Source organism: Bubalus kerabau, chromosome 1 (assembly GCF_029407905.1).
Source record: "Bubalus kerabau isolate K-KA32 ecotype Philippines breed swamp buffalo chromosome 1, PCC_UOA_SB_1v2, whole genome shotgun sequence".
Classification (NCBI taxonomy): Eukaryota; Metazoa; Chordata; class Mammalia; order Artiodactyla; family Bovidae; genus Bubalus; species Bubalus kerabau.
In genome coordinates, this window is record NC_073624.1 from 167705323 (window position 1) to 167846242 (window position 140920).

At 49.5% G+C, this 140920-nt stretch overlaps 4 protein-coding genes and 2 long non-coding RNA genes across 8 annotated transcripts; 3 read left to right on the forward strand and 3 right to left on the reverse strand.

The window, feature by feature from the left end:
- Positions 1 to 12920: 12920 nt before the first annotated feature.
- ZNF22 (zinc finger protein 22) lies at positions 12921 to 17441 on the reverse strand. Its single transcript, XM_055538949.1, has 2 exons — positions 17309 to 17441; positions 12921 to 14906 (listed from the first exon to the last, which is right to left on the reverse strand). The coding sequence occupies exon 2, from the start codon at positions 14818 to 14820 to the stop codon at positions 14143 to 14145; it is 678 nt and encodes a 225-aa protein (XP_055394924.1). The 5' UTR covers positions 14821 to 14906; positions 17309 to 17441; the 3' UTR covers positions 12921 to 14142.
- Positions 17442 to 22358: 4917 nt separating this feature from the next.
- Positions 22359 to 32218, forward strand: LOC129621961 (uncharacterized). Of its 2 annotated transcripts, none has more exons than XR_008699821.1 (4): positions 22359 to 22549; positions 23968 to 23999; positions 24806 to 25078; positions 31853 to 32218. It is a non-coding gene; the product is annotated as an uncharacterized LOC129621961 (long non-coding RNA). The 2 variants fall into 2 exon arrangements; XR_008699822.1 differs by lacking the exon at positions 31853 to 32218 and adding an exon at positions 28953 to 29605.
- RASSF4 (Ras association domain family member 4) lies at positions 25452 to 59442 on the reverse strand. Of its 2 annotated transcripts, XM_055538957.1 has the most exons (11): positions 59354 to 59442; positions 48677 to 48770; positions 46204 to 46279; positions 37085 to 37218; positions 35636 to 35727; positions 34473 to 34630; positions 30143 to 30244; positions 29825 to 29876; positions 29144 to 29265; positions 28225 to 28322; positions 25452 to 26979 (listed from the first exon to the last, which is right to left on the reverse strand). In XM_055538957.1, exons 2-11 carry the CDS (start codon positions 48736 to 48738, stop codon positions 26919 to 26921), a joined length of 957 nt encoding a protein of 318 aa, XP_055394932.1. In that variant the 5' UTR covers positions 48739 to 48770; positions 59354 to 59442; the 3' UTR covers positions 25452 to 26918. The 2 variants fall into 2 exon arrangements, with proteins under 2 accessions (XP_055394932.1, XP_055394931.1); XM_055538956.1 differs by lacking the exon at positions 25452 to 26979 and having other exon boundaries at positions 28209 to 28514; positions 48677 to 48773; positions 59354 to 59422.
- DEPP1 (DEPP autophagy regulator 1) lies at positions 39835 to 41330 on the forward strand. The gene is made up of 2 exons (XM_055538959.1): positions 39835 to 40041; positions 40601 to 41330. Exon 2 carries the CDS (start codon positions 40628 to 40630, stop codon positions 41252 to 41254), a length of 627 nt encoding a protein of 208 aa, XP_055394934.1. The 5' UTR covers positions 39835 to 40041; positions 40601 to 40627; the 3' UTR covers positions 41255 to 41330.
- Positions 59443 to 59612: 170 nt separating the features above from the next.
- On the forward strand, positions 59613 to 67896 carry LOC129641882 (uncharacterized). Its single transcript, XR_008709494.1, has 3 exons — positions 59613 to 59805; positions 61125 to 61225; positions 67402 to 67896. It is a non-coding gene; the product is annotated as an uncharacterized LOC129641882 (long non-coding RNA).
- A 9255-nt stretch (positions 67897 to 77151) lies between these two features.
- Positions 77152 to 97687, reverse strand: TMEM72 (transmembrane protein 72). Its single transcript, XM_055566464.1, has 5 exons — positions 97618 to 97687; positions 82434 to 82500; positions 80664 to 80735; positions 78966 to 79105; positions 77152 to 77627 (listed from the first exon to the last, which is right to left on the reverse strand). The coding sequence occupies exons 1-5, from the start codon at positions 97685 to 97687 to the stop codon at positions 77152 to 77154; spliced, it is 825 nt and encodes a 274-aa protein (XP_055422439.1).
- Positions 97688 to 140920: the final 43233 nt, after the last annotated feature.

The following is a 140920-nucleotide window of genomic DNA, read 5'->3' on the forward strand; positions in this document are numbered from 1 at the left end:
AAGTAAATGTTATGAAGCTAGTGTGACGAGGTGAGGTCAATAGAACCCAGCTGGAATCAACTTTATAAGACCCTGTGTCTGTACAGAGGGTCAGAAAGATGCAGTGTGTGTGAAGCAGGACGACTGAGAACACTTCTCAACTACTTGTCATGTGCGTGTCACAGTGGCTTTGCCTCTGAAATCTCTCTTTTGTGAAGCAGCATGAAACCACAGAGAAGCCCAGCATGCATTTGTTCCCTTTTGAAATAAAAGCTGTGCTTTTGAAAGCTGGCACGATGGGTTTTAGGCTTTCCAGGTGTGCTAATGGTAAAGAACTTGCCTGTCAATGCAGGAGCTGTTAAGAAATACAGATTCCATCCCTGGGCTGGGAAAATCCCTTGGAGTATGGCATGGCAACCCACTCCAGTATTCTTGCGTGGAGAATTCTATGGACAGAGGATCCTGGCAGGCTACAGTGAATGGTGTTGCCAAGAGTTGGACATGACTGAAGGAACTTAGCATGCACATACACATGATCAGCTGGCTGTGCCTTCCAGTGGTCATGTATAGCTGTGCGGGTTGGGTCATAAAGAAAGCTGAGCACTGCAGAGTTGATGCTTTTGAACTGTGGTGCTGGAGAAGACTCTTGAGAGTCCCTTGGACTGCAAGGAGATCCAACCAGTCCATCCAAAAGGAAATCAGTCCTGAATATTCATTGGAAGGACTCATGCTGAAGCTGAAGCTCCAATACCATGGCCACCTGATGTGAAGAACTGACTCATTGGAAAAGACCCTGATGCTGGGAAGGACTGAAGGCAGGAGGAGAAGGGGACAACAGAAGATGAAATGGTTGGATGGTATCACCAATGCGATGGACATGAGTTTGAGCAAGCTCTGGGAGTTGGTGATGAACAGGGAAGCCTGGCATGCTGCAGTCCATGGGGTCACAAAGAGTTGGACACGACTGAGTGACTGAACTGAACTGATTGTTTACAAATAAAATTATTATAATTTAATAGAAAAGTAGCCTTCAAACAAACTATAAATATTTAATAAACTAATATGTAGCAAATATAGCTTCACAAGTAAGTGTTGGGGTTTGAAGTATTTATAAAAATAGGTACTTACTTGACAATATAACATTAAATCAATTCTATTTGAATTAAAGAATTAAACATGGAAAATGAAACCATGGAAAGGTATGATGTCTATTTAACTAATCTCCTAATGGCAAATGGGCTTCCCTGGTAGCTCAGACGGTAAAGAATCTGCCTGCAATTGGGAGACCTGGGTTCAATCCCTGGGTTGGGAAGATTCCCTGGGGAAAGGAATGGCTACCCACTCCAGTACTCTGGCATGGAGAATTCCATGGACAGAGGGACCTGTTGCAAAGAGTCAGACACAACTGAGTGACTTTCAGTTCACTTCACTTAATGGCAAATAAGCACAAAACTGAAGGAGAAGGAAAATTAGTGAGATAATAGATTTAACTATGTAAAAATTTAAACCTCTGTATATTAAAAACTATTGGGACTATATGAGAGAAAGAATTAATATTATTAACATGTAAAAAAGATCATCCAAGTCAGTAAGTAAAATATAAACACTCTAAAAGATGTGTTAATGCACATCTGGGCCTTTGCCATTGTATAGGCAATATCTGGATCTTGCTGTTTTAAATGATGTACAATGAGATGAATTTTTCACTTGTGTGTTATCACTTGAATTTCTTTTGTTATTATCTTCTGCTCCTGTCCTTTGACCACATTTCTTTTAGAGTGTTTATATTTTATTTACTGGCTTGGATGATCATTTTTACATATTAATAATATTAATTCTTTCTCTCATATAGTCCCAATAGTTTCAATGTAGAGGGGTTTAATTTTCACATAGTTAAGTCCGCTGTCTCACTAAGCGCCCTTCTCCTCCTTCAGTGCTGGCGGCAGCACAAGGGGCCCTGAGCCCACAGCGGCAGCTGCCCCGCAGAAGTAAGCGTGCGCGGCATGCTTCTAAGAGGAAAGCGAAACCAAAGGACTGGGACATACCTGCTCGGTGTTTCCTTCAAAATTCACGAATAACAGGTCATTCCCAACCCATACCTCTGTGGGAGAAGAGTGAATGAGATTGGAAGAAAGCAAATGCGTGACAATTGCAGGAGCTTTGTATGGAGAGAAGCATCAGCGACTGAGGAAGTTCCTCCTTTCGACAACAAGCAAAGCCTGTTTTTTTCCATTAATTACTCGTGTTAATTTTCTATTGCTGAGTAACAAATTATCACAAAGTTAAAAACTTAAAGCAACACACAGTAATTATCTTAAAGTTTGTTTTTTTTTTTTTGGTAGGTCAGGAGTCTGGGTATAGCTTAGCTAGATCTTCTGTAAGATTCCAGTCAACATGTTGGCCCAGATTTGGTTCTCATCCAGAAACTTGACTGGTCATGTATCCACTCCCAGACTCAGTCAGGTTGTTGGCAGAATTCACTTCCTTGTCACTGTTAAGACTGAGGCCTGGCTTCTTGCTGGCTTTTAGCTACAGGCCACTCTGAGCTCCTAAAGGTTATTTGACCAGATAATCATGATGGTGTGATCACTCAGCTAGAGCCAGACATCCTGGAATGTGAAGTCAAGTGGGCCTTAGAAAGCATCACTACAAACATAGCTAGTGGAGATGATGGAATTCCGGTTGAGCTATTTCAAATCCTGAAAGATGATGCTGTGAAAGTGCTATACTCAATATGCCAGCAAATTTGGAAAAACTCAGCAGTGGCCACAGGACTGGAAAAGGTCAGTTTTCATTCCAATCCCCAAAAAAGGCAATGCCAAAGAATGCTCAAACTACCATACAATTGCACTCATCTCACACTCTAGTAAAGTAATGCTCAAAATTCTCCAAGCCAGGCTTCAGCAATACGTGAACCATGAACTTCCAGATGTTCAAGCTGGTTTTACAAAAGGCAGAGGAACCAGAGATCAAATTGCCAACATCCTCTGGATCATGGAAAAAGCAAGAGAGTTCCAGAAAAACATCTATGTCTGCTTTATTGACTATGCCAAAGCCTTTGACTGTGTGGATCACAATTCTGGAAAATTCCGAAAGAGATAGGAATACCAGACCACCTGACCTGCCTCTTGAGAAACCTATATGCAGGTCAGGAAGCAACAGTTAGAACTGAACATGGACCAACAAGACTGGTTCCAAATAGGAAAAGGAGTACATCAAGGCTGTATATTGTCACCCTGCTTATTTAACTTCTATGCAGAGTACATCATGAGAAACGCTGGGCTGGAAGAAGCACAAGCTGGAATCAAGATTGCCGGGAGAAATATCAGTAACCTCAGATATGCAGATGACACCACCCTTATGGCAGAAAGTGAAGAGGAACTCAAAAGCCTCTTGATGAAAGTGAAAGAGGAGAGTGAAAAAATTGGCTTAAAGCTCAACATTCAGAAAACAAAGATCATGGCATCTGGTCCCATCATTTCATGGCAAATAGATGGGGAAACAGTGGAAACAGTGTCAGGCTTTATTTTTGGGGGCTCCAAAATCACTGCAGATGGTGACTGCAGCCATGAAATTAAAAGATGCTTACTCCTTGGAAGGAAAGTTATGACCAACCTAGATAGCATATTCAAAAGCAGAGACATTACTTTGCCAACAAAGGTTCGTCTAGTCAAGGCTATGGTTTTTCCAGTGGTCATGTATGGATGTAAGAGTTGGACTGTGTAGAAAGCTGAGTGCCGAAGAATTGATGCTTTTGAACTGTGGTGTTGGAGAAGACTCTTGAGAGTCCCTTGGACTGCAAGGAGATCCAACCAGTCCATCCTAAAGGAGATCAGTCCTGGGTGTTCATTGGAAGGACTGATGTTGAAGCTGAAACTCCAGTACTTTGGCCACCTCATGCGAAGAGTTGACTCATTGGAAAAGACCCTGATTCTGGGAGGGATTGGGGCAGGAGGAGAAGGGGATGACAGAGGATGAGATGTCTGGATGGCATCACCAACTCGATGGACATGAGTTGAGTAAACTCCGGGAGTTGGTGATGGACAGGGAGGCCTGGTGTGCTGCGATTCATGGGGTTGCAAAGAGTTGGACACAACTGAGTGACTGAACTGAACTGAACTCTGAGCTCCTAAAGACTGTTTGCAGTTCTTGGACAGGTGGCTCTCTCTTTAGGTCCTCTCACAATGTGGCAGTTTGCTTCTTAGCAGCCAGTATGAAAAAGGAAGAAGTACTAGTAAGATAAAGCCTTGTACAATGTAATGTAATCACAAGAGTGATAACCATCATCTTTGCCATATTCTGTTGGTCACAAGCAAGTCAGAAGGGTCATCTGCACTCAAAGTTAGATCACACAGGGCCTGAACACTAGGAGGTGAGGGTCATGTTGGCCATCTTAGAGTATACCCAGCACACTACTGGAAAACAGGTGCATTCTTTGGAAGACAGTCTGACTAAACACTCTTATCATGTAATCCAGCAATTGCACTTCTGAGTATTTACCCAAAGAAGTTGAAAATGTATGTCTACACAAAAACACAGACATATATTTTCAACTTCGTCGGGAAGATCCCCTGGAGGAGGGCATGGCAATACACTCCAGTATTCTTGCCTGGAGAATCCCCACGGACAGAGGAGCCTAGCAGGCTACAGTCCATAGGGTAACAAACAGTCAGACATAACTGAAGCGACTTAGCACGCACCCACAATAGAACCTACATGCATGTATACCTGTGGCGGATTCATTTTGATATTTGGCAAAACTAATACAATTATGTAAAGTTTAAAAATAAAATTAAAAAAAAAAAAAAAAAAAGAACCTACATGCAGATATTCGAAGCAGCTTTATTCATAATTGCCCAAACCTGGAAGCAACGAAGATGTCATTTAGTAGGTGAATGGAAAATAAATTGTATTATATCCAGGGGAATATTCAGCACTAAAAAGAAATGAGCTACCAAGCCATGGAGGAATTTTAAATGCATATTACTAAGTGAAAAGAAGCCAATCTGAATAATAGATTGATAACAGAATAGCCTATTCACATGTTGATATGAGCAATCTCAGTACTTTCCCCCTAGTTTTGCTGTGTGAATCCACAATTGTTCTACAGTCATAGTCTTAATTTTAAAAATGTAAATAGAAAAATTTAACAAAGCCGAAGTTAACTTTTTGGATAGATGAATAAAACTGACACATTTCTAGGAACATTGATAGATTACTAGAAAGGAAAACAGATGCAAAAATAGATTGCAAAGAAAGACTGATATCGGAGATGACGGCTCCCTGGCAAGCACATGTTGCTGTTTTCCAGTCTCTAAGTTCTGTCCGGCTCTTCGCTCCCTCACGGACTGCAGCACGCCAGGCTTCTCTGTTTTTCACTGTCTCCTGGAGTTTGCTCAAATTCATGTCCATTGTGTCTATGATGTCATCCAACCATCTTATCCTCTGTTGTCCCTGTCTCCCCCTGCCCTCAATCTTTCCCAGCATCTTTCCCAATGAATTGGCTCTTTGAAATCAGGTGGCCAAAGTATTGGAGCTTCAGCTTCAGCTTCAGCATCAGTCCTTCCAATGAATATTCAGGGTTGGCTTCCTTTAGAATTGACTGGTTTGATCTCCTTGCAGTCCAAGTCACTCTCAAGATTCTTCTCCAGCTCCACTGTTTAAAAGCATCAATTCTTCGGTGCTCAACCTTCTTCATGGTCCAAATCTCACATCCATACATGACTACTAGAAAAACCACAGCTTTGACTGGACTGACTTCGTTTGCAAAGTGTGTCTCTGCTTCTTAATACACTGCTAGGTTGGTCATAACTTTCCTTCCAAGGAGCAAATGTCTTTTAATTTCATGGCTGCAGTCACCATCTGCAGTGATTTTGGAGCCCAAGAAAATAAAGTCTCTCACTGTTTCCATTGTTTCCCCATCTATTTGCCTGAAGTGATGGGACCAGATGCCATGATCTTCATTTTTTGAATGTTGAGTGTTAAGCCAGCTTTTTCACTCTCCTCTTTCACCTTCATCAAGAGGCTCTTTAGTTCCTCTTTGCTTTCTGCCATAAGGGTGGTGCCATCTGCATATCTGAGATTACTGATATTTCTCCCTGTGATCTTGATTTCAGCTTGAGCTTCATCCAGCCTGGCATTTTGCATGATGTACTCTGCATACAAGTTAAATAAGCAGGGTGACAATATACAGCCTTGATGTACTCCTTTTCCTCTTTGGAACCAGTCTATTGTTCCATGTCCAGTTCTGACTGTTGCTTCTTGACCTGCATACAGATTTCTCAGGAGGCAGGTAAGGTGGTCTGGTATTCCCATCTCTTTAAGAATTTTCCACAATTTGTCATGATCCACACAGTTAAAGGCTTTAGCACAGTCAATGAAGCAGATGTTTTTTTCTGAAATTCCCTTGTTTTTTTCTATGATATAACAGGTGCTGGCAACTTGATCTCTGGTCCCTCTGCCTTTTTAAAATCCAGCTTTACATATGGAAGTTCTTGGTTCATGTACTGTTGAAGCCTGGCTTGAAGGATTTTGAGCGTTACCTTGCTAGCATGTGAAATGTGTGCTGTGGTGCGGTAGTTTGAACATTTTTTGGCATTGCCCTTTTTTGGGATTGGAATGAAAACGGACATTTCCTAGTCCTGTGGCCACTGCTGGGTTTTCCAAATTTGCTGGCGTATTGAGGGCAGCACTTTAACAGCATCATTTTTTAGGATTTGAATTAGTTCAGCTGGAATTTCATCACCTCCACTAGCTTTGTTTGTAGTAATGTTCCCGAAGGCCAACTTGACTTCACTGGATTTTTCTTTAGTTGGCTAAAACCAGTTTCAGCAACTTAGAAACAGAGACTCATAAATTAAACAACTGGTTTAACTGCCAAACTCGTCTTTATTTGACAGATGAGCAGATTTAGGACCAGAAAGGAAAAATGAATTGCCCAAGGGCACATGGGTTTTCCACAGAAATGGATCTAGAACTCAGAACTAATCATTCCAATGCAGAGATATTTCTGTATGTTATGCTGCCTCACTGCCTCTTGTATTTAATAGCCCCTTTCTCCCCACCCCACCCCAGATGTACACCACCACTGAATAAAAAGTTTCCCACATGTAGGCTCTGTGATATAACTCAGCCTTTTAGAAGTGGGGGGAAATAAAAGTACCAGGAAAAGGATGCGAGGAACAAGTTCTGGATGAGGTGGCAAGGTTATGAAGTGCAGTGCTACTTAGGACTTCGCGATACAGCGCCGGGCACCGCTCTGGGGCCTCACCGCCTATTTCCCAGCCGTTCCCCATCTCCATCTTGCTATGCAATGTAATTGGCTTCACATTCACATGTAAACAGTAAGTATAATGCATTCACAAGGTAAAAAGTTCAAATAGTTGCACTGAATCAAAGGTTCAAACTGTGGCGAGCAAACTGTTCACAAACTCTAAAACGTTCTCTAACGTTAGTCCTTCAGCTGCATTCTACCCTGCACCGGTTCGAGTCTTACCTTTGAGCCTTCCTCTTAGTGGCCTCGAGCCACTGTGCTGAATGAATTTTCAGAGAATCCTTAGAAACAGTTTTTCTGAGCAGAGAAGTGTTGAAAGCCTGATGGATTTTAACAAGAAATGGGCTAAGGAAAGAATACCAGGTGTGTAAAGGGGGAAAGATAAACAAATCAAGGAGAAGGCTGTAGAGGAGCGCAAAGAAAGAGGGGAACACAGAAAATAGCCACGATTTTCTTAAAAAACAATTTACATGATTTACTTTCCCCCAAATAAGAATGGGACTTGCTTATATCCCTGTGCTTTGCATATATTTAATGTCTAAGTTACGGTGGAAATGGAAATGACATCCAGGTAATTTGCCTAAAATATGCTCTTCTGCTAAGTCACTTCTGTCGTGTCCGACTCTGTGCGACCCCATAGACGGCAGCCCACCAGACTCCCCCGTCCCCGGGATTCTCCGGGCAAGAACACTGGAGTGGGTTGCCATTTCCTTCTCCAATGCATGAAAGTGAAAAGTGAAAGTAAAGTCGTTCAGTCGTGTCCGACTCTTAGAGACTCCATGGACTGCAGCCTACCAGGCTCCTCCATCCATGGGATTTTCCAGGCAAGAGTACTGGAGTGGGTTGCCATTTCCTTCTCCAATGCATGAAAGTGAAAAGTGGAAGTGAAGTCACTCAGTCGTATCTGACTTTTAGCGACCCCATGGACTGCAGCCCACCAGGCTCCATGGGATATTCTAGGCAAGAGTACTGGAGTGGGGTGCCATTGCCTTCTCCGAAAATATGCTCAATTTAAAAAATTAAGTTTGTATCCTCAAAGACATTTTACTAAATCCTGCTGCTGCTGCTAAGTCGCGTCAGTAGTGTCCGACTCTGTACGACCCCACAGACGGCAGCCCACCAGGCTCCCCCGTCCCTGGGATTCTCCAGGCAAGAACACTGGAGTGGGTTGCCATTTCCTTCTCCAATGCACGAAAGTGAAAAGTGAAAGGGAAGTCGCTCAGTCGTGTCCGACTCTTCGCGACCCCATGGACTGCAGCCTACCAGGCTCCTCCATCCATGGGATTTTCCAGGCAAGAGTACTGGAGTGGGGTGCCATTGTCTTCTTCCTACTAAATCCTAGCTGACTGTAAACAGTGGCCTCAAACTTGTTAGCATTTTGAGTATGGTATTTTCAAGGGAAAATACAAATTCAATGTAGAGGCTGGTTTCCATTCCATTTCCTTTGCTGCCCTCTAGCGACCACTGCAGGTAATGTAAATAAATGAAGGCGTCCAGCATCCCAGAAGACTTCAGGAACGCAGCGCAGTGCATGTCCTCTGCCCAGGCAGTGCCCCCATTGGCCTGGACTGTTTCTGATTGAGCCTCGGAATCTGACCTGCTGCTTTGCACCAGCGGTGACACTCAACCCTCAAGAGCACGCAACGCGCTTCTGGGCCCACTATAAAGGCAAGCCGACCCCTGAAAACGCAAGTGGGATTCAACTCAAGCGCAGGCCAATAGCCATGAGGCCATCACGAAAAATAAACCCACCGCTGAACGCGCGTATCTGATTACACTGAAGCTAAATGTCCCCCGTGAGAAACGAGCCTTTTCTATAAGTTTCCTGCCGTGTATGTACGTTATATCTCTTGTTACTATATCTTTGGGACCAGTTCCTCCAAAGCGTAATTTCTAGGTCAAACAGTAAACCCATATATACATCTGCTAGATATTGCCAAATTCCCCTCTGTAGAGGTTCCAATATCTTGTATCCCCACCAACAAAACGTGAGTTTGGCTGGTTCTTCTTGGCTTGGCCAGCAGAGCAGCGTTTACACTTTTTGATAACACCAATCTGGTGGGTAGAAAATGATAGATTCTGGTCCTTTTGGTTTGCTTCTGTTTTGACTATTGTTTCAATCAAAGTCTAGTGAGGGAAAGAAAACTACACCAAATATTTTAATATAGAAAACTAAATGCAGGTAAAACGTTAAACAAAAATTGGACTAAAAAGGCAAAAAGAAAGCACGAGGAAATAAAGACTGCAAACTAAATCAGCTATATTAAAACTCTTCATTTTTGGAATATATAGAGTGACTTTGGCTTTCAACTGAACCTTGACTTCTCTCCGTGACTGTTGCCCCCAGATCATCATACTGACCTCTCTCTGACTTACCTGGTCAAACTCGGATACTTAGCCTTTTAATCTCACTGAATTTAGAGGGGTTTCTTACGTGCCACAAGATTGTCTTGAACATAAAGATATGACTGGGAGGGTTCTCTGAGATCTGAGAAAGATCCTCATCTCAGAAGCTTTATTTAAGTCAACATGCCCATCCCAAATGTCTGGATTTTTAAAAATCTGTGCCTGAGAGGTCTCTTGAAAAACTAGGAGGCAGAATGGCACTTTAAACAAGCCACTTCAATCCTGGCCCAGTTTCTCAAAAACTATGACGTGGACTCATCAATAGCAATGTATTTTACAACAAAGATAACACGCAAGAAAAAACTTACAACAAAGTTAATTCATGTATGCTGATGCAAAAACTCTGAATAAAACACTATCAGATATTATAACGCTAATAATAAAACAGCACCAGTAACAAAATCCTATTATTTAGTAGGTATACTTTCTAGAACTTATTCAATACATTACCAAATAAATGGGTCAAAGGAGAAAAATATCAATCACTACCTCATAAAATAACAAAAGCTTTCATCTTACTTATATTTGAATTTTAGACAACACTGCTATGCATACTTGGTTTTTCTCCAACGAATGCCACCAAAAATTGTATCTCTAGTTTACATCTTTTCTCATCTTTCAGTAGCAAAGTTTATGTTTCAAACGGGAGTGGATTATTTTGCACTTATTATGAAAAATGAAGCAAAACTGATTATTTTACCAGATAGGCCCCTGTGCTTTATCTAAAACTGACAGAAATAATTTCTGGGTTATGAGTTTTACTGTAAAACTCTGAATTTAAGAAACAGCTCAATACATTTTTACCTGAAAAAAAAAAAAAAGGAAAGGAAATGGATAGCCCCTTTCATCTCTAGGGTGGTGAAAACTCCAGGCCCAATCCTGTTTTGTAGTCCTCTCAGCACCTCGAATTGCATCACGACCCAGGGCCTTATGTGGCACCTAGACTTCAGAGGAGCGTCCTCTAGCCTTCACCATGGCTGTGGGCGGCGTGTTCACTGTCCAGGATGACTCATCTCTCTGGCATCAAGGTGAGGTAGCAGGTCCATCCCCTGTGCAATAAAGGGTCCTGCTCTTACAGGTGGGTCCTCCGGGTGCCTGTGCACCATGCTGTCACTGGTCGTCACGCTCACTCTGCATGTAAGAGGGATGCACACCCCTTTCTCCCATGTCTGAAGAAAGCGTATAGGCCTCAGGACCAGTTTTCTAATTCCAGGGGTGATGCCAGCAATCCTGGATTTTCAGATCGCTGTAGTGACTGTGGGGGTGTAGGATCCTCCTCCCTGGATGAGCGTGTTGTCTGGAGGAACAGGCAAGAAAGGGACGTCTCTGGACCACTGCTGTGTCAGGCCTGGCCTGCCTCTTACTGGCCCAGAGTCCTGTGTGTACGTGCACTTGGTCACGTCAGACTTTTTGCGACCCCATGGACTGTAGCCCACCAGGCTCCTCTGTCCATGAGATTTCCCAGGCAAGAATACTGCAGTGGGGTACCGTTTCTTTCTCTGGGGGGGGGGAATCTTCCTGACCCAGGGATCGAACCCATGTCTCTTGCGTCTCCTGCATTGGCAGATTCTTTACCACTAGCAAGGTCCAGAGCCCCACCAGCCAAAAGATTCACTATCTGCACCCCCACCCCCACCCACTCCAAAGCGTGGCTCAGGGACAGAGCACTGCATCACACTGTCCTGACTCTCAGGGACACCAAATGTCAATAAAGCAGCCACTTGCTGTTCTCTGGGCAGATTCTTCTGTGCTGTGCAGCTTCCACTCCATCATGTACCCCTACCTCTCACCATGCCAGGCTCTCCACCTCCACCTCCACCACAGCCAGCCACACACAAGAGCCTTGAAAAGATAGCTCAGCTGTGGTAAACGGCTAAGAAGTACTGTGAATTTTAAAATCTGGATTTCTAGTTTCTCTTGAAAATATCAAGATGTGGCGTATCTGGGCCTGATTCTCTGCATGGCAACAACTGACTAAGACTGAGTCAGGTTATCCTTTCAGACGGGCATGCGCACTTCAGGTTACAGCACTCTTCTCACTTCACTCATTGACACTAGCGACCTGACCTCCACAGACTTCTAGGGTTTCTATTCCTTGAGTGTACTTGCCATCCAAGAGCCCTTCCTTCTTCCCTGTACCTGATGAAAATCCTCCCAATTTGAATGGCAATCAGATGGTATATTCATTACCTGTTTTTTACTTTCACTTAAAAAAATTTTACCTCTTCTACCAGTTTTTGGTAGAAATACACACGGCCAGTACTCACCAAGTATTTTATTTTCTCAGCAGAATGATAGCACTTCCCTTCCCTGTCACGGGGCCTGGATTCCATTTGTAGCATCTTTATTTTGAAGACATACTCCCACTGGTGAAAAGTTCAAACAAATACTTCAATCTCCCTTAGGAACTTACTAGATGGTTCTTGTCCTTTATAGGTGTTAACTTTCTTTCAAGAGTACTGACTCCGTCAAAATAAAATTGAACTCACCTTTAAATCCGTGGGAGTAATACTTTTGCTGCTGACAATTTTAGATCTAATTCAATAGCTTTTCTGCATCTGAAGACCTGATAAGTCAATCAGTAAAGTCTAAACATGTCTTCTGTAAAAGATAACTGTGATCACTTTGTAAGGCATACTTTATTATGCTTTATTGCTTTAAAAAAAAAAAAAGAAGGATTGCGGCAGCCCTGCACCGAGTGCTTGTCAGTGCCGTTTCCCAACAGCACGCGTTCAGTGTTTCTGGGTCATAGTTCGGCAATCCTCGCAACATTTCAAACTTTTCCATTATATTTGTTACATGACAGGTGATGTTTCATGTTACTGCTATGATTCACCAAAAGCTCAGATGATGGTTAGCATTTTCAGCAATAAAGTATTTGTAATTACAGTATTCCATTTTTTAGACATAATGCTGTTGCAGTTAATAGACTACAATAGAGTGTAAACACAACTTCACCATACGCTGGGAAACCAGAAGATTTCATGTGGCTCACTTTATTGCGGTATTTGCTTTACTGTGGTGCTCTAAGGCATGCCTGCACTCACAACACTGTGAATGTCCTATCGGATCAAACTGCTGTTGACAAGGCCATCTTCCACGACTTGGCGCTCAAATACAAGGCCGTGAGGGAGGCAAAGTTCAAGTCTGAGGCAATCAAAGACAGGCAAAACAAGCGATTCTTCCCGGGCCGTGACCTTAGATGCTACCTCATCATCCAAGCAACATCCCAGGGGAAAATAAACAGAAGGCAGTGATACGCAAAATACTCTCTAAAACATTTTTATGGATAACTGTCATTAATACAGCAGGATCAGATATGATTATGAAAGATACAAAAAAAAATCAGAAGAATGTTAGCATTTAATAGAAATTAAAACCTGAGCTGAAGGCTGATCAAAATGTTTGATACTTGGCACTGTTCTCATGAAAGATAAGAAACTTGTTTGGTCTTATAAATAAGACAGGTAACTCAGAAAAAGTTAAACTTAGATTTCAAAAAAGCTACAATGCAGGAACACTTGGCTTTTTAAAAACTTCACTATGCTACTGACAAACATTTAGGATAACCAGGGTTATATGAAGCTCTTGAGGGGGAGGCAGGGAAGCATATAAATTGTAGATTTTTAATTTGCAAGTTGAGATTATTTTGAAGAAATAATTTTGGTTTATTTATTCATTTAGCTCTAAAAGGCTGGCTCAGCTTGTCAGAGCACAAGAGAGAGCTGGAAGAAGTCAAAGACATGGGTATGGATGAACATAAAGCCACTCCCACCTCTAGAAACAGGTAACACAGTGTCACACCATCACAAAGGACGCATTCGCAGAACAGGAGGCCTGTGACCAACTCACTGCTCTCTTTGGCTTCCAGAGTATCACTTACTAAGAATTTGATGAAAAATAGGGAAATTCTCCTTTAATTACTATCTATAAGCAGGAGAAACGAACAAAAAAAGCTAACACAAAGTGATGTACTTAACTGACTAAAAAAACTGTGAACGTGAATTCATTTTAGTATGCTGAATCTTGAGACATACTTACAGACCAATGGTTAATATACTACAAAACTTTAAAAACATCTCATCTACAACAGAACTCTAAAACTGATGGAATTAATTTCTCCCTTTTAATTATTCTTTCCAAGGAAAGTCCTGACACTGAGCAGTCACTGGAATTTCTACACTTTTACACGTCATCAAAACATGATTTTTTTTGTCAAAATGATGCAGGAAGCAATTTTGAATGAGATCAAGGAGCTTATGTTCTCTAGAAACACATTTTCTGGTTTTTGTACTGCAGGTTACATAAAAAATAAGGAAGGCTGGACTCATAATTTCTCTGATCCCAATGTCATTAAACTCCCAATGTCCTCATGCTGGGAAAGGATACAGAATTTAAGTACACTATTAAATTTAAAAAATATCTCCAGTTCTAAAAGAAACACTTTTTATTTTTTAAAAAAGGGCGGACGCAGTGCCCTTTACTCAGCGGAGCCCAGCCACTGACTTCCCCCCTTTACCAGCTTTCCAAGACGACACCAAGTGAGGTTTTGCCCTAAGGCTTTTGCCTCGGGTTTTCCGGGGCTTCTCCTCTTTGTGTACCTTGGTGTGCTGCCTGAGGTGTGAGCTCTGGCTGAAGCATTTGCCGCATTCACTGCACTGGTACGGCTTCTCCCCAGTGTGGGTTCTCTGATGCTGAATGAGGTGGGAACTCTGGCTGAAGCACCTGCCACATTCATCACACTGATAGGGTTTTTCTCCAGTGTGAATTCTCTGGTGCTGAATGAGGTTTGAGCTCTGTTTAAACCTCTCTCCACACTCATCACAACTATAGGGCTTCTCCCCAGTGTGGACGCGGCGATGCTGAATGAGGTTAGAACTCTGAAAGAAGCTTTTCCCACAATCCGCACATTTGTGGGACTTCTTTCCAGTATGGATCTTCTGGTGTTGGAAAAGAGTCGAGCTCTGACTGAAGCTCTTTTCACATTCAACGCATTTATAAGGCTTTTCATCCAAGCCTCTTCTCAGTCTCCTCAAGCTTGAGTCAAATCGGACAGTCATCCCCCATCTCTGCCGCTGCCGGCCAGTTTTGCGCTGGTTCTCATAGACTTTTCCTTGGCTTGAGCTCCGAGATATACCTCCTTTAGGTTTTCCTAACCTCATGGTGAAGAGCCAAATGTATTCTTAAGACAGTCTATGTCCTTCTGAACGAGTGTTCCACTTCCTAGAGCTATACAGCTCAGAATTTTCTATATAAAAGAAAAAAAAATTATAGATGATTTGTTAATTATTCAACTTTAACACCTCTTCAGCCCATCAAAATTCATGTTTTTAAATTATGAATGTATTCAATATATATATGAAACAAAGATAATTCTAGGGAAAATAATGTGCAAAATAGTTCTAATAATTGCAGTGAAAGTCGCTCAGTCCTGTCCGACTCTTTGCGACCTCATGGACTATACAGTCCACAGAATTCTCCAGGCCAGAATACCGGAGTGGATAGCTGTTCCCTTCTCCAGGGGATCTTCCCAACTCAGGGATTGAACCCAGGTCTCCCCCATTGCAGGCAGATTCTTTACCAGCTGAGCCAGAAGGGAAACACAATAATTTCAGAGTCTAAACTTAATAAATACAACCAAATTTACCTTTGGAGTTCTTGTCTGTTGGGACAGGACAAAAAAAAGTGATAATATATAATACAAAATTTTGTTGGGCAATAACAAATGAGTATGTAATTCTGAAAGATTAAAAAGTAGAGACAACATAATATTTTAATGGGAATAAAAAATAGCTCCAAAAGACAATAAAGATTTGGGTAACAGATAATCATTATGTTTTAATATTTGCTCCCATATTAAGCTGATTGTTATTTATGGGTGGCTAATTAGGGTGCCCAAATTAGAAAGAAATGACGAATCATACTACTTTATTAAATATTTGTTTAGCCTTATTTGCTTAGCCATTCTACTTTCACAGCTGTGGAGGACAATTTAGTTCTAACTTTGTAGCATAAATTGTTTTGAATGTTAAGAACTATTCTATAAGGGGTGGAAAGTTTCTGTGAATCTATTCAACAAATACTGGATGAGGAAAATGTCAACAATGAAATGTTTCATTATTGTTTCTTCTAGATTCCAAGGATCCAAGAAAGGACAATTGTTTGAAAGCTTGATACAAGAGGATTTTTTTCTGGGAGGGAAAAATTTCCAAAGAACTTTATTTGACAGTGTAATGAGACAGAATAAAAGGTGGTGGTAAAACACAAGAAGAAGACAAGAAAGTAAGTTTACACGTAAAAATAGGGAGGAATTTTAAAAATACCTAAATGCTGCAAGAATCCAAATTTTCAAATAAATTAATTTCATTTAATTACTTACAAGGTTATTTAATATTGTGGCCACAAACAAGCAGAAACTCCAAATAGGTGACAAATGTGGGAGAACCTAAGACTGCAAAGGTAATACCATTATTGGAACTAATTTCCACCTCCTGTGTCAGCAAGTAGACTTTAAAATGGGAATAATCACCTTGGTCTCTGCATACAAGCTTACAAAGGATATAACTGAAAACAAATATTATTTCACGGTCACTGCTTTTCCTTCATTATATTGTATAACTGAGACTCTAGACCTGTTAGTGCTGAGATTTTAACTGTGTATGTAACAGTTACATCTGCTGTAATTAAGGTAAGTACCAGAAAGAGAAAACTGCCCACAACACAAAATTAGAGAGCACTGCTCATTTCTTAACTTGGTAAATATTTGTGGAACATCTATTTCAAGGAGACATCTGTTAGGTACATGATGTTGGTGTTCAAAAATAGCTATAATGGTAATTATATACTGGAAAAAAAACCCCATATTTATTTTTCAATACTATAGAAGGCAGTTCTAGTAAGAAACTCTAATTCAGCTGGAGCACTACAGACGAGGAAATCATACAGGTAGCGTGGGTCACTGTGGTATCTATTTCATTCTCAGAGTAGGTTTATGGGATTATCTCCATTCTACTTCCATTTCTAAGGAAAGGGTAGGCATACTTTGGCCAGGTTCCCAGCCCCTAGAAGCCTGACCCCAGAACATGTGCTCGCAGGGGCAGAACTGACTGCAACCCCAACTTGCAATACCAAGTCCAGCGCTCCGACCGGTGCTCTGCCAAATTCCATGGTAGTCGCGGGCATTAAGCTAAATTTGAGTGAATGGAACTGTTGGCCACGCGAACCAGCCTGGCTGGAATGTGCTTGCTTTCTCGCCAGTACAAACTGGGACGACAATAAAGCCGCCAGATCATCAGGGGTTAGAAATTTACATGAGTCAACGTCTGTAAATTGCTCAGAACAGCCCTGCGCCACCCAGGCGTTTGTTCAATCTGTTTAATCCGGCCACGCGCCTGATGGACGGCGAAAGGAATGCGGCTCAGAAGCCTGGGCCAGTCCTCCTCTGGCCTCAATTCGCCGGGACTTCGGTTAAGGCCTCCGCCCTGCCGAGGCCTCCGACTGCCGGGCCCACCCACCCGCTTCGCCCCCGGCCGCGGGGAGCCCTCGGGGCCTCCCGGTAGCGGAGGCCCGAAGCCGCGCCCCCACGCCGTTCCCGGGTCGGCGCCGCCCAGCCGCGGCCGGCTCGCGCCCCTGCGGGCTCGGCCCACTCACCGCCGCCGCCCTCGCTCGCTTGCCCCGAGCCCTTCGCGCTGCCGGAAGTGCAGGCCGCGCGGTTACTCGGCGCCACGCGGTCGCTCTAGGAGCTTGGCGGAGTGGCCCTCTATGGTCCCGAGCCCACCGGAAAAAACCGCTCTTCGTTTCTTCCTGTCCTTTTGTTTTCGTCTCGTATCCCTCGAAAGGCGTCGTGTGGCCTCCCAGGAGCGCAAGACCTGTGGCTGTCTCCCTTTGTGGTGGAGGAGCCACCAACAGGCCGGGAGCTGCAGCCAGAGTTTCAGGGCTTTTGGATTCAATACAAGCCCGTTCGACCCCGAGACTTCCTTGCACAAATAGTAATTACTGATTATATAGAGGTACTTCTGGAGAGCCTAAACTATTCCTGATACTTTTGAGTCACCTTATTTAATTATTCCAAAAACCCCCTACAAAATGGGAACGATCATACTATTTTTAAATTTTTTTTCCTTAAATGTTTTTATTGGAGTATGCTGCTGCTAAGTCGCTTCAGTCGTGTCCGACTCAGTGCGACCCCATAGACGGCAGCCCACCAGGCTCCCCCGTCCCTGGGATTCTCCAGGCAAGAACACTGGAGTGGGTTGCCATTTCCTCCTCCAGTGCGTGAAAGTGAAAAGTGAAAGTGAAGTCAGTCGTGTCCGACTCTTAGAGACCCTTGGACTGCAGCCTACCAGGCTCCTCCATCCATGGGATTTTCCAGGCAAGAGTACTGGAGTGGGGTGCCATTGCCTTCTCCTTATTGGAGTATAGTTGCTTTTTTGGAGGCTTCCCCGATGGTTCAGCGGGTAAAGAATCCGCCTGCAAAGCAGGAGACATAAGAGATGTGGGTTCAATCCCTGGGTCGGGAAGATCCCCCTGGATGAGAAAATGGCAACCCACTTTAATTGTCCTGTGTCCATGGGATGGAAAATCCCATGGACAGAGGAGCCTGGCGGACTACAGTCCCTGGGGAAATGCAGAGTCAGACACGACTGAGGGACTAAGCACACACACGTAGCTGCTTTACAGTGTCGTGTTAATTGCTCACTCATTTTACAGTTAAGGAAACCAAGGCTTAGATTAGCGGTTTGCTCAAGTTCAGACAGTGTGTAAGTGGATGGCCACATTGGAATGTGTCTTTTTGGCTCCAAGTCTGGTGATTTCCTGGTTTTCATCTCTTGCAGCCAATCGCCTTCTTGTCCCACCTAGCCTGTGCTGGGTCACCTGATCCCTCCTCTTATTCCTGGGCCCTCCTTTGCCTACAGAACACCTCCAATCTAATGGCTTCAGATACTATCTGTATGTGCTGAAGACTCTTGAACTGGTAACTCCAGTCTGAAGTTGGGATGCAGGTATTCTTGACTTGTATAAACAGTTACTCAATGCCCATCTGCATGCGTGGTATACCCCCAGATGAACTTACTGTATTCACTGAACATGTTACTTCAGCAGTCTTCATCCTGACAGTTGATGGCAGCTCCAGCTTTCCAGTTGCTCAGGTCAAAAATCTTGATGTCACTGGTGTCTCTTTTTTTACCCCAAACCCAATTCCAAGCCATCTATAATTCTATTGGCTCGATCTTCAAAATATATCCCAAATTGAACCACTTTCAACACCTCCTGTTATTAGCTCCACCAAGCTCTGTTACCTCCTGTCTGCAAAATATATCCAGAATTGAACCACTTTCAACACCTCCACTGCTATTAATGCCACCAGGCTGCTTGCATTGGCTTCCTCTCTGGTCTTCCTACATCTACTCACAGCCCCAGAGTGGTCCTCTGAAAAACAACTCAGATTATGTCATTCATTTTGTTCAAAATCCTCCAAAGGCTCCCTAAATTCTCAAAAGACTGCTCTTATTAGAGCAAAAGCTCCCCATGTTTCTAGAACAAGAGCTCATGACTTCACAGGGGCACCAAAGCTGTCATGATCTATCTCCTGTTCTTTGTCATATCTGTAGTGCTCAGAACAGTGCTCAGAAGGTTGCAGGCACTCAGCAAATATTTGTTGAATGAATGGAATTATAAGGTTTCTCATTGTTCACAAAGTGCTTTTACATCTGTTCTCTGGTCATTCATCTTTATGTTTCTTAAAGTGTCTTATAGTCTCACGAAGCGGTATCCTAGTATCTGTCTTAAAGAGCAATAAAATAAGGCTGAGAGGGAAACTTGCCTGGAATACGTAGTGGGTTGATGGCAGAAGCAAGATTAGATCAAAGGTTCAGATCTCAAGATGGAGCCTTCTGCTCTGCAGATGGCAAAGCATGAAACTGTCCTGGACAGGGACTGTCAACTCAGTAATCTAGATGACAGCCAGACTGTTAAGATTAAATAAGATAATGTAAGGCACTTAGCACAATGCCTAACACATAGGAAATATGAGGCATGGTTTGTTGTTGCTGAGTTGCAAAGTTGTGTCCGACTCTTTGTGACCCCATGGACTGGAGCATGCCAGGCATTGTTATTTTACTGTTAAATTATTATTACAAGTGGTTCTAGTGGCTGGATGGGGGTAGGGGTATGGGACAGTGGACAAAGATAGTTTAGGTAAAGTTTCAAGAACAAAAGTGACCTGCTAGGACTGTTTGCTTTATGTGCATTAAAATAGTAAAAATTTATTCAAAAAATTTTACTAGTAAGAGAAGCGTTACTCGCTCAGTTGTGTCCGACTCTTCTGCGACTCCATGGACTGGATCCTGCCAGGCTCCTCTGTCCATGGAATTCCCCAGGCAAGAATACTAGAGTGAGTTGCCATGTCCTTCTCCAGGGATCTTCTCAACCCAGGGATCGAACCCAGGCCTCCTGCATTGCAGACAGATTCTTTACCATTTGAGCTACCTGGGAAGCCCAGTTAAAACTACACATCCCACGTAAAGGTGGATCATCCCTTTTGCCTGTACCTAAAAACAACTGGGCCAGCTACAGAAGGCCCAGAGATGTGTCGATGAGAGGAGTAGAGAAGTGGATGAAGAAAGATGAATCTTAAAAAGGAGAGAACAGAAGTCAGGAAATAAAGGGCTGTGGGTAGCCAAAGTGAACAGAGTAGGAGGTGAGGATGGAGAGAGGCAAGAGATAGAAAAGGATATGCGGTGGAGAGGAGGGGGCGGAGTAAAGAAGAAAAGGAAGAAGAGAGAGAAAGCAGGCAAGGTTTGATGCTCTCGATTTGCCAGTATGATAATAGCCAACACCTGCTGAGTGCTTACTAGGCTCCAGGTGCTGTTGGAAGCACTGGCAGTGTCTCGTTCCGTATGCCTGTGGTGTGACTGTTCCTGAGCATTTGCTCCACCCTTCCTGAGTTTTACATCCCTGCTTAAAGCTGTGTGACTTTCATTGTCTCCTAGTGAATGACTGTCCATTCCACTGATATTAACTTTACATGAGTAGCACTGGCCAGCTGCACGTGTGTGGATGCAACGTATAGCCCATTCCAGAAGGAGCTTGGGTCACTGTGTTTCTGCCAGCACTCTTTTCCCTCTGCCTCAAGAATAACATGTCCCAAGCAGTGGCTGCTCCAGGATGAGAAGACATGTGGAGCGGAGCCACACGAGCCCACTTGCAGCCACCTGCAGTCACGTGAACAGGCCAGAGAAATAAACGCTCTTGTAACCACAATGTTTGTTCTTACTTGTTACTACAGCAAAGCTCATATACCTTCCACAACCTTAAGAGGTAAGAATTGTTATAATCCTGTAACAGTGAGAAAAGGGAGGCATGTAGCTTGCCTTAGGCCACCTGTTCATGAGTGCAGACAGTTTGGCCTCAGAGCCTATGCTCTTCGCCTCTACCTAGCAGTGATTAAAATTGATCACACTGGATATTACAGATCCAGTGTAAATATTTACAGATCTAGGGGACCTTCCCAACCCAGGGATCGAACCCAGGTCTCCTGCACTGTAGGCAGATTCTTTACCAGCTAAGCCACAAGGAAAGCCCGGATATTTACAAAGCAGAAAGGAAAAAGGCGGGGAAGGGGGAGGGAAGACTGTACAGTCAGGGCCACAGAGATAGGCTGTGTTCTCCTAACAGCACATCCTTCTGAGAAAACTGGGTCAAGACAGGCCAGCTCTCTGAATGGTTAGGGCTTCGTTGGGAAACTGCTCACAGCAGGGGCCAGAGTGTCCCTGGGCCCAGTTGTATCTGAAGGGCTCATTCAAGGAAGAAGAGGCTTCTGGGCTGAGAAGTCTTTTTTTTTTTTTTTGAGTATAATTGCTATACACCGTTGTGTTACAGACAGAACCGTCTTGGCAAGACAGCTTCTTTTTACTCTAGTTTTGTCCCTTGCACCCCAACTCCCTTGCAGACAGACACACACACCAGAAAGCACGGCCTCAACAGGGAGCACTACTGCCTGGGGTCTGCCTTGGCAACAATGCAAAGGAGGCCGGTCACACATGTGGCCCAGGGACCAAGTGCGGTAACAGGGGCCATCTCTCTCCCACGAAGGGCCCCCGAACAATGGTTCTGCCCTCCAAGCCTGAGACTTTGCTTTCTGTTTCCTTTGGGTTCTCTGGGAAAGGAAACTCTGGGAATTCCCATTCCTGAGTGTGCAGAAAACATCTCTGTTAAAAGCCCAGCCAGGAGGGAGCAGAGTCCAAGGGCGGATCAGCAGCTGGCTTTCTCCCAGATAATCACAGCTCCTGGGGCCTGAAGACAGCATGTGCACTTGCTGTTTTTACATTTGGAAAGGCTCGAGTCTGACCGCCTTTCCTGGGAGGGAGGAGCAGGGCGCCTGACAAACATACCCCACTGCTGCCTGCGGCTCTGGGCACCCGCTGCCCTGCAGCTCTGGGCACCTGGATCCTGCCCACACGGCACGCTGAGTATTGTGCGCTTCTCCACAATCACCTGATCTGACAGGCTAAGCCTCGTGCTTCGTTTCCCTAGGACTAAGGGGCCAGGTGTGTCCTTGGTGAACCAATGGCTTTATTTTAACAGTGGGAAGGTCTTTAATCCATCTTCTGGTAAACATTCTAAGCTGGTAGCAAATGGTTATCACCACAGGAAAAACACAAGCCTTTTTTTTTTTTTTTTTTTTAAATTCCCTCTGCTCATTTGCTCTCGGCAAATTACCCTGTTTTTCCTGAGTTCAGATCTTTTGCAATCATGTTGATTTTATCTTGTGTTTATTATTTTCCCTGGTTCCTGAGGTCTGACCTGGGAAGACCGTCCTGATCTAGGAGAGGACGCTTATCACCGCAATCTTCATCTTACCTTTGGATACATTTTCTACCTGAGATACAAGTGAGTGAAGCAGGGTGTGACAAACTCTCTAAAAGCTCTAGGAGAGAGGCACATGAACTCCCACACAAACCAGCAGGAAACTGCAGAGCCTAGGAGAAAGTCTGAAATTGTGGTGTCCTGGTGAGCTGAATTAGCATCTTTTCAAATTGCCTCTGAAAAGCAAGTATCGTTGATAGCTTTGTAATCCTCAGATGGTCGTAGAAAATGTATAGGTATACTTCATTTTATTGTTCTTTGCACACACTGCATTTTTTTTAAATTGAAGGTTTGTGGCAACCTTGCATTGAATAAGTCTATTGGTGCCATTTTTCTAATAGCCTTTGCTCAATTCCCTGGTGGCTCAGACGGTAAAGCGTCTGCCTACAATGCGGGAGACCTGGGTTTGATCCCTGGGTCAGGAAGATGCCCTGGAGAAGGAAATGGCAATCCACTCCAGTACTATTGCCTGGAAAATCCCATGGACAGAGGAGTCTGGGAGGACCCCAGTCCATGGGGTCCCAAAGAGTCGGACACGACTGAGCGACTTCACTTTGCTCACTTAATATCTCTGTGTCATGTTTTGGTAATTCTCACTGCGGACAAAAAAATGTTGCATGTTGCCAGCCATTTCTGTAAACAAGAAATGTTGGCTGCTATCAAGCCATCAGTCCCTGCAGCTGCTCCAAGGGTGTACCCCGAGGGGAATTCAGGATAGAGAAAAACAGGATACTGGCCCTCCATCGTTAAGATGCGTATCTAAGGAGTAATTTTAATGAACCTAGACTCTTGTATCTTCCATACACAAAAGGCAGTAAAATCATTAACTTGAGATGTCTGTTTTTTTGTGATTAGCATTAATCTTTTGATGTTTGATTACATGTTTTTTTGTTCTGTTTTTAAGCAAAAACTTCCTATCTTGTTTCCTCTCTTAACTTGTTGGAATAGTTCTTCAGAGCTGTCTAACAGGCTCTCCCATGGGGTTTGGTCCTCAGTAAGTTCCCCAAATAAAACATAACTCAGGAAGGGGGTTCAGGAGAGAGGGGACATATGTAAACCAATGCCAATTCATGTTGATGTATGGCAAAAACCATCACAATATTGTAAAGTAATTATCCTCTAATTTAAAAAGAACTCGCAAATTTTAGGCTTTTTTTTTTTCAGTTGACATCGCAATTTTCCAGCCTGTCATTATTGTGTTTATAATAGTGATCTATGATCAATAATCTTTGATATCACTGTTGCAAAAGATTATGCCAAAGGCTCTGAGAATGGTTAGCATTTCTTACAATAAAGTATTTTAAAATTAAGGTATGTGCATTGTTTTTAGACACAATGCTACTGTTCACTTCATAGGTGATAGTGGGGCTTAAACTTAACTTTGATATGCAGGGAAACCAAGTTGTGTGACTCACTTTATTGTGATCTTTGCTTTATTGCAGTGCTCTGGAACCAAATCTGCAGTATCTCTGAGGTATGTCTGTACCTTTTCCCCTTGTTAGAGATATCTTAGCTATGTTATTCAGAAGTTAGCTTTGGTAACTTTTCTATTTCACAAGTGGCCCTTATCAAAACAGGCCTTAAACGAAGTAATATTGTAACAGCTGAAAAGAAAAAACAAAACCAACCAATTAAACCCTCAAAACAAAACTGGGAAATCTTTACAGAGGGTTTCTTCATCTGATGGCTTTTCATGTGTCAGGCCATCTGCTCCAAGGTTAGCGGGCGTCTTCAGGCTGGAATGTCTCCCACGCTGTCTTAGGCCAGTTGGGCTCAGCCCTGGGCTCCTTCCGGGGAGCGTCACCATCTGCGCTCTGCAGATCCCCTGGCCCTCCAGGGTGTGTGGCCGGGTCTCCCGGGTAGGAGGCCTCTGAATGCAGGCTGCAGCAGGACTGTCTTTGTCCCTTTGGAGCTGAGCTGGTCTGGCACGAGGCAGTGGCCCCTCGATTGCTGCTGAATGATGGTCAGCCGTTGTCCTTGACCTGAGCTTATAGTATGGTCTGGGAGGCTGGTGGTGGCTTTATTCACCGTGTCCGACTCTTGTGACCCATGGACCGTAGCCCGCCAGGCTCCTCTGTCCTTGGGATTTTCTAGGCAAGAATACTAGAGCGGGCTGCCATTTCCTTCTCCAGGGGATCGTCCCAACCCAAGGACTGAACCCAGGCCTCCTGCACTGCAGGCAGATTCTTGATCATCTGAGCCACCAGGGAGGCCCTCTGGGTAGCTATTTCACTATTTCACTGGGGAACCCTGTTTGACCAGCTCTCTACCATCTCCTAGACCCTGCTGCCTCCCCCTGAGCCCCGGAAGATTCCTGAGGTGCTCCTGATGCTGGAACTCTGCAATTCGGGGCGACCCTAACGCTTACTGTCCAGGCTGCCCAGACCTCCTCCTCTGAGCCCTATGGCTGTCGCTGTCCTCAGGCCCCACACCAATCCCAAGGATGTGCCTGGAAAGGAAGGACCATGTCAACGTCAAGAGCGGTGGGCTGCATTCAGCATTAGCTCCTCTACCAAACCCGGCAACGCATTCTGTAGGACAAGAGTTTCAGAGGTCAGAGCAGAGGGTCGGGGTGGGCACACACGACAGAGGTCAGAGCAGAGGGTCGGGGTGGGCACACACGACAGAGGCCAGAGCAGAGGGTCGGGGTGGGCACACACGACAGAGGCCAGAGCAGAGGGTCGGGGTGGGCACACACGACAGAGGCCAGAGCAGAGGGTCGGGGTGGGCACACACGACAGAGGTCAGAGCAGAGGGTCGGGGTGGGCACACACGACAGAGGCCAGAGCAGAGGGTCGGGGTGGGCAGACACGACAGAGATCAGAGCAGAGGGTCGGGGTGGGCACACACGACAGAGGCCAGAGCAGAGGGTCAGGGTGGGCACACACAAGCGAAAAAAAAAGCTTGGACCTAACTCCTTTGGTTCCACATGGCAACACCTTTATTGAGTACCTAGGAAACTCTGCTGACAAAGGAGACGGGAAACTGCGGCAGACCTCCCCTGGGCATCTCTGCACCTGCCTCTGTGAGCTTGGCGCCAGGTCAGGACAGTCCTGGTGTGGGGCTCACCCTGAATAGTGGGCTCAAACGGCGTAGCTGCTCCCACGCTCTGCTCTTTATGGGTGCCGGTGAGGAGCTGCTGATTGAGGCAGAGCTGGAATCTCATTCATGCTGACTTTCTGGCTTTGGGAGACTTTATAGTTTTCCCCTTTAAATCCACAATCTATGGGCCCCATGGGGAGAATCTGGTCTCGTTTGCTCTGTTTTGGACAAACACCTCACATGACTGCTGTAAACTGTTGCATAATTTTTGCAAAGGCCTTCTTGTTCATTCTAGAATTTTTCCATCAACTGGCAGGCCCAAATTGTTCTGGGTTTAGCCCCAGGGGATTCAAAGCCCTTTCTCCTCAAACAGTTTTTCCCGGTGGTGGCCCTTTGATGGAAAGTATTGACGCACATCCAGAGAGGGCGGGAGGCATACAAGTGTCTGAGGAGAGTGACGGGTGAAGCGTGGCCTCCCCAAGCCGCTACCGGCAGTCCCTAGACAGCTCCTGGCCTCTCACCCACCCTGGAAGCATCCTTTCAAGGTCATGTGGGTCATCTCCTCAATGTGATATGATTGGCATGTTTCTTTTAGCAAGCTCCTTATAAGAGTCACTTCAGGTGTTGCTGGGAAGTTCAGGGTGAGTGCCGCCGAGAGAAGATGGGCCGCTGGTGCTCTTATTCTTGGTCTGACCTCTGCCGGCAGGGCACTGAGCTGTGCGAGGCTCATGGAGCGACATCAGAGGCTTGAGGACATTAGAGGCTTTACCTGGCACGCCACAGCACAGTGACAGCTGGGAGCACTGTACATCCCATTCCCGCTGGCAGTTCTTGCTCTTCCCAGCAGAGTTTCTGAGTGGCGGCATGAGGCGAGGGTGGACAGGGTCTAGTGGTTCACGTGTTTCATGAGGACAATGGCTTGTGGTTCTGCAGTAACTCTGGTCCAGGCACTGGAAAAGCAAATGGAGCCCACACCCTAGAAGCAAAACCATGTTCTGCTCCCCTGATTTGGAGAGGTGTGGCATGAACAGGACTGGCCATGCCATCTAGCTCCTTAACTTGGCTCATGTCACAGCTTCAGGGCTCCTTACAGCCCAGGCCCACCTCACATGCAGACCCCACCCAGCAAGTTCCTGGGTCCTCAGGCTTAGGACTGGGCCCCTGAGTGCTCAGCTTGGAGCCAAGGGCCAGGGCCATGGGACTCATGCTAGCTAGGCAGGTGGACAGGCAGAAGCGCAGATGCTAGAGTCCTCGGCCGTGTGACCAATCTGGGTGACCCGTCAGGGCCTGGCCACTGGCTCTCAGTGGGCACTGGCTGCTGGGGGCTTCGGAAGGGGCAGGTGCTGGTGGGCTACTTGGCTTCCACCAGCTGCTCCAGGCGCTGTAACATTGTCAGACGCAGGGCTTGGAACCTGGAGGGAGACACAGCCGAGAGGATTCACTGGTACCAGAGGGGACAGGGAGCGAGGAGCACAGCAAAGGAGCCCAGAGATGCTGGGCCTGGAGACCCATGGCTCCTGACCGGCTGATTAGTGGCCAACATCTCTCCTCTGCCAAGAAGGAAGAGCCAGGACCCACATCCTGCGAGGCCACTGGCTTCGAGGAGTAGTCAAACAGGGCTGCAGACTGTCAAGCTTCACAGGAGAATGCTCCTTCTATTCCAAACAGTCTCCAGTAGGGACAGGAGTGTGCTGGATTAGACGGGGCAGCAGAGGGGGGGTCAGGAAGCCTGCGTCCGAGCCTGGCTCCACAATCACGTGGTGAGACTCCTTCCTCATCTCGGGCCGCTCTGCCCTCTCTGTGCACCGAGCAGACCTAGACCAGGTGACCCCCAGGTCCCTTCTCGCTACAGTGACACGGTTCCCCCTGATGAGGTCTCCGCTGACTGCCTGAGTGGGGCCTGACTGTACACACAGAAGCCTTTTAAAAAGACATTCAGCCAGAAGCCAGGATTTACACAGTCCCCCGACCGCAGACTCTCACGGCAAGCGGCCTCCCTCCTTCCCTTCCTAAGAGGGACTCTGGGACCAAGTTTCCCTTGCAGAGGGAGACACAGACCATCGGGGTTTGCGACCTGACCTCACAGAGCCAGGCCCTGCCGGAGCATCCCCCGGGAGCAGCAGATGACACCCACTCCCCTGCCCACTGAACTGGCCCCTGTACTTGCCACCATCAGTGGGTACAGGCAGTCCCAACAACCGCTGACTTGGGGCAGGCTCAGCGCTCCCGCTAGCGTGAACGGGCACTTTTCAGACCAGGCTGAATGTGCATGGGCAGGCCCCCTTGGCGGCACCTCCAGGGCAGGGTTGCCAGCAGAACGCACAGCCCTGGGCCAGGGCCGGCCCGTGCTGCGCCCGAGTCTCCTGCCCAGTTTCAGCAGCTCGTGTCCATCCCGTGATGGTGGGGCTGCCGAGGCTCGATGGGCGGCCTGGGCTGCAGGCCCCCCTTTTGGCAGGCCGTCACCCCGGTCTGGTGGCACTATGCAGCAAGGGGCTGGGGGAGGTGCTGGGGAGCCAGGGTTAGCAGGCATCCCTGAACTGCGTGAGGACGCCTGGCACAGCTGCAGGGAGAGCTCTCCCAGCCCCGGGCCTGGTGCTCTGACTGCAGACTTGCCCTCATGTTCCAGACCCACGACTGGCTACTTAAGTGCTGCTTACTTCATGGTCAGTTTGATTATTTCTCTTTCCTCCTCTTCTTTTAATTTTTCAACAAAACTGTCCAGCACCGGCATTTCAAACTTAATGTACTGAGCGACCTAGAAAATCCAAGAACATTTTAATGTGCTTTAAATTAGAGGCCAAAAATGTTTTCTTTTCCTTGTGGCCGATTCAGCAGGGTCTTGTCTCCAAGGAAGAGGCTGCCCGTCTTCCTCCCACCCCCCGACACAGCTCTGTGTACCAGGATGGGAGGATGGAGCCCATTCTGACCCCAAAGGCAACTGTGATCCCTGGGAGGAAAGATTAAACTGAGTTTTAGGAAGACCATTCAATAGTGAGCAGAGTCACTCTGGGAGTTCTCGGGGTTGGGGTGGAGATGGTGGGAATGCCATTGTTTCTAACAATAGAATGAAACTCACTAGTCTGCAAATGGCCCGAGGGACACAGGGTCACAGGCCTTCTTCTTGAGGTCCACACCCTAAGGCCTATTCTGTGTAGTGGAGTTTGAAAATGTGCTCTTCGCCCAGTCAGGACCAAGATGTCCTGAGACACCTGGGCCTTTCCTAAGGTGCAGTTAGACCCTAGGTATGGAGCTTTTGTTGTTTTTTTTTAAATGTAAATAACAACAAAACACACTCAATGAAGGAAAAGACTCTACCTGTCTGGAAAGAATGGAAAAGGCCAGGCAATGGTTTTCTAAGACCCAACTTCTTTTTCCCCTGAGCCAGCTGATGGATCTGGTGGTGGCTGATAGCAACAAGACAGGATGAAACCATCAAGACGGGATGGACTTTGTGATGGCCATGGGGGCCCTGGAAGCATTGCCCAAGGGGGCTCTGCCCAAGGTCACAGGAGTCCGCCACGCTGTCCCCCAGCCCCTCCCTCAGGAGAGGCCTCGAGATGCCGCAGCCCCACTCACATCGTGGGGGACCTCCTCGCCCAAGTCAGCTTCCATCAGGAATATCCTGGCGATCTTCTCACAGGGCCCATGCAGGATTCTGGCAATCAGTGGGTACTCACAGTCTTTTAATTTTGTACGCTCTGAAAAAGAATGTGGTAGACAAAATTCGTGGGGTGGTAGGACTGTGTCTCTTTGTTCTAGGATGGGAATGGGATGGAAGACAGATGTCCAGGGGCCCTGGCACTGCTGCCAGATGCTGTGTGATGGACACTGCCTTGATGTGGATTGTGTCCTTCAGCGAAGGCCCAGCTCAGAGAGGAACAGCGGCTGGAGGAGCACGGCACGGGAAGTGGACTTGGGGAGGCCAGGCCATGCAGCGCTGGACAGAGGGCTGTTCCCAGTGGGTGAGGGGCTTCTCATCCATCCTGAAAACCCAGACGCACAGTCCTCCCCACCTCTCACTGAACCTCCTGGAGAGAGCGGCTCACCACGTGGTCCTGGTGGGATTCCGAAAGGGATGACAAGTGTGCCTGGATATAAGCCTGGGAGGGGTGCCCGTGGTGGGGGCACAGCGTGTCCCAAGACCAGGAGGGCACCTGCCCTGTGCCCACTGCCCAAGCCAGCTCAGCCCTCAGAGAAGGAGCTCAGTTGGCAAGCTTGCCAAATGGATGGGGACTTGAGTCAAAGGCAGACACTTACCCCCCGACTCATGAACGACGTAGAGTGCAAACTCACTGGGGCCGTTTTCCACCTGCACAGGTAGTGACAGGAAGTCAGAGCATGGCTTTTCAAGACAGGAGAGAGAGAAAAGGACCCCTGGCAGTAACCACATCCCCAATGCCACACACACAAATCCCCAGGGACCACCCCTTAAATTCCCAGAGCATTTCTCCTGCTAGCTCAGCAGAGGAAACCTCGTTCAGCCTTCTACCAGGAGCCATGGCTTTCACCAGCCCCCTCCCCAGCAAAACTGCAAACCACCAGCCTCTGGGCGAGGCTGCCCAGGGCCAGACTTACTCGGAACTTGTTCAACAGCAGAGTGAGCACCTGCAGGGTCGTCATGGTGCTGTTGACTCTCACGTTGGTCATGGACCCATAGGCAGGAGTGAACACGGAGGTCTGCACAGGAAGGGGGAGGCGGTTCAGGGGGAGGCCAGAGGGGACACGGGGCTGACACCAGGCAGGGTATGGGCATCCTGTCAGCCCGCTGGCACTGAGCAGCCTGGGACAGCAGGTGAGCCTGGGCTCTGCGATCACCTGTGTCTGTTCATCCACACAGATCCACACACAAGCTGTGCCCAGATCCAGGCATGAGCAGAGAAGCTTTGACAGCTCACATCATACAGAGGCCTCTAAGAAAGATGCCTGCAGATCTTTAAGAGCCAGATTCTTTTTTCTAGGAACCAGGACCATAGGAAGCTTGGTGTGCTGCAGTGCATGGGGTCGCGAAGAATTGTGCACAACTGAGCGACTGAACAATAACCAGGGCCATGAGAGCCATTCACGAGGGGCTGGGGAACGAGTCTCTCTACTCTGTCTAGAACCAAATCACCAAGTGTCTGCTGATTCTACGGCTAAAGGTTCTCAAATCTGTCCACCTTGCTCTATTCTCCCAGCTTGCCTGCGGTGAGGCCCTCTGTTTATACTGCATCAGCTTCCCAACTTTTCCCCTCTAGTCTCAGCCCTTTCGATCCATTTTCCACCCTATTGCACAAAGGAACAACCTTTCAAACATTTTGCAACTCAAAGTGTGTTCTGGACCAGCCGTGTCAGTATACAGTCTCAGGCTGCCTGGTGCAGACTCCTGGATCAGCATCTGCCTTTGAAGAGAATGTCCCGGGATGCCATTTGTAGGGTAAACCTTGAGCAGGACTGTATCACAGCGCGCGCCACAGCCTAGACAGTGGCGTCCGCAGCTCCTCCCACACGGTGCACATGTGACACATGGCTCCCTCCCAAGCATCCCATGCTCCAGCCACATGGCTTCTGCACAGTTTCGGGGGCCCGTGATATTCTCGCAGGTATCCTGCCTTTGTTCATGAGACACCATACATGAAGTCAACCAGGGAATTTCTGGGGAATAAAGTTAAAGCTTATTAAGTCCTTAATGATCACCAATCAGGTAATAACCCTGCTAAATACTTCATATAGCTTCTTTGATTTAATCCTCACAACAGTCCTTAGAAGTACATGGAGCTTGGAGAGGTTAGTAGCTCATTGGAGTCACCCATCTAGAAAGGGCAAAGCTGCCCCAAGCCTCATGCTTCACCAGCGTGGCACAGGGTCCTCCCTTCATGTCTGACTTCCCTGTGGGCAAGCTCCTCCTTGCTTTCTGAAACCAATTCCTGTTCACACATTCCTCCTGTATGGTCCTAGCTCTGCTTTCCCCGGAACGTACTTGGGCTCAGGGTACATGAGGGCTTTGTTCAGTGTCCCCAGCTGATGTCCAGGTACTAAAGCCAGGCTCAAACCCAGACCTGTTTTCTCCACAGTTGAGATGTAGAATGACTCTGGGTGGTGCAGAAAGTCCGACTAGACTTTCAGTTTCTAAGAAATATGAAACAGAGGAGTCAGGCTATCTCTAGGAGAAGAAAGGTCATGTCAACAAGCCATCGTGTTTCTTCCACCTGAACTCTTTTCTCAAGAAGAGACCAACCAGCTCCAAGTAGGAACAAAGGTCCCGTGGCCCCTTTCCCGTCTCTGACCACGGTGCTTTCTCCCTCCCAGGACACACTTGAGTCCACCAGGCAGAGCACTGAAGACGGGCACGACGCTCACGCACGCTGGGAGGCACGCCATCACTTCTGTGAGCAGGAGCTGGTTTAGAAAATAGTGAAGTGCAGCAACAGTGTGCAGTTCTAAGAAATAAAAGCTGGAATAACAACTCCAGAAGCTAATTCTAGGAATTTATTATTGTAATTTTTTTCAATTGTTGCCGGCCACTCAAGCACTTTGTTACCTGATTTCTAAGGACACATTCTGAATGGATGTGGAGCGAGGAGCAAAAAAGGGAGCCCCTCGCTCCTTCAGCAGATGTGAATCAACTGTCCAACATGGCTAAGACACCAGTTCACGTCCCGGAAGGTACCCAGTTTGCCTGGAAGGATGGATCCACGTGCGGCAGGTAAGTCTGTGGCTTGGGGAACAGCCACCCTGACTAGTGTGTCGAGTGTAGGTCTGGCTGGCTAAGAAGGGCGGGATGGCACCAAGGGACGCGAAAGGCTGTGATGAAAGCCGCGACTGTTCACTTCGGTTCATTTCAAAGGCTACAGGCTGTTGAGACTTCTCCATGTCCCCGTGACATTTGCAATGACTAATGTAAGGTTTAAAGTGCCCAACACACCTCACAGAGGAGAGGTGGATGTACTGAAGATAAAGCCCACGATTCAGTACCTTGAGTCATAAAAACCTCCTTTTTTTTTTTTAGGAATGTAGAATTAGAATGAGCCTAAATCCATGCAAAGAATTTTTCTAAATTTTCAAATAGTCCCTTAAAGTAGCATATCAATATTTATTCAAATATTAGCAAATGGTGCTTACTTAATACTTTGCAGACTAAACCCCTTTGGAACAGTATTTAAAGAATACTCAAGTCAGGGACTTTCCTGGCAGTCCAGTGGTTAAGACTTTGCCTTCCAATGCAGGGGGCTGGGTTTGACCCCTGGGCAGAGAGCTAAGATCCCACATACCTTGTGGCCAAAAAACATCAAACATAAAACAGAAGCAATATGGCAACAAATTCAATAAAGACTAAAAATGGTCTACATTAAAAAAAAAAAAAAAAAGAATACCCAAGTTAGATGGCTGGTCCTTTGGGTAATCCAGACATTCTTAATCTCTGTTTAACTTCAGCCCTGCCTTCCCCTTCCCCTCTGAGGAAACTACTCTCAAATACTCTGGTTTTCCTAGATTTGGGCTTCCCTGGTGGCTCAGATGGTAAAGAACCTGCCTGCAGTGCAGGGGACCCGGGTTCAATCCCTGGGCCAGGAAGATCTCTTGGAGAAGGGAATGGCTACCCACTCCAGGCAAATATTTTTGCTTGGTAAATCGCATGGACAGAGAAGCCTGGCAGAGTATAGTCCATGGGGTCACAGAATTGGACATGACTGAGTGACCGACACACCCAGCCTCCTAGATTTAGTGAAGATAACCTATTGTTCCTCATTAACACTCACTGCAAAGCTAGTGCAGAGTGGAGGGAGGTCCTGATGATGGAGCAGGGTCCCTTCAGCCCGCCTTGTTGAATTCTTCATTCCCAAGTGCAGGGTACCGCAAGAGGAGCTTGAATGGCTCTCAGCAGAACTCACCTGTGTGACTGTGCTTCAGACCTGACCCAAGACCTCCCTTCGCCCAGCTCCCCATCCCATGAGTCACCCACCACCTATCAGGAAGGGCAGCTGCTGAGCCTGGAAGCCCTGGCTTCCAGCTTCCCAGTGCTGCAGGATGTGTTCTATGGCAGGACGCCCCATTCCGGGCCTCACCCACACTGCCATGGGTGCCATTTATAGTAACAATCCACTTCTCCTTTTTACAGTTGGGTTTGTTTATGGAATGATGTCATCAGGGGAAGGAGATCTTTTTTTCCTGAGGTCAGTACAATACATACTAGGACAAAAGGCTAGGACAAAAGGGTAAGTGCTGGGAATCAGGAGCTGAGCGAGTTCTCTGGGACCCATCACACATGCTCCGGGGCACACCCCGACCCAGGTGGCTTAATCTACCAAGCGACAATGACAGCAGGGACATGCCATTCCCGTGAAACAACGAAGCGACCTTGGGTAGAAACCGTATAGAAAAGTGACTTGTTGAAGACAAATGTAGCATCATTCTCCAAATATACATGCAGTCTGTGAGAATGAATTGACAGTGAGCATGCGAAGGGAAAAATACAGGCTTTGTGGTCAGGAAGTGAAATGTTATTTGGGGCAAGACAACTGTCCTCCTCAGCCTGTTTCTCCATCAGGACACAGGCACAGCCTCACCTGTATACCAGGGCTGTGCATGCGTGCTAAGTCGCTTCAGTTGTGTCTGACCCTTTGCGACCCCTTGGACTGTAGCCCCCCCAGGCTTCTCTGCCCATGGGATTTCCCAGGCAAGAATACTGGGGTGGGCTGCCACGCTCTCCTCCAGGGATCCAGGCTGCGTCTCTTACGTCTTCTGCATTGGCAGGTGGATTCTTTACCACTAGCACCACCTGGGAGGCCTACCAGGGTTTTGCAGAGGGTGAATTCAAGCATGACCACCGGGGGCCCCCACTACAGAAGGTCCAATGAGTGCATGGCGCTTGGAGCTGGTTCTCCAAGCCTCAGCTTCAGGGCCCAGGGGAGAGGCCAGGCTGGGCCATCACCTTGTGGTTGTAAAAGTGCCCGTTGATAGAGAAACGGTGTCGCCGGATCCTCTGGGCCTCCCCGGCTGCTCGGCTCCTGGGCCGCCTCTGGATCACACAGGCTGCGTCGCTCTTGGTCCGCATCAGCTGTGGGGTCTCCTCGTCCTCCTCCACTGGCTCTGTGGCAAGAAATGGACAAGGGGGTCAGGCTCAGGACAGGGCTGCAGCAGTGACAGAACAGCCTCTGTGGCAGCGCCGCGTGAAGTGTGGCTCCCCGTGGCAGCGCCGCGTGAAGTGTGGCTCCCCGTGGCAGCGCCGCGTGAAGTGTGGCTCCCTGTGGCAGCGCCGCGTGAAGTGTGGCTCCCTGGCACACTGGGCTGCGGGAGACACAGTGTGAGCACCGTCCCTGTGAAGGAGGCTGGGGTCCAGCCAGTGTGATACCCACTTTGCAGACAGGAAAGGTGACCCCCAGACAAGATAACCTGTGTCACCATGCCACACGGCCATAGCCTCTGGGCCTCCAACTCCAGGGACCCAGAGCAGGACTTTGACAGCCCCAGCCCTGTCCTCTGGGACAAGCCCTTCACTGATTCCAAGAGGAGGTGCAGAGAGGACACACACCCAGGCACGGATCCTGGCAGGTGGGGAAGAGGTCCCGGAGGCCTGCAGGGCCAGGTGAGAGCTGTGTTCTCTGCAGATGTTCTCCTTTTCAGAAGGCAGCGCGTTGCAGGGATTCAGACAACCACATCACCTCTAGAAGCCTCCACTTCCTTGTCCTTGGGTGAGGAGTCAATAAGAATATCTTGGGCTGAAGAGAGATTTAGCAGGGGCTGGGCTTCCCTGGTGGCTCATTGGTAAAGAATCTGCCTGCACTGCAGGAATTGCAGGAGATGTGGGTTTCAGCCCTGGGTCAGAAAGATCCCCTGGAGAAGGGAATGGCAGCCCACTCCAGTATTCTTGCTTGGAGAATTCTATGGACAGAGGAGCCCGGTGGGCTACATTCCATGGGGTCCCAAAGAGTCGAACACGACCAAAACAGCTTAGTGCACACGCTCTTGAAGGCAAACAAAGCCACTCTTTGCTACTCCACAAAGCTGAGCTCCAGAGACGGCGGTCATGAGCCAGCCCCCCCACCACCCCAGATGAGTGGGACCGGGTCCCGGGCTTCTTGAGGCCCCACCGACCTGATCTGTCTCTGGAACTCTCCTCCTGGGGCCCAGCCTGAGAGCTGGGTTCCTGGGCAGTGACTCTGCCATCTTGAACAGGTGGCTCCTTCCTGAAAAGAGACAGTCATGGTGCTGAGAGGGCTGCTGGCAGAGAAGGGTAGTTAGGATCAAAGAAAAGGAAGCTGGCTGCCTCTGTGGGCCAGACACAGGCCAGAAGCAGGACAGGCCGAGTTGAGGCCGGGATTTCACATATTGTCAACGTAAAAGATAAAAAGAAGAGCAAAAGGTTGCCAGCGTCTGCTGGAAGGAGAGGGAGTCTGCCCTGCAGACCTGAGTGGCCTGTTCTAAGCCCTGGGGTACGGACAGAGGGACACACACAGACCCATGCTGGGCACCAGGCCAAGGTGGTTGGCTTCTGTGGCCGCATGCCGAGTGGGCTCTCTGGGCTGCCTTCTGGCCCGGGGGAGGAGGGCAGCAGCACCCTCGAGGGGGCTAACCTCCAGGCCTCTGCGAAAGGTGGACTCCAAGCCAGGGCAGCCAGCGCTGGACTGGAGGAGGGATGGGCGTAATGGGAAGTAGCCATACCGGGAAAGGAACCTGGGAGGAAGAGACAGAGGAGCCAAGCCGGCACTGAGGGGCCTCTGAGGGGCCTTGTCTGAGACGGCTCGTGTGACCACTTTTACCCTCCTTTCTAAGGAGCCCATCCAAATTCGAAGCTCTAAGGCCCAAAATCCACTATGTGACTAGGGACACCTGGAGATGCGCCAGGGGCATCAGCGTGCAGAGGGCCGTGAGAGCAGCAACTTTACTTGCATTTTTGAAGGGGAAAACGTTTTGAATTTCCGACTCTTAGAAGGATTTATTATGTGTGGAAGCAAGCAAAACTCAGCAGCTTACTGCCCATCTTTGGGTGTGAAGTGGGAAGAGGCAAACGTCTGTTAAGACAGGTGGAAAACCATTTTATCCCTATCAAAACGTTCTTAATATATTCAAATAAATCTGATATAAATAAATTCTGATAAATTTGTAAAAGTAAATTCTGATATTGAAATAAAAGCAGAACCGTTGGAGGCTAAACCTGTGTGTTTTAGGACAGAACAGGCTGAGAGGCTTGGCTTGCAGACAGAGGCCTCTTTCTCTTACAGACGAGGAATATCTGAGAAGCACAAGTGGAGGTGAGGGCAGCCTGGATTGCTCTCCAGGAGGGGGTCGGGGGTGACTTGGTTGTCATGGAGAAGAACCACTTGGGGGTGAGGCTTCAGGTTGGCAGCTGAGGTCCTGGGCTGAGGCAGTCAAGGGGTGACTGACCAGGTTGAGGGTGGGTTACCCTCCCACCTCCTGCCCCAAACAGAAATGGGGCTTTCACTCAGAGACAGAGATCAACCTCCTGGCCCCGCACACTCCAAGCAGTACCTTTAGGTTGTCATGGAGACCACCGGGCCCCGCCCCACCCAGTGGGACACTCACGAATGGCAGCTGGACTGTCCGGGTGTCCAGGAGAGGTGCACGCGCTCCCTGTCATCCTGTATCTGGAGCCGGATGGGCCGCTTCAGTCCCCAGGAAATGTTGAGGAGCCCCTCGATGATCAGAGCCCCTTCTTCCTGTGGGGACCCACACGCTCAGCCTCTCCTCTCAGAGCAGCTGCACTCAGGGGTCACTGGCCACCCTCACACCCCCCTCAGAAGTCAGCCCCCACCCACGGGACTCCCCTGTGCACTCAGGCCCCCAGGTGCAGCCTCTCATCCCTAGGGTCCCTTCTTCCTCTAGGGGAAGGCCCACACATTTCTCTGTGCTCTAAGGCACGAGGCCCGGGCTGGAGAGGAAGCCTGAGGCGTGCCCTTCCACCGCTCGGGAGCAGGGACTGGGACAGGGCGCTGAGTCAGGTGTCCCACAGGAACGCAGCTGCTGTCCGGCAGGCACGTCCGCACAGTGGCAAGGAAAATGTTCCAGGGAAGCACAGCTGTGCAGACACCGGTGCGACACGGGCCAGCTCTCCGCCCAGCGCTTGCCCTGCTCAGGGGGCCCACGGTCACCTGCTCCTACTGGGAGTGTGCCAAGGGCACTGGATCCCATGCCCACTAGAGCTGAGCAGGACCAGCATGGTCCCCACCCCCGATTTCCAAGCTGGCCTCTCTCCTGAAGGCCAGTCTTGCCTTCCTCACCACCTGGGGTATGGCCAGTCCTGTGCCCCACTCATGGCACACACACTCAGAGTATCTGCAACAGCTCCCAGCCGGCGTCCCTGACCAGCCCTAATTCTCCAAGGTCTGCAGATGGCACGGCCACTCATCTGCTGCCAAACCCTGAGGTCCTAATCAACAGAGTCCTCCAGAAGCACTCTCAGCCAGCTCTCACGTGCTCCCCTTGGGTTCTTGATTCTGTTTCTTGACCTATTTCAGGCCTCTGTCTGCACACAACCACCTCCAACTTCCCTGTGCCAAGCTAATCAAGCCCACACGTGCTCCTGGCTAGGCTGTTTTGTCTGTACCCTCAGAGCACCTGCCAGGAACCTTCTCAGCCTCACCCTTCAGCCGAGTCACGTCTCCCCAGCTACATGCTCCTAGTCTGCTCTGATACTGGTCTTTTGGCAATGAACTTAAAGCATCATTCTCCCAGTGCTCTCTCAAGCACCATTCTATTATAGATTCACCAACACCATTTCTTTCTCCTTGTTGGCACTGAAAACTGTAAGAACAGAGACCCTGTGGGAGTCTCACATCCCTGGCAACACTTATAGGGGTGTCCTGCGCTACTGATCTCATGGTAGTTAGTAACAGTTTAAAAACACCCTGCCATCCACAAAGAAAATAGGTCTCTTCTGTTCAAGGTTATCAAAAATACACATAGCTTTCTGGAACGGCCTTGCACCATTTGCTAAAAAGAAAACAAGTGACAACAGGAGCAGCCAGAGCCGCTGGCAACCACGGACGCTGCACAGAGAGGCGACTCGCTATCCCTGGAAAGTAAAGACTATGGATTCAGTGAGTTAGCGGTCCCGTGAGGACAGTCAGAAAACCCAAAGTGGGAGGTGAAGGAGGTCCCTCGCCTCTGCTGTGGGTTTCCTCTGATAAGATCAGAGAAAGCTGCAGGCCGGGAGAGCATTCCCTCCATCCAGGGAAGGGGAGCTCAGGCTGGGGGCACCCCTGCTGTCTGCGCAGGGGCATCAGACATGAGTCACACGAGGCAGCAGGTCCCCAGCGCGGCTCAGCCCTGACCTCAGAGGCAGCAGCTCTGCCCCAGCCCCTCGCTTCCCCAGACCAAGCCCCTGTATCTTTCTTCACAGTGGGGTCCCCAGAACTGTCTTTGAAGGCCTGGCCTCAGCATGTCCAGCTTCACAGACCCCGCCCCAGCCTTGCCCCAGAGCATCAGCTGGTCTGTGGCTTTGGTTTTTTTCATGTTCCTCCACCCAGAGTCCGCCGTGGGGCGGGTATCTATGGATAAACATGTCTGCAGGTGGACATGAGCTGTTCCTGGTGAGCGGAGGCTCTCTCCAGCAATGTGTCAACATCTGACAGTGGTGTCTGAAGCCGAGTCTGAAAGCCAAGACCTGAACCGCATTTTGGTGAAGGACATAACGACTCGCTCATTGCTACGTTCTCTGTACCTAGAATAGTCACTGGCGCAGAGGTGTGGTGGTTAGATAGCCAGGAGCAAATACACAAGCCCTTTCTCATCCGACAGCTCCTCATCTGTGAAGCAGCAAGACCAGGACCCCGCAGGCTGCCCCTGGTCCCAGAGGAAGGTGGGCATAGCCCAAGGCTCAGCAAGCCCAGGGAAGCCCGGCCTCGGCCATCTCCAGGCTGAGTTCCACATCGCTGTGTCTGACGGGGTCCCTGCAGGTGCAGGCCTGGAGCTCAGCCAGAGCCAGCAGTGGGCCAGAGTGACGTGGGGTGTCGGGGTGCTGGTGTAAGATGTATCAAAGAACACTTCTAGGTGGAGATGGAGGAGCCTAGGGCCGCTGTGGAGGTCCAGTGGAGGCCCCTGGCCCTCCCAGTGCCCTGAGATGGCCAGGAGCTGAGGCTACCCCACCCCTGCCCTGTGGAGTAAACATTCCCAGAACCTCCCACGGCGCAAACACTTGCTCCGAGCTGGCAGCTGGGCCAGACCCCGCCCGCCAAGCTGTTTTCCTCTGAGAGCCTTCCTGAGCGCTGCTATTTTTGGCCCTGTGTGACAGTAATTGATTGCCAGTGGAGAGGTATAAAAGCAGCGGCCAGGCCCCAGGCTTGCCAGACCGCTCAGGGAGGCTTGCACTCTGGACAGAGGCCTGGAGCGTCGTCCTCCTTGTCCCTCTCGCAGAATCTGGCTCCGGACACCGGCTCCAACTCCTCGACCCTGGGCCCTTGGCCCTGAGTTTCCTGGGCGCTTCCTGAGGACTTCCTTGCTCATCCATCTCCCCTGCTACCCCCAGACCTCCTCAGCTACAGGTAAGGGAGGGCTACTGCTCTCTGGCTTGAGGTAAAACAAAAACGCGTTGGGTATGTCGAGGGCAGTTCTCAGCCTGGCACACGCCCTGCCTCACCGCGGGCTGGCGGCCAGGATGCGGCCAACAGCACCGGCAACAGCTGCAGAGGCTTTATATTCAGAGGCGTTTCCCCGGGGGACGCGCCATATGTTTTCCCAGCACCCTGGAGAAGTGTATTTATAACCCTATTTTACGGAGAAGTGGAGGCTTGGAGAGGTGACTTTGCCAAAGAACCCTGGGTCGGGAACGGCTGTTTGGTTTTGAACCCAGGTTTCCTCCGACTCCAGTCCCATGAGGCTGGGCTCTCTGACTTGTACAGGCTCTTGAACCACAGTAATGATAGAGCCTTAAGGGATGTTAGCAGAAAGAGCCCAGGAGTTCAAGCCTGGTCTTGGATCTGCAGACTTTAAACTGCTCTCAGGCTTATGATTCACCCAGGTGACCTAGATAGGGGAGGGGACATGGGAGGGGTGTCAGGATGGTCAGCAGTCTCTCACCCCAAGTCCTCTGTCAACCAACAGGTTGCTGCCTCCCTGTCACCGGCAGCCATGAGGTCCCGGCTTTTGCTTTCTGTGGCCCTCCTGCCCACAATTCGGGAGACCTCGGAGGAGATGCTACCTGGAGGGGCTGGAGAGGAACCCCCCGCCTCCCCCAGCCTGGATGACTACGTGAGGTCCATTTGTCAGTTGGCACAGCCCACCTCAGTGCTGGATGAGGCTGCAGCCAGGGTGCGAACCAGCAGACCCCACCGGCCAGCCCGTTCCTGTGCGAAGAGCTGCCCCACTGGGTCTCTACAGGACATCACCACTTGCTCCACTGGCCAGCAGCCCTCGCTGCCCGGGACTGGCACTGTGGACCCCCTGGACTGGCTCTTTGGGGAGTCTCAGGAGAAGCAGCCAAGTAAAAGGGATGTACCAAGGAGGACCGGACCCTCCGCTGATCCCTGGGCTTCTCGCAGACGGACGGACAGTGGCAAGGCACCAGGGACCCCCAGAGGGAGGCTGAGTGATGCCAAGGCTCCAGGACACTCTCTGCAGAGAACGTCGAGGGACTGGCACCAGTGCTCCCAGGCTTCTGGGCAACCTGGACAGGATGCGGGCTCCCCCGCAAGCCCTCGCCACAGCAGCATCCTCAGAACTCTCTATCTGCACCTCCCGGTGATCCATGAACTCTGACACCTCCCCAATAAAGCCTTCTGTAAATAGAACACAGGTCTGCGTCTCCTCCACACCTCCCCTTCCTATCCACCGCCCCCCCCACGGCCCCCACCCCAGCTGGGCACTGCCCCTGGCAGGTCTCTGGGAGGGAACCACCTCTCTGCAGGGGCTCTCTGCTTGAGCAAGTCGTAGTGAGACCCCTTCTTTGAATAACAGCCTATCCCACATGTGGCTCTCCTAACTGGCTTATCACTTTCGGCGAGTTATTTAACATGTCTGTTCCTCAGTTTTCTCCTGGGTAAGCGGTGATTAATGAGGCCTGCCTCCTAGGTTGCGCTGAAGCCGCACTCATTCGGGGGCGCAGGTCACGAGCCCACACGTGGGGCAGCTGCTGCCTCTCCGGCGGCCTCACAGGTGGGGAAACAAGGAAGCTTGGGGGAGAGGAGAAATGAAAGTCTTGGCCCTCAATGGTTTCACAGCCTAGCCCTGGGTGCTCCCAAGTCCCCCCACGGGGCCCATGAGCAAACAGAGGGGCTCAACAAACGCAGCTGCTGTGCTTCAGGGGTCTGTCCCTGGGGCTTCCCAGGGAACCTCAGGGGTCCCTCCGTGCAAGTCCTGCTGTGGCCCCAGGAGCATTCCCCCACACTGATGGCCAAGACAGAGGCTGCCTCAGCCAGCCTGCAGGGCACCGCATGCCAGACCACACGGTTCTGCCCCACTCGTTCCCACCCCTCACCGCCTCACCCGGGGGCCTCTCATCCGTGGGGTGAACGGCAGGGTCCAGGGACCACAGCCTCATTCCACATGTCCATGGGTGCCCCCCCCCCAGCCTTGGGTCCCCACAGCCTGGCAAACCTCAGTTCCCAGAGGCGTCTGGCAGGCAAGGGGGTGAGCATGAGGAACAGGGAGGGGGCAGACTGCCTTCCTCGGGGAGGAGTCGGGCATCAGAGCAATCAGAAGACTCAGGCCCGAGGCCTGCTGCTGGGTTCTCCTGGGCCAGGCCAGGGCTGGCTGCCCTCGTCAGGGTGGGAAGGACGCAGAGGCAAATGACAGAGCTGGGACCACGGGTGGGCTCGAGGCCCGCTTCAGTTTCCCCTACCTCCTTGCTCTGCGGACCAGCAAATTACTCTCCCTCCCTGCCTCCCTCCCTGCCTCTCTTTCGCCCTTTCTTTCCTTCAACTTTAAAATATTTACAGAAATCGCTTTGGACGTTTACGGCGCTCACCAGTCCTCTTTAATGTATGTTCTCTGAGGAGGCAGAATGTAAACCATACATTAAAAAAAAATTATTAGAATGATAATAATTTAAAATTTTAAAAGAAAACGTTTCAGACAAGTGGTTAGTTCCCTGATCTGTAAAGTGGGGACAGCAAGGCCCATCCTTCACATTCTACAGTGACTGGGGAAACAGTCAAGTGAACTCAGAGATGGAATTATGAACACTATATACAAATTCCCAAGGGTCACTCCCTGCCGTGCCTCTGGCTGGCTCACACCTCTGGGTCCCTGACCTTCTGCAGCAAATATGTGTGGAACAGGCATTGGTTGGAACTTCCTTAGCAGGTGACGAGGAGGGCTGACCTACTGTGGGGGGGGGGTGGCGGTGTGGCTGGTGACGGGATGTGCTGGGCTCACTGGGCCAGCCTTACAGCGAAGCAGCAGAAACTAGAATGACGCTGCTCATCCCGCCAGCTCAGAAATCACACTGCTGCATTTCGGGAGATCAGAGAGAGCCCTGGGCTCTGGACTTCTCTGTCTATTTCCTGGATGTAAAAGAAGCTAATGGCACCTTCAGAAGGTACCCCCTAAAAAGAAAACAGAAAAGAATATAGTTCTGGGGGAAGTGGTCTCCAGCAGCGTCCCAAACTCCTGAGGACAGGAGCTGCAAGCCTAACAGAAAGTGCTCCTGGTGAGGCCCTAGTGAGCAGTCTCATTCTTCTCCCACCCAGCACTGAGACGGGGAAGGGACCCAAAAGCCCCTCCCACCTGGACAGGCAGCCTGGAAAGCACTCAGCAACTCCCAGGGAACACGGGCCTAGTACTCACCAGGGGCCGGTGGTCTGTCAACCCCTGTCATTCGGGCCTTCAGGCCGTAGACGAAGGGGGATCATTGTAAGAGGGAAGGGGATCCCTGGTGGAGGGAGGTCCTTCCCTTAAGCTGGATGCAGTGACTCAGGGGCTGAGGTCCCACACTGGGTGTGATATGCGCTCAGGCCACCAGGGGGAGCTCTGCGCCCATTTAGAGCTGAGCGCTGGGCAAGGTGGGAGGCTGGCTTTGGAAGTGGCCGCACACCACACCCAGAGACTTCAGGGCCCTAAGGCCTCAGCTCGTAAAGTCAGCAGTGATGTAGTTGCCCACTGGCATTTCCTGGTGGTCCATTATTCTCTACAGGCACCAAACAGCCTGGTTAAAATGCTTTGCTATTTTTCTAAAAGGGTCAGATTGCTCCTGGTTATTCCCACTTTTCATTGTAAAACAAGCAGAATTGTCCTATCCTAAAGGCAAGGTTTTCAATGAAGGAAGCTAGTGCTTCAGCCTACCGAGCTGGGAATCCTTTGCTCCTAGCCCTTTAGAAGCTGGGGGAAAGTTCACGGGGAAACGCTTGCTCCAGGTGCGGCCCCTGCCCATTGACAACTTTCATCTCTCTAAGTTCAAGGGACTGCAGATGAGACAGTGGAAGAGAAGGTGCCCCAACTGCAGCAGCCAGGCCGAGGTTGCTCCATGGCAGGCCTGGTGACAACAGGGGTGGGGAGGTACCCGATGCTGAGCACCCCGTGCTTAGCTTGGGGGTCGAGCCTGGGGATCAAAGGTAATGAACAGCTTTCTGAGTCTCTAAGATCTGGTGAGTCATCCTCGACAGAGGCCTCCAAAGGCCCCCAGAGCTTAATGCTGTCACTGTGTTTTACACTTCTCTGCTCAGCTCTGGGAGCCACGGCAGCATCTCCGACTTACTTCAATGGCATCGTGGACCAGAGACTTATTTAAGAGTCTCGGTTTCTTTGTTGGAAAATGCCCCCTCCTCCCTCATCAAGTTCTAGGACTACAGTGAATAGAGTTGAGGCCAAGCTCCTCCTGTCCGTCCTGCCCTTGGGGCCTGCAGGGCCAGGAGAGGCCAGTCTCAGGTGGCCCTGTAGCAAGTTCTGAGGACAGCGAGTCCCTGAGGCCCAGAAGGTCCCAGGTGAGCGAGCAGGGGAACTTCAGAGGCCCCGACACTGGGTGTGGGTGAGTCACTCTGAGACGTGGTGCTCCAGGAACCAGTCATGCATTTCAGTATTAGAGCCCCTGCCTTCCAAGCCAGTGACCTGTCTCGATGGTGGCGGTCACCTCCAAAGACATACACTCCCTCAGGCTGGCACACCTGGATGGTTAAAGCTGCAGAAGTTTCATGGAAAGTACTTTCCAGCTCCAAGGAGATCAAGGCAGACCCCCTCACCTGCTTTAAGGTTAGAAAAATGAAAATCCCTGCCTGTGGGATGCTAATTTCCTGCCTCTGGCGAACCTCAGGGGCTTCTCTTCCTGATGCAGGGTCCTCTACTCCTCCACTGGGACTGTCCCATCACACAAACAGGGCTGGTGCTTCCCAGTCCCCCTTCCCACTCAGCTGTTCCTACAGAGGGGAATGTTCTGGGGAATCCCAAGTGCCAAGATCAAACTCTTAAATTAGCTGTTCTCAAACTTGGCCATCACCAGAATTCCCTGGAGGAGTTGTCAAAACAGCTGGGAGGGTGAAAGAGTTTCTGATTCAGCAGGCCTGAGAAAAGGAGAGTGGGAAGAGTCTGCTGGCCCTTCTCAGACACTGATGGGCTGCAGAAAGCCCAAGAGCCAACACGATCTCAACCCTGTGTTCAGTCTGTCTGTCGTGTCCAGCTCTTTGTGACTGTATGGACTTCTGCCTGCCATGTAACTCCTCTGTCCATGGCATTTTTCAGGCATGAATACTGGAGTTGCCATTTCCTTGTCTAGGGGATCTCAGCTGTGGTAACCCCCAAAATAAAGCTTAATCATGATCACGATAAGACTTCCCATTTGGCTTTTTCAAATGTCCCACTATCCCGACCAGGGCTCCCCTGTGAAAGACCTGGAAGTTCTGGATGGTGGTAAGACCACCTCTACTTAATCTGCCTGGTGAGCGGCTTCCTGAGCCTTGGCCATGCTGGTCACTCCCTGGAGTTCAGCTGGTGCCCATGGGCTATGTTCGGCATATAGACGTGCTTTGTTTAGCTCACATAGTGTTCTGAGGTTTGGAAATTCCACATGAAATTCCGGATATCTAGCTTCTTTTGAAAAATCAGGAAGGGTTTGGGTGTCCCAATCCCAGAACTCCACGTGGCCACCCTGGGCTGGATGTGACAGGCAGCGGTGGCCTGCCAGTGGGCCAATGTCCTCTCTGATGTCCTCTCTCACCACGCCCACCCTGCCTTTCACGTTTGGATCTGCCTGGCCCTGTGAGCATCGTTTGGGGAGCCCTCCTCTGCTGCAAGGCTCTCCTCTTGGTTGAAAAGCAGAGAGGCTCTGCTTTTACTCCTGGATTGCTATGAACTTGGGCAAACCAGCACCCTGTGATGAAGGATGGGCAGAGGAAGGACTGGGCTGGGCGAAATCTCAAAGATTTCAAACACCAGAATCCTGACCTTCACTGAGACAAAAGTCCCAGGAGGAAGAAGAAGACCCACATTTTGAAACCCATCAGCTCTGCATTCTCTTGGGGATGGTCCGACCCTCAGGACCCCTTACAGGGACCTCAAAGGAGATAATTTTGTCCCCAACTCAGAGAATGGGAGACCTGACAATTCATTATCCTTACTGGACACTTAAAGTGAAGGAACTATCCTTTCACTTGGTTAACAGGTATAAAGAATTGCCCTTGGTTAACAGGTATATAGCAGTTCCAAAAAAGACTGGCCGAAGTCTTTTTGGCCAGGCAGGATGAGTGGTGACCTGTGGAAAAAGAGAGACGCGGCCTCACCTCCCTGCGCCTCAGCTGGGAGCTTTTGCCCTCGTGGTAGCAGTTGTAGGTTTTCAGCAGGCTTAAGAGCTCTGACCTGAAAGGGAAATGACACACATGTGATCTTGGGATGTGGCCGGGCCTTAGATAAAGCATTTGGCTTTGGTGGCCTCAGTTTTATAAAATGGGGAACACGCTTTGCCAACAATATATATTCCATTGAGAAGCTAGACTTTGCCATCAGACACATGCCTTTTAATCTTCTAGGGAGTTTCACATACCAGCACTCCTGGAAAGGCTGAGGTGGGGCCGAGAAGGAAGCAAAACTCACCGAGGGGCCCAGGTCACACAGCTGTACTTCGAGGGTGTTTGCACAATTTCACTGTTATAGATAAGAGTTCCTGACAATCTCTCTACACTTTACTTCTGAGTCACCTCCTCGGAATAAATCACTTAGGCTTGGATAATTGGCTTTTTAAAAGCTTGCTTTTTTCCCCCATATGACTTCCTATAAGGGTCTGGGGTGGCTGCTGTGGGAGTACCAGCACAGATGTCTGTCTCTTCTTCCTCCTGACTTTCTGGACGTGGTCAAGGGATGAGAGCGACAGCCCCGAGGGTAAGATCCTGAAGGCCCCAGGAAGGCTACTGTATCCAAACGTTTTCTCCCCAGAATTAAGGGAAAGCCACGGCTTGTGTCCCGGCTGAGGTGCGGCACAGAGAAAAGGACTCCAGTTTGCGGCACCCAAGCTGGGCTCTGCAGGCAGTGCGGTCCAACAGACATGAAATGGAACCTACACATATGATTTTAAATGGCCCAGTAGCCTTATCGGGCTTCCCTGGTGGTCAGGTGGTAAAGAATCTGCCTGCCTGCCTGCCTGCACGCAGGAGATGCGCAGGAGACCCGGGTTCGATTCCTGGCTGGGGCAGATCCATTAGAGAAGAAAATGGCACCCCACTCCAGTATTCTTGCCTGGGAAATCCCATGGACAGAGGAGTCTGGTGGGCTACTGTCCATGGGGTCGCAAAAGAGTTGGACACAACTCAGGGACTAAATCACCACAGAAGTCATGTTACCAAGGAAAATAAAATAGGGGAAATTATTTTTAATAACACAGTTTATTGAACCCAGTGTATCTAAAATATTATCATGTAATCTATTAAATGTTTATTGAACCCAGTGTATCTAAAATATTATCATGTAATCTATTAAATAACGAGACTTTGTTTATTGTTTTATTTTGTAAGAAATGTTTGCCACTTGGAGCTCCTTTTAAATTCAGTACACCCTTTCAGCCACAGGCTACGTGCTTAGCAGCCGCAGGTGGCTGGTGGCTCCCTGCTGGAAAGAGAGGCTCTAGAACCTCTCGGGCTGTGCTTTCACACAAGCAATCTAGGGCCTGGATGAGCAAAACACACTCTGCTGCTCTGGTGTGCAGCCCTGTGTGACATGGGATGATGGGAACTGGCGAGGTGTTACAATGTAATGGTATTAACAATGCAGGATTCAATACTGCATGTCCAGTGTGCTTCTAAGTGTGTGAACACGGAATACAATTTTGTTAGAATATATTTATAGCACATAATTAATAGGATATATGTGTATATATATGCATAACATATAATTGGGCTTCCCAGGTGGCGCCAGTGGAGAAGAACCCCCCTGTCAATGCAGGAGACGTAAGAGATGGGGGTTTGATCTCTGACTGAAGCGACTTAGAATTCATCACATTAGGGTTATTATTACGACTTTTTCAAAATATTTAATATTGTTACATTGTTCTTATTATCAAATCTAAATAAGGAAAACGATCTTGTAGGCAGCACTGTTTTTTCAGGCTCTCCGGAAGGAGGATCCTAGGAGCCAGGTCCTCAGTAAAAGCTAATGCATTTTAAGGAGACTGGGTTTGCCTTCAGGACAACAGACAAGAGCTGACTAAATTTAGAAAATATTTGGAGTCAGGACTCGAAAAGTAAGATAAAATGAAAAAAAAAAAGAAAAACTTTTTCTTTAGTTCAGCGGTGAACTTGGGAAAGTTTCCCAGTTTTTCTTTTTTTTATCAGGAGACAGACAGGGAGTAAATAAAATAAAAAGAAGCAGAATTAAATCATAATGTCAATAAAATATACTTTTTCAATAAAAACTCAACACCAGTTTTGAGGGTTCTTTCCATGAACTGTTTAACACAATAAGAGTTTAGGGTTGCTCTTGTTTTTAAATAAATTAAATGCCATTTCTGCAGAGTCACAGTAGGCAGTCACACTTTCCTGCCTTCCTGGGCCCCAGGGAGGTGGGGGTCAAATGCATACCTTGATCCTTGATCTCCAAAGAGAAAGACTTCGGAAAGAAGCGCCCCCATCACTGTCCCTGGGGCAGGCCCACCATCATACCTATTAAAAGTGCCCAGAATCCTTTCCCATGAAGGCTGCCCCCGGCAGGGGCGTGGCTGCCAGGGAGGGCGGGCATGGACGCCCCTCTCTGCACACAGTGACTTACTTCAGAATGGACTTGCTGTCGCTGATGGGCACATGAGAGCTGGGGGGACAATCTTCCTTCATCTTCTCCTCTTGTCTGCAGACTTGGAAGTTACCTGCTAGGTAGACAAGGAAGGGCCCACAGACGGGTAAGCCAGGAGGAGCCCCAGGTGGGGCCAGAGCTTTGGTGTAGAGGCCTGAGACCACTTACTCCTACTTCACCGCACCCCCCACGCCCAGGCACGTGTGGCTGAAGTGTCAGACCCCGAGGACTTAATTGGACCCTGTGCCCACATGCGCCAGCCCAGGCAGGGCAAGGTCGGAACTACCGCTCAGCCCCTGCCCCAAACCTCTTCACAACCCCTAGGAATCAGATCACTCTCCCAAGTGCTTCAGGCTACATCCTCTCCCTTTTAAGGGCACCTTGAAAGATGTCTTCCACCTCTGCTGCTCCCTCAGACCTCTACGTCGCCCTGGGCCTTTCTTGTCCATGCCCAAGGGTCCCGGGGTGGTTGCCCCGTTGCTGCCTTTGGAGGCAGCACCCCTGGGCCAGCCCTCTTAGTGACAGGCTAATTGGTATCATGGTCACTACATGCCGGAGGCCGTTGAGAGTATTCTATGAATTATTTATTCCTGACAGTACTATTACGAGGTAAGGACCGTCATATACTCATTTCACGGATCGGGAAACAGGGACAGAAGTTACGTGCTTCACCTAAGATTCCCGGCGAGTAGACGGCAAAGTCACTGATCACAAGCATCTAGCTCCTCGATTCTGGTCTTTCAGCCCCTTCTCTGTACTGATCTCGACAGTGACTTAAACCCTCAGGCCCTTCATTTTCTCTTTGGCGCGTGAAGTAACTTCTGTCCTACAGGGCTGTTCGTAGACTCATCCATGAAACTGTCTCTTCTCATTCACAGCCTGGAAATGTTTGTGCAGCTTCCCAAGCCCTCCGGGCTTCCTTTCATGGAGGGTAAATCTAGAGCTTTCTCTATCCTGTTGGCACCCTGTGCATAGATTCCCACTCTTTTCTGTCTCTGCATTATTCTGGCCAAGTGCTCTGTTATCAATGCCCCCTGCGCTTTGGGCTCTAAGCCAGCATCTCTCTCACACAGACACACACACACACACACACACACACACACACACACACACACTCTAACCTCGATCCTGCTTCTGCCCCCCCTTCTCCCAAGGTGCAGCTAGGAATGAGGAGTTTAGCGACCCTGGGAGGTGGCACAGACCTGGGAGGGCACACAGCATGCCTTTCACATCATGGAGCGCCTTGGCCTTCTTCTCAAAAAAAAAAAAACCAAACACTGCACATCTGTTCACACAAACCTGGTTCAGCCACATCTCCCTGACCTGTGTGCACGCCAGTGCTGCTGTGGGGCTCAGGGCCTGCCCCTAGGCTGTGGCGTGGAGGACCTCACTGCACTGTGCCCCGGGCGCTGATCCCAACTAGCCCAGCACACTGTCTCCCTGCTGGCTTGATCCTCCCACACACAGGAAGAGCCAGCCTTCTTGCGGCCACATCAGCCCTGAGCGCCGATGCTGGAGGCAGGGGACACACGGAAGGCATGGAGAAGGGGAATGATCTGGGGGTGGTGAGTTTCCCAGTGACATCAGAGTCATCCCTGAAACGCCTCCCCTCTGCCTTGGCCTGCAGTGTGGCAAACTGGCCTGCAGACGGGGCAGGCTCCCAGCTGCGGCCGCAGCCGGCCCTGCCTCCATAGGGCATGGGGCATTCGCACCATGGGGCCCTGGAGCTGGGGGCCTCCAGCGGCCTTCTCCTTGGCCTATTTCAAAATAGGGTTTCAGTTCCTCAGCACTTCAGCTCTCCTGTGGAAAAACTGACCTGCCAGCTTCTCTTTCTGGGTACTTCCGTAAATGCTACCAACACAGAAGTTGGCTTCAGCCCGGGGCAAGGCTGAGTCTCTCAGCCAACACTGTTCCTGTTCCTATGGGGTCAGTGACCCAACTGTCTTGTTTTAAGCAAGCTAATAATGGGAAGGGCTGGATTTACCCAGAAATAACCCGAGGAGCTTTTTTTCCCTCATGCCTTGCTCTGCAGCCAGCTTCTCTCTCACTCCTCCCCACTTCCTGCTCTGGAGCACAGCTGCCTGAGCTCTCTCAGGTCCCCTAATGGGTTCGAGGCTTTGTCCTCCCTTTGGGCTTTTATGGCCATTCTCTCTCAGAATCCAGCATCATCCTCATCCTAGACTCTGCCCTTAGCTGTCCAGGAAGCCCTTCCCAGATCAGGCCCCTCCTCCAGCCATCAGCTCCTCTCTGGGCCAGCACCTGCACCCCGCTCTCCGTCACAGAACCTGCCTCTAGCTTTGATTCTCCCAGAAGAGCAGGAGCCTGGCATGGCAGAGATGTTACGTTTATGCCTCACCGTTTGTTTCCAGCACAAATCACAAGACTGGATGTTGCAGGAGATTCATAAATGGTGTTAAATTATTGAATGAGTACAGAAAGCCTCATGAGGTCCAACAAAGTCAACTTTCCCAGAGTTGTGTATACACAGCCGGAATAAATTGTGTAAAAGTCTCTAGGGGCCAGGGACGTGACTTGGCTGAGGGACACTGGTCAGTGGAGTCTATGGGGGCTTGGGGACACATTCTTCTTCCGGCGGGGCAGCTTTTCTGGTGTTTCATGAGAAGCCAGAAATCTGGATTTTTACAGACTATAGTTCATTTTAAAGTTGGGTGACTGTGGTGGAGACAATCACTGCCCCTGGACTGACCGCATGATAGCTCCCGCTCCCCAGCCCCTTGCAGCCACAGGGCCATGTGACCTGCTCTGCAAATGGAAGTGCTGAGTGTCACTCCCAGACCAGCGCATCTGGGCCAGCGTGTGGCCCAGCAGCTCTCCTGTTTCCCGCCATGGTGACCCGGAAAGCCACATAACCCAGTTAGTATAGCTTCTTGATGGTCAGCCTGGGTCCCAGAGTATCTCTGGGGACCAGAGGCCTCTGCCAATCCACAACAGATGTGGATGGGGGAAGAGAAATAAACCTCTCTGTTTCAGGGATTTGTTACTGCAGGATAATCTAGTTTATTCTAACACAATAAATAATTCAATTAAACTGAATATACATGTCAATGTATGGCAAAAACCACTACAACATTGAAAGTAATTAGCCTCCAATTAAAATAAATAAATTAATTAAAAAATTAATTAACTTCCCAGGTCGTGTTAGTGGTAAAGAACCAGGCTGCCAATGCAGGAGACACAAGAGATGCCTAGTTTGATCTCTGGGTTGGGAAGATCCCCTGGAGGAGGGCATGGCAACCCACTCCAGTACTCTTGCCTGGAGAATCCCCATGGACAGAGGATCCTGGTGGGCTACAGTCCATAGGGTTGCAAAGACTTGGACACGACTGAGCGACTTAGCACTCATGCATATGCGTATATATATAAAGCTTGCAGATACATGACAGTTTATAACACTTCATGCTTTCACTCTCCACAGCCTGTGAGGAATATGCCCATTTTGCTCTATTTAGTAGGGACACTTCTAAGTGGAATTCTCTTCTAAGAGAATTCTCTTCTAAACAGTGATTAGTTATTAATAGAAGATGCTTCTTAAAGTGTTCTGGGCTAGGAGCTGCTAAAAACCCATATAGCTTAAGTTGCATGCTTTTTCCTCTCTGGGTCTTATTTTTCCATCTGTACAATGAGAATATTGATTTCCATTGAGTCAGAAATTTTCTTAGCTGTGGAACTCTTCATTCAAATGGAATATTTATGCAGATAGATTAAAGGGGGTGTTCTGGCTGAAGGTGAGGTGGGTGGCGGGCAGCCCCCATCCATGGCTTTGTCCACGTGTGTGCTCATTGCTAAGTTGTGTCCGACTCTTTGGGACCTTCATGGACCGTAGCCCACCGGGCTCCTCTGTCCATGGGATTCTCCAGGCATGAATACTGGAGTGGGTTGCCTTGCCCTCTCCAGGGGATCTTCCATCTCTGGATAATACTGTGCTGCATGACAGAGGAGATGCTCTCCTCACTGGGCTTCTGGAATACACTTTACCCTAGACAGCCTGCTTATTTAAAGGAGACGATCAACAAGCTGAGGGTCTCCAGCTGGAGTTGGGTGACATCAGCTGGGGTTGGCAGCTCAGAGGGAATCAGGAGCAAAGTGCAGAAGGATCCTAGATGACACAGAATGAAGTGAAAGGAGAAGGTGGCTTGTTGAGTAAACAGCTTCTGTGTCAGGGAAAGAGAATGGAGGACACCATCCCAAGTAAGGGAAGGAGGGACGTGAGGAAGGCTGGCAGAAGCAACAAAGCTGCTTCCAAATTGCCGGGCGAGGCCTGAGCCTTACAGGGCGGGAGCCTCCACCCCAGGGAAAAGCCATCTTCTCTTCTTTGAGAGAACCATAAACTGCTGTGTCTTCTGACATCCATCATGAGTATGGCCTGAAGCCACTCTCACGGTCTCTGATTCTTACGTGTCTCATCCCGCAACTCCCAAGTTGGCCACTCCGTCATCTCCTTGCATTCCAGACCTAAGCACTGGGGTCACTTTAGAATTCCACTCCAAATGTCGATACTGTGTTTGTGCCTCATTTACCTGACTGGAGGTTGAGACAGTTTTCATTCCCAGGGTCTTGTCCAGTTCTCAAGTGAGCTGCGCGGGTACCTACGAGGCATCCTATAGATCACTTGAATGAGAGCTTGAGAGAGAGCGGGGACACAGGCCCAGGAAGAAAGCCAATGGAGATGCCTCTCTTTTTGGAACATGTTCCTGAAACCTCCTCTTAAACACTCGCTGTCCTCATGCATTGGGCAGGACTTAATGAATCTCCAATAGAATGTTTTTCTACCTTTTATAAAAAGCATGATCTTATCTTTCAATAAAACCCCAGGAGAAGCCTAACACACAAATGGGCCGCTCTGCTCGAGGGTGGGGTCGGGGAGAGGGTGGGCTGGCCCGCCGCCCTGGTGCAGTCTGCAAAGTACAGAGTGAGATGCAGCTGGGCAGGCCAAGCCCTGTGGCTCTGCAGAGCCCAGCTTTCTTTGTCCTGGCTGGCTCCCCTCCCCCAGGCCCCAGGGCACACAGATCAGGCTCCACTCTTGCATCCCCGGCTGGAGGAGGCTCTGTCCCCAATCCAAGGACTCAGGCTGCAGCCCAGGTTCCCTGTCCCCAGAGGAGGGGCCCCAGGGCAGCAAGCCAGCCATGGTTACCTGTCCCAGTGAACAGGCAGGGAATTGTTTTCGCTTTCCACTTCAGTAGCTGCTCTGCCAGCCGTGAGGAGGGGCCGTGAGGACAGTGAGCCGGCTGCCTGCCCTCCCCATTGTCCCTGGTCTTTCATTTGGAACAAAGGACACTGAAGGTTTTCAGCTGCCTGGTTTGGACCATCTTTCCTCTTTGGAGGTGGTGGAGCCGGTTATCATGGGAGAAGGCAGATGGCTCTTCAGGCTATCACTATAGCCCACTTCCTATGGGCCAAGGTCTGAAGCAGAAAAAGAAGGCTGATGCAGCGGTGTTTTCCTGAAGCTAAATCCACTGCATTGGAAGCCTCTGATTTCAAGGTGATGTGCTTCCCACAATGCTCCCTCTTTCATAAACTTGTGGCAACAATAGATGGTCATTGTCCTCACTTGGCAGAAGGAAAATGTTATCAGTGTCCAGATTAAAATGTGCTGAGGATGTTTGTGAAATCTGAATGCTTGGTAACCTCTGCTCTTACGTCTTATAAAATTATGACTCTGATGTTCCTCCTTGCATGGGCGCTCAGTTGTGTCTGACTCTTTGTGACCCCACGGACAGGTTCCTCTGTCTGTGGAGTTTTCCAGCCAAGAATACAGGAGCGGGCAGGCAGGATGAAAATTAAATATGTTAAGGACCGTGACACGATGAGCCAAAGAAAAGGGACAGGGTGTGAGGGGCACGGCTGGGAGCCTCTGAGCCCAGGCTACTCAGACCAGAAGGAGGAAGGCGGTTCTCAAGAAAAGAGCAGGTGCTGGGACACTGCCATGCATTCCTGGGAAGCCCGAGGCCCCTGTTCTGCAGCCCAAGGCTACAACTTTCGATCACCAGCCAGAGCCAGCAGGAAGGTGGGGGGGAAAACAATGAACCTTTAAGTGGGCCCTCGAGAGCACCTGTTAGCCAGCAAATGGCAGGAAGTTGGCCAAGGAAGAAACTGTAGTGCCTGCTGGTACCAGCTGCCCCTGATAGGGGGTCTGGCCAGACACAGGCCACTCCCAAGCAACAGATTTTTGCCAAGGGAGCCAGCTGTTGGGATGCGGGTGGTGAGCAGGAACACAGCAGCTGCAGCTCCCATCCCCTTCCACACTGCTGTCTTGGCTCCTCCTCTCTCCTCCATCTTCACCCCACCCTGGGCTTGACCACACCCTCCCCGCTCCAGCCCTGGTGGCCGGGAAGCTCAGGGGGACATCGTGCAGTCCAAGTGGAGTCGGGCAGAGCACGAGAGGCCACGGCAGAGCCACTGGCACCGCTCCTCACCACCTTCTCCTGGGTCCATCCTCTGACCCTGGCTCACCTTTACTGTATCCTCTCCTCACCCAAGTCTTGGGCTTCCACCAGCTCTTTCGCTCAGACCATCCCAACATCCAGTCCTCCATGACACCATCGCCCTCCTCTGAAGAGCCGAGTCCTCTTCACTTAGGCAGCCTGGCCCTTCTTGTAAGCTTTCTGACAGGTCCCACCTAGAGGTGGTGCTACACCCAGACTCCTGCAGCCAGATCTCTGGTTTCTGTCCTTGCTTTCAAAACACGGCAACCTGGGGCAAGAAAGTACTTCCAATCCTCCTGCTCCCTCTCACACATACGTACTCCCTGGCCAAAGTCCTTACATACACCTCTTCCTCCTCAAACTGGACCCGCCCCTTGCCTATGGAAGAAGAAATCTAAGGAAACAGGAGGGCTTCCCAGGTGGCATTAGTGGTTAAGAACCTGCCTGCCAATGCAGGAGACATGAGAACTCAACCCTTAGGTGGGGAAGATCCCCTGAAGGAGGAAGCAGGAAATGGCAGCCCACTCTAGTATTCTAGCCTGGAGAATCCCCTGGACAGAGGAGCCTGGTGGGCTGCAGTCCATATCGTCACAAAGGGTCAGACACGACTGAGCACGCACTCATAGAAACAGGAATCCTTGCAGCCGTGCTTTTTGGGCCAAATAGCTACTGAGAATGATCACTGACCAGTACCCCGCTGGCCTGGGGTTACAGGGGCAGGCTCTCCGATTATTAGGTGCCCAGTGCTGTGGGGCAGCACTGACGCTCTATTGCTGCCCCACCCCCTGCTCCCTGACGCGCCCTCCTGCCCCAGCCAGCGCTACCCACTGCACCACACCTGCGTACTGCATGAAGCTGCTGAAGGCGGCTTCCTGCAAGACACGGTTCAGCTCAGAACCATGGGTCATGGAGCCCTTTGGAGTCTCTTGAAAGCTTAACACACTTTCTCCAGAAAAATGCCCATGTGAGCGTGAGTGTGCACACAGACACACATGAGGTCTGCACACCATTGCAGGGGATCAGTAAACCCTTATCCATGTGCCCCAGGATCCCTAGGTCTCAGGTTAAGAACTTCTGCCAAAATGTGTCACAACAAGAGAGAGGAGACAAGGGGGCATCCCAGAGAGAAGGCAGGTGTGAGCTTTGCTGGGGCATTGGCTGGGTACATGATTTCAGCATGCTGCTGCATCTCTTGGGCCTCAGCTTAGCCAGGATTGTAGCCAGGCAGCTGGACAAGAGTGTCTTTAGGTCTCTTTCCAGCTCTGCAGCTATGGGGCTGTATGAGACCTTCACTTCTACCCCCAAGGTCAGGCAAGGCTGTTGTTGTTGTTCTTGTTGGGTCACTAAAGTTGTGTTCAACCCTTTTGTGAACTCATAGATTATAGCCCACCATGCTCCTCTGTCCATGGGATTTCCCAGGCAAGAACACTGGGCTGGGTTGCCGTTTCCTCCTCCAGGGATTTTCCCAACCTAGGGATCCAACCTGCGTCTCTAACACCACAGGCATATTCTTTACCACTGAGCCACCTGGGAAGCCCAAGGAAAGGGGAAGGGGCTCCAAATCTCTTTCAGCAGTGCATCTTGGGGAAGGAGGTCAGAAGCCAAAAACAGGAGGGAACCGAATGCAAGTTCCCCTTTAACAGGAGTGAGAAATCTGCCGAAGCTTCGGAAAGTGCAGCCGCTTCCCATTTGATTTTGATTTACTTTAAAACAGCTTGAAAATGTTTTCTTCAGTGTATTCTGTGGCAGGGTAACCACCAGCCTTTGCAAGAATCTGGATTTAGAGCTCTGCTCTGGGATTCTGATGCTGAAGCTGAAACTCCAATACTTTGGCCACCTGATGCGAAGAACTGACTCATTTGAAAAGACCCTGATGCTGGGAATGACTGAAGGCGGGAGGAGAAGGGGACGACAGAGGATGAGATGGTTGGATGTCATCACCGACTCAATGGACATGAGTTTGAGTAAGCTCTGGGAGTTGGTGATGGACAGGGAGGCCTGGCATGCTGCGGTCCATGGAGTCACAAAGAGTCGAACATGACCGAACGACTGAACTGAACTGAACTGGGATTCTGTAGCTGTGTGACCTTAGGCAAATCCCTTTCCTTCTCTGACCTTCAGATTCCTCAGTTGAATCACTGACTGCTGTGAAGGTGAATGAGGGAACAGGTAAGATGGGCTTCACCCATGATAAACAAAAGTTCCCAGCAGAAGTCTGAATGGGAGTCCAGAGCTCCAGAGGGACAGGGAGGCTCAGATACGGGAACATGGTACTCAGAGAGGATGACGGTCCTCAGCAGGAGCGTCTATGAGCCACGGTATTTGGCTGAACTCACTCGCAAAACCAGGGCCCAGTCCAGAGTGTGTTATGTAGCTCCCAGAGTCAGAGCCTCCCCTTTGAGCCTCTGCATTTATAGAACCTGAACTATAACACATGCCTGAGTTCTGTTCATATTGTGTTGTTACGGGTCATTGTCCAGCTGACCCTGACCCAGGGGGACTCTGGACCTTTGCTCCATTCTCCAGGCCACCTGCTGGAGTCTCATGGTGGAAATACGGCTCCACCCCCCGTCACTCCCTAACCCCCACCCGCTCCCCTCCCATCATCCCCCCACCCCCACCCTTGCTTTCACACTGACTCTTTAATCTGTGGTCTCAATCTCACTTTCCCTGCAACGTCTTGAAGCACCAGCACTACGCACAGAGGGGATAACGGCAACAACGAATGAACAAGTACTGACAGCGCTGAAACACAGCCCGTAACAACTTCTGGCCAGCGATGTCTGACCTAGGCTAAGGCCTTCGTATTCCCGTTTCTTCCTTCCGCTTCCTCCCCTCCCCTCCCAGCCCCATCCCCTCCTTAGCACCTCCCACCCTGCTGGCAGCAGCTCAGGAATTGCTCCAGGGCTGGAGGCAGGCAGACCGGCATTGTAGTTGTTGTTATTGTTTACTCATGGCTTCTGCCAACAAATCTTTTTTTTTTTTTTTTCCAAGTCTCATTATTTCTTTATTTGCATTCAGTATCACAAAGTCATTCATGAGAAACACATTTTTAAAGCATCATTACTATAAAATTTGTTAAACCGACTGCAAACATTTTATCAGCAATATATCCTGGAGGGTGTTTTTTTTCCCCTTTCTTTCTGCCAACAAATCTTGATTGTGCCGTGAGCAGTTAAAGTACAGAGAAGCCTGTGAGGGTCCTTCTTGCAAGTGTAAGCGCACGGCTTTGGAGTCCAACTCGCTGTTCAGTCACTAAGTCATGTCCCACTCTGCAGCCCATGGACTGCAGCGTGCCAGACTGCCCTGTCCTTCACCATTTCTGGGCACAAATTCCAGACTCCCAGCCCTCACCTGTTATGACCGTACTTAATTCCTCTGTGAAGTGGGGTTATTAAAGCGTTTTCAGTGTTTTAAGAAAACGCTGTCACTGTCCTAGCCCTGACCCTGGTGCGAGAGATCACACACAGCCCTCCCCCAGGGCGGTGACAGATTAAGGAAAAAAGGCATCTGTCCAGAGTGGGAAGTGCAGGACAGTCAGGAGCACGGCGCAAACAGGGTGCTGAAGTCACTGGGGGAAATGAAAGAAATCTGGCATAATAAGCCCTGGCTAAAAATCCGACCCTATCCCTGACTCATCCGGGTAAAACCAGACAACTCTGTAACTTTTCAAGCTTCAGTTTTCTCATCTGAAGATGGGGACACTGAAAGTATCAAGGCTGTGAGAAGTGTGAGAGGTATATTGTGCTAAAACTCTTAGCCCAGGTCTGACAACAAGGCAAATCCTCTGTAAATAGCGATTGTGAGGCCCTACTGCTGCTATTATCTCGGAGTTCGTGGTCTTCCATCCATGAAATCTGAGGGTTGTGGCTGAGGCACTTCAAGCCTCTCCCCCCAATTCTAAGATCAATGCTGCCAGGATATTGGCCAAGATGAAACAAGGTGGGCAAAGGTGTAGCCGGCGGCCGCGCGCGCACCTGCTTTGCTCAGGTTTTAGCTCCTTAAGTGTCCTCTCATTGGAGCAGGTGCCTGGCGCAGTGCCCACTCTCAGCGTTGGGCCCGAGGCCCAGAAAGTGCCAGGCTGGCAGAGGGAGGGGACTTAGCACGATGCAGCCACAAGTGACTAGACTCCAGAGCCCCTGCCTGGGGAAGGTCCTGGGCTCGCGCGGTGGAGGGAGGTCGGAGCTCCGCGGACGCCCCGTGCATCACTCACCGAGCACTCATCGCGCAGTGCAGAACCCGCTGCCGGTGCCTTGCCCTTGCAGTCACCCGAGATGCCTCCGCAGCGCCTACTGCCGGTCTTCCAGGACTTGGAGCGTCAGGCCCGCCCCTCCCCGCCCCTCGCCTCGCTCCGGCCAATGGCACAGCCCCACTACTGCCTTTCCGCCCCGCCCCCAGGCTCTTCCCGCCCCTCCCCGCCTCTCGGCCAGCTCTGGCCAGTGGCATCACGTCACCTTGACGGACCCGCCCAGCCTCTGGCACACCCGGGAAGGTAGGGGAGGTGCCGAGGGGACTCGGGGAAGGTGTGGGGCATCGGCTGTGTGGGCTGTCCCGGGACCACCCCGAGGGCGAAGAAGGAAGCAGCCCCGACTGGGTCGGCAGGATCAAGCATGCGGGCCAAGGTCAGGAACCCTGCGGGAATAGACACTCGGGTTTCCAACAAAGGTCGCTGTGCAAGCCCCGCAATTCCTAGTGTGTCTGTCATGAGAGAGGAGGTTATCAGTAGAACCCGAACGATGTTAGCTTTTGCTCAAGGGCCACCCGTCTGTAGTTCGGCTGCAGGGTTGGCGTTGCCTCTCAGAGCTTCACCGCCTTTAAGAAATCAGATCCTCAGATGATGAAGAGGAGATAACTTCTCTGCCAGTTACCGCCTGCTGCAGGAGGATTTATCTGCGCGGGGGCAGAGTGAACGGAAGACCACGGCCTTTTGGGGAACTCGAATAGTTCAGTAATTCTGGGGTGTGGGGGTGGAAGGGATGGAGAAGGGGTTGACGAAAACAGTTCCGATTTCTGTTTCATACCACCATCCCAATCCTGACCTTGGGACTTCCCCTTCCCTCCCCCCAGCATGAATCATTTTACTTTCTTCTCAATCTGTGGTTCCTAATATTTTTAGAGTCATATGGCCAGTTTAGAATGTGATATGGACCTTTTATAAAAATGCAGGTTCCCACATAGGCAAAAATCAGCCTGGGATTTGAGTCTATGAGCCTCTGGACCCCATTTGAGGGAGGCTGTACTAATCCTTGTTGTTAGGGCTGCTGGATATGGGGTAAAGAGATTGGGCTCTACCATCGACTTCCTGCATAACCTCCCCCTGTTGCAATGGTTCTGGGCCTCAGTTCCCCCATCTGTAAAACTGAGGGAGCTAAAGATGACCAGGCCAAGGATCTTTCAGCTCTGTCTTTGCATGATTTCATGAAGAGTAGCCCATCCTATGCCAATTCAGGACACCCCTGTGGTCAGGGACCTCCGTTCCTGCAGAGCCCAAAGGTCTGATCACCAAAGCTGAGGACAATAATTGGGTGCTTCAGAAGTAGTTTTTTTTTTTTTTTAAATCTTTTCAAACAGTAAGTAAAATTCAACGTAGCCCTCAACCTCTGAGCATTCATTCATGCCCAATAGAATAAGTGGACAGAGCACCTAGGTAAAATACAATTTCCCTGGGGATTTCCAGCACTTGAGAGTGCTGATCAAGCTGATGCTAACTTCAGGGCCAGGACTGGAGTGATGATTGGTTTTAAGGAACAGCTTGATGTGTCCCTCACTCCCACTGTGTGCCAGGCACTCTGTAGGGGCTTTACCGTGGGGATCCCACCCAATTCCTGCGACCTCCCTGGGAATGGTTGTTACTAACCACATTTTACATAGAACACAAGGGTCCATCCTCAAGGAGCTTCAGAAGGAGAATCACCTTTTCCCTCAGTGTTCAACAGCGCCGTCCGTATCTGGCCCCCAGATCACTTATGGTGGGTGTTGTGTAGACTCTTAGGTGCCAACCCAGTACCCACTCTCTGCTTTGGAAAAAAGAAAGAGGAGAAGAAAGGAAAAGAAAGGAAAATTCATGCAGCCACTATGGAGAACGGTAAGGAGATTTGTCAAAAAACTAAAAATAGAGTTGCCATATGATCCAGCAATCCCACTCCTTGGCATATCAAAAAGATACACGGACCCCAGTGTTCATAGCAGCAGCATTTACAATAGCCAAGACATGGAAACAGCCTAAACATCATTGACAGATGGATAGACAAAGAAGATGTGGTAGATACATACAATGGACTACTGGTCATAAAAAAGAATGAAATAATGCCATTTGCAGTTACATGGGTGGACCTAGAAATTATCATACTAAGAGATATAAATCAGAAAGAGAAAGGCAGATGTCCTATGATATCACTTATATGTAGAATCTGAACTGTGACACAAATGAACTTATTTGCTAAACAGAAACAGACCCACAGACGTAGAGAACAGGCTTGTGCTTGCCAAAGGGGAAGGGGGATAGAGGAGGGATAAATTGGGAGTTTGGGATTAGCAGCTACACAACTACTGTATCATGCATAAACATCAAGGTCCTGCTGTAGAGCACAGAGAACTATATCCAATATCCTGTGGTAAGCCGTAATGGAGAAGAATAAGAAAAAGCAATATGACTGAATCACGTTGCTATAAACCAGAAACTAACATGACATCGTGAATCAACAGTACTTCAAAAAAAGAGTTGAGAGGGAGACAGAGAGAGAAAGAGGGAGAGAGCAAGAGTGAGCAACTTGTTTGGAGCAGCAATGTGCCACTCCCTAGTAATGGGTCGTGACAATTTGTGTTTTTCATACTGTACTTACAGCTGAACAGTGTGCCATGAAATTAAGTTAGTATGTGATTTGACTAGTGTTTTAAAAATAGAAAGTATCAATGTATAGCACACATAGTCAATGAAAGTTGTGTCTTACAAAATTTTGTTTACCTTATGATTTATTTTGATGTATTAGGCTGTTCTATAAAATATATTTCTCACTGTGGGCCTCAGTAAAAAAAAGGTTAAAAGTTACTAAGTCAATCTCAACAATCTTTTACATAGTTTCCTCAGCTCCCTTTGAAGCTATAAGTGGTCATGTGACCCACTTTTGGGCTAAGAGATAGGGAAAACTGTGCTGGAGGGTGAAGACAGCTTTTGCTTCCGTGATAGAAGGAGCAGATAGATTCCTATTTTCCCTGCCCTTCTGTCTCAAATGTGGATAATGTGTAATGTCTGGAACATTGGCAACCATTTTGAGGTTATGATACAACATGCCCACATACTAAAGCTGGTGCAGCACAAAGATGAAAGGAGTCTGGGCCTTCAGCAACGTTACGGAGCTGCTGTGCAACGCCTTCACTGCCGTCTCTAGACTTCCAGGCGGATTCTTTTCTTTCTGAGCCACCAGGAAAGGCCCCCAGATAAACTACTATTTGTTTAAGCCCCAGGTTGGCAAGTCTTTTCTGTAAAGGGCCAGATATTCCATATTTTAGGCTTTGTGGGCTAAGTGATCTCTGTCACAACTACTTAATTCTGCTGTCGTGGTTTGGAAGTATCCATAGATAGCAGGCAAATCCAAGGACATTGGTGAAGTTCCAGTAAAACTGTTAACAAAACAGGAGGCAGGCCACATGTCGCCCCTGGGCTGTGGTTTGCTCGCTTTCCCTGGATGACTGTGCCCTTTTTATTGCCTCTCTGACCTCATCTCCTCCCACTTCCCCTCCCTCTCTCTGTTCTTCTTCCCACATACCAGGCCCACTCCCACCTCGTGGAGTTTGCCCTTGCTGTTCCCACAGCCTGGAAGGCTCTTCTCCCACATATCTGCAGGACTCGCTCCTTTGCCTCCTTCAGGTTTTACACACAGCTGCTCCTCTCTGCAGTCTTCCCTTGCCCACTGTGCAGAAGGCCAGTCCCTGGCCTGCACACACTACTCTCTGGCATGCTGTGCATTTCATGTCTTTATCAGGAGATCCTTGAGAGGGAGATCTTATCTGTTTCCTTAGATGCTAACTCTGCCTGGAATGTGAAGGTGTTTAATCAACATTTGGTGTAGGATTGATTTTTTTTTCCCTGGCTGTCAAATTCAGGTAAGAAAACAGACATAAGGAGGCTCATTACCCCATCCAAGGGGACAGAGTGAGTAAAGTTGTAGAATCTGAGTCTGCCTCCTAATAGTCCTGATGGTCGTATTTGTGCCCCCAGGGAACAAGAGTAGAACAATATCTGCCTCTGTAGGGGGCGTCCCTGATGACTCAGTGGGTGAAGAAACTGAGCGACTAAGCATGTGCCTCTATTGGAAGATTGGGGCTCAGGGAAACAGGGGCCACAGAATTTTCTGGAAGACTTCTTCCCCCAGGGAATTATCCCAATAAAGGGGGCCTTTGGGAGTCAATAAGGAAATAGGGTATTATCCCGTTATCTTGGGCAGTCTCATTTTTTATAGCATTCCTGCTTCAGAAAATCGTTAGGAAAAAAATTCTTTATTTTGTGAACAGTCCAGACTGACTTGTAAGATCCATAAAATGCCGAAGGGAAGCACTCATGACCCAACATTTTTAGCCAAGAAGGAGCCACAGAGAATAAACTTATGTTTGACTTATAAGTGTGGAAACATAAAGGAGCCCAAGTCTGATCAAACACATGTGATTTCTTGCATCAGATAAGGCTGCTCCTGGGGCAGTGCACTCTGCTTGGCTTTCCTTGAAGCTTCTTGGCACCATTCCAAGAAGGCAGAAAAATTAGAGGCGAGTCAATTTAGATTTAGAAGGCAATGGCACCCCACTCCAGTACTCTTGCCTGGAAAATCCCATGGACGGAGGAGCCTGGTAGGCTGCAGTCCATGGGGTTGCTAAGAGTCGGACACGCCTGAGCGACTTCACTTTCACTTTTCACTTTCATACATTGGAGGAAGAAATGGCAACCCACTCCAGTGTTCTTGCCTGGAGAATCCCAGGGACGGCAGGGCCTGGTGGGCTGCCATCTATGGGGTCGCACAGAGTCAGACACAACTGAAGCGACTTAGCAGCAGCAGCAGCAGAAATTTAGATTTCTCTGAGTCTTGAAAGAAAATAGACATATATTTTAACATAAATAATATTAACAATGAAGATGATTGTCAAGGCCATTCTTTTAAAACAGTAAAGTGGAGTTTGAATTAAAATTACTGGGTAATTTCCTAAGGCTTTTTGTGGGTGACTTTGTATGATTTTTCCCTTTTATGTTCTCTGACAGAAGATTCTGGACAAGTGAGTTTTTAAAGCAAGTTTTCAAAAATTCTGCAGATTTTGAATGCATATCTTTGGAAAACAACTGGATGATTGTACTTCATTGAGATCAGTGAGATCTAGTTTCAAGTAGTTTTTCTTTACTTTAGTGGGTTCTGTTTCATTGCACCCATTAGCAGGAAGATTCCGCTTACAGAATACTTCTTGTAGTGTTCCCTTGGTGGAATCCTTGAGTAGCAAGGTCATCCCATTGTGTGACTTAATGTGCAGCAGGGTTTGCCAGTTTTTAGACAATGTCTCAGATAATTTGTATACCATCTACGTTTCTTTCCTATATGAAATAGTTTTCATTAACTCTATTTGTTAACATATAAATAATAACTTCAGGTTAATATATGGAACTCTGCAACCCATTTCAGAGGCAGGCTGAGAATGAGAATTTATTCTACAGATGGACATAAATTTCAATGATGTTTGCCATATAAGAGCCTTCTTTCTCCTTAAATGGGCACACACACTTAACATATTATCTGTCCTTTTAAGTTAGGCTTTGGAAAAACATCCCATGCTGCAGATCTAGTAAGTGCTAGGCACTGGGTTTCTTAGGAGGATAAGAGTTTGCTTTAAAAGGTGATATATTAATTGCTCAAGATTGCTGCTGAAATTTCCTTTGGGGAAAAATAACTGCTTAGCTCAAGCCCTTTCTCCACTTGGCCCCAAGAAGAGGATGTAAATGTACCCAGAACCGCTCGAAAAACATATGTGAGGACAAGGATGGCATGAACATCTCTAGGCAGAGAGCATACTCAGGTCTGGTTGGCTGATCAGTTAAGACCTTTCTCTACACACTCTCCTCCCTCTCTTCCTGACACTGGACAGGCAGACTTTTTTTTTTTTTTTTTGGGTTCATCCAACAGTACAAATCAGAAAGTTAGGGAAGGGACATCTCTCCACGTGTCCTTGGATTCTCCCTGCCTCCCCATGCCTCCCCCAGACCTGTGTCACCTCCCCACTCACCCACATCTCATATGTTCTTCCACCGTCTATGTGCCTCTGGAGGATGCTGACAATATGGGGTTGCTAGAAAGTTGATTATTATGAATGGATATTGTAATGATCAGGAGTTAATAAGATCTTAACAATAGGATGAAAATAACTTGCAAAGCAAAACTCCTGGACAAACTGCATTTTCATTGTAACTATAATTTTAATAATAAAAATGACTTGAAGTTGTTTAATATTTTGATTCATTTAACAAAAAGCAAGACTGTTTACTGAACACAATGGCTGGACATGACAGAGTATAAGGGCAGGAGGATTTACGGGACAATGCGTTTCAAAGGAGAACGTCTTAATTAAGGATTTCCCTCCACAGAAAGTCTGTGTTGCTTGGGAGCCAGAATCTCTATGAATAACAAAATACTGACTGATCCTCAAGGCTGAGAACTAAGGAGTGTCAGGACCTTCCCTCAAGCCAGGATATTAAGCAGCCAAAGGAAGCCGAGATCTTCCAGATGAAAAATAAAGCATTTGACAAACAAGGGCCATTTGTCCAGCTCCTGGGCTGTGAATTTCAAAGTGATCCTCCTCAGGCACTTTGGGGAGACTCCCGGGCATGGAGAATGTGGCTGCTACTGTGTCTGGAGGGAAGAGTGGCCTAGGCTACCTTGTCTTCTAAGCACGCAGCTTCCCAAGGAATGGAAAACATCCCCAGCGGGGAAGGGGCAAGTTGGCCAGACTTGACCTGTTAACCCTGGGTTTAAAAAGATGTTTCAGCTGAATTGACCTTACCTCTGAACCTGCTATCAAAGCCACCTCTGTCTCGCCCCTGGTGTGCAGAGCTGCCCATCCTCAAGCTTCCTTCTCAAACTTTGTAAACTAAGGACCTGACTGTTTAAGAAAGGATGTGTGTGTGTGAGTTGCTCACTCGTGTCGACTCTTTGCGACCCCATGGACAGTAGCTCCCAGATACTAGAGTGGGTTGCCATTCCGTTCTCCAGAGGATCTTCCTGACCCAGAGATGGAACCCATGTCTCCTGCATTGCAGGCAGATTCTTTATCGCCTGAGCTACCAGGGAAGCCTCAAGATTGAATGAGACCCAACCGCATTATAGAGGGAAATATGCTTTACTCAAAGTCTACTGATGTAAACGTTAATCACATCTTAAAAAAAAAATACCTTCACAGCAGCATCTAGACTGGTGTTTGATCAGACAGCTGGGCACCATGGCTTAGCCAAGTGGACACAGAAAATGAATCATGCCCCTCTCAGGACAGGCTCCGTGGCCGGGTGCAGCCTGATGCTCGGAATTTCAAGATACTCTGAAATATGGCAGTGCCTCCTTTCCCAGCAATTCCCCATTTTACTGTGCCTCTATAATCTGGGGCAATTTTTGAGGAACTTTTGCCTCTCCATTGGTCTACTGAGTCTAACTGAGGAGTTGGCTAGATAGTAAATATTTTCTCATTTGTGGCCTGTGCCATCTCTTGCCACTTCTCAAGCAGTAGCAGTCACAGATGACCTGTAAATGGATGGTATGGCTGTGTTCTGATAAAACTTTATTTACCAAAACAGGACGAGGGCCCAATTTGGTCCATGAGTAAAGAGAGAGGTGGGGTTGATATAGAACATTTTCTTTATGCAAAACCTAGCAAAGGGTGTCGGCAAGTTACACTCTAGCATGGGAAGCTTTCATCTGTAAGGAAGAAAAAACCTAAACAAAGGGGATTTCATTATCTTACACAGTAAAAAGCCCCAGGGATGGGGGGTTCCATTGTTGTTTAAGTTGGGGTCTCAGAGACCTTTTCAAAGACCCAGGTTCTTTCCATCTCTGCACTCACCCTCACACTTTTAGTTCCCTCTTACACTTGGAAATGGTTCTTATATTTCTCAGCAGTCATGACCACATTGAATGGAAGGAGAGGAAGGGTGTGATCGCTTGAGGCTCGTGTGAGTAGCAAGGAAACCTTTTTGAGAAAGTATTGGACCACCCCTGCCACCTCTCACTTCTCGTTGTCCAGGAGTGGGATATGGGTGCCCTGCAGAGGACGGATCCAGGTGACTGGACCCAAGTGACCCAGCATATGACTGGCAGAGGGGAGGAAGGTAGATCAGCTGTGAAAACTCAGGCTCTACCAGCAAGCGAGGGATCAACAGTGCCCCTGGAAAGAAGCCCATCCATGCCTGCGGTAACTGCACAGTCATGGCAGACAAGGAGAGCCCATTGTGGGGGCAAAGTCACTGCACTGGGGTGAGTGAACTGGATCTGAACTGAGAGGGGAGGACAACAGCTGGAGAGAAGTTGAGGAGAGCAGTGTCCACTGTGGAGCACCCAGGAGGTTGGGAGGAAGCTCTCAGTAATGGGGAAAGGACCCTGGCTAAAGAAAAGTGGCCTGGCTGCGAGCACAGGGGGCTGCCTAAACCTAAGAAATGGGAAGAGTGGCCATGGGGTCCTGAGGCCGGAAAGACTCCCACCAGCAACTGGGGGTCTTTGGCCATGGGCTCAGGGCTCAAGGGAATAAAGAGGCCTTTGGTAGGCGGTGCTGGTTGGCTTCGCTCTGCTAACTGTTTTTATAAACCCTAGAGACTGGAACACAGCAAGTTCAGTTCAGTCACTCAGTCATGTCTGACTCTTTGCAAGCCCATGGACTGAAGCATGCCAGGCCTCCCTGTCCATCACCAACTCCTGGAGCTTACTCAAACTCATGACCATAGAGTCGGTGATGCCATCCAACCATCTCATCCTCTGTCGTCCCCTTCTCCTCCTGCCTTCAATCTTTTCCAGCATCAGGGTCTTTTCCAATAACTCAGTTCTTCACATCAGGTGGCCAGAGTATTGGAGTTTCAGCTTCAGCATCAGTCCTTTCAATGAATATTCAGGACTGATTTCCTTTAGGGTCGACTGGTTGGACCTCCTTGCAGTCCAAGGGACTCTCAAGAGTCTTCTCCAACACTACAGTTCAAAGCATCAATTCTTTGGTGCTCAGCTTTCTTTATAGTCCAACTCTCACATCCATACATGACTACTGGAAAAACCATAGCTTTGACTAGATGGAACTTTGTTGGCAAAGTAATGTCTCTTCTTTTTAATATGCTGTCTAGGTTGGTCATAACTTTCCTTCCAATGAGCAAGCGTCTTTTAATTTCATGGCTCCAGTCACCATCTGCAGTGATTTTGGAGCCCAAGAAAATAAAGTCTCTCACTATTTCCATTGTTTCCCCATCTATTTGCCATGAAGTGATGGGACTGGATGCCATGATCTTAGTTTTCTGAATGTTGAGTTTTAAGCCAACTTTTTCACTCTCCTCTTTCACTTTCATCAAGAGGCTCTTTAGTTCTTCTTCACTTTCTGCCATAAGGGTGGTGTCATCTGTGTATCTGAGGTTATTGATATTTCTCCTGGCAATCTTGATTCCAGCTTGTGCTTCATCCAGCCCAGCATTTCTCATGACGTACTCTGCTGCTGCTAAGTCACGTCAGTCATGTCCAACTCTGTTCGAAGGCAGCCCACCAGGCTCCCATCCCTGGGATTTTCCAGGCAAGAATACTGGAGTGGGTTGCCATTTCCTTCTTCAGGGCATGAAAGTGAAAAGTGAAAGTGAAGTCGCTCAGTCGTGTCCTACTCTTTGCGACCCCATGGACTGTAGCCTACCAGGCTCCTCCATCCATGAGATTTCCCAGGCAAGAATACTGGAGTGGGTTGCCACTGCCTTCTCCGAATGTACTCTGCATATAAGTTAAATAAGCAGGGGGATAATGTACAGCCTTGATATACTCCTTTTCCAGTTTGGAACCAGTCTGTTGTTCCATGTCCAGTTCTAACTGTTGCTTCTTGACCTGCATACAGATTTCTCAGGAGGCAGGTCAGGTGGTCTGTTATTCCCACCTCTTTAAGAATTTCCCACAGTTTGTTATGATCCACACAAAGGCTTTGACATAGTCAATAAAACAAAAGTAGATGTTTTTCTGGAACTCTCTTGCTTTTTGGATGATCCAGTGGATGTTGGCAATTTGATTTCTGGTTCCTCTACCTTTTCTAAATCCAACTTGAATATCTGGAAGTTCATGGTTCATGTACTGTTGAAGCCTGGCTTAGAGAATTTTGAGCATTACTTTGCTAGCGTGTGAGATGAGTGCAATTGTGTGGTAGTTTGAGCATCCTTTGGGAACACAGCAAGCTGGAGCAGAAGGAGACCTGAGTCTCTGGAAGGAAACCAGAGCATAGCCTGGGGATTGATGAATCTAAGTGTCAGAGAGCTGTTTACTTAGCTACTGCTTACTTACTTACCTACTGCATGGAGCGGGGAAGACCCTGCTGAGGCTGCGATTCTGTCCTGAGCTTGAAGGCAGGCCATGTGGGAGGGCTTGGCACAGCTCCCAGGCTCTGCTCAGGCCAATCAGCCACCAGGGAAAATCTCAAAGGTGCCAGGCCTCTGGCAGGGTGAGTAACTCAGCACTGCTTGAGCCTCGAGCAGGAGTCAGGCTTTGCTCAGGCTGTGCGTTGAGGTGGGAGGGTTTAGTGCTCGGTATAGAAACTGCTCCTGGGCATGCAAACACTGGTGGAAAATGCTGTAAACACAGGCAAGGCCTCAGTGGGGAGCTGGTCTTCTGCCTCTCCCCACCCAAACTCCCTAAACTTCCCTTATCCCTCCCCGTTCCTTTCCTCCTCTCAATACACCCCTCAGAAAAATGAGTCTCAGAGGACTTAGATGGAAAGGACCTTAGGGTTTTCTGGATAACACCCTTCTCATTCAAAACACAGGGGAGACAGGTCCAGAGGATGGGGCAAGGTCAAGGTCATGGGCTGATGAGGTCTGTGGCCAATCTAAGACTTTGTTCTCCTGATGGCTTGAAGAACTTCAGCTCTGGAGCCTACGATGAATACTGGCTCGACTGCTTTTTAGCTGTGAGCCAGGGTTTGTGTTCAGTCACTCAGTTGTGCCCGACTCTTTGGGACCCTATGGACTGAAGCACACCAGGCTTCCCTGTCCTTCAGCACCTCCTGAGCCAGTGTGCAAGTCACTAAATTCTCTGTGCTATGATTTCCCTTTTGTAATGTGTAATTGTAGAGACCCTGCCTCATAGGCTTCAAGAATTAGAGAAGACGGACTTGCAGAATGTTGACTGCCCTGCACACACTCAGGCCTCACTTCTACCCATTGCTGTTGCCTTGGTGACAGGGCTCTTTGCCTTGAGCTCTTTCTACTGCACAAAAACCTTCTTTGTTGTGTATGGAGAACGTATCTTCTAGCTTCCGATTCTGATGAACTTTGCCCTGCTTCTCCTGTCCCAGAAGAGACAATGATGTACCTGGTAATACGCTAGTGCTTTTGAAGCTCAACATGAATCTTCCTTCCTAGGTCTCCCTCTGAATTCATCTCTCATGGAATATTGTCTGCAGTTTCATTATAATGCTTATATCCGCCTCATGTCAGCCACACATCCATCTATGGGATGAGACAGTAAGCCGGACTCATCCCTTTAGCCCAGCACTTCTCATGGTGGAGCTTAATGGATATTTGTTCCTTAAATGGCCTCTTGTCCCTAGCAACCTGATCTCTAAGTTTATACTGGTGCTGCTGGCCAAAAAGAAAGATGTAGTTCACATTGAGGAGGGGAACCCGAGACCTGGGACCTATTAACGTCTCACTGGGTCTCCTGGAAACTGAAGCAATCGTGGGCTCGTGGCAGCCTCAGCCCCACTCTGGACGGCATGCAGCCTCAGTCTGAGGCAGTTGTTTAGGGACAAATGAATCATCACAGGCTTTGCCTATTTACTTTACTTGTCATCTTCTCTTTAAAGGGGAATTTGATTTGAGACTCGCAAAGGCTTTCAATATCCATTAGTTAGTAAACATTTCATTGGATGGGCTCTTGCACCTGCTTCAGTACATGTCAGAGCATGTCCGCAGTTCCAACACTCCCACTGCCCCAGATCTCCATTCTCTATCTTCAGAGACTCTATGAATTTCCCAGAAGATCTAGCTTTTTTAAAAAACAAACAAACCACACAGCCTATCTTTAGACTCAGTATTGGATTTTCCTTGGACTCGCTTTGAAGTCTGGGCAAATACCCTTTGTTAATGTGCCCAGCTGGGCATTGCTGAGGCTTGGAGCTGGGAGAAACTTTACAGATGACCTCATTTCTCAGCAGAGCCCAGTGGGACCATACTCCTGGCTTCCTGGAAGCTTCCTTTTATAAAGGCTGTTTTCACTTTTGTCATAATATGAAACTCACAGCATAATGTTCCCCTTAAATGAAACTTGGCTTCTCAGAAATCCACTTCCCTCTTGTGCAAAGGTCTTTACTAATCAATTCTTTCTTCTTCTCCAAACAATGAGAAAATAACCAGCCAGACAAATCCCACAGGAGCAGCCCTCATCCAGCCAATGGGGACACTACTTCTTTGTCTCCCAGGAATGTTAGTTTTTCCTCCCCTCTCCAAGTGGCCAAACAGCTGGGTCTCCATTGACAGGGCAGCAGCTCAAATCTCCAGCTGACTTCTGGGCTTTGAGGGGAAGAGGCAGGCTGGATGACTGACCAGTTTGCAGAGAGAGGCTGACATTCTGTGCAGGCGGTGGATGGTGCAACGTGCTCTCCCATTTGAACACACCAAATAGTACATTTCCTTTGAGAGAACAGTAAGGTGTGGATGGGGCAGAACTCCAGAAAAAGAGGCTTACGTCTGCTCCTGGGACATATATGTCATGGCAGGGTTTGGACTGCACGCTGAGCTGAAAGGGGTAGGTGGGGCTTTGAGACAGTAACATGACACCTGCAGAAAGACAGCTACATTTCAGCAAAGCTGACCAGGGAGCCAGCAAAAGGTTCCAGAATGGTCATAGGCACGCGTGTTCTAAAAGAGGAGCATTCAGAGGCTGGAGGCTGGTGTTTGCTAAGTCCCTGCCAGCAACCAGGAACTTTACCTCATTTAAATCCTTATATTTAACTCTCAAGCAGTTCTTAGAGGTAGGTACTCTTATTATTTCCCTTTTCCAAATGGGGAAATGGAGGTTCAGAGGGATTCCATGAGCTCCGCCCACATGGGGGCGAGGAGAGGAGCAGAGGTAGGGCTCCAGACTACACCTCGTGCACCGATGGCCAGCGTCCTCCCCACACACGCCGTGTCTTCATGGCTGCGCCACAAGCAATTAGGAACAGGACTCAGGGACTGGCAGCATAAGGATCTCGGGGGACACTCTCCCTACAAACCAACTATTTAGCTGGGGGAAATTAAAAGTATCAATTATTTAAGATCTCTGGAAATTGTCCTAAGGGCATATAGCAAATGGAGAAATATTCATTCAAGAAAATCTATTAAATCCTGGTGAGAACAGAGAGGGTGTGTGGCATTTGAACCATGACCCATTGGCTTACTCCCTCTCAGCTCTCTCTCTTGGAAATTACTCCAGGTACCTGTAGTCCACTCTGGGCAAGGATGGCTGATAACACAGGGGAGCCCTCTCCCTCCAATTCTCAGTTTACATTACAGTTTTCCCTCAAGCATTTGATAAATCCACTAACCTTTCATGATAAAATCATTCAACAACTTGGAAATAGAAGGAAACTTCTTCAACCTTGTAAAGACATCTAAAAAAAACTGAATTAACATCATACTCGATGGTGAAAGATTGCTTTCTCTACGACTCAGGAACAAGATAAAGATGTCTGCTTTTACCCTAGTCAATGTTGTACCGGTGGTGGTAGCTAGGAGAATCAGGCGAGAAAGAGAAAAGGCTTCAAAAGACACTTCAAGAAAGAGAAAAGGCAATCCGCAGAGTAGGAGAAAATATTTGACATTTCATACCTGATAAAAGTCTAGTATCCATAAAATATTAAAAGCTCGTTTCTTACAGTTCAAAATAAAAAGACAAATAGTCCAGTTAAAAAACGGGCAAACCATTTGGGTGGGTGTTTCTCAAAGAAGGTACAGAAATGGTCAATAATTACATGGAAACTTGCCCCAAGCCACTAGGCATTAAGTAAATGCATATCAAAACCATAATTAATGAATGACTATAATAAAAGAAATCAGACAATAACAAATGTAGGTGAGAATATGGAGAAATCAGAACCCTCATACACTGTTGATGGGAGGGTAAAGTGATGCAGCCCCTTTGCAAGAGAGTTTGGCGGTTTCTCAAGATGTTAAACATCGATTTACCACTTAACGAAGCAATTCCACAGCTAGGTATGTATCAGGGAAATGAAAATACATGCTCACCCTAAAACTTGTACCTGAGGGTGTTCACAGCAGCGTTATTCATAATAGGCACACAATGGAAACAACGCAAAAGCCCATCAAGAGATGAGTGCAAGCTGAACCTCCATATAAGAGCGTTCAGCCATGGAAGGAATAGAGTGGAACACGTGTTACGACACGGACGAACCTTGCGAACACTCTGCTAAGTGACTAAGGCTAGTCACAAAGGACCACATAGCATATGATTCCGTTTGCATGGAACGTCCAAAATAGGAAAACCTAAAAAGACAGAAAGTAGATTGTGGTTGCTTAGGGTAGGAGTGGAGTAGGGTGGGGAATAATTGCTAATGAGTAACAGACATTTTGTAGGGGTGATGAAAATGCATTATCTTAGTTTGTAGTAAACCCGATTATGAATATAACAGAGAACATTCAATTATACACTTTGGTGAATTGTATGGTACTTGAACTATATCTCAATAAACATATTTTAAAAATTAAAAAATAATCCTTTAGTACTGATGGAGGAGAGACTAGAATACTAGGTCACCCCCCACCCCCACCGACCCCAGAGCTTGGCTCCTCATTACTGGGGGTCTGCTTTGACTCTCTGCTGAAGCTGGAGTGTGGTGTCTGCACCCTCTCCAGGCTCAAGCCCTGGAACCTGGAGCTGTGACCTGCATTGGCCTTGCCCTGGAGACAAGCCTTGTTGATGTTCTCTCACTGTGAGGCCCCACAGCAACAAGCACTCACACTGACTTGGGTGATATGTAATCTGAAAAAGCACTTTCCCCATCTTTCTTGGAAGACTCTGCACCTATTCTGAGAGAAGTGCTGTTATTCCTACTTAATAGGGGAACCTGGAACCAGACAGGTGAAGAGCTTGGCGGAGGTCAGTCAATGTGTTAAGGGCAGATTTAAGAACCACCCCCATCCCACTCCCCAGCTCAGCCCAGTGCTCCACTTCCAACAGTTGTTAGACCTCTACGCTACGTCTGCTCTGCCTTCTGCTGAGAAAGTGGGGCAGGCTACCGCAAGGTCAGCCCTTCTAGTCTTTGTCTCTTAGTGAGATGGAAGTCAGGACATCTTCATAAGGACGGCAGTAGATAAGGATGCAGTTTAGTGTTTTAGACAGAGAATCAAATGGAGACGTGGTGATTGCCTGCTTTTGAGGAAGGTGCTTCTTTCTTGCCTGGTCCGTGGACAGAGATGAGGGCTCTGGTCTATTGAATGACCTCATCCAAGCCTGTTTTGGAGGGTGGGGTGGGGTCAGCAAGAAGAGTGTTGAAGAACTTTACCTTGTTAACCTAGGTAAGCTCGTAGTCACTTAAGCCCCTAATGCTCCATTCCCAGCAGATTCCCTTCACTGACAGCAGGCACCAGGAAGCCTTAGTGTGCTAGTGTTTAGTCGCTCAGTCACGTCTGACTCTTTGCAACCCCATGGACTGTAGCCTGCTAGGCTCCTCTGTTCGTGGAATTCTCCAGGCAAGAATACTGAAGTGGGTAGCCATTCCCTTCTCCAGGGGATCTTCCTGACCCAGAGATCAAATCCAGGTGTTCTGCATTGCACACAGATTCTTTACTCTCTGAATCACCAGGGAAGCCCACCAGGAAACCTAGAGGTTTCAGAATATCACCCGGAACTCCCAGTGCCCACCTCACAGACAATGCCATAGCAGACGTTTATTAAACATCTCTTAATAAACTGAGGGGTCTGAAGGCTCTGAGATTGTGCTTCCCAGCCGCTTACTGAGACCGAGTCATCGATCTAGCTCAGCTGACTTGGGCTGGGAAGGGGGCAGGAGCGTCGTGTTCCCTAGAGGCCTGTGCAGTGAGGGTGTCTCTGCCCATCACCTCCGCCCCCGCCCCCCATGACAGGTGGGGACCTTAACTCCTTCCCACTTGGGCCCCTGGGTGCACAGCAGGCCAGCCTGAGAACCCTGGCCCATTACGAATCCAGCACAATCCCTGCCTACACATACCCACGATACATATTACTCATTCTCCCCGGACAGTGACTCCTGAAGTTCCTCCTCGGTGGCGGCTAAAGAAACAACTCTGCAGCCTCCACCTTTGAGGGATCATGAGAGTATCCTTTCTCACTTGGTTTTACAGAAGAACTATTCCCCTCCCCACCCCGGAAGGAGTCTGCTTGTTTGGGACACTTGCTGCGTTTAGGCACCACACTGATGCCAGCTTCTGGTTGGCTATTTCCGTACATTTGTGAAATAACTTGTAGGGAATGTGGAAAAGTGTACAAGAATAAGCACATGTTTCTTACCTAAACCTCAAAGCAGGTGCTCTAAGGTTTATTCTGCAGAAGCCTAGTGTTTGCTCACACACACGAATGGGGAAGCATTATAATGTAATTGCTCATTAATTAAGATTGTTTATGAAGAATAACACGTCTGTTCTGCTTTGCAACCACCTGAAGGACCACAGAACACTTTTTAGAAATATATATTGCAGTTTCCTTAACTGAATATTTGATTCAATTTTATTTGTGCATTCTGGGTTGACTGTCATTTCCGTGGCCCTGTGGTGCAGAGCTGGGCTGTTGCCTGCCCACTCCCCTATCCTCCCTCTTTCCCCTGCTCTTCCTTCCTTCTCTCCCATTTTGAACAAGCATACATTTCTCACCTCTTCTGCTACCAATCACCAAGCAGGCCAGAGCCGTGTCTCCAAGCTGTGTGAGTCTGCAAGACACCACCCGTGTGGCCCCTGCACACAGCAGGCTCTTTGTCCTGTATGTTGGCATTCATGGCTGAAGATTGTCGGCTCACAGTCTCTTTTAGTTTACATCATCTGCTTGGAATCTTGAGAACCCATGTGGTGGGGATACGGGGAGCCCTCAGCGATGCTTCTGGAATGAGCATGGTCCTCCCAGCCCAGCTCTCCCTGCGGTGAGCACAGAGCTGCCTTGTCTCCCTGAGTGGCTCTGTGGCTTCCGCTGCCGGGTACCAGCACTGGGGCACGCAGAGAATGCGGCCTACTGCTCGGCGCTGCTCCCACCCTGGGGCTTTGCCAGCTTGCCTTCCTTCCCCGCTTCCCATCCTGAACGCTCTCAGTTGGAGTTCGGGACCACGGCAGTCATCAGCACCTGCCTTTGAGATGCATGAGCTGCCAGAGCACTGCTGGGCCTGCAGAGCTGAGGTGTGCCATCAGAGAGGAGCTGGGCCATGCCGGTGTAGAGTGTAGGATCCGGTGTCAGGAGCCAAAGAAGCCCCAGGACGTCTGGGCTGATGCCTTGTGTGAGGTGGGAGCGATGCTGTCCTTCAGGGAAGCACCCGGACTTCTCCGGCCTGGGTCCAGGAGGGAGGAACCCGTGAGGGCTGGAGGCAGCGTGCGCATCATCTGTACTGCCCCCACAGTCTCCACAGGACCTGTCCTGCTGCCCAGTGGCCCCAGAGGCCCAGCCACCATGAGGATGTCTGGTAACCCCTGAAGAGCTGACCCGTGAAGACTCTGAGCTCCCCCGAGGGGCCCTGGACACCAGGAAATTCCTGGCAGGACCATCTATCTATGCAGACTCCTTGCTGAGCATCCCCCAACCTGGAAAGAGCAGCTCAGAAGAGGTCGGGGCTCGTGAGGGCAGAAAGGAAGAGTGGGGTCTCGGGGGGCGGGATGATGGGGGTGGTGTCAGAGGTGGTCTCCTCCGGCTCGCTGTCCCCATCGTCCGGGCCTTCTGCCAGGGCGGGGCTGATTCTCACCACGCTGTCCTCAAACTGCACCTGCTTCTTGGCTAGCGAGCCAGCTGGCTCCAGAGGCAGCTCCGTCGGTGTGTCCGGGCGCTGGAGGGCACTGGGCTTCCTTGTCCCCTTCAGGATGCTCTTCATGTGGATGAAGAGGGAGCCAGGTCCCTCCTTGAGGGCTCCGTGGAAGGTGTAGGTCTGCTCGGTGTCCCCAGAGCCGGTGGTGCTCACCACGCTGCTGGAGGGGTCTGTGTACTGCTCAGGGGGGGCCAGCACCTCTGCTGCAGGTTTGCTCTTTTTCCGCTTGCTCAGCAGGAAGTAGGCCAGACCGGTGATGATGAGCATAGAGCCTGGGAGAGATCTGGGAGGTCAGGATGCTGGACACATCCTTGAGAAAAGCCAGATGCCTACCATCCCTGCGCAGGTGGCCTGCGAAGCCACATTTAAGCCCCCAGAGCTCCAGCCCACACGCCTAACTTGTCCTCACACACCCACATCAGACCCTGTGGCAGGCTGCTGCCTGGCCAGCGGGGGATGTCAGTGGGGCCAGTCTGTGCTGGGGTCTTCACCGCGACCATTAGCCAGGAGGCCCTGTGCCTGAGGCCCTCTTCGTGCAGGAAGTGGATCCTTGTGCTGTTCCTGCCTGTCCTCCCTGCACTGTGCTCAGCCTCCCTCTCAGGGATGGCTTGCTGTGTCTGGACCTGCAATGCCTTCAGCAACCTGGACTCTAGGTTGGATCAGAGCTGCCTTCTATTCCCAGGAGTGGGGACAACCTCCTTTACTACCACCTGCCTCCAGTAAACACGGGATGTTGCAATGCCCTTTGGGTACAGCTGGCAGTGTTCCCTGGCCCCTCACGCAGCCTCCAGGCCAGAGGCCCCCTGTCTCCTGCTGGGAGCCCCTCCGTGTCCAGAGGAAGGCGTGAAGGTGGCTCTCCTGCCTGCCAGGGCCGGAGCCCCCTGTGTATCTCACCCTCTCTAAAGGTAGGAGGTTGTGGCTCACTCTGATCCTGGCAGTGCTGGGTCTGACTCTACTGAAGGCTGCCTGGAGTGGCCCTGAGAGGAGGCTCTGCCTTTGAACCTCGTTTCCAAAGGGGTTCAAATGCCAGGAATTTTAGATGGCATTTTAGATGGGTATTGAGGAGGGGTGCAGTTTTCACAGCTAGGGAGGAGAGAGAAGTGTCCCAGCAGAAAAAGTCATCACTGAAACCCAGGAGGTAGAAGCATCCATTTCTGGCTTCTGAGGTCAGAAACCTGGGCTGGCTAGCAGGGTGAGTAGAGGGATAAGAAGAGGGGTTTGAGGGCCTTTGGGGGCCCCATTTAGTGTGCCTTTCAAACCAGGCTGAGGAGTTTGGACCTGAATGGGTAGGGGCTAAGGAGACACAAGGGTTTGGATGGAGAAGTGATCATCTCGCTCCCTCTGAAAGCTCAGATCACACACAGGAATTGGAGAAAAGGTCAGTTCGCTTTTGTGGGTATAACCTCTGGACATTTACAGGAAAAATGCGTTTCCTGGGATGTTCCTGCCTCTTGATCAGTCCCTCATCCCTGCGATCTGTGCCAGGAAGAGGCCAGGGGGGCCCTAAGCCAGCATCACGGGAGGCGCATGAGAGGGGCTTCAGACCCTCCTGCTCAGAGCCTCCCCTCGGCCGGAGTCTGCCTGCCTCCACTACCTCCTGGAGCTCCTACCTGGGATGGTCACATGCCAGACCAGGACAGGGTGGAGGAAGCAGGCCACCGAGAGCAGCATGTAGGCCAGGAACCTCTGGAAGCAGCCCAGCCAGCGGGCCTTCTCTCTTGCTCTGTAGGCCAGGGACCCTGGTTGACACCTGCGGGGAGGAAGTCCAGGATTGGCAGAAAGTAGGGAGGTGCCGGAAAAGTCCCCGCAATGTAAAAAGCCCTCAGAGTCTGGGATTGGGTTCCATTATGGCAGTGTTCTCTGCAGCGGCCCCTGGTTGAAGTCCTCCCGGGAGGTGAACTCCTCACTGTGGTTTTCACAGTTAGGGGGCCTTGCCTGAGCCTCCAGAGGGCCTCCAGCAGTTTTTCTGAAAGGCTGTGCAGCCGCAGCTGTCTGGTCTAGCGGGAGGAAGGCAATGCTCTCAGGAGGCTGCAAAGGCGGTGGGAAGAGAGTAGGAGACTCAGGGGCACCTTGTGAAGTCCCCAGTGTGGTGGGGAAGGCGTGCAGCCCAGCGGACCCCTGGCTGGGACAGTTGGAGGGCTGTGCGTTGTACCCGACACATGGGCGACGGGGCTGGAATCCAGCTGCACCCTGCTCAAAGGGGCCTTGCCTGGACATGAGGTGGCATTGGCCTGGAGGGGCTTCTCTGTTAACTGGCAGCAAGGACCACATGTGGGCCTGGTGGTCTGATGCTGCGCAGGTTTCCTTGAGGATGCTCCCTCCAAGTTGCAAAGGAAGTTAGTGTTTGCATTTAGTTCCACCGCCTTCACCCTCTGATGTGGCCTGAAGCCGGGCGTTGCGCACAGCCCAGGCCTGCATGGTGTGGCTGGGTTGTGTGGGGCCAGAGCCTTCTGCCGTGGTCCATTGGTGCCCCCTGGTGGTCATTATTTTGTTACGAACCCAGGGTGGGAATGAAGAAGTCCAGAGAGGGTAACATGCCCCTTTAGGGTGAGGGCAGCACCCTCCCCTGCCCTGAGAAGCTGCAAGGGTGCCTTAGCAGTGGTGTTCCGCAGAAATGGGGGAAGACTTCTGCCTCAGGGCTAGTGCCCCTGGGAGGCAGCCAGTGGCCTTGCAAGATGCAGGACAGCTGGATTTGAAGTCTGACTCTTCATGCTGACTGCCTGGAGAACCAACCGTGTAGGTTCTGGGAATGTGGTCCAGCACTCGTCCTCGGCCACGCTGACGACAGCCTCTGTGAGCTGAGCACGAGTGGGCGGAGGGACAGCCTCTGTGGCCGTGCGGCCTCCCCAGACCCTGCCAGCTCTGCAGTCCTGCCCACAAATGGGCCTGGAGGCCAAGGTCCGGACTCGTCCCTGCATCCTGGCAGGAGGCAGAGTCAGTTCTCAAACCCAGCTCTGCGTGCTGCAAGCTGGCCTTCTGTGGGGTTCTACCCCCTGGTGGCTGGCTCAGATGGCAGGTATGGTGACCGGGTGTTTCCGGAGGATGAGGATGACGCTGCAAGTGGACTCTGGGTGGGGTCAGCCCCTGATGGATGTGTCAGTCCACTCCCTGGTTGGGGGAAGGGTAAAGGGGGCCGCTGAGCCCCATGAGCCTGAGCCCAAGTCTGGGCTGGGGCTCATTGCAGGGCTGGCAGGGAACCATCCCCTGCTGCTCCGGGAGCGGAACAGTTCGCAGATGTGTGCTCATGGGTGGAGGCCTCTGGGGTGTTTGGGACGGGGGGTGTTGGGGAAGCTCCAGGGGCTACTTACTGGAAGCAGACGGACAGCAGCTGGGCCACAAAGTAGGCCCCTTCGCTCACGGAGACAGCGGCTCCTGTAAAGCTGTGTGGAGACGGGTGAGGGAGGCCAGACACACTCTTCACATTCCTTGGGAGTTTCCTCACAGCGCCCTGGCCTCCTGGGCTTCTGTGCATAGCTGAACAACTGACCGGGAGTTTCTTGGCCGAATCCTGCCATCCAGCCGACAGCCACTAGGAGCTGCCTGGATGCCAGGCCCTGGGCTGGGCTGGGCCTTAGCTGTGGGCGTGGGGTGGAGGCCGGGGCCCAGAGGGCGGTGAGGGACCTACAGGCCGGCGGGACCACCTTGACCCCACACTGCTGCTGGGACCCTGGCAGGCACATCCATCCACTCAGGGTCACCAGGACTGTGGGTGAGCGAGGCAGCCATGTGGACAGGAGGAAGGCCCACCCTGCTTCTGGGCTCCAGGAGGACAGCGCGCAGTGGCCGGGGACAGGCTCAGTGAGCCAGGGAGGGCCTTCGGAGCCAGGGAAAGCCACGCTGTCTGGCGGGGGCTCCAGGCTCGGGAGGCATGCAGGGAAAAATGCCAGGCTCTGGGAATGCTGGAGTGACTGGGAAGGTGCTCTTGTGCTCTACAGAATAGAGTAACGGCTTAGAGGGGTGGTTAGGTTACATGGGTGAGTTTGAGAAAGACTCAGAAGTTCCTGGGGTATAAACTGAGGGGTAAGAAATAAGGAAGAGGCCAGAGGATGACAAAGGAGTGTGGGCTGGAGGCTGTGGGATCCACTGAAGATTGTCAGAAGGACCTAGTTTTAAGTGGCTAAAGTGGTAGAGTGGAGATGGACCGGAAGGGTAGAATGGGATTGGGAGCTGATGGGTGTGATCCATGTATTAACAGCAAACCAAGGAGGGTGCCCTGAGGAGCAGCCCTGGGGAGGGCTCCTTAGGACACAGACCAGGGCACAGTGATGCGGGCGGGTGTGTCTGGGAGCAGGTGGGGGCGGGGGATGCAGCCTGGTGATGCTGCAGGCAGATGGTGGTCCCTCAAGGTGGCCTGCTGAGAAGCTGGGCTGTCAGGACCGGCGGGGAAGGGACCCCAGGCTCTCCTCACCCCTGCACAGGTTTTTTTTTTTTCCCCACTAGGGGGCGTTTGCAGAGGCAACTGGCAGAAAAGACAGAGGTTGAGAAACTAAAGGGACCCGGGTGGATCAATCTGGGCCCTGCTGGTCTTCGGCTTGGTGATGTGGGCTGAGCTGCTTACTCCTCTGAATTCTTTTAATTTGCAAAACAGACTATATAATGTGCACTTCCTCTATAACTCTGTCAGAGGTAAAGGACATAACATAAATAAAACATTTAACTGTGCCTGGCATATAGAGGAGCTCAAATAGAGAGTCCTTTGAACGATTCCCATCTCTCTAAAAAAAGAGCTGGCTTAATGTTTGCTGAATAAGGAAATGATTGATGAGATGGACAGATGGATGTATGGATGGGTAGGTGGAGGAGTGGGTGGGTGGAGAGATGGACGGGTAGGTGGAAGGGTGGGTGGATGGGTGGGTGGATGGATGGAATGCTGATTGGTTGGTTTATGGGATGATCTGTCTAAAAGTCCTTTCCAAACAAGAGGATATTCCAGAAGCCCCCGCTACTCCTTTCTCCTTTGGTACAGAATGGAGCTCGTGTGGGATGTGGGAGGTGCTGCAGGTGGATCTCTGCAGAAGGATTGGGGTAAGCTGGACTAGAACATACTGGCAGGGAGGGGCCTGTGCACGCATACTCACAGCAGGTAGAAAGCCAGGCTCTTGAACTGTCCCTGGAGGAAGGTCTCAGTGCCCACGCCGATCAGCACTAAGGGAGGAAGAAGAGGAGGGAAGTGTGGGCCCGGGGGCTCCGGCCATGGCACTGCCTTGTGGAGGCTCCTTGGCCATGGAGTGAGCCATCTCCTGGGCACTGGGAGTCAGGGGATCTCTTCTCCATGTGGCACAGGGAGCTGTGGCTGGGAAGGAGGGCAAGGAAACTTCTGGATTGGTCTCTGGGAACGGGAGGGCCTTTATGCATAAGCTCAGAGGCCTTTTAATCCAGCCTCCCCAGAGAAGATGCCTGTCCTCTTCCACACTGGTCATGCTGCCACCCCGAGTGCCCCCTGAAACAGCCCACAGACAGGCCCCGAGCCCCAGGCTCGTCAGCTGTCCTGCATGTGGAGTGGCTTCAAGGGCCTTCACCATCCTGTAGGCCCATGGGTGCTGTGTGTCTGGGCCTCGGCGCTTGGCCGTGGGACCTGCCCCCACCCCGTTCCCTTGCCCAGATCGCTGTTCTTGCTGTTTTCATGGCCTCGTTCTCACTTGCTGGCTTGGCCGCTGTATTGAACACTCTTGGCTCATCGTTTTGGACCCAGTGCTGATGAAGTCCCTGGAGTTTTGCTCAGATACAAGATGTGGCTCAGCCTCGTCTCGCCTCCTCTCTTTTCTTGGCAGTTGGTGTTTGTGCTCAAATACTTGAACTCCCATTTGTCCGGGATGAATCCATCTCAGACCCAGCTCTGTGGACTTGCTGGGTCCGGGCTGTCTCCTCACTCTCATGGCTTCACTCAACCAGCTGTGGCGCCAACCCATCTGCCCGAGGAAGGGCACACGCCACAGACAGCATCCGGTTGTCTGGAGACGTTCTTCCCACCGTAGTGACCCGTGGGTCAGATCTCTTTCTGGCCCTACCTGATTGCAGGGTACCATGCACCCTATTACAGCCCCTGCATCCCATGGTACAGCCCACACACCCTACATTTCTCTCTGTGGGCTCTGATGACCCACACTGGTATTTGCCAAGTTGTGGCTTCACCTCGTCTGCCCCCCGGAGAGTGAGGGCCGGGCTGCTGCTCTTAGCTGCCGGCGCCTGGCCCTTCGTCTCTGCTGCCCTGGGGGCTGCTTCCCTGGGCAGTGGTGCGTCCTCCCTCCCCTGGTGGCTTCCCTGTGTAAGCTCCCATGCTTGGGCCACCTGAGCTCTTGATCCACTGCAGAAATTCTGACTTTTGACAGGGAGGGTTCAGTCTCTCAGCCGCTAGCCCTTCCACCCCTCACTTCGTGGTGGGATGCAGAAGTACTTTAGGGAGAAGGGGACAGAGCTCTTCCATCTAGGAAGGGGATACCAGTGTATCCTTAGGGATTGGGTTCTAGTGCGCCCTGTGCTTGAGGGCCAGGGCAGTGGAGGACACCACATCTCTGTCCTCGTCAAGTTGTAACTGACTTCTGGCTTGTCCCAGGTTAAGGGTCAGGATACCCTGAAGCTTCATGACCCTCTGCAGTGTTAACATAACCTGTGGAGCACTCAGCGGATTACATACAACGCGTGTACATGCCCTGCTTCCTCCCAGCAGCCCCATGACTCAGGGAGTTCCACATGTCCCCTTCTACAGGGGTGCAGATGAGGCTCAGTGACCTGTGTGGTTCTCCCAAGGACACATCTAGAAAGTGAAGGACCTACAAAACAAAACTGAGAATTCTAGCTCCAGGCAATGGACCATTTCCTGGTTTCCACTGTGGACCTGTGTGTGTGTGTGTGTGTGTGTGTTGTGCAGTGTGTGTGTGTGTGTGTGTGTGTTGTGCAGTGTGTGTGTGTGTGTGAGGCTGTGTGTGTGTGTGTTGTGCAACAAATATTCATGTATTTAGTTTTCACTATGTTTTCTGTCCTGTTTCCAGCATTTGCATTTATTAACTTATTTAAGGGGCTTCCCAAGTGCCTCTAGGTCAGGAAGATCCCCTGGAGAAGAGAATGGCAAACCCACTCCAGGATTCTTGCCTGGAGAATCCCATGGACGGAGGAGCCTGGCAGAGTACAGTCCATTGGGTCACAAAGAGTTGGACACGACTGAAGCGACTTAGCACACCACACAACCTATTTAGTCCTCACAACAGTTTTATGTAAGAGTACTCTGTTACCCTCATTTCATGTAGGAGGTGATGGAGGCGTAGAGAGCGTAAGTAAAGCCAACCAATCAGCCGCCCAGTCATGGATCTAAGTCACATCCCGCATTTCAGTTTCACACTTGCCAGTTAATAGTTCTGCTGATCTCTTTGAGGACTCAGTGAGTTAATTAATGCCAAGCACATCATAGGTGCTCAGTGAAATCACTAATTTCTGGCACAAGAATACAGCCCAGCCCAGGTAAGGATCTTCCCACCCAGGGCCTGGGGGAAGGCACCGTCTGCCCAAGGCGATTCTTACGGTTGTTCGCCTCTGGGGTGAGGCAGGGCCTTCATTCACCTCTGTGGTCTTTGTATGTTTTCACTGGGTCCTGGTGGATGACCAGCAGATGGCAGGAGAGGGTCTTGGGAACTCAGCCCCTTTCCCTAACTTGCACCCCTTTGGCACATGGAGAGCTATTTTGATGTCTTTAAACAGAGCATCAGTAGTCAGAGGGGCATTTCAGGAACGCTCTAGAGGCAGTGCTTGTTTGTAGCTTGAAAAATGAGAATAACAGGGACTTGCCTGACGCCCTAGTGGCTAAGATTCTGTACTTGCAGTGCAGGGGGTGTGGGTTGGAGAACTGGCTGGAGAACTAAGGTCTGCCGTGCTGCACGGTGAGGCCAAAAAAGAAAAAGAAAATTAAAAAAATGAGAGTAACAATAGGAAAAAGAGTTGGGTTGGAATCCTGGTTCTGAGTGGGTAATTGTGGATAAGTAGTTAACCCATGGGGCTCCCCAGGTGGTGCTAGTGATAAAGAACCCACCTGCTAATGCAGGAGACATAAGAGAGGCAGGTTCAATCCCTGGGTCGGGAAGATCCCCTGCAGGAGGGCAAGGCAACCCACTCCAGTATTCTTGCCTGGAGAATCCCATGGACAGAGGAGCCTGGTGGGCTAGATCCACAGGGCCACAAAGAGTCAGACATGACTGGAGATTTAGTACACATGCCCTCATTAGCCCATCTGGTCTGGGTCTGCCCTCACTTAGCCCGTCTGGTCTGGGTCTGCCGTGTGTGGAATGTGTAGAATTAGTTATATCTCCCAGAGTTGTTGCTTGGATTGGGGAAAATAATGCGTTTTGTGCTGAGAGACGTCAGGTGGTCCAGACACATGAGTTCCTTCCTCTCTCTGACTCTGGCCTGTTCAGCTCTCCCAGCCTCCAGGTAGCCCATTTTGGAGCAAGGGAAGTGAGGTCACCCTTCTAAGAGCTCTCAACCAACAATAAACATGCTAGCTTTGCAAGCCCAGGGACCGAGGAATGGCCTTTGGTTGGAGGAGGAGAGCAGGGGGCCGGCGTTGGGAGCATGACCCCTCAGGCCAAGAGATCCATAGGGGATTCTCACGGGAGGCCTATCAGGCCCTTCGACACTGGGGCCAAGGGGTCCCCTGCTTGGTCCTCCTGGTTTTGGGGCTCATGTTCTCAAAGGCAGACCACTGACATTGCGGCAATGCTGATAGATGTGGAGTCTTTCCTTTCCTCTGTACCCATCTGTCTGCTTGTGGCCTTGACCCTGCTTCTGCCTGGCCGCTTCCTGCCCAGGCTGCATGGTGTCTCCCGGCAGCTATTCCTAGACTGTGCTTCCATCTCATCTTCTGTGGTTTTGCAGGGCTCTGAGCAAATGGGCCAACCTACATCAGCCACTCACCCCAACACATGATGCTGTGGCTCTTGCCATGAGCTGGGGATGGGGACAGAAGAGCTGAGGATGCAGATGGGGGACGAGTGCCATCATGTCTCCCGAATCAAGGCTTCATTATAACAACGTCTCTATAAGGAAACTTGCCCCAGGCCAGCCTTGATCCTGAGTTGCATCGTTCTTCATGCTGCAGGTGGTAGGGGTGCTGGGTGGAGTGGTATATGGGCTTTCACATTCCCACTGAGGGGCCTTAGACTCCTTCCATCCCTCCTGGTCACCCATCCTGTAGGGTCCTCTTGCCCTGGTCCCAGCCCAACAGAACCACTTTCCAAGCCCACCCCGACACAGCCCGTCCCACCGCTCCATCTCACGTTCCCTCACAGTCTCTGGGGAGGCATCTTTCCTGGAGTCTTGTTATAATCAGCATCTGTGGACAAGCCTGGCCTCTTCATCTCATCCCCTGGCCTCTGATTTCTCTCCGTCTTGTCTGGGCTGTGTCCAACCTCAGTACAGTATTTTCTTCTCCCAGAGGCCAGGGCTTTCTTCTGAGTTGCCTTCCTGAGCTGTTTGTTCTAATCAGCCTTAGCAGGGATCAGAGATTCTACACATGTGGTGCAGGCCTGGGCCAGGCACGCGGCAGAGCGTATTTCCAGGCATCTCAAAGCTCTGGTCCCAGACTGTGGTCGGACAGAAGTGTGGGTGGATGTGCTGGGCTGCGGCAAAGAGAATGGGAGGCTTGATCAGAAAAGCAGCATCCAGTTCCTCACGCAAATGGTAACTCCCTTGTCTGCTTCCTATTCCAGAAAATGGGGATCATAAAACATGCATAACTGGCTATGAGCCTCAGTCTTAGTAAATTATAGAGTGTTGTGCAAATGTAGTTGATGGTTAATAGCATTATTAGGAGAGAGAGGCAGGGCATTCCCATCTATAGCCATGAGGGAAGGGGAGGGTTTATTCTTATCCTTTCCTTCCATTAATACATGTTTTTATTGTGGCTCAAGAGCTCTTCTCTGTATACAAATGTTGGTCATTGATTTTCCTGTCTCGCAGATCCCTTCTGCAGTCTCACCTGATATAAATGGTCCAAAGCCCCATCTACCTTTACATCTCGCGTGTAAGCCTCTCTGTGCATCCTGCTAAGTGTCCATGTGCTCCTGAGGTTGGGGCTTGTCTGGGTTGGGTTAAGGTTAATGGCCAAGAGGCTGTCTCCACAAAGTCTGACCTCTGCTTCCTCTGCTTCAGGGCCAACGTCATGGCTGGTTGCAGCTTATCTGTCTGGACTCGGCCACTGGGTTGGGTTTTGACACCTGTCTCGCATTCAGTGCAGGCTTCCCTGGTGGCTCGGACAGTAAAGGATCTGCCTGCAATGAGGAGACCTGGGTTTGATCCCTGGGTTGGGAAGATCCTCTGGAGAAGGGAGAGGTAACCCACTCCAGTAATCTTGCCTGGAGAATCCCGTGGACAGAGGAGCCTGGTGAGCTACAGTCCGTGGGGTCACAAAGATTTGGACACGACCGAGTGACTTCACTGGCACTCAGTGCTGTGTCCTGGTGAGAACGCAGGACACTCCTCAGAGGTCACTAGAGGCCATGCTAACTGACTTTCCACGCCAGGCAGTGGCCTTGGCCCTGGATGCCTGGGGAGTTGGGGGAGAAGGTCGTACTCACTGCTGCTGAAGGTGCCTCTTAACACCCCGCGTTGTGTTTATTGATTTTCTTCATCCACAGCAATGGCATATTTCCTACTGGTTTTAATGTCTGTAGGGACATCTCTGTAGGGAGACACTGGTCTGACGGCAACGGCTGGGGATGGTTCAGAAAGGGTCGCAGCTGACTGTAGACCTGAAAGCTATATCTGCACCATTTCTAAGAACCCAGAGATGCAGGAACTAGCTGCTAAGAATCCAATGAGACAATAAGGTAGTAGTTGCAAGCTTCTTAACTCAGAAGGAATTGTGGCAGATTCTAAGTATGGCAGGGAAGTTTGCTCGGGTGTTGAGAGACATTCAACGGACACCTAGGAACCAGGGTTCAGAGACACTATGAGAAGAGGCCAAGATTTTATAGAAGGAAATTTTAGATATTCAGTTAGAAGAGATTAGAGTGTAGGGTGGTCCTTCGTGCCCTCCATCAGCACTCACATGCCTGCTTAGGCAGAATGTCCTGAAGGCAAGAGAGTCCTCTTTCTCTACCAGATTCTCTGTCTTAGACTATAGTGGACCATCCAAGAGGTCTATTTTGTCTGGCCTTGTAGATTGGCCAAAGTGCCTTGGCAGGTTGCAGTGATGCCTCCCCAGTCTTCATCCCCTTGGTATCCACACTCTTTGTTATATGCCAGTGCGGTCCCTTGCACTAAAGAGAAGTCTGTTTCCTCACCCCTTGATTCTGGGCTCAGCACTGTGTCTTGCTTTGGACAGCAGGATTGTCAGGTAACAGGCAAGCACAGATGTGAAACCGACTTGGGAACTGGACCTACCCTCTCGTGTCCCTGCCATTATCATAGGCGTGTGTCTATGCCAGCCTGCTGGAGCACGAGTGGCCTTATCAACCCAGCCAAGGTGAGTCTAGATGGACCAACAGCTGTCTGATCTTCAGAGAGTTGAGTGCACTCAGTCTGCATGAGCAGAGCCTCCTAGCCTCCTCGCCCAGATGTGCGAACAATAAAAGCTTATTTCTGGGGAGGTCTCTTGCCATCTAGTGGTCAAGACTGCTTCCACTGCAGGGGATGTGGGTTTGATCTTGGGTCCAAGGACTAACATTCTGCATACCTTGAAGACACACACACACACAAAGCTTATGGCTGGATGTCTAAGGTTTTACAGCATTATTCTGGCAATAGATTGCTGACCTATTAAAAACAGCTTTATCATGGCATAGTTAACATGCAACGAACCGCATGTGCTTAAATGTGCAACTTGCTAAGTATTAATATATGCATACACCAGGGAAACCATTACTGCACTCAAGATAATGAACATATGTATCACCCAAAAGTTTCCTTGTGTCTTGTAACCCTACCCTCCTACCTTTGTATCCATTCCCTTGCGTACGTTCTTGCCAAGTCGCTTCAGTTGTGTCTGACTCTTTGGGACTCTGTGGAATGTAGCCTACCTCTGTCTCCTCTGTCCATGGAATTTTCCAGGCAAGAATACTGGAGTGGATTGCCGTGCCCTCCTTCAGGGGATCTTCCAAGCCCAGGGATCAAACTTGCGTCTCTTAAGTCTCCTGCATTGGCAAGAGGGTTCTTAATCACTAGTGCCGCCTGGGCACCCTCGTATCCACTCCCAGGGAGCCACTAATCTGTTTTCTGTCACTTGAGATTAGTTTGCATTTTATGGAAGTTTATACAAATGGGATCATACAAGATATACTCCTTTTTTGCTATCTACTTTCATTCATCATAATCATTCTGAGATTTATTCATATTATAGTATCAATTGCTCATGCCTTTCTATTGCTGAGTACTGTGGATATATACTTTGGTTTATAACTTATCTGTTGATTGGCACTTGGGTTGTTTCTAGTTTGGGCTATTACAAATAAAGATTTATGAGTCTTTATGTACAATATTTGTATGAACATAGACTTTCTTTTCTCTTGGATAAATACCTGGAAGCAGAACCCCTGGATAATGCAGCAGGTATAGGTTTAATTTTTAAAGAAACTGCCAAACCATTTCCATAGTGAGTGTACCATCTTAAATTCCCATCAGTGGTGTATGAGAGTTCCACATCCTTGCCAACACTTCAGCATGTGGTATAGTGAGTCTTTTTAATTTTAGCCTTTCCAATAGATATGTGGTAGTATCTCATTGTGGTTTTGATTTGCGTTTTCCTAATGCCTACTGATGTGGAATATTTTTTCATGTGCTTATTTATCATCATGTCTATGTTGATTTATTTTTCATTCTTTTAACATTATATTTTCAAGAGTGCTGTTTTTAAGTTTGAAGTTATGCAATTTATCAATTTGTTCTTCTATGAACTGGACTTTTGATATTGTACCTAAAAACATCTCTGCCTAACACATCACTAAGGTTTTATCCTATTGTCTAGAAGTTTTATAGTTTTGGGTTTTACATTTAAGTCTAACCTTTTTGAATCATTTTCTTTGTGGGTATCCTTAAAAAAATTTTTTTTTTTGGCTACACCATGTGGCATGTGCCCAGTCAGGGACTGAACACGTGCCCCCTGCCCTGGAAGTACAGAGTCTTAACCACTGGGTCACCAGTGGTCTCGTGATTTCTTTGTCTAGTTTTGACAACACAATAATGCTAGTTCATAGAATGACTTGTGAACCATCTCCTCCTTTTCAAATTTCTGGAAGGGCTGTGTAGCAGAGTATTAACTCTTCCTTCAGGGCTATAAGAGTCAAGGTTAAGACACCACCTGGGACAATATACTGCCTTTTGCTGGTGACATCGTTTACATGGAGGGACCTGCAGACTTTCACTGATACTGCTGACGATATTGACCTGGATGCAGAATGACATCCTTCTTGTAGAAACCCACAGAAGAAATTTCTTCTAGGTCTTGATTTCAAATCAAAGTATTTGGCTCAAGTATTTGATTCTTATGCTTTCTTATATCCCAAGAGAATGCATCTGCTCACTCGCCTTCCATATGGCGGCTTTCCTGGCATTAGGGAACAATGACCATGCCTCCAACTATTCTCTGTTCTTGCTGCACATACCATGTTTTTTTTTTTTTTAATTGGATCTTTACCGAGGCCTGTGGCAGCTAGGAAGGCTCAGGGACAGAGGCCTGTGGCAGCTAGGAAGGCTCGGGGACAGCCCCAGCGTCGGCCGTTTGGTTCTGGCGACCTTCGTTCTTGATAACAATTCTCTTCAGTTGGTTGCGCAGACTAAAGAATAATCTTAAAAGAACTGTTAGCCCATGAAAAGTTTAATGAGGCTACCATCTTTCCTCTGGTTTCATCACTACACGTGGTGTAGGAATAACCAGCGTCCTGTGGGATGGTCTCAATGGCCCAAGCTCAAAGCATGAAGAAAGATATGACTCAGGGTTAGAGCTTTCACAGTATAGCCCCCTTTTCCTTTCTAGCCTCAAGGATCATATGTTAGCTTATTCCTTTCCTCTGATCTTTCTTTTCCATCCTGCAAGGAGATCCCACAGCTCACACTGCAGTCCATATGTCCTACACATCCTCTAAAACTAGACAGTGCTGAGTGAGACTCTACGTGCCGTGAAGGTTGCTGCTTTAGTCATTGTTTCATTGGATGCTCATGACCCCAGAAGGCAGATGAACTTGTTATCCTTATTTCATAGATGAGAAAACTGACATTTAAAATGACTAGGTGACATGCCTAAGGTCATATGTCTAGTAAGTGGTAGAGAGGGACACAGATTCACCCTCCCAAATACTACGCTTCAGAGCTAGGCACTGGGATATGTATTTACTAGCTTGTTCCCCTGGTCAGATCACGCACGTCTCTAGGTTAGAGGTCACACCATTCTCATCTGCGTGTCCACACTGTGCAAAGTGGGAACTCAGCCAATAGCTTCCAGATAAATGAGTCTTAGGTGGACTTCTGGATTTTTTTGTTCTAACTCCAAGAAGGAGGAAAGTGAAGTGAAAGTGTCTGTTGCTCAGTTGTGTCTGATTCTTTGTGACCCCGTGGACTGTAGCCCACCAGGCTCCTCTCTGTCCGTGGAATTCTCCAGGCAAGAATACTGCAGTGGGTAACCATTCCCCTCTCCAGGGAATCTTCCCAACTCAGGGATCGAGCCTGGGTCTCCTGCTTTGCAGGAGGATTCTTTACTGTCTGAGCCACCAGGGAAGCCCCTAATAAGGAGGTCATAGGCATAAAGAAGTAAAGAGAGAAATGCTTGGACCAAATTTATTATCTCCCAATGGTAGGAGCATCTTCCCTGGTGGCTCAGACGGTAAAGCGTCTGCCTACAATGCAGGAGACTCGGGTTCAATCCTTGGGTCAGGAAGATCTCCTGGAGAAGGAAATGGCAACCTACTCCAGTATTCTTGCCTGGAAAATCCCGTGGATGGAGGAGCCTGGAGACACCACTGAGCTACTTCACTTTCACTTAATGGTAGGAGGGTGGAGCAAAGATGGGGATATTTCATTTGCTCATTGGGACAATCAGAGTGGAAAACAGTCTATATCCACTTATAAGATCTGAAAACAGTAAGGTCTTGCTTGGGTAATAAATCCACCTGCAGACTGTTGGAGTGCGTGGAGCTTCCTGAGGTGGCAGGAGAAGGCCACAGGGACATCCATTTAAGAAGGGTGGACATTAGTATGAAGGGCCCAAGATGATTGTCTCAGAAGCATCAGTTGTTTTTCTTCCAAAGGCTTTAAATAGGACTAAAGTCAGACTATGCATTTGCTGTACTCTTTAAAAAATAATGAGAACATCTAGGTTTAAATGCTTCCTTTATCCTCTATATTAATAAGCCAAGTCTCCATTTGAATGGGCTGTGCAAGGCATGGGGCTGTCAGGAATGCAGCTCTGTAGCTTATGTAGAGAAGAGGTTAACGGGTCAAGAACCTGGAACAAAACAAAATTCCTAAGTGACCCCAGGTTCATCCCACATTGATTTGTGATCAGCAGGATTTGCTTAAAATGGCTTTGCCTCAAGCCAGCTCATTTTCTTGTTGGCCATGTGGTGTCCTCTTGGGAGATGTGTGCGGACAGCCCCCAGACACACTTCTCCAGGCTAGAGGTCATGCCATCCTAATCCACGTGCCTACATTGCACAAAGTGGGGACTCAGTCAACGTTTGCCAGTTGAATGAACCCTAGGTGGACTCCAGACTTCTTGTCCCACTGCATTACTGCGCGGTGATGGGCAGACGGGCTCCAACACCAGACCTGCTCTGCACAAGTGTGCTCAGTCTCGAAGTCATGTCCAACTCTTTGCAACCCCGTGGCCTGCAGCCCGCCAGGCTCCTCTGTTCGTAGGATTTTCCTGGCAAGAATACTGGAGTGGGTTGTCACGCCCTCCTCCAGGGGATCTTCCTGAGCCAGGGATCAAACCCATGTTTCCTGAATTACAGGCGGATTCTTTACCACTGCGCCACCTGGGAAGACCAGACCTGCTGTTCACTGGCTGTTTAACCTCTCCCAAATTACCTGAACATTCTAATCCTTCATTTCCTCATTTGTCAAATGAGATTTAGCTCAGCGCTGGGTCCTCATGGACACTGGTAGGTCTGCGGCAGTGACTTTAATTAATAATTGACTTTCAAGTTTGTTGTCAGTCAGGTATCTCTGCACCCATACATGGAAGGTCCTACTGTGATAATTCCCTCTGGAAATGTGTGCAGATTTGTCTGTCCCCAGATGAAGTCCAGGAGGGAGTTTGGCTGGAGATAGTCATGGTGGTGCTGGTCAAACATGCTTGGTAATCATTCAAAGACAGAGCGTGAGTAGTTGGCTTACATATCAGTGACTTTACAAACATAGAGAACGAATGGATGGCCACCAGTGGGGAGACAGAAGGGCAATAGAGGAGTAGGCAAAAGAAACACAAAGGGTTACTGTGGAATTATATGAAATCATGTGTGTGAAACTTTTGAAAGTTGTAAAGTGCTATAGAATTGAACAAATCTTTCATTGCATAAAATCGATCATATAATGTTGCAGATAAAAAGAAGGCCAGTCTTTAGAGTTAGGAAGTGTTTGGTCAACCTCCCTTTGTTTCAGTGTAACTCTATCCACTTTTGCCGCGACCGCACCTGCCTGAGGCTGTGCCCGGTCAGGATGGACCGGTGGTGGGGGCACTAGGCTGATAGGGTGGCCTCAACTAGTCACATGTGCTGTGTGCCTGGTGCCATATCTCAGCAAAGGAGGGACTCCCAGTGCCTTCCATGGCCAGGGAAGGGGTACCAATGAATGATGCTAGCCAAGCGTATGGTAAATGGGGAGAAGTGGGTCTGTGATGATCTGGGAAACTTACGACTGATCCAAAGGTAAAACAGTCTCATTTTCTGATTTTAAAAATGCTCCTGTCTGGGGTGAAATCTGCGAAGCCTGGGTGCCCTTGTTTGGCAGTGGCAACACTCTGTGCAGTTGTGGGGCTGGCCGGGGGTGGGGCAGCAGTGGCCTGTGGGGCCCCGGACAGCCTAGTGGAGCTTCATTTAGACGGGCTGAATGGGGAATAAGAGGCGAGCTTAGCCAAGAAGCCCTGCACAAGGCATGCATTGGCCACAGCTGCTGGGCTTGCCACCCTGGTGTGTGTCCCCAGGGCTGGGGACCTTCTGAGCTGCTGACAGCCTCAGATCCTTCTGCAGAGGGAAAGGGAAACCCAGGAGGGGCTGCTGGATCAGGAGCTGCCTGGTCCCTGCAGGTGACAGTCCGGGTGACCTGGGTCACACGCTTTTCCTAGTTTCCAGGAAACTCAGGCTCCTCGCACAGGGGGACCAGGGCTACTTTAGGTTTCCCAGGGTTTCTGCAAAGTGACAGCCTCTGTCTCAAGTCTGATCTCCCCTCTAGCAGCAATGGCCCTATTCACAAGGCCTGGACCTCTCAACAGAGGATTTCAAGAAAAAAAAAAAAAAGGCTTAAGGGAATAAGGAATTTGCAGATCTTACACATTGGAAATAGGTCAGCAGTTCAGGCATGCTGAAAGAAACTTGAGATTTTCCTAAGATGACTAACACCCCTCTTTCTAGCTTCCCACCTGCTCCTAGCACTCTAGAAAGCCCCAAAACACCATTTCTGGAAAGCCTGGACATTAGCAAGCAATATGGTGGCCTATATTTAACCTGGACCCTATATCAAAACCAAGCGGGAGGCCCATCCTCTGCATTAACCGTGGCTTTCTGCAAGAGATAAGGGTTGTGGTTCAGAGGCGCAGTTTGTACATGTGTGTGTGGTGTGTGTGTGTGTGTGTGGGTGCTATATGTGTGTAGCTGCAGACCCTTCCACTGGCTGAGATAAATCAGACTTTTAAACTGTCTGCAGCTAATCCATTAGAAGTTTATAAACCTCTTAAAACAGCTTCCCAACAGGAGCCAGGCCTCCCCTCCAGGCAGAGTAAGACAGGGAGAAATGTCACTGTGATTTCTGACAGATGAAAGGGGTGCGTTTCACATATTAGGAAACCCAGACTTAGAGGATGGCAGGGTCTCCACCAGACCAGCGGTGGTAGAGGGTTGGGCCCCAGACACAGAAACCCTTGGGTTAACCTCCCTCCCCCAGGCTGGGTGGGAAGGCGGCCTGGGGCTCTTTCCTCCAGGTCCAGGCCATCCCTCCCCCAGGCTGGGTGGGAAGGCGGCCTGGGGCTCTTTCCTCCAGGTGCAGGCCATCCCTCCCCCAGGCTGGGTGGGAAGGTGGCCTGGGGCTCCTTCCTCCAGGTCCAGGCCTCATGGCGGTTCCAGCCTCCCTCCCCTACGCTGGGTGGGAAGGTGGCCTGGGGCTCTTTCCTCCAGGTCCAGGCCATCCCTCCCCCAGTCTGGGTGGGAAGGTGGCCTGGGGCTCTTTCCTCCAGGTCCAGGCCATCCCTCCCCCAGTCTGGGTGGGAAGGCAGCCTGGGGCTCTTTCCCCCAGGTCCAGGCCTCATGGCGGTTCCAGCCTCCCCCCCCCCCGCAGGCTGGGTGGGAAGGTGGCCTGGGGCTCTTTCCTCCAGGTCCAGGCCTCATGGCGGTTCCAGTAGAGGTTGGAGCTGAGGCCTCCATTTGTGCATTTACCCAGAACCCTCAGCAGAGCAATTCTGGACCCTCTAGTGCCCCTGGGGCATGGGGCTTCTTACCCTGGGAAGAAGGAGCTCTTTGGCCAGAGTCCTGGCCTTTTAAAAAGTTGAGGCGTCAGGGTTCTAGGTCTGCTGTCCCCCTTGCTTGTAGCATGACCTTGAGCAAGGTCACTACCCCTATTTGAACTTCAGTGCTCTGTTTTGTAACAGGATGGGTGGGATTAGCCCATTGACGACAGCCCTCCCTGTGCTAACTCAGGGTTACATGTGAGAAAGTCTGTTTGCTAGCATATTACCTTGGGGATGACACAGATCCCCTTGGAGCTCTGAAGTACGTCCTAGGGCTTCTCTCAAGAGGCTTACATCCTCAGTTCCACTTATCTATGCTCAGTTCATGCATCCTTGATCTTCCAAAACACCTGGCCAGCAGGTCCAGTAATCTTTATCATAAAGACCAGAAAGCACGACCCCAGAGCACCCAGGTGGCTTTCCCCAGGTCATGCATTGGTGAGTGACAGGGCTGGGAACTAGCACTGTTTGAGATCAGCTGGGGGCCGTTTCCCATTTGCCAAGATGCATGCTTAAGACTGTGAGTAGTAGTGGGAAGGCAAGGACTCGATCAGCAGTGAGACTGTGAGCAGTAGCGGGAAGGCAAGGACTTGATCAGCAGTGAGACTGTGAGTAGTAGTGGGAAGGCAAGGACTTGATCAGCAGTGAGACTGTGAGGAGTAGCGGGAAGGCAAGGACTTGATCAGCAGTGAGACTGTGAGTAGTAGTGGGAAGGCAAGGACTTGATCAGCAGTGAGACTGTGAGGAGTAGCGGGAAGGCAAGGACTTGATCAGCAGTGAGACTGTGAGTAGTAGTGGGAAGGCAAGGACTTGATCAGCAGTGAGACTGTGAGCAGTAGTGGGAAGGCAAGGACTTGATCAGCAGTGGGTGTCTCTTCCTGGTCTTTAATGTTCAGTGGGGCCCAGAGCTAGGGGTTCAGAGTGCTGCTTGCTCACTTTCCCAGCAAAGGTCCTGACCACGCAGGGGGCACTGGGTTCAGGACCGGGTTTGAGTTGGGGAAGTGAGCAGGCAGAGCTCAGAGTCACAGCTACTCAGGTTCTTCTATAACCATCTGTCCTCCCAGCAAGCCAAGCAGCCCCCAGATCGGGTTGGGTGGGGAAGAGCAGCCCTGCAAGGGGAACTGTTTCTTTCCCAAACCCGTGGTGCTTTAAGGGAAGCCTGGGATCTCCGAGTGTAGCTTCCCTCTGTGAAGTGGGTTGTGGTTAGAATAAAACAAGGTGCACTCCGTTGACCATTTCCATGCCCATACAGTGAGAATCCCGTTCTTACCTTTGCCCGGCCCTTTACACTTTCACCTTCAGGTCTCCCCCATCCACCTTGCAACAGTCCCCAGGAAGGGGGGCCGCTCCCTCAACTCATTTCATAGATGACAATGCTGAGGGTTCCCAAAGTCACATGGATGGCGGGTGGCCAAGCCGAGATTCTGTACCGTGCCCCTGGATCCCAGCCCCAGGCTCACCCAACTGCATCTGCCCCTGCCCTGAAGAGCCATTTCTGGGGTTTGAGGGAAGAAGGTGAAGATGTGGCCAGGTGTTTCTGCCCACCTCCATGGCCGGCGCCAGCCCCTTGGGCAGCCCTGTGTGCTGTGCCCCGTGCTCGGGGGCCGGAGTGGGAGGCAGGGTCTTACCTGCAGCGGTGGTGATGCCCAGGAGCCGGCAGGTGTATTCCAGCCCCGTCCAGAACACCTGCTGCTTCATGGTGCCCGGGCGAGGCAGGGTCCCAGCAGGGCGGGCAGTGGAAGCTCTGGCCCGAGAGGCTCCAGGTTGCCTGTGTGCAGCGGGAGGCTGTGGCTGCCAGCTCTGGGCTTGTGCACCCTGGGGCCCTGCCTTCCCAAACCAGTCCAGGCCACCTCAGCCTGGCCGAGGTGTGAATAGTGCTCACCTTCCCAGCTTGCCAGGTGCTCGGCTTAATCATTACCTTGGAAGAATGCCCTCACCGCTCAGCACAGCCAGGGCCTGGTCTGGAGCTGCCGCGGCCCCAGCGTGGCCGCTGGAGATCAGGCCGATTAGGGCTGGGCTGGAGGCAGCCTAGAGCTGGCAATTAACTGTTTCTGGCTGGGAGGAGGGAGTCAGCGGAGGAGCCAGCCCAGGCTGTTCCTTACTGGGCAGCAGAAGGGCCCAGAGAGAGTCACACCTGGGCCTCAAGCCTGAGGGTCTGAGAGTCAGTGTCTGGTGCTGACTATGTGCAGGCAGCTTTGTGTTTGTGTGTGTGTATGGGAGAGAGGCATATGTCTTTAAATCCCAGAAACAACTTTTAAAAGGAGTCCCAAGCTTCTATTCTTCTGCACATAGGTGGATTAGAAAGCTTTCAAGTCTGTGGCATGTTTGGACTCTGACCAGACATGCTTAGCTCAGGCCCATGCCACACACAGAATTTTCTTCATCCCTGATATGTATCCCCGACAGGTGATGTGGGAAATTACTATGATTCTTTGGGAGGTGAGTTTCTATGTCAATAATTAACTGAGTGACCTTGGGGAAGCCCAAAGATATGCGTGTGCCTTGGTAACTTTTGCAGAAAACAAATTAGAGTGTTTGCCTGGATTGATGGTCCTCAAAACATGTTCTGAGGGAGGCTTGGAGGAGACAGTCTTCTAAAACTGGACAATGGTGGGCTTTTACTAATTTTTAATTTACTAACTGACATAGATCAAATTCTATCAAGTCTTCATTTTCCTTCCAGACATTTTCCTGAAATATTTTATGCCTCTGCCCCTGTGGGATAGACAACAAAAACAACCACTAAATTAGGAGGAAAAAAAATCCTCAAACCAATGGTCTGTGGTGACCTAAATTGGAAGGAAATCCAACAACAACAACAAAAAAGGAGATATATGTGTTTGTAGAGCGGACTCACTTTGCTGTACAGCAGAAACTAACACAACATTATAAAGCAACTATACTCCAAAAAAACAACAACAAAAAACCAAAACCCAGACCAAATCCTAGTAACAATAGAAAACTCAGGCAGAGTCTGCTTTGCTTTTCTCTTTGTTGAAAATGTATGTACCCTCATATAAGAAATATTCTTTCTATTAAATTATTTTAACTTGATTAACTTGACCAAGATTTCATAAAGAACTCGTATTTTTCACACTCCTTTCCCACTTTGAATGAGTTTAAGAACCTCTGTGTTCATGTGATCTTTAAGACCGAGGTTAAAAAAAAGTATGATTTTACATATATATTAATTTTTTTTGTTGCTTGACTGTGTGTTTTAGTGGCAGACAACTCCAAACTTCCCAATCTAAAGAGGTCTTGGCACTTGCATGGCTCTCTGCTGTGATACCTGGATCTCTGTGGCACATGCTGAATTGCACAGGTGGAGGTGCTGGGGGCTGGGGTCAGCACCCTGAGGCTCATGTGCTTGAGGAGCCTGTTCTCCCTGAGCAGCTTGGGAAGCTCTGGCTGGCCCCACAGCACATCTTGCTTCTTCCTTGATAATAGCAGTGATGTTGTAAATCTGGTGCCTCCATGCTCAGAAGACATGGAGTCCTTCCAGGCCTTGGTGGGGTCTGTTCAGCCCACTGGTCCCGGTTACAGCCTCCTCTTCATAGATGCTGAGGAACGAATATGGAAGCCAAGTCTGGTCAAATAGCCTGGAAGGGGCATGTACTGATGAGCTGCTGGGAAAGTGCCCCTCACTTTAACCCAGGGGTGGAAGGGCTTCATTCTCTCCCTTTGGATATGCCTGTGTTGGCTGGGCAGCTCGCTGGTGATGAGGGGATGAGGCAAAGGGCAGACCCAGCAGAGCAGGGCGTCGAACGTCCTTATGGAGCTGCTGAATTTACCTGTTCCTTGTTGGTAGCCGGTTGACTTAGGTTTCATGGCTCTCCAAGCCTTTTTTTTGGGAAGCTCTTTGTTTGTGAGCTGGGCTTAGATTGGGAGAGACTGGAAATTAATGGCACTGAGCATTAGGAATGTTCTTCCATCCCTCAAGGTTCCCTTCTTCACTGGGTCTTGGTCCTTTAGAGGGATGGAGGAGAGGGTTATGGTTTAGGGAGAAATCTGGTTGGGCCAGATTAGAACTCTGAATTTAGAGAAAAGATTGCCAGGAGCCAGGGGTCGGAGACACTAAAATAGAAGTTGGCTGAGAAGGCAGAGACATCCGAGTCTGACCTGGTAGTCACAAATGGACCCGTAGGACAAGGAGAAGGGGCAATTCCTGGGGAAATAGTGGGACCGCCCAGGGAGCCTATGAAAAGCCAAGAAGGGGGCGGGACAGAAACAAGGACTGCTGAGGAACGAGCATAAACAGTGTGGAAAAGTACAGGGAGCAACAAAAAGGGAGTCTCAGATTACAGAGGTCTAAGGAGCATTGTGCTAGGGACCCCGCTGCTCCTGACAATGGTGTGACCCGGATCTCGCAAAGAGAAAACATTGTTTTGCCTGTTATTGCATCCTGGAGAGTCTAAGCTCGCACTAGCAGATGGAAATTATGTGGGGAAGCTTTTAGCTCCAAGTAGGGGAAGGTGTTCTCACCATCCTTCCCCCATTGGTAGGATGAATTGCTGCAGGAGATAATGGGCTCCTTGGAGCCACGTGACTACTTGGTGGGGGGAGGTGACAGAGTGGGAAGTTTTCAAGCACTGACTGGAGGATTCAGACCCAGGGGCTGGTGGCTGTGATGCCTGAAAGAATCAAGACAGGGACTGTGAGAAGTGACTGGGGCATCTCCTAGGATTCAAAGGAAGAGAGCTGGGGCTTCCTGCCTCACCTAGTTCCTCTTCTGCCCACCTACCATGGGCTCTGAATGCGTGGCCAGGGAAGAGAATCACTGTGGGGACTAGCCAGGATAGTTTCCAAACTCATTTCTGCCCCTAACAGCTGTGTGGCCTGGAACATTCCTTATTCTCTTGACTTCCTTATCTGTAAAATGGGTCTTACTAGGGGATCAGAAGTGCTGTGTCAGAAGGGCCTGTCCAGAGCAGATGCCAGGAAATGGAGGCTAATGCATAAGTGAACAAAGTGATTGCACCATGGCCCACCCTATGTAGGCTCATTAACATGGGGTCCTACGCACTGAACCAATGATACCCCAGACTGGGGCACAGCCTGGCCCTGCCATCATGGAGAACCAGGGTGAAAGGAGAGGCTGCTATCTGAGACGACAGGGCTCAGCCAGGGCTTTGCTTACCATATTGTTTCATTTCATGCTGCACCAACCAGAGCCCCTGTGTGTTGCGGCCATAGGAAGGCTAGTTGACTCCAGAAAGTTACCGTGGGGTTTCCCTGGGGGTCCAGGGGTTAAGACTGTGTGCAGGTTTGATCCCTGTTTGGGGAACTAAGATCCCACGTGCCATATGGCACGGCCAAACAAAAAGAAAGGAATTTACCATAATCCGAGTCCTGACTCCAGGGCTGTGAAAACCAGTGATGATGTCAATGATTATTATAATTATAACGAGCATTTGCTTAGTATGAACAGTATTCCAGGGACTGGGCTAAATGCTATATCCCTGCTGTCACTTCAGTTGTGTAGGACTCTGTGTGATCCCATAGACAGCAGCCCACCAGGCTCCCCCATCCCTGGGATTCTCCAGGCAAGAACACTGGAGTGGGTTGCCATCTCTTCTCCAATGCATGAAAGTGAAAAGTGAAAGGGAAGTCACTCAGTCATGTCCAACTCTTCGCGACCCCATGGGCTGCAGCCTACCAGGCTCCTCCATCCATGGGACTTTCCAGGCAAGAGTACTGGAGTGGGTTGCCATCGCCTTCTCCAAAATGCTATATACACAATCTTATTATTATTATTCACATTTTGCAGACAAGGAAGCGGAGTCATGTTGGGTTAAGTGCATTTGCTGAAGCCTACAGAGAACAGAAGTGAGGGGAATTTTAGTCTGCTTGTCTCGGCTTGGACCCCTTCTGTCGCCCTGTCTGGTTTTACAGTTGCCGCGGATGAGAGGAGACCATCCCAGTACCCTTGGGCAGAGCATTCAGGAGGGCTTTGGGTGGAAGATGGGTGTTAATTCCTCGCTGCTCCTGGATCCCAGGCAGCAGTGGTGGGTATGGTGAAGCTGTCCACACTGTCCTCCCAGTGACAGTGCATGGGAATGAATGCCTCCGGTGCTGGACTGCAGCTCACCCTGGGTCTCGTCGAGAGCGTCTGTGTGTTGCTATAAAGGGGTGCTTCTCAGGACTCCCCATCGTGCAGGGTAGCCATAAATTGTGCACCAATAATAGCAGCACACAAATTCCAGATGCTCGGGATGGCCCTGGGGAGCATGAGAAGTCAGGGGAAGATGAAATGCGGGTGTACACGGACCTTCATCTGTCAAGACTGCAGAAGCCTCAGCAAAGCACTAGGAGGCTCAGGGCATAACTCCCGAGAGCGCCTGGGCCTGGAGACAAGTCTGGAGCTGATCTAAGCCTTTGACCTCGTCAGTTGCCCTGTCACCTCGCCCCTCATTTCAGCGTCTGCCGAAGAAAACAGGCCCTCAGACTTGCACCCCTGAACCCTTGCATTCCTCTTAACGGCATCCTCCCGCTCACCTGTATCCTCCCCCTCACCTGTTCTTTCCTTCCAGTGGAGGTGCAAGGGTTAATCCTCACACCCGTGCTGTCACTCACGAGTCCCCTGGGACCTCGGACCTGTATCTTCCTCTTTGCCTCCGCCTTTCCCACCTACTCGTCTACAGCCAAGAACAAAGCTATCCTATGAGGCACTACTTCCCCCTGCAAACCACATGCAGTCCTTCCTCCCTGCACCACCTAGGCTTTTGAGAGTGGCCTCAAATGACCACCCCCTCCCACTACTTCTTTGCGTTTTGTTTCCTTGTCCACCTACTAAAATGTGGCTCCCAGCCGGGTGCATGTCACTGCCACTGTGTCGGCCTGGCAGCGGGCCACCAGATCCAGCGGCCTAATGGCTGTGTTCTATCAGCTCCACCTCTTGGATTTTTTCAGCTTTTGAAGCTATTAACATCCTTCCTACTGGAAATGCTCCCTGTGACGTCAGCCTTTGGCAATCCTCCTTCCTGCGTTAGGGCTTGTGTACTTTCTTTTTCTTATGTGTCCTTGGCTGAGTCCTCTTTTCTGTTTCCCTGGGGTGATCTGTGGTTGGTAGCCTCCGAACGGTTTCAGCGATCTCCCCTCCTGGTAGTCACGCCTTGGAGTGTGTCCTCCTGCGTCGGGAGGGTCGGTCTGTGTGACTGGATATGGCAGAAGTGGTAGTGCGTCAGCCTGAGGCTAGGTGATAAGAGACACTGCCTTGGCCACTTTCTCTATCTCAGGGAAGACAGTTGCTGTGTCTTGAGGAGATCCACTGAGAGGCCACATGTTGGGGAACCAGCACCTCCTCCACAGCAGCCACATGAGTGAGCCTAGAAGCAAATCCCCCGCCCCAGCTGAACCTTCAGATGGATGACTGTGGCCCCAGCTGTCAGCTTGACCATAATCTTAAGAGGTTCCAGCTAGACTCACCCAGCTGAGTGTGTTGTTTCAAGTTGCTAAGTTTTAGGGTAATCTTTTACTCACCAAGAATTAACTAATACATTCTTTGGAACCCTCTTCTCTCTCATCCCCTCTCCATTCTCTCTAATTTCATAGCTTGAGTGTTACCAGTATGAGATTAATCCCTGGGAGGGCCTCTGGCCCAAGCCTCCTTTCCTTAGGTAAACTTCCGCCTGTATATTGGTCACCTATGTGTCAAACTTGCTATGTCCCAAGTTGAACTTAGTATTTCCACCCCATTATTTTCCTGTGCCCTGATTTTTACATCCTGGCTACTAGCCTCATTATCACGCTAGTCACCAAAGCTAGCACATCTGTTTTGAGAACCCCCCTCCCTCTGTCTCCAGTTCTTCCAGTTTTACACCATGATTGCTTCTCATCTCATCCTCGTGTCTGCTGCTCCTAGCCCTGTTTGAGCTCAGCTTTCACTCTTTTTTGCTCAGATAATTGTCATTGTCTGGTCTTCCAGCCTCCATCCTGTGCCTGAGTTGTTGGTGGAGATTGCAGATCTTACAAGCTATGACTTTGCTTAATACCCTCAAAGATTTTCTACTGCCTAACGAATAACGTCGAAACTCCTCAGGCCAGCATCTCAGGCCTTCTGTAAGCTGCCTCATGCCATCTCTTGAGTCTTTGGCCCCTCCCTTCCTCTCTTTCTCCGGACAGTCTGGGCTCTTAGCCTCAGCCCCACCAGACACACACTTCCACGTTGCCTCCTTGTGCTGTTCTCTCTGCATGTTTGCTTTTGCAACAGCCTCTCCTCCTCATCACCATCATACTCATCCTTGAAAGTCCATGTGATTAGAGCCTGGCTGATGAATGAATTGTTTTTGATCTCTGCAGCTCCTGCTCCCATCAAAGTAGAGTGTGAGAATTTCAGAAGTGTTCATTCTGGGATTTCCCTGGTGGTTAAGTGGCTAAGACTCTATGCTCCCAATGCAGCGGACCCAGATTCCATCCCTGGTCAGGGAACTAGATCCCATTAGCCACAACTAAAAGATCCTTCAAGGCTCAGCCAAATAAATGAATGTTTAAAAAAGGTGTTCACTGCAAGAACACAAGGTAAGAGCAGAGAGGGGGATTCAAGTGAAGGATGGAGTCATGGTGGCTGACTTTTCAGAACATGGAAGGGTTCGAGCTACTTGCCTGCAGTGGGTTTTTCCTGTCAACAGTGTATCTTTTACCCTGCAAATCCCTGAGGGGCTCAACATGCAGAGACACCAAGAACCAAAGAGCAGGGCTCAGGAGTGGGCCCAAAGGCGGGTAGGTAGTTGAAATTCTGTAAACTGAGCAGTTGGACTCGTGGGTCCTTCCCCTATCATCTGGGCACCCCCTTCCCTCCATTCTGCCCTGCCCTTCTCCCGTTTCTCCATGCAACAGAAACCAGAGGCCTCTTCTCCAGATGAACTGGATGGTGGCGATGGAAGGCCCTGGAAGGCTAGGCAAAGCGGAGGACAGAAGACAGGGATTAGTCAGATTTGTGCTGAGCTGTGGGCCCTTCAGCTCTTTTCTCCTCCCTGACTCTAGAACAGCAGCAGGCAGACCTATACCCCCCAGACAGGCAGCTGGAGGGCTCCTTCTGGAGAGTACGAACAGCCTCAGAGAAGGTCTGGGCACTAACTTTCAGGGGACCAAAAATCTAATGGTCTACTGGTGGAACCCACAAGCCCCTGAAATCTCCACAGAAAACTCCCAGTCAGGGTTGCAGGACCTTGTCCGAGATATGAGGACCACACAGGGCCATGGGTTATCTGGGGAAGGCTCCAATGTGACAGAGAGGGCCCAAGACAAATAGAAAGAAAATACACAGAGGGAAGGTGTGGACAGTGCCGGAGGCGGAAACCAGTAAGCCTGATGATTACCATCTTAAAAGATCTGTGGGAAGATGATACATCCACGAAACAAGGACAGAGCACAATGGAAAAATAGCCAGAGCACAGAATTCTGAAAAGAAAAGAAAACAGAATCAAATGAAATAACGGAACGAAATGATAGACCAGTCGGAATCTAAAATCAATAGAACAAAAGAGAGAGACAGAGAAATAAAGGAGAAAGGCTAAGGTGTATCTACTTCTCTATAGAAGTTCCAGAAATACAGACCAAAGGGGAAAGAGTACTGAAGAAACGGCACAGGAGGATTTCTCAGAAATGAAGAAAACAAGTGTCCGGAATGATCATATTTTAGGAAGCTGGGAGGAGAGGCGGTGATGAGGATGCCAGAAGTTCATGTCTACAGCTGACTGATGAGAAGCTGCAACAAGAATATTCCCAAAACTTCGAAAGTGTCTATCAGAAGAATTTTCTAGAAGAGTTGACAGCATTTGTCTATGGGCAGTGGAATCGGGGAGAGGAATCAGAGAAACAAATCGCTGATTGTTGCTATCGCTTTTATCTGCAGCTCTAAGGCTCTGATTATTTCGTGCCCTTACTAAGCTGGGTGTTTTACAGCATTGGGCTTTACTTTCATCACCAGTCACATCTACAGCCAGGAGCTGTTTCCACTTTGGCTGTCTTTTCATTCTTTATGGAGTTATTTCTACACTCTTCTCTGATAGCATACTGGGCACCTACCAGCCTGGGGAGTTCATCTTTCAGTGTCATACCTTTTGGCCTTTTCATACTGTTCATGAGGTTCTCAAGGCAAGAATACTGAAGTGGTTTGCCAGTCCCCTCTGCAGTGGGCCATGTTTTGTCAGAACTTTCTACTATGACCTATCCGTCTTGAGTGGCCCTACCCGGCATGGCTCATAGTTTCATTGTATTAGACAAGGCTGTGGTCCATGTGATCAATTTGATTAGTTTTCTGTGATTGTGGTTTTCATTCTGTCTGTCCTCTGATGGGTAAGGATAAGAGGCTTATGGAAGCTTCCTGATGCGGAGAGACTGACCTGGGGGGAAACTGGGTCTTGTTCTGATAGGCAGGGCTGTGCTCAGTAAATCTTTTTTAAAATTGATGCTTTCAAACTGTGTATTGGAGAAGACTCTTGAGAATTCCTTGGACTGCAAGGAGATCCGACCAGTCCATCTTAAAGGAAATCACTCCTGAATATTCATTGGAAAGACTGATGCTGAAGCTGAAACTCCAGTCCTCTGGCCACCTGATGCGAAGAACTGACTCATTGGAAAAGACCCTGGTACTGGGAAAGATAGAAGGCAGGAGGAGAAGGGGATGACAGAGGATGAGATGGTTGGATGGCATCACCGACTCGATGGACGTGAGTCTGAGCAAGCTCCAGGAGTTGGTGATGGACAGGGAAGCCTGGTGTGCTGCAGTCCATGGGGTCGCAAAGAATCAGACATGACTGAGCGACTGAACTGAACTGAATTGAATTAAGCCTGGTTACTTTTTTTTACTTGGACAAAAATAAAAATGCATTTTGAAAAAAGAAATAGGGATAAAAATTAAGAAAGTACCTCCTTCCAGATTGTTTAATCTAACATACTACAGTAAATCCTTCAAGTTATATAGTTAAGCATGTACAGAAAAACATTTTTTCACCACAGTATGCATGTTGCTAAATAATTGATTCTTTAATCTAAAAGTATACTGGAATTATGTACCAGTCAATAAAATATACAGAAAGCCTATATATGGAAGGCCCACTGCTAGGTGGTACAGAAGAGAATGAAGTTGTATACAGTTAACAATTAGAAGAGCTGCATGATCTGAGTGCCCTGGGAGAGAAATGAGAGGGCTGGTCTTGTCCAGGGAGACTCCTTAGGAGAAGTGGTTTCCAGGAAGCACTTGAAGTCACAGGTGTGGAGGCCTTGGTGAGAGAGGACACTGCCCTGAACGGACCCAGCCCCACATCACCCACAGCCACTGACATGCCTGTCTGAGACTTGCTGGGCCACATCAGCCATGCTTGGCCAGGGGACAGGAAACTCCTTGCTGGCTTCGGGGGGCTCTGTCCCTGGCTGGGAAGGAGGCCGGGTGGGGCCAGGCCCCTTCCTCCTCTTGAAGATGATATCCACCACATGCCTCACCATGTGATCCTCAAGCCTCTTTCCAGGCTGGCTTAATAAGCCCTGCGGGTGGCTCTGCTGAGACCTGGGCTCCAGCTCAGCCTTCCTTCCAGCCTTGCTGTGCACCTGGGCTGGACTCTCTCTGCCTTGTGCATGATGGCCAGTGAGGGCTTCTTAGGATGCCAGTGCTTCTCAGTCACTCTGGGGACTCCTTGGAGGACTGTGCTTCATCTCCTCAGCAGTCATGCTGCTGATGCCTTGAATAAGTAACACAACCCAGAAAATTGGCTAGGAGGAACTGAAAAGCCTCTGCAGGGTCTCTGGGATGCCAGCTGTGCTCGCGACATGGGGATGTGGGAACTGAGGTGCGGGGAAGAGCCTCAGACGGGGCTCCGGGCAAGGACACAGGCTGGCTGAAGCTCTGCAGTGCTGGCTGCAGGGTTCTCTGTGTGAAAGGGTGTCTGAGGAACAGGTGAAACCAGAGACTTTGATCCTGGAGAATAGGGTTAAGCACCCAGCTAATGGGATCCTTGGACTTGTTGAGAAACCCAGACTCTTTTCCCCTAAGTACCACCTAAAACATTGGATCTTATACTTGACTGCACAGAGGAATCATCTTGAGGAGCTTTTACACATCCTGATGCCCAGGTCACCTCATGTCAATTCAAGCAGATCACAGGGAGGTTGGGGGTGGGAGGGACTCAGGCTCAGCACCTTTTTTTTAAGCTTCTTGGGTAACGTTAATGTGCAGGTAACATGGAGAACTGCTGGTCTGACCGTGGCTGTCTATCTTAACGCTAAAGTGTTAGCTGCTTAGGCATATCTGACTCTTTGCAACCCCGTAGACTGTAGAATTCTCCAGGCAAGAATACTGGAGTGGGTAGCCATTCCCTTCTCTAGGGGATCTTCCTGACTCAAGGATCAAACCTTGGTCTCTCGCATTGCAGGCAGGTTCTTTACCATCTGAGCCACCAGGAAAGCCCAATCCTGACTGCACATTAGAATCAATTGGGAAAGAAAAGAACAACAGCAACAACAAAATGAGCAGCCTGCCTCAGTGCCCTAAACCCAAGGAGATCAGCCTGGGCTTTTTGGCATTAGAAATCAGCCAGGGTTGGAGGCCGGGTCTAATGGGCACAGAGCTGTTTCTGCCAGCTGTGTGTGGTCTCGAGATTCAGCTCCAACCTCCCTCTGTAGGGAGGGAGGTCCTCACCTTTTAATTTTGAGACATGAAGCCCCCAGCCCAGCCCTGGCATGGGGCAGTACTCGGCGAATATTTATTTGTCCTCTGTTAAACTGGCTCTTATTCTTGTCCAAACCAAGGAAACCTGTAGCAGAAGAAAGGCTCTGGGACACCCCAGTATGAGAGCTGGGAGGGAACCCTGAGCACAGGTCACTCAGGAGCAGAGGAGCAGCTGCCCCTCAGGACAGCTGTGGGTCTCCCCATGGGCTGGCTCTGTTTCTCTGGTCCCGGAGCTTTTGGGTGTGTGTGTACCTCTAGGGAGCTGGCTTTGCCTTATTCTGAGAAAGTTTCTCCTATCTCACAGTGGGAGTTTCAATTTCCAGTTGCTTTATGATTAGCATTTGGCTTTTCTCCTTTGGGGCCCGCCATAGCGTAATGATGTATTCCATGCTTCCAGTGAAGCGGTCTCATGTTCGCGCCCACCCCTTGGCATGTCAGTGTTTTTCTCTTGATAAAAGAATCAGCTGGGTATCAAATGTCAGTTTGAAAGAAAAACAAAACAGATTTGTCAACAATGATCTCAGAGTTGCCCATTTGAGCAAGGGGGGGTGCTGCCCTTAAGAGATGTTGGAGGATGTATTGAAGCCGAGAGGCTGGCCTGCGAGCGACAGGCTTGGGGCTGCTTACCTCGTAGAAAGCTGGGCCTCAGTGATCTCATCCATGTGATGAGGTGAGAGGGTCTGAGGGTCGTCAGCGTCCCCCAGCTTTGTTACCCTGAGACTGTGAAACGAGATGAAAACCTGCTGAATGTGAAGACGATCTGTAGCCAAGGACATGGACATTTCCCCTTGGTCACTGCCTTGTTCTTGACAAAGCCCCTGGAAGCGCTCCTCCCTGGGAGTTCAAGACCTGGCCGTGTGTACTCTTACCCAGGAAAGCACCTTCTTGCTCATTGTATTTTTTCAGACCATGGAATGTCAGCTTATGAATGAGTTGGGATTTATATCTGTAGGCTTGGCTGCTGTTTGGAACTTGCTTGGATTTTGAGATATAAATTACACTTGTGTGTTCTGCTCCAGGACACGTGTTATTTATTGTTTGAGCTTGAGGATCACGGAGGCTCAGATCTGGGGGACCTGGAGAGTCTGTCTGTTTCAAGGCTCTATATTTGGCCTGTTCCTTACCCTCTCACATCGGTTCCAGTTGTTTTGAAATAGAGCACCATAAATATGAGTGCAAAGCCTGGGTGAGCTGCCCTTGTCCTTGCCTTCCTCCCGGGCACTGGGTTTACTGTGTGCAGGAGTGGTGGGGCGAGGGGGGAGCAGAGAGCTGGAACTGGCTCTTACACACCCTGGGCCTGACAGTGACACAATAGCAAGCTGTCTACACAGGCTGCCAGTCCTCTTTACCTCTTTTTCTGTGGAAGGGAACGTAGAGACAGTTATGCATTTGGGATTGCCTTTGGCAATGCCTTAAATTACCCGTAAAGTGCAGAGTGTAGAGACTGGTGCACACAGCCCTGGACAAACTATAAATGACTGATGCACGGAGCAGGCATGCTGTGAGCATGTGTGCAGGGAACAATCTGACAGTATTTATTGCCATAATGTAAAAGAGAGCAAAAGACCACCGCACACTCACTTGAATGGCTATTACTAGAAAACAAAGGAAAATAATAGGCATAGGCTGTATGTAGAGAACCTGGAGCCCTTGTGCACTGATGATAGGAATGGAAAATGGTGCTCTCACTTTGGAAAAGAGAGCTCCCTCAAAAAGCCAAACACAGAGTTACTGTATGATCCAGTGATTCCTCTTCTAGGTGAAGCTAAGGGAAATGTTAGACATGAAAGGGCGAACTCTATGATTGATTCCACTCTCATGAGGCCCTAAAACAAACAAATTCATAGAGACAGTGAACTGGAGATTGCCAGGGGCTGGGCGCAGGAGGAGTGTGGAGTTGTTTAATGGTTTCAGTTTCTGTGGGATGATGAAAAAATTCTGGGGATGGATGGTGCTGATGGGTGTACAACACTGTGAATGTACCTGATGCCACATGAAAGTGCTTACCGTGGTGAGTTTTGTACATACTGATCACAACAAAAAAAGCCAGAGCAACAGGGGTTGAATTCGCCTCACTTGACCCGCCTCCCCTTGGGGGGCGTGGACCCCAGCACTCCCCACCTGTGCTGCAGCATGGCCCTAGCGGGGAGACATGAGTCCCACTTTACAGGTGAGTGAACAGAGCGCAGGGAATCCGCCAGGTCTGTTATTCTCCTTTTGTTTCTTCCGAACACAGACATACGTCTTCTCATTTGTAGGCCCGTGTACTGTCTCGCCTCCACTGGGATATGCATTCTCTCAGGGCAGGGACTTTGTGGGGTCACTCACCCTGGTATTCCCTATGCCTGCAGTGATGCCTAGCGCCCATGGACGCTGAGACCAAGTGAAGGTACAGTAACAGTCGTCTGAGAGGGCAGGGAACAAGAGCAAGTGCCTCTCATCCTTCTGATTCTGCTGCCTGTGCTCTGTCTGGGTGGGCGAGTAGGGACCCCCTGAGTATGAAATCTTTCATGCTCCAAACCAGGATAAACATCCTCTGGAGAGCTGCCCTCTGAGCAACAGCGCCCTCCTGATGGCTGCAGGGCCTCCCTCTTGGAGTCGCCCACTTCAAGAGCTGGAATTCTTCCTAGCCTCCTGCTTCCCCTCTCCTGACCCTGCCCCAGTTCCCCTCGATACCTACACAGGGGAGCCCTCTTCTTTTGCTTTGCTCCTGCTGTATTCAGGCTCTTCTGCCTCCCAGTTCTGGGCCAGAGTGGAAGCTCTCCCTGTCCTTCTCAGGGCGGCTGAGAGCCAGGGCCTGGGGCTCTCTGGGCAGGAGGTGAAAGCTGGCTCTGCCTTCAGCCCCCGCCCTGGCTTTCTTCTCCCATCTGCGCTTCTTCTCATGCTTGTAGCTCCCCAGGGCTGAGGCTTTATCTTCACTTTCACTCCTGTCTCCAACACAGGGGCCTGTCCTGTCAAAGTTAATGGCAAATCACATCGTCCCCTGCTGAACAGGAAAAGGCTGATCACAGACCCCATCCAACCCCCAGTTTTGGGGTGTTTTGGGGTGGTAGGGCTGGCCTGGGAGGGACAGGTTTGGGATCTGCTTACCTCCTAATGATCTCATCTGTTCAATGAGGTGAGAGGGTCTGAGGGTCACAAGCATTCTTCCAGCTCTGACACTCAGGTTGTAAAACAAGGTGAAAACACGCTGAGCAAGGGGAAATGATCTGTTAGCAAAGGACTCGAACACCTTTCCTCCAAGCTCTGCTTGGCGGACACCTGGGTTCAGGGTCACGGGTGCCACCCGTTTCTGTTGCTGCTGCTCTTTAGTTTCTTAGCCGTGTCCGACTCTTTGCAACTCCATAGACTGTGGTTTACCAGGCTGCCCTGTCCATGGGATTCTCCAGGCAAGAATACCAGAGTGAGTTGTCATTGGTTCTGTTTTAAAACAGCTCAAAGGTGATTTTGGATGCACGCAGTAGTAAGCAGGCAGTTTACAGCAAGAAGCAGCAAGCAGTAGCTGGAAGGAAGAACTTAGTCTTCTGAAACGGGAGTTCTAACTCCTGTGCTGGGGTCCAGCCCCAGTGGATCCAGGGAGTTCGAAGTGGGGATGGCGTTGGTGAGGATCAGGAAACAATTGCTTAATTAAACGTTAATTAAGGATATGAAGAGTGGTTAAATAAGGATAGCTCAGTGAGGAAATTCAGTGGAGAAAAGAGGCTGAAATAAGGATAGCTCAGTGAGGAAATTCAGTGGAGAAAAGAGGCTGAATAATTCAGCCAGAAGGTGAGAGAAAGAACGACACGGGGAGACCAAGCTTCAGTGAACAAGGCCCACACTTTATTTTCCAAAGTAGTTTTTATACCTTAAGTTATGCATAGAGGATAATGGGGGAAGGGGTAGAGTCATGCAGTAAGCCAGGCTTTCTTCCTGCAAACTTATCATATGCAAAAGCTTAGGTGATTTGCATCATCTTCTGACCAAGAGGCCTGTTAACATTTTAAGAAACTTATTTTTCTCTAAAGGTGATTATTCTAAAGTCAGGCACCACCCTCCAAAAGCATTAGATAAAGTTGCATTCCTATAGGGCAAAGGTGTAGTGGGCTATAACAAGAAAGGAATTAACTCAAGGGTCCAAGGTTACAAACATTAAAGCTACTACTTACACCAATTATATTAATCAATACACTGCCAGGGACACAGCAGGTAAGGGATATGGAGACTTAGCAGCAAACATTGGCCCAGCAAGTGAAAAACCCTTCACCAATACAATTTCTAATCAATCTTTTAACTGCTCAAAGGAATCTGTATTTAGACAGTTTAGAACATCTCATGCCTCTCACAGTTGGGAGACTCTGAGCAATCACATGTGCCCGGAAAAACCTATTCAGGCAGGCTAGAGGACTTCCAAAGGAGTTTGTAGGTTGAAACACTGTCACACCCAGGAATTATTAACTGGAGCTGTAAGTTAACTCTTTTTTCAGAGAGAGGTAGTGGGGGACAGCCCCCCATAAAGTCAGAGGTGTAGGTGAGAGCACAAAGCAGAAAGTAGGCAGACTCTGGTTTTGGGGGTAGGTGCTCGAGAATTTCCAGGGGGACTCCTGAGGCTCGATCCTGCCTTTGAGTATGCCGAGCCTCCTTCCTCATGACCTTTGCCACGGGTGGAGCTCCTGCTCCTGACACTCCTGGACCATAGGGGCCAAGGCCAGACAACAGTTAGTGTCTGAGTCCCTAGTCCTTGCCTGTTGAGTCAAGAATGAATTCAGGTGAGGAGGCAGAAGGTGAAGGGTAAAGCAAAAAGCTTATTGAAAAGAAAAGTACATGTGGAAAGGGCCTCGGGTGAACTCAGAGAGAGTTGTGCCTTTGTGAAGTTTCAATCCTTTATAAGGGGTCAGTTCTCCGGGCCTTTGTCTTCCCTCAGGCTAATCACCTTGCTCTGTAACCCCTGGCTATTTGTCCCAGTACCCTCTTCCCCTGAGGTGGCACACACCCCTCAGCCAAAATCGATCTTGACGTGAAGGCTTCCAGGAGGAGCAAGACTCATTAGGGCCTGGCTTTATCCCCTTGAGGCTTCCCTGGTGGCTCGAGGTTAAAGCTTCTGCCTGCAATGCAGGAGACCTGGGTTCGATCCCTGGGTTGGGAAGATCCCCTGGAGAAGGAAATGGCAACCCACTACAGTATTCTTGCCTGGAGAATCCCATGGAGAGAAGAGCCTAGTAGGCTACAGTCCATGGGGTCACAAAGAGTTGGACACGACTGAGCGACTTCACTGCACTTCACTTTAGATCCCAAGGAATCTTTCTGCACATGTGTCTTCCTTGTCCCAAACGTGTGTGCAAACAGGTGGCCAGTTGTAAATGTCTAACCTGGAGCCCATCCATCTCCTACCTCAAAGGAACTCCTCTTTTCTCAGTCCTGGTCCCCAGTTTAATCTCCTTCTATGACAACAGTGTCCATCCACGGCTCAGTTCGGAACCTTGGAGCGGACGGGGCTCTAGTTTCCCTTCAGTCCTCCCTGGGTCAGCATGAGCCCTGCTGTGCCCACTTCCCAGCAGTGCCCTCATCTGCCCACTTCCCACCACCCCTGTGGCTGTGGCCGACCCCAGGGCTGCCTGATTGCCCTCTGATGCGTGCCACTGACTGCCAGCTGAACGCCCTGCCTCATGTACCTCCTCCTGACACTCCAGATGCCACACTACAGCCACAGGGCCATTCAGAGACACAGAAGGGACCACACCACTCTGCAACATAAAGATCAACAGTTACTGCAGGGACACAGGGCTCTGGGGCCATAGTGTGGCCAGCAGGTAAATGATTAAAAACAGCTTTTCAGTAGGACAGAACTTATTTGTAGCATTTGCCAATTTCTGTAGTGTAGATACTCCCACAGTGGGTGATTTCAATCTGCCGGCAAGATGTTACCGACCGCAGTGCTGGGAAGAGGCACAACAGCCGCTATTACCTGCGCACTAAGTGATTTCAAGAGCAGAGGCGAGAGTAAGACGGAGTGTGTTAATTAGGCCATGAGAAGCCTTGAATATTTATTACATTTGACTATATAATTTATTTCCTTGATGGTTTTGTTTAATGACGAGCTCTTAAACTACCTGAAAATTGAATAACCAGCCCCCACAAGACTACTTGCATTGATTGCAGCACATAACTGGAAACTGTATTAAAAGTAAAAATGAAAACTAGCCAAACAAAAGAAGCGTGAGCACAGCAAGGTGTTTGATGTACATGCTAGGTACACTGCTTCCTGGGAGTGCAGGGTGTTAGAGGAGGCCAGGGAGACTGATGAGCAGAAGAAGAGGAAGAGGGAGGGAGTGGCCTGTCCCTCCGCCACCCGTCTTCTCCTGAAGTCTATCCAGGGTCCCTCCACCACCTGTCTTCTTCTGAAGTCTATCCAGGGTTGCTGTGCTGTTCACAGAGTCAGAACAGGCCAGTGACCTTCATACCCACTCAGAGAGCTCAAGCAGGATTGTTGTTCAGTTGTCATGTCATGTCCGACTCTTTGTGGACACGGACACGGAGTTTGTGCAAGCTCATGTCCATTGACTCAGTGATGCTTTCCAACCGTCTCATCCTCTGTCACCCCTTCTCCTCTTGCCTTCAATCTTTTCCAGCATCAGGCTCTTTTCCAGTGAGTAAGCTCTTCTAATCAGGTAACCAAGCATTGGAGCTCCAGCTTCAGCATCAGTCCTTACAATGAATATTCAGAGTTGATTTCCTTTAGGATTGACTGGTTCGATCTCTTTGCTGTCCAAGGGACAAGAGTCTTCTCTAGCACCAAAATTCTTCAGTGCTTAGCCTCCTTTATGGTCCAACTCACATCCATACATGACTACTAGAAAAACCGTAGCTTTGACTAGACTGACCTTGGTTGGCAAAGTGATGTTTCTGCTTTTTAATATGCTGTCTAGGTTTGCCATAGCTTTCCTTCCTAGGAGCAAGCGTCTTTTAATTTTCTGGCTGCAGTCACCACCTGCAGTGATTTTGGAGCCCAGGAAAACAAAATCTCTGAACGGAAACCACTTCCTTATCTCACAAGGAGGGGCTTGTGCACACTTGGTAAAGCTGTACTGGATTTGGATGCAGATGGAGGTAAGCGCTGGCGGCACCAGAGGTGTCCCATCCAGAGTCTGCATGGGAACACACCCTTAGCAAGTCTCTGGCAAAGAATTCAACTCTGGGACTGAGGGTTGGAGATACAGGGTTAGACATGGGCCCCACTTTGTAGTTTATAGCCCAGTCCCCCTCTTCCTAGGCTTCCCAGGTGGCGCTAGTGGTAAAGAATCCACCTGCCAGTGCAGGAGATCAAGAGATGGGGGTTTGATCCCTGGGTTGGGATGATCCCCCGGAGAAGGAAATGGTACCCCACTCTAGTATTCTTGTCTGGAGAATTCCCATGGACAGAGGAGCCTGGTGGGCTCTAGTCCTTGAGGCCACAAAGAGTCAGACACGACTTATTGACTGAGCACACCCTCTTCCCACCCAGAGAAAGAACTCCATTCAGTTCCTAGGTCCATGATCCTCATAGACAGAGCTGTAAAAGATTTCTTTAAATTGAGGCACAGCCAATATACAGTAAAATGGAAGATTTTAAGCTTTCAGTTCGGAGAATTTTGATTGTCAAATGTATTTATGTAACCATCACCTAAAACAAAGGATAGAACATTTTCAGTTCTCAGCAGAGCTCCCTTCACCTCCTCCACTCAACCAGCAACCACTGTGTTTGTAGAGATTGTCCCTAAAGATCAATTTGCCTGTAGAGATTAGTTTTGATTTTTCTGGACTCATAAGGTATGTATCTTTTTGTGTCTGGCTTCTTAAAAATTTAAGATTCATCTATTTGGATTTTTATATCCATTTTTATTATACCAGAACTCATTTATTCAACTACCTGTTACTTCCAGATTTTTTTTTTTCTATTAGAAAGAAAGCTACAGTTCAGTTCAGTCACTCAGTTGTGTCCAACTCTTCGCGACCTCATGAATCACAGCACACCAGGCCTCCCTGTCCATCACCAGCTCCCGGAGTTCACTCAGACTCACGTCCATCGAGTCAGTGATGCCATCCAGCCATCTCATCCTCTGTCGTCCCCTTCTCCTCCTGCCCCCAATCCCTCCCAGCATCAGAGTCTTTTCCAATGAGTCAACACTTTGCATGAGGTGGCCAAAGGACTGGAGTTTCAGCTTTAGCATCATTCCTTCCAAAGAAATCCCAGGACTGATCTCCTTCAGAATGGACTGGTTGGATCTCCTTGCAGTCCAAGGGACTCTCAAGAGTCTTCTCCAACACCACAGTTCAAAAGCATCAATTCTTTGATGCTCAGCTTTCTTCAGAGTCCAACTCTCACATCCATACATGACCACTGGAAAAACCATAGCCTTGACTAGATGGACCTTTGTTGGCAAAGTAATGTCTCTGCTTTTGAATAAGCTATCTAGGTTGGTCATAACTTTCCTTCCAAGGAGTAAGCGTCTTTTAATTTCATGGCTGCAGCCACCATCTGCAGTGATTTTGGAGCCCCCCAAAATAAAGTCTGACACTGTTTCCACTGTTTCCCCATCTATTTGCCATGAAGTGATGGGACCAGATGCCATGATCTTCGTTTTCTGAATGTTGAGTTTTAAGCCAACTTTTTCACTCTCCTCTTTCACCTTCATCAAGAGGCTTTTTAGTTCCTCTTCACTTTCTGCCATAAGGGTGGTGTCATCTGCATATCTGAGGTTATTGATATTTCTCCTGGCAATCTTGATTTCAGCTTGTGCTTCTTCCAGCCCAGCATTTCTCATGATGTACTCTGCATATACGTTAAATAAGCAAGGTGACAATATACAGCCTTGACATACTCCTTTTTGTATTTGGAACCAGTCTGTTGTTCCATGTTCAGTTCTAACTGTTGCTTCCTGATCTGCATACAAATTTCTCAAGAGGCAGGTCATGTGGTCTGGTATTCCCATCTCCTGAAGAATTTTCCACAGTTTATTGTGATCCACACAGTCAAAGGCTTTGGCATAGTCAATAAAGCAGAAATAGACGTTTTTCTGGAACTCTCATTATAGAAAGCTACAATGAACATTTAAGTACAGTTCTCTTCTGAAGATAACAGGTATTTATTTCTTGTGGTCAACACCTGTGAATGGAATTGCTGAGTCATGGGGTAGATGTATCTTTAACTTAACAGAAACTAACAAACAATTCTTTCTAGTGGGTGTGGCAATCTACACTTACAGCTTTGGAGGAGAAATCTGGATGGGTCCGATTTTAGTCACACTATGGGAAGTGGGCTTCCCTGGTGGCTCAGACAGTAAAGAATCTGCCTGCAACATGGGAGACCTGGGTTTGATCCCTGGGTTGGGAAGATCTCCTGGAGAAGGGCATGGCAACCCGCTCCAGTATTCTTGCCTGGAGAATCCCCATGGATACAGGAGTCTGGAGGGCTGCAAACAGTCAGTCATGACTGCGTGACTAAGCACAGCACATCGCAGCACGGGGTGCGAAACAGAATGCCATCGTGGAGAGTTTTAACTTGTGCTTGTTTGGCATTTTCACATTTTCTTCCTGAAGCTCACAGCCTACCCTACCCTTAAGTTTGAGGATGTCTTGGGGGTGTTTGGGCTTCTTTGGTGGTTCAGATGGTAAAATATCTGCCTGCAAAGCAATAGACCCAGGTTTGGCCCCTGGATCAGGAAGATACTGTAGAGAAGGGAATGGCTGCCCGCTCAAGTATTCTTGCCTGGGGAATTCCATGGACAGAGGACCTTGGCGGGCTACAGTCCATGGGGTCGGAGCTATTCACATCTAAGTGACTAACACTTTTCTTCTTTTTGGGAGTGTTTACAGACCAGGAACCCAATGGTCATAGAGAGTACTTTGCTCAGGTGATACCTGACAGTGTAGGTATTCAAGCCCGGCTCTGACTGTGTTTACAATAAAAAATAGACTTGATCTTTGTCCCTGGTTCCTGGCACAGGGCTCCTAAAACCTTAGAAATTTCCTTAGTGGTAGAAGTGGTTAGTCACTCTGTTGTGTCCAACTCTTTGCAACCTCATGGACTGTAGCCCACCAGGCTCCTCTGTCCATGGGGATTCTCCAGGCAAGAATACTGGAGTGGGTTGCCATCCCCTCCTACAGGGGATCGTCCCAACCCAAGGATCGAACCCAGGTCTCCCACATTGCAGGCAGATTCTTTACTGTCTAAGCTACCAGGGAAGCCCCATAGTGGTAGGAGTATCTTATTATTCATAACAAGCCCCTTTTGGCCACCCCTGAGTTTATGATTGATAAATAATAATAATTGATTCTTGGCTCCAGAGAGCCTCAGGATGGTGACTGATTGCCAGAGGAATCAACCACGTGATTACAGGAGTAAATTCCTGACCTCACCTTCTGACCTTTGAGTAGGGGAGAGGGTCTGGGATTAACTTCAATCAGTGATGACCACAATTTAATCAATCATACCCACATTAAAAAAATAAGTTGGATTAAAAACTCTGAAGAGAAAAAAAAAAGAAAAAAACATCTGAAGAAATGAGGTTAAAAGAGCTTCTGGGTTGGTGAACACATCCGGGCACAGGGAAGGCAGCACACCCAGAGACGGTGTGGGAGCTCAGCACAGCCTCCACCCCACACCTTGCCTATGCTTCTCTTCTGATCAGTTATCCATTTGTATCTTTTTAAATAAAATTGTATTTGAGGGTGTCAGGGGGACCCCGATCTATAGTTAGCCAGGTAGAAGGGTGGGTCTGGGGACTTCATTTGCAGCTGGCATCTAATGTGGGGACAGTCTTGTGGGATGTCCCTTGACATCCCTTGACATGTGGGATCAGCATCAATTTTGGGTTGTTGGTGTCAGAATTGAATTGGATTGTTGGACCCCCAGTTGGTATCAACCAATCAGAGATCTGGTGCTGGAAGGATGTACGTGACGTCAGTAAAAACCCCATTCAGGCTGACTCTTGTCTGCCCCTGCCGCTGCTGCTCCAGTTTTGGTGGCATGTTGTACCAGATTGCCCTGTAAACGGTGGGACCTGCTGGCATTAGAGCCGAAGAGTCACGAGACTGCCCTCCTCTGAGCCATGTGAATGCGCTGCTGCTTGTGTTAAAACAGCAGAATCGTGACATCTCTGGGGATTCGCCAGACACTATTTATCAGGCTTCTCAGGACAGACTCTAACCAGGACTGAATTCCAGAATGTGTCAGGGAGCGCAGAAGGGGAAGCAGACAGCATAAATTGTCAACTGTGAGTTGAGGGAAATGACATGGAGAAGTCTTGGAAGAGTACTTTAATGGAGATAGAAACATCAGTGAACAAGACTCATGGCAGTGGAGTCATGATTAGGGACATTTTATGAATTTTATTATATTTTGTACATTTAAAAATACTAAGAATGGGAAAAGAGGGATACAATTTTTGTCTCTCATTGTTAGTTGTACATAATCAAAATATCCATTGATGTTGTTGGGACTCTTTTCTAGCTTCATCTTTATCAGAAGTGATGTTTTCCCCAAGCGTCTAAGACTTTTTCTTCCATACTGTGTGGTCGAACCTGGAGTGCATTGCAGTTTGGGCTCTGAAGCTGACTTTATCACGAGGATATCTGGGTAATAGCACTAACCTGTGAAGACAGTCCTTGCCATGGTTCATGAAAACCTCTGGGGAGCTCCTGAGGCCTTGAGACCACCCGGCTGCATAAGCACAGACTGTGCGGAGCCAAGCAGCAGAGAATGCCCAGCTCCATGTGGTTTTATAAGAAGTGGCCCCACACAGCCTCTCTTTTCACCACAAGTTAGGAGGGGAGGGCCTCAGTCCTGCAGAGGCGCAACAGCTGCATGAGTCCAGCTGGCCACCGGCAGGAGGAGAATGCCACCTCCTTGGACTTTTGCTGCTGTGTGTGGGGAGGCAGGTTGCGGGGCAATGCCTCACTTCTGGAGAAGAAGGAAAGAGAGCGAGAGAGATGGGAAACAGAAGTTCTGATCCACGAGCCTTGACCATTCATCAGAGCTCTGTCAACACTTTGCGCATCAACAGCCCGAAGGAGAGAAGGCGGAGCCTGCGAAAGCTGAAGCTAGGGCCCCGATGTCAAAGGCCAGGCGAGTGGGCACCTGCCATGTGATCTGACTGTACAGAAGCCCAGTGTTGCAAATGCAGCCCTCCTCTTGGTTCAGAGTCTCCCTTAGCCCCATTGTTCAGATGATGATGTGATTTGGGGGTCTTCTTGGTCTCAGTATTACAGAATCCATTGGCAGCTCACTTTTGGGCTGGTCCCTGGTCACCCAGGTGGTACTAGTGGGAAAGAACCCACCCGCCAATGCAGGAGATGTAAGCAATGTAGGTTCAGTCGATTCTTGGGTGAGGACGATCCCCTGGAGGAGGAAATGGCAATCTACTCCAGTATTCTTGCCTGGAGAATCCCATGGACAGAGGAGCCCGGCGGGCTATGGTTCATAGGGCCCGACATGACTGAAGTAACTTAGCACTGGTTACCGAAAGACCACTTCCCAGCTGTCTTTGTGGGGGTGCCCAGGCTCACCCTGAGTCACATGCCTCCATTTTCTTTGGTCTTCACTGTAGCTTTGAAGAGGGGGTGCACACTCAGTCATTACAAAGGTGACCTTGTCTAATCCCACCTGTTAAGCACCTCCAGCGTCAGCAGCTTCCCCTTGGTCTGGTCAATGGCTGTTTTCCAGTGGTTGAAGAAATAGGTGTTGTCTGCTTTATCACGTGTTCTGTGTCTTCCCAGATTCCCTGTGCTGCTCATGGCCCTGGGAACTGTGTAGTCCCCCAGACCCAGAGAAGTCTTCCAGCTTTAGGCAGACAGCAAGGAAGAAAATATCCCTGGACATCAATGAGCCTTTCTGGCTCCTGGGCCCTGGCATCAGAACAAACCTTCATTTAACAAGACTTTCCTTATGTTGGCCTTAAATCTGCAAATCTAGGGAGAGAAATTGTGAATCCACATGGACTTGGAGGCAAGAGCAAGTAGTAGCTGAAGTTTTCACAGTTCACACTTGTTTCCTTTGCTCAACTTCTGTCTAAAGCCCTGACCGGGAGCCTGGTGGTGGGCTCATCGTCCACACCCAGTTCCTTCCTGGTTGCCTTCTTTATTTTTTCATTTTTAATTGGATTTGTAAAAGACTGTTTGGTTATCTTTTTTTTTTTTTTTGGTTGAGCCACACAGCGCATGGGATGTTATTTTCCCAACCAGGGATGGAGCCCAAATTCCATTATTGGAAGTGGCCTTAACCACGGTACCATCAGGGAAGTCCATTTCCTGGCCTTCTTAATAGCCTTTGGTCCAACCCCTTCTCAGCACAGTCAGCTGCTCCTGCTTCAGCTCAGGCAGTCATCGGTTCTCACTGTACCACCTGGAACAGCCTCAGACAGGGTGCCCTGCGGCCCGTAGCCCTGTGCTCCTTGTTGTCCTGGGTGTCTTGCCCTCTCTCACTCATGTGGTGAGAGTTCTGTGGTTGGAAGCAACAGAGACCCATTCTGGTAACTTAAACAGAAGAAGATGCATAGGAGGGGTGTGGGCGTGCCCACGGCGTGGAAGGGCGGGCTCGCGGAGCAGGCCTGGGGCAGGCAGATGTCCAGGGTCTCACCCAAGAGAACAAACCACGTCTCCCTCCTTTATGTTTGCAAATCAGAGGCCCGCCACGGTTGCCACCTTTCAGATCTTGTCTGGGGGAGGGAGTGGGGCATGGCTGAAGGCACCCAGGCCCTGAGTGGAGGATTCGGAAGCAAAGAATGAGGTGATGAGTGTGTCCTTGGGAGGAAAAATAAAATCAAAGCTCAGAGGGCCAGGCAAATCAGTCATCACTGCGAACAAGAAGAAGACGATGAAGGGAGGCAGGGAGGAAGAGGGAGGGAGGGAGACAGGGAAGAGAGAGAGGAGACAAAGAAGGCAAAAAGATAAATGCAAAAGAAAGGGGAAAAGGGGAGGAGAGTGGAAAGAGAGGATCTCCGAGACTTGAGACTGTGGTCAGAACCCAGGAAACCAGCCAGGTGTCAGAGGTTTGAGGCTGGGAGATGGCTCCTGGGGAAACTCCTTGAGCTGCAGAAAGGGGCCTCTGGAGCTCTGGTCGGGGGATTTGGGGCCTCGGGTGGTTAGGAAGTGATTGTCTAAGGACACTTGCCGGGGGCCACGCTGGGCATAAGTAGGGCAGGAGGAGTGAGTCACTGCCCTGTCTTTAGTGCCCGCAGGGAAGCAGGGCCCTGAGATCAGCCGAGAGAGCAACCAGGGACCGAAGAGGGTACAGACAGCTAAGTCTTGAAGCGCGAGGCTGTCGTCAGTCCTCTGCAAGGTGGGTATCCCCTGACCACCTCATAGAGGAGGTCAATTAGACTTGGAGCTCAAGAGCCGCCCTCAGCACCACACAACTAGATGTGGCGCTGCTGGGACCTGGGATCTGGACGCAGGGTGTCTGCTCCCACAGCCCGCGTGCTCTCCTCTGCATCTCACCGCAGCCTCTCTGAACGTGATCCCCTATCTCAGGCCCAGGGAGGCGAACGGCGCGGCTGCTCGGGTCAGGGTGTTAGTGCTGGGCAGGAGAGCACTGTCGAAGGCAGCTGTCCCCACCCGACTCAGATGTGCCCGGGCTCCTCCCAGATGTTCCTTCTCTTCAGTTAAGTGTGCAACATGGAAATGGTGGGGGCACCCTAACTCCCCCAAGCTGGGCTTTCAATGTCACCAGGCTGCTCCCTCCCAAGTTGCAGTACATTTTCCAGCTGTTGATTGCTCCAGGGCTTGCAGGAGTGGGTCCTGTGACTTGGCTGTTTTCTCAACCCAGTGGGATCACAAGGGCTTGTTTTGTTTTTCTGCTGCTGCTAGGAACTCAAACCTTGCTGTGGGGCATCTCATTTGACTTCCAAGCACACTTGTTTTCTCCCATCCCCAGACCTGCGTCCACAGTCATACCTTTCAACATGCCATCCGGAAATCCCTGAACCATTCTCAAAGACAAGGGACCTCGTTCCCTGGAATTCGCTGCTTGTTTCCTAATTAGGAGTCAGTGGTTTGAATATAAACGAGCCATTAGATCCATTAGAAACGCCAAGTTCAGATGGTTGTGTTTTCATTTAGATATTTTCTGCTTCTTGGCCCAGCCCAAACAAACACTCCAGCGTTCCCCAGTTTCTTTGTTTCTCATAGTCAGATAGACGACGTCTCTCCTAAAACTCATAAATCAGGCCTCACTGGGGTTTCAGGGAGTTCTTTGACTATTGCTCCGATTAATCAGGGAATTGTATGCTTTTCTTTCTTTTGGAGTGATCCTTTCTAAGGACCAACTTTTCGTATGTCCTTGAATACAAAAATGAACCTAGATTTGAAGACACAGGGCATCAGCTGGGCAGGGTCTCCTTTCCATGCAGGAGAGCTGCAGCTCTGGGGACTGGAGCCGGGAGCAGCGACCCTGGCGGCCATGCGCTCACTGGGGGTGGCAATTCGAGCAAAGCCTTTCCACCTGGAAGATGACCAGGAACTGCAGCGGGCAGAGCAGCAGCAGCAGGAGCAGCAGCAGCAGCAGCAAACAGCAGAAGTGCTCACAGGTCCTTGCAGTTACTGGACCAAGCGCTCCCTTAACGTCAGTAGACATAGAAAACAAGAGCAAGCTGATCGCCCTGCAGAACTCACTGCACATGCTGGGTGGGCCAAATGTGGGTGAGAGTAGGGAACAAGCGATGAGCTCTGTGCCCCTGGAGGTGCTGCCGCAGTGGTGGGGCGCACAGCCCCGCTGGGTCAGGGGCGACTCCCCCAGCTGCAGGGCCTCTCTGTGTCTCCCATCCCACACAGTTCAGGATCCTTTCTTTCCCCATTCACTCGGCCACTGAAAGTGAGATAGAGGAATGGTTATGAACACTTTATGCCATATTTTTACCTTTGTGACATATTACATCACCCATGCCAGCTGGGTCTGAAGATTTCTTTGGATCACATGCCCCATGTGTATTGAACAGTGTGAGAAGTTCCATCTTGATAATGCCTTGCAAAGCCCCCTGTGGGGCACACAGAGACAGGAATGTCAGTCCTATTTCCTGACCAAGAAATAAAGGTTCAAATGGGTGATTTGACCTCTCCAAATCACAGATTCCTCCAAGAGCAGAGCCTGTTTTTAAACTCGGATCTTCTGCCTCCAAGTTTAAGGAAATGTTCATTCATTAATAATAAGAAAGAGAGTGTGAATCCTAGAGTTGGGTTTTTGAGTCTTTGATCACTGGATACAATGGGAATCATAGCTTCACGGGGAAGACATGTAGCTCTGTTTTGCGCATAAGCTGGCCGTGTTTCCACTAGTAACATCGGCTGAGGGACAAGTGGGGGCCGGGCTGAGAGTGGGGGTGGGGAGCTGCCTTTGAGACTTGCCAGTGACTCTTATTTCACTCATGCTGTATGAGCCCAGCCTAAGGAACACTACCTTCCAGCCACCCTAGTCAGACCCCACTAAGACTGGGGGCTTCCTTGGTGCTCAGTCAGTAAGGAATCTGCCTGCAATGCAGGAGGCCCAGGTTTGATCCCTGGGTGAGGAAGATCCCCTGGCGAAGGAAATGGCTACCCACGCTAGTATGCCTGCTCAGGAAATCCCATGGACAGAGGAACCTGGTGGGCTACAGTCCATGGGCTCAAAAGAGTTGCACTCAATGTAGCAACTAAACGACCAACCACCAAGACTCCTGGTTCCCTAGCACCCAAAGCAGCTTTTCTTGATGGAATGCAGGCAGTTCCCTGCCAGGGGCCCTGCCAAGGCTTGGCAGAATTAAATGTGACATTCAGTTCCAGATTATACAAATTGGGACAGTTTTGCTGAAGCTGTAGACTTTTATTTGTGTGTTTGTTTATTCATTTACTTACTGAGACCTTACTTTAATGACCTGGTTTTGGATTTCTGCCTGAAAGATGCATAAACACGATGAGTATTATTTTTATAGTGGATATTCATAATGATTATACTAACAATGGCACCTGCTATTTCTTTAAAGTTTGTTTCTTCCTTTTAAGCTTCATCGCGGGAATTTGGGATGGAATTCAGGGTTTCGTAGAACTTCACAGGGTGAAAGGAGTGTCTAGCTGCTCCCTGAATCCTCTCTATGAAAGTCCTACCAAAAGTCCTACAGCTTGGACTCCCCCAACTCATGGGGAATTTCCCCACTTCCCCCTCCAGCAGCGCTGCCTGAACGTCTGTCTTGAACAGATTCAAGAGATGTAAAAGTGTGGAAGAGTTACTAGGTCTGTGTTTTCACAAGCCCGCCAAATGATTCCCAAGCAGGCTAAAGTCTGAGACCCACTGCTCTAGAGCACCCTGTCTTTCTGATAATAACTGCGATAGTTACTTTTATGTGGCAGCTTGGCTGAGCCACGGTGCTTAGTTGTTTGGTTAAAAATGAATCTAGGTTTTGCTGTGAAAGTTATTTCAATCAGTAGACTTTGGGTAGATAAGACTGTTGTTGTTCAGTCGCTAAGTTGAGTCTGACTCTTTGTAACCCTGTGGACTGTAGAACACCAGACTTCTTGTCCTCCACTATCTCCCAGAGCTTGCTCAGATTAATATCCATTGAGTCAGTGATGCCATCTAACCCTCTCATCCTCTGTCACCCCTTCTCCTCCTGCCTTCAATCTTTCCCAGTGTTGGTCTTTTCTAGTGAGTTGGCTTTTCGCATCAGGTGGCCAAAGTATCGGAATTTTGGCTTCAGGATCAGTCCTCCCAGTGAATATTCAGGGTTGATTTCCTTTAGGATGGACTGGTTGGCTCTCCTTGCAGTCCAAGGGACTCTCAAGAGTCTTCCCCAGCACCACAGTTTGAAAGCATCAGTTCTTTGGCTCTTTGCCTTCTTTATGGTCCAACTCTCACATCTGTACTTGACTACTGGAAAAACCATAGCTTTGACTATACAGACCTTTGTTGGCAAAGTGACGTCTCTGCTTTTAATATGCTGTTTAGGTTTGTCATAACTTTCCTTCCAAGGAGCCAGCGTCTTTGACTTTCACGGCTGCAGTCACCGTCTGCAGCGATTTTGGAGCCCAAGAAAATCTCAGTGCTTTCACTTTATTCCTCTCTATTTGCCGTGAAGTGATGGGACCGGAGGCCATGGTCTTAGTTTTCTGAATGTTGAATTTCAAGCCAGCCCTTTCACCCTCCTCTTTCACCTTCACCCAGAGGCTCTTTAGTTCCTCTTCACTCTCTGCACTCTTCATAATGTGTGTGGGTCTCATCCAATCACTAGAAGGGCTTACAGCCCCAGGCTTCCCAGGTGGTGCCAGTGGTAAAGAACCCTGCTGCCAAAGCAGGAGGCTCAAGAGATGTGGGTTCAATCCCTGGGTTGGGAAGATCCCCTGGAGAAGGGCATGGCAACCCACTCCAGTATTCATGCCTGGAGAATCCCATGGACAGAGGATCCTGGCAGGCTACAGTCCATGGGTTTGCAAAGAGTCGGACACGACTGAAGAGACTTGGCACACAACACGCATGTCCCCTGGGTAGGAAGGAATTCTGCCTCTGGAGCACAACTGCAGCATGAGCTCCTGCCAGGGTTTCTCCTCCGCCAGCCTGCCTTGTGAATTTCGAACTTGACAGCACCCACAATCATGTGAACTAGTTTCTTAAAAATCTCTTCTCTCCTCCCCTCCTCTGCCCCTTTCCCTTCCCTTCTCTTCCTCTCTCTCATTTTCTCTATCTGTCCAGCCTATCAGTTCTATTTCTCTGGAGAATCCTAACCAACACAGACTGCCTTAGAATCCAGTGCAGTCTTTCTCTCTTAGCCCAAACTCGGTGGCAGTCTTCCTCACTCTAAGAGTCCAGACAGCCATTTTATTAGGCAGGAGTTACTACAGGCATGAAATTTAATAGTGATCCAGGATTTAAAATATTAACTAGGAGCTTAAACTTTTGTGGGTAGATTTGGCAGAAACCATTTGATTTTGGGTCATTCCTTGGAAGCTTCTTTATTGAAAAAAATTCTAGCTTTCAGTGAGGACTTTAAAACCAGATGGATCTAAATTGGAATCCCCACCATTACTATTCACTAAACACCGCAGGCAAGCCGCTTAACATACGTGAGTCACATTTTCCTCATCAGTGAAACAAGGTCACTAAGGTTATTTTTCCCTTTTGTGGCTTTAATGAAGCGTCTAGGTAGCATATCCAAAGCGCCAATTTATGTCAAGCTTGTGGTTGGCTTTCAGGGAATGGGAGCTATTACTATTTTAGCTTGTTGCTTCCAACATTGGAGGTAAACTAGAAAGACGTTACAATGAGCTGGGAGTTTAGGTAAATGTTCTCTGGTTGATCCTGGGTTTATTGTAATGTAATCTATTTCTCTTACCTTGTTGCATTTCCTAGAACCTCCAAAGAAATGAGAAGTTATAAGAACGGACATCCTTGTCTTGATCTTGATCTTAGGGGGAAAACATTGAGCCTTCCACTACTAACTGTAATACGAACAGTAGGTTTATCGGAGAGATCCTCTACGGATTGAGGAAGTTCCTTCCATGTATGGTTTTCTTAGAGTTATTATGAGGAATGGAAGTTGGACTTTTGAAAATAATTTGACTACGTCTATTGAGATGCTTATGGTTTTTTGAAATTAAATGTAAAAGTATGGTGAATTATACTGATTGGTTTTTTAAATAAAAACTAACCTTGCATTCCTGAAATATACTTCACTTGGTCAGGACAGATTATATTTTTATGTTGTAAGATTTGATTCGTTAAAGATTTGTTTGACTTAAAATTACTTTTTTTCATTGTATTATTTTTTTTCTTTTGTGTTCATAGGGCTATCATTGGTTTGTAGTTTCCTTTTCTTATAATGTCCCTGTCTGCACAATACCGGATTCCTAGAATGGGTTGAGATGTGTTTTCTCCTTCAGCTCAGTTCAGTTCAGTCGCTCAGTCGTGTCTGACTCTTTGCGACCCCATGAATCCCAGCACGCCAGGCCTCCCTGTCCATCACCAACTCCCGGAGTTCACTCAGACTCACGTCCATCAAGTCAGTGATGCCATCCAGCCATCTCATCCTCTGTCGTCCCGTTCTCCTCCCTCCCCCAATCCCTCCCAGCATCAGAGTCTTTTCCAATGAGTCAACTCTTCTCATGAGGTGGCCAAAGGACTGGAGTTTCAGCTTCAGCATCATTCCTTCCAAAGAAATCCCAAGGCTGATCTCCTTCAGAATGGACTGGTTGGACCTCCTTGCAGTCCAAGGAACTCTCAAGAGTCTTCTCCAACACCACAGTTCAAAAGCATCAATTCTTCGGCGCTCAGCCTTCTTCACAGTCCAACTCTCACATCCATACATGACCACTGGAAAAACCATAGCCTTGACTAGACGGACCTTTGTTGGCAAAGTAATGTCTCTGCTTTTCAATATGCTATCTAGGTTGGTCATAACTTTCCTTCCAAGGAGTAAGCGTCTTTTAATTTCATGGCTGCTGTCACCATCTGCAGTGATTTTGGAGCCCAAAAAAATAAAGTCTGACGCTGTTTCCACTGTTTCCCCATCTATTTCCCATGAAGTGATGGGACCAGATGCCATGCTCTTCGTTTTCTGAATGTTGAGCTTTAAGCCAATTTTTTCACTCTCTTCTTTCACTTTCATCAAGAGGCTTTTTAGTTCCTCTTTACTTTCTGCCATAAGGGTGGTGTCATCTGCATATCTGAGGTTGTTGATACTTCTCCCGGCAATCTTGATTTCAGCTTGTGCTTCTTACAGCCCAGCGTTTCTCATGATGTACTCTGCATAGAAGTTAAGTAAGCAGGGTGACAACATACAGCCTTGACGTACTCCTTTTTGTATTTGGAACCAGTCTGTTGTCCCATGTCCAGTTCTAACTGTTGCTTCCTGACCTGCATACAAATTTCTCAAGAGGCAGATCAGGTGGTCTGGTATTCCCATCTCTTTCAGAATTTTCGACAATTTATTGTGATCCACACAGTCAAAGGCTTTGGCATAGTCAATAAAGCAGAAATAGATGTTTTTCTGGAACTCTCTTGCTTTTTCCATGATCCAGCGGATGCTGGCAATTTGATCTCTGGTTCCTCTGCCTTTTCTAAAACCAGCTTGAGCATCTGGAAGTTCAGTTCCAGGCCGCTCTAGGCTTCTGCGCTCTCGGCAGAGGGTGTGATGTGACTAGTGTCCACTAGAGGGCAGCAGAGGTCCAGTATTGTTTGGGGAAACATGGCGGCTTTCCCCGCCGAGGCTCCTTTCACTTGCTTGATCTTGTTTTGGCTCCTATTTTGTCGCTGCTTGTGAGTCCACTCCTGGTGATTTCTTAGCTTTAAGCTTTGTTGCCTCACAACCTTGCTTTTTGGATGGTGGGCTGAGAGGAAGCCCCGGAACCGCTGCCGCGAGGACAGCAGTTTACAGAGCCCCCGGGCCGGGCGCTGCGCTGAGAGGGCGGCCTGGGGCCAGCGCGGGCGCGGTGTGCAAGAGCCGGACCTGCCGTCCCTGCCAGCCTGACTGTTACAGAGTGGTTTGGGGTTTAAAACGTGTTTACAGCTTTCACGGCTAAAGTCTGGTTCCAGCCTCAATGGGCTTGGCCGGTCAGGCTCCGTTTCTTCAGGCTCGTGGTGATGACAAGGTGGAACAGTTACTGTGCTTAGTGAAAAAGAGTTTGCTTTACTAGACCTTGATGAAATATAGAAAAACGGTTAAGCGCTGTAAACTCATTCTTTATGTAGTCTGTTCAAGAAACTGAGATGGATCGGCTCTTCTTGTTGAAGGTTCTGGAACTCGCACGAGTCATCTGCTGAGTGCAGCGTCAGTCTTCCTGAGGTCTGGGAGTGGGCTCCTTCCTGTCGCTGCCTTTGCTCCAGGCATAAGGACAGACCTAGAGGACAAAGGGAGGCGGGTGCCGCTAGTCACCTCAACAGAATGCAACCTCACAGAGGCCAGCGGGCATTCCCCCTCCTGGAGCTGAGCTCCTGCTGGACTCACCGTTCACCTCCTGGAGCCCACCCAGATCAGAGGCAGTGCCAATGTGCATTCTTGATCAAACTGTGTTTGAGAGACACAGATTCTCTTCCTCTCTTTCCCCATATCCATGACATCATAACCTCAAAGCCTGTTCAACATTTATTTATTTATTCATTAATGCAAATATATTTATAAACCCTGTGGCGGTATACTGGTGTGTGAAACAAACATCACCGCTGTGTTTACAGAGCTTGACATCAGGCAGGAGGATGGATGCATGGGAAGTAGGTGGCGTGAAACCTGGAGGCCTACCTGGATGCTGGGGTCAGGAAAGACTCACTGGAGAAATGAGTGAGAAGCCTGCAGGTGGGGAGCACAGGGTGGGCAGCAGGGAGGAGCCTGGGGTAAGCAGACAGCTCCTGCAAAAGGTATGTGGGAAGGAGCATGGATGGCCTGCTGGTGCCTGTGAACTTCTGCTGAGGGATATCCAGCCCATCATCAGCAGTGACCCTGGAGCCTGCATCCCAAAGCAGGTGTGGTCAGGACACCGGGAGGCCTGAGAGCTGCCGGCCTGCAGGTGTCACCAACTTGGGGCACCCAGAGGGAGACTTTCAGGAGAAGCTGGAGGAGGCAGACAGAGCGGTGCCCATCAAGGCAGCTATAAGACAAGACACACGCCGTGCCTCCACCTCTGCCCCAGAACCCAGCTCCTGTGCTCACCAACTGAGTCTAACCTCTACCCAGTGGGCCAGTGAATCTGTGGCTCCATGTGTGTCCCTGAAAAGCAGAGAACGGTGTAGCAGAGACAAGGAGACACTGCTGACAACTGACCATCCAGAAAAAACAGTTTGGGAGGAGGAGCTGGCCTTGTGTCCTTTGCCTCTAGCCAGCTGTGCACGTATCTCCAGGTCGCAGCTTCCTCCTCTGCACAGTGGGTTGGCAATACTACCTGGTTAATATGCTCATAAAACAGCAAACAAGGTGAGATAAATTCTTAGCACAGTGCTGGGCATGTAGGTTTCAATGATTTCTAGTTATTATTATTTTTGTTAGTGATATTTTTGTTATTAAGAATGCTGAAGAGTTGATGCTTGCAAACTGGTGTTGGAGAAGACTCTTGAGAGTCCCTTGGAGTGCAAGGAGATCAAACCAGTGAATCCTAAAGGAAATCAACCATGAATATTCATTGGAAGGACTGATGCTGAAGCTGAAACTCCAATACTTTGGCCACCTGATGCGAAGAACTGACTCATTGGAAAAGACCCTGATGCTGAGAAAGATAGAAGGCAGGAGGAGAAGGGGATGACAGAGGATGAGATGATTGGATGGCATTACCGACTCAATGGACATGACTTTGAGCAAGCTTCAGGAGATGGTGAAGGGAAGCCTGGTGTGCTGCAGTCCATGGGGTCACAAAGAGTTGGACACTATTGAGCGATTGAGCAGCAACAACAGCAAAGACTAATATGTTTTAAAAAGCTGAGGGATCTCCCTGGCAGTCCAGTGGTCAAGACTTCATCTTCCAGTGCAGGGGTGTGGATTCTGTTCCTGGTTGGGGACCTAAGATCCCAACCTGGTTTTGGCCCCAATACCAAACAAAAAACAGAAACAATATTGTAACAAATTCAATAAAGACTTTTAAAATGATCCACGTGAAATCTTAAAAAAAAAGTTGAAAGCCATTAAAGATTTTAAGAGCAAAATAGAAATAGGCTCATCTTTTAAAAAGTTGCAGAAGTTTTAGGGTGTGACTGGTATCGAGAGTCACAGTGCCAAGCTGACTAGCCCTGTGGCCGGGACACCGGGGTGAAGCCCAGAGCATATCCTGGGGCAGGGGGCGTTCAGGTCCCACAGCCCATCATATGCCTGTGAGTCTCCACATGCTCAAATGGGCCACGTGCGTGATGCATATGCGGTGGGTGGGATCATTTCCCCCTTTTGGCACAATGAGAATTTGCCTTTCTCCAGGGGCCACTGTTTCTAAAACTCTGCCCAGTGGAGTTCGAACTGTGTCATATGGTTAGTCTCTGAGCCGTTTCAGAAGGTTGCTCTGGTTTGCTTCTTTCTGCATCTAGCGGGTGGAGCAAGGCCACAGGAGCCTCGGAACCGGATTTGCGTGCCTCGTTTGGCAGATGGGGAACTGTCTTGGAGAAACAGCTGCTGAACCAGGGCGGAGAGGGGTGGACCCCTGAACAGGGCAGATGTGGAGTCAGGGCTGAGCCTCATGGGAAGGGGTTCAAAGGCAAGGTTCATGGGCCCAATGGGGAGCTTTTAGTTGAAAAACTAAAAAGGAACCAGCTCCCAGGGGCCCAAATACAAAGAAATAAAAGACTCAGACAACTAAAGGCTCTGGACTCAGTCTGGAGTGTGGCTGCTGGTGGGTTCGTAGGTCCTGGGGGTCTGAACCTGCAGGAGAAAGGTCTGGAGTTCCTGCCTTATGACGGGAAAGGTGCTGCTCTAAACCGTGGTCTGTTGTGACCAGTTAACCCCCGCACCAACTCTAGGAAACGGGTGTTGTCATTATCACCAGCTACAAATGAAGAGACTAAGGTTCAGAGAGGTTAAGGCGCTGGCTCAGGTCACACAGCTGGTGAGTTGGATGGCTGGCACCCCAGTCCCCTGGCTCTGGAGGATGGGTTGGGCATCATGCTTCCCCGCAGATGCATCCGTGCACTTTCCAATCTGCGTGCTCTAAAGCTCATCCTGAGTGCAGTGATATCAAAGGCCCATCTGTGGAATCTATGGGCCTTCGAGCCATTCATTAATCATAAAGGATAATCAGCCTGGAGAGAAGGCAAGGTTGTTCTGGAGGAAAGAACATACCTAAGACAGGGACACATATAGCTCAGTACAGATGTGCTGAGTGTGTGCATGAGTGTGAGTGTATGTGAGTGCACACGCTTGTCTGCGAACTCAGGAAAAGGCAAGCACCAACTCTGTCAAAGGCTGGAAGCTAAGGACACAAACATACCGGAGATCTTCTGACAAACCCAGTTTATTCTGTGCATTTGTTTGTTCTTTATCATTTACTTGAGACGATATTGGCCCTGAGAGAATGAGTTTAGAAATGAAGCCTCCGTGTTCTGTGATTTTACTGGCATTTAGTAAAAGCAGGCAGACAGACACACACATACAGAGCGTCAGAGATCAAGGCAACTGGAATCACAGAACCTCACCTCAAACTTGCGAAGTACCTGAATGACTTTTCCTCTTAATGAGCTCAAGAGCGTCTTCCTGAATCATCCGTGTGTTGGGCCGGCTCCTGGCTCCAAGCCTTTGCTTCCTTATCTGCTTCTCAGAGATGGGTTGAGGGCCAGTGAAGGAGCAGGTGTGACCATCAGGTGGGCTTTGGGATCCTTGGCAGGCCGTGCCAGCTCACTTTACCCTCTGTGATTCCCCAGCCAGCACCTGGCAGTGTGTGTGTGTGTGTGTGTGTGTGTGTGCGTGTGTGTGTGAGAGAGAGAGAGAGAGAGAGAGAGAGAGAGAGAGACTTTTCCGGGACACCGTGAGAAGCCTGAATGCCCTATAATATGGGGTGCAGTCTCTCAGTCGAGTCCGTTTCTTTGCGACCCCATAGACTATAGCCCACCAGGCTCCTCTGTCCACGGGATTTTCCAAGCAAGCATACTGGAGTGGGTGGCCATGCCCTCCTCCAGGGGATCTTCCAGACCCAGGGATCGAACTCACATCTCTCGCATCGTCTGCATTGGGAGGCAGATTCTTTACCACTGGTGCCATCTGGGGAGCCGCACGTGTGTACAGGCGCCTTGCTAGTTATCTCCAAGTTAAGAGTGGTTCACACATTCTGCTATCGTTTCTCCTCAGGACTCCTATTCTGAGGAAAGATCTATTCAGCCTGCATTTATAACCATATTTCAGAATGCTGCCAAGGGCATCTGAGATGATGTAAACGGAAAGCACACAGGGCAGCCTCTCCCCGCCTCTTCCTCCCAGCCACCAGGAAGGGGGAGCTCAGAGACAGATTGGCAAGCCCTTGCTACTCTGATCTCCGTGCCTCTGTTGCCCCAAGTCTAGCCAGTCCTGGGACTGCGACTTTAGTTCCTGTGGTCTGAATGGGTCCCTCGGTCCCTAGAAAGACAGTGGGCAGGATAAGTCTTCTTGGAGTGTCTATGCGGCAGGTGTCTATGCAATGGCATAGCCTGAACATGTCAAACTGAACATAACATAATCTGACCACTGAATTTCATTTTATAGATGAGCAAGCTTGGACCTAGCCATCACGACTTCCACTCTGGAGTGGGTAAAATGTTACCATAAAGCGGCAGGGATGAGGGTCACTGCAGTGCAGTCTCACCATGTTCAAGAGCTGGGGGCTTTCCATTGTACCCCATCTCTGCCCTCTGGGCATCAGGGATGTAGACTTTGTCTCAAGGAACTGGTGAGAGTGGGGAAACATGCTTGGTGGTTGGGACAGTCTGGGTGGGGAGCTGCAAAGCCCCCGTGAGTTGGTGTTATCAAGTCTGCATGCAGCATGGGCACTGCTTCCCCTGGGTGGACCTCACATGTTAGCAATGAAGGCAACAGCTGGCTTAGCTTTTCAACCCAGGTGATGTCCAATCAGTGGCTCCCCGGTGCTGGGGGGAAGGTTCAATACTGACCCTTTGTGACCTTCTCCCCAAGCCCCCCTCCTCCTTCCTTCTAGTCCAAGCGCTGATGCTCATCTACTCTCCCTGGATCTAGGCCGGCCTCTTTCTTCTCTCTAATCTGTTGTTACGGGAACAGAGTTATCCCCACTTCCCCGAGGGTGGGGAGTCTTCTTTAGAGGCCTGAATTGTCTTACCAGGATTGGACTCTTCTAAATCAGCTTTTGTCTGTTATGTGAGTTTTGAGACAGTTTAGGAGGGCAACAAGCTGAATGTTGACTATCTGATTTTCTTGTGTTCCCACTACACTGGTCCTGATTCTCCTTCCAGCAAGGCAGACTGGAGCAAGGGCAGCGTACAAAAAATGATGGGAAAGAGATACACAAAAGTAACATTTCTATCTAGCTTCTTACTTCTCCTTTTAGACCGAAGAGGCCTGTGCCTGTTAGCTGGCTGAGCAGCCCCTTTGGGAAGTGGGTTTGCAGCCATCTCCCTGCAGACAGTGCTGTGAGCTCAGCGTAATGAACTCTACCCCACGATTCATCTGGTACTCCCTGTTGATTCCAGGGATGTGTTAATAAGCCAGCATAGGCCGATGATAGCTCTGTGAAAACCTCTGGAAGAATCCCCACAATCTACGCATAACCTCTGATCCAGAGATAGTCAAGTCCCCAGAAGGCAACGTGGTGGAGTGGGGATGGTGCCCGCCCGGGGAGCTGCCAGCCTGACTCGATGCCTCCCTGCCCAGACTCCGGAGCCATGCAGACTGCAGGCAGTGTTTAAGCTTCAGTGTCTTCATATGTAATACTCTGTAATGACCTATTGGGAACAGAATCTAGAAGAGAGGACATATGTGTAACTGGCTCACTTTGCTGTAGCACAGAAACTAACACAATATGGCAAATCAAGTCTACTTCAATAAAAATTAATTAAAAAATACATTTACTACAGAAGTAAAGCAGAAATACACCCCTCTGTGTTGAAGATTGGTGAAGTGAAAGTGTTCGTCTGTCGGTCGTATTTGACCCTTTGTGACCCCATGGACTGTAGCCCTCCAGGCTCCTGTGTTCATGGGATTCTCCAGGCAAGAAGACTGGAGTGGGTTGCCATTTCCTTCTCCAGGGGATCTTCCTGACCCAGAGATAGAACTCAAGTCTCCTGCTTCACAGGCAGATTTCTTTGCTGACTAAGCTACCAGGAAGCCCCTGTATTGAAGATTAACGCAATGCAGAAGTATATACAGTCAAAAGTGAAAAGCATTTTCTTACACTTATACGTGGTTACAAATGTCTTGTTTTGCATAAAATACTATTATACGATTGTATTTTCCAGAAACGTTGTTTTATAACTAAGTGTCTTAGAGATTTTTATAGGTCTTCTATTTTTTAAAGGCTCTTCCCTAGCATGTCTGTAGTGCAATGCACTTAATCTCTTCCTTGTCAGTAGACGTTTTGGCTGTTCCGTTTTTCTCATTCTTGTGCCGGTGCTCAGCTGCCCCAGTCGCGCCTGGCTCTGTGGCCGCTGCTCCCTGTGCGCTGCGTAGGTGCCTTTGACTGTGTATGGAAGTATGTCCTGTGGTGTCTGACTAGAAGTAAAAGTGGTTTAACTGGGAACATTTAAACTGTTGGGTGATGGCAACAAAACGTGTGTAAGAAGATCCGATTCTCTGCATTCTTGCCAACGCTTAGCTAAACATCAGACAACGCTTTAAATCGCGTTAATCGGGTATGCAGAATGTCTCATTTGAATATGTATTCTTTCCATTTGTAGAATAAACATCACTTTACTTTAGTAAAAAAAATAGCCTTGCTCTGCTGGGTTTACAGGACTGTTTGAAGAACCCAGTCGTTGTAGATGGAGGGTTCTTGGTTCGCAGGGCAACACTGAGCCACTTGCTCCCTTTCTGGAGTCGTCAGAGACTGGGGGCCTCCCTTTCCTTCCCTGGGCACCCCCCTCCATGTAGCTCTCTCTCATGCCCACAGAGGGCAGTCCCTCCCTTAGATCCATCCCAGGAGCATCCTGTGCCTCAGGCCGGTTCTGGGCTAAGGCTGAGCTCAAAACACTAGTTAATTAGCTGAACAATTTGCAGTCTTGCTCAGCAAAGCCACCCTGGGGGAGCGTGGAGTGTGACTCACATTCCAGTTTCTCATAAAGGAGAATGTTTTGAGAGTCATTCTAGCGCTGCAGCCCGGGGTCACATAATCCATTCACTTGGCTTCTCTTCCTTCCCTAACATTCCTTGAGACCTTTCTCTTTATCCCCCTCCCCACCCCCATGCACCAATGGGCTTAGGCAAAGTGGCAGATCAAGAGTCCACCAGAATAAAGGCTCCTCTGTGTCCACAAGGACCCATGTCAGGCTTCCTTGCAGCAAGCGGGCCTGGGTGCACCCAGGATCTTTCTTACAGACCTGTGAACAGCAGCATCCAAAGGGCCCGGCAGAGCATCTCTTGTCTGATGGCTCTGTTTGTAAAGGGGTAAACGGGCCCGTGAGGATGGGAGCGGATAATAGACGTGTCTTGGTGACCTGTCGAGTGCAAGCCCCATGTGGGAATCATTTAATTTCCTTAGCGGCCCTGGAGTAGGGAAGCCCTGCACATTGCAGAGAAGAGGGAAGCGGATCTCAGAGGTGAGATACAGTTGCCCGAGACCACGCAGCTTCAAGAAGTGATGGCTCTGTTGGTTCATGAGTTTATTCTTTGGGCAGGTGTTTACCTAGGACCAAGAAGCAACAAAAAGACATTAGTGGTTATGAACCCACCTGCCGACGCAGGAGCCGCAAGAGATGCACATTTGATCCTGGGTCTGGAAGACCCCCCCGGAGGTGGGTGGCAATGGCAACCCTCTCCAGTATTCTTGCCTAGAGAATCCCAGGGACAGAGGAGCCTGGTTGGCTCTTTCTGTGGAAAGAGCCAGCTTGGCTTCAGAGACCATCTGTCCCTGTTGGGCTATTGTCAAGGTGGGGAAAGTCATGCTGTCTCTTGTGTGGGATCATGAAGAAGAGAGAAATTCCTATATAGAAGATACCTCCTTCCACAGACAAAGTGCTCAGGAAATGTGTCCATGCTTCTCCAGATTTCACCAATTCCTTTTCATTCACAGGCAGGTTCTTCTGATTCTGACTTTGAATCTTCAGCCCCAGCCTGTCTCCCTAGCCCAGAGCTGGTGCTGGCAGAGCCCCCAGGCCCTTGGCCAACCTGACGAGGTCCTGAACGTTTGGCCACAGGACTGGTTCCAGGGGGCCAGGAAAGATGGGTGGCCGCCTGGTGATGCCTATGGTGCGGGTAGACTCAAGGAAGGAGGTCTCTTGCAGATGCCAACCCTGCAGATGAGGGAGCAGCGCTGAGCCCTCCAGGGCATCTGTGCTACTGACTATCTTCTTGGCTTGACCAAGTTCTTTCCCTGAGGAAACTGTGTCCCCTGGTAACATGGTTATCTCAAGGCTGAAAGACAGATAGCTCCAGTGTTTCTCTGGCGGCTTCTGGTTCCTTGAAGATCATGGCAGTGACTGGCTGAACAGAGGCGTTGCCAGATCCCACACGTCTCAACTGGAGCACAGACTCATCCAGGGTCCACCCCAAACAAGGTGCTTTTCGCATCACAGCTGCTCAAGAAAAGGGAGCCTGCATGAGTGTCTCTTGAAACAAAGACTCTGTACACCTGGAAGGGACCTGGGAGGGATCTGGTCTAGTTTTTGATGGAACTTTGCTGTTGTTGTTAGTAGTTCAGTTGGGTCTGACTTTTTTGGGACCCCATGTACTGTGTGGCTCTCCAGGCTCCTCTGTCCATGGGATTTCCCAGGCAAGAATACTGGAGTGGGTTGCCATCTGCTTCTCCAGGGGATATTCCTAATCCAGAGATCGAACCTTCATTTCTTGCATTGGCAGGCAGGTTCTTTACCATTGAGCCACCTGGGAAACCCCGATGGAACTTTAGGCATCAGACTAACAGGGCATGCCTAGGGCAAAGGGAGCTCTCTCTTTACCTCCCAGAGAGACAATGGCCTCCTTTTAGCTGGTATGCATTCAGCCTTTAATGCTATTGGTAGAACTCAAGATGAAATCACAACCTGGAAATAGTTTAAAGAGCAAAACCAGGCATGGCCCCTGACCTTGAAGAAGGCAATTGGTAATTAGAAGGCTGAGAGGCCCTCTTAGACCATATAAGGCCTCCTGGGCCCTGGGAAGGATTTGGGTCTGTAACTTAAAAATAAAGGGGAGTTTAAAAAGGGATTTTTGGTGGGGGTGAGTGATACAGTTTTGCTTTTTTAAAAAATTTAATTAAAAACATTTTACTCATTTATTTGGCTTTGCCAGGTCTTCCTTGAGGCACCTGGGGTCTTTTTGGTTGTGGCGTGCAAGCTCTTAGTTGTGGTATGTGGGATCTAGTTCCCTGACCAGGGATCGAACGTGGGACCCCTGCCCTGGCAGCCTGGAATCTTAGCCACTGGACCATCAGGGAAGTGCCATTGTTTGCTTTTAAGTGAATGAATTGGAGCCGGTCAGGAAGGGAAGCCTGGAGAATATTGCAGTGGTCCCGGCAAGGAGGAAGGCAGCTGGGAATGAGGTGGTGAAAATGGAAAGAGTAGGAAGATGTGAGGGAGGTTTGTTGTTTTCTTCAGCCGCCCAGTTGTGTCCAACTCTCTGCAACCCCATGGACTGCAGCACGCCAGGCCTCCCTGTCCCTCACTACCTCCCAGAGTTTGCTCACGTTCGTGTTCATTGCATTGGTGATGCTGTCCAGCCATCTCATCCTCCGATGCCCTCTTCTTGTTCAGGAGGCTGAAAACACACACCTGCTCCTGCTAGAGAAGTTATTCAACCAACTGCTAGTCATCAACTCAGAGAAGTGGATGCTGGCCCTGGGATCGTTCGCTCAGACATCCTCAGTGTACAGGAGCTAGACCTAAAGGTCTGAGGGTGAGAGGGTGTGTCTGAGAGGTCTGAGACACACAGCAAATTAGATGCAGAGCCTGGTGTAAACCATGGGGACCACGTGGTGACCTCCTAGCCACGCCCATCCATGGGCCAGCTACCTCCTCAGGGCTGTGGGCTTGCACCAGGGAGGAGAGGGGAGGAATGCTGTCTCCAGCCCCCAGGGCATTGAAGAACTGGGGTTCTTCAGTGATGAAGGGGTCTGGGGACAGGAGGAAGAACAGAGGAGGGGGACAGGAGCAGGGGTCTCCCTTCAGTCCCTCTCCCGCGGTCACTGTGCCTTCAACGCGTGCTTTAGTCAAGGATATGGAAGGCGGCAGCATGGGGAATTGGAGAATAGCAGGCATTTGGTGCCTCTGGGGGCAGGGCGGATAATGAGCTGCAGGGCTGCGCCTGAGCATGAGCCATGGGGGGCTGTGGGCAGTCCAGCCTGCCTCTCTCTGTGGCTTAAAGGTCAGGAGGCCAGAGTGCAGTCCCTTCCCTCCAGCTCCTTGGATGTCGGGCCCTCTCATGTGAATTCTCCTGGCTGCCCCCTCGCTCTGTGCTCTCCTCCGCGCTCCACGACGGTCTTCTGCTGCACTCCCTTCAGTGGCTCCTCTGTGGCAGCAGCTGCAGCCCTGGGCTTCTGTCTCCCTCTTGCCCTCCCACAGGCCCCTCTGGGAGAAGCTTGGTCCCCTGGGTGGAGAGCTGGGCAGCTTCCTCCTGTGTTCTCTGCCCCTAGGTCCCAATCTCAGGGTTTCTGGTCCCCCCCAGTTCCCTGTCCCGTCTTTTCTGGAAGGATGGTCTGAGTGAGGCAGGAAAGCTAGCCCTGCATCAGGTGAACACATGGGGCCA

What these genes read in the sequence shown, in the direction of transcription:
- ZNF22 (XM_055538949.1), bottom strand. Translation starts at nt 14,820, where the DNA reads ATGAGGTTAGGAAAACCTAAAGGAGGTATATCTCGGAGCTCAAGCCAA.
- DEPP1 (XM_055538959.1), top strand. Translation starts at nt 40,628, where the DNA reads ATGAGGTCCCGGCTTTTGCTTTCTGTGGCCCTCCTGCCCACAATTCGG.
- RASSF4 (XM_055538956.1), bottom strand. Translation starts at nt 48,738, where the DNA reads ATGAAGGAAGATTGTCCCCCCAGCTCTCATGTGCCCATCAGCGACAGC. An exon ending in CCCAGCTGAGGCGCAGGGAG is followed by an intron (nt 37,219 to 46,203) that starts GTGAGGCCGCGT and finishes GGGTCCCCACAG; the next exon opens with GAAGAAGGGGCTCTGATCAT. An exon ending in GAGTTCCAGAGACAGATCAG is followed by an intron (nt 34,631 to 35,635) that starts GTCGGTGGGGCC and finishes TTCTTGCCACAG; the next exon opens with AGCCAGTGGAGGAGGACGAG.
- TMEM72 (XM_055566464.1), bottom strand. Translation starts at nt 97,687, where the DNA reads ATGAAGCAGCAGGTGTTCTGGACGGGGCTGGAATACACCTGCCGGCTC. An exon ending in GGGCATCACCACCGCTGCAG is followed by an intron (nt 82,501 to 97,617) that starts GTAAGACCCTGC and finishes TTCCTCCCTTAG; the next exon opens with TGCTGATCGGCGTGGGCACT. An exon ending in CTGCTGTCCGTCTGCTTCCA is followed by an intron (nt 79,106 to 80,663) that starts GTAAGTAGCCCC and finishes TCCTCCCCGCAG; the next exon opens with GTGTCAACCAGGGTCCCTGG.